The sequence below is a fragment of the Aethalodelphis obliquidens genome, unplaced genomic scaffold (assembly GCF_003676395.1).
Source record: "Aethalodelphis obliquidens isolate GAN/ISIS:26980383/991018 unplaced genomic scaffold, ASM367639v1 scaffold4, whole genome shotgun sequence".
NCBI lineage: Eukaryota > Metazoa > Chordata > Mammalia > Artiodactyla > Delphinidae > Aethalodelphis > Aethalodelphis obliquidens.
In genome coordinates, this window is record NW_020837948.1 from 15458500 (window position 1) to 15602678 (window position 144179).

At 37.4% G+C, this 144179-nt stretch overlaps 2 long non-coding RNA genes across 2 annotated transcripts; both read right to left on the reverse strand.

Moving 5' to 3' along the window:
• Window positions 1–23889: 23889 nt before the first annotated feature.
• Window positions 23890–44492, reverse strand: LOC113613609 (uncharacterized). The gene is made up of 3 exons (XR_003430307.1): window positions 44478–44492; window positions 44366–44371; window positions 23890–24046 (listed from the first exon to the last, which is right to left on the reverse strand). It is a non-coding gene; the product is annotated as an uncharacterized LOC113613609 (long non-coding RNA).
• A 3818-nt stretch (window positions 44493–48310) lies between these two features.
• LOC113615983 (uncharacterized) lies at window positions 48311–94144 on the reverse strand. The gene is made up of 4 exons (XR_003431175.1): window positions 93885–94144; window positions 92965–93072; window positions 55438–55519; window positions 48311–48525 (listed from the first exon to the last, which is right to left on the reverse strand). It is a non-coding gene; the product is annotated as an uncharacterized LOC113615983 (long non-coding RNA).
• Between the last annotated feature and the right edge of the window lie 50035 nt (window positions 94145–144179).

A 144179-nucleotide genomic window follows, 5' to 3' on the forward strand; every position in this document is an offset into this window, starting at 1 on the left:
TGTGACATGGTTCGAAGAGAAAGCAGGTGAGAATAAGTATGGATCATAACGTAGGCTCATTATACATTTTAAGCAAACTCCTAACTAAACATTTTAAACTGTTTTCTATAGCCATTGTGTGTAACATTTCTCTGGATAGGTTGGTAATTTGTGGCTCATCTCTTCGTCGCTGCAGTCCACAGAGACGTCGCAGACGTGGGTGCTGGCTTGTTCCAACCACCATGCAGCATTATAACTTTGAGCTTTGCCCCTTCACGCTTAGAACAAGAAGAGGAAAAAATGACTGCTAAGTTTCTCTTAGCTCTACTATGCTATAATTTCACCTTTTTAGCCATAGTTAAAGGAGCCCTAACCAGCATGGTGTCCAAGACCATTCAATTGCGAATACTAATTTTGACTACATTTCAGGTTTACTCTAAAAAGATGAAAACAGTTCTTAAAAATCAGCAATTTTCTTCAATGAACAAATGAAGTGATATGGCGTCTCATTTCAAATAATGCCCAGTTTACACCATGGCAACCCTGACCCACTGTTTCTTAAAAGAAACCAAGTTTAATTCATCTTCGTGATGCCCAGTCTGACTCTCACTAACCACAAGTTATTGGGCAAATTTGCATGTAGTTTTTTTTCTTTAATGGAGCCTGAAGAATCTAGAAACCCAGTTGTTCATTTTATTGTCTTAATATGAATGTAACACAAAAGATTTTGGGTTATTCAAAAGAATATTTTTCATAATTCCTATGTTGAAACTGCAGAAAAATGGAAACAAATTAGTTGATTACTGTCTCCAGCCCGTATGGGTGCTAACAAATTCCTTTTCCTCACCTATAATGAACTCCCAATGCCAGCCAAGATGGGGGAGGTGTGAGTAGTGGTGCTGGTTTTTTCTACACAAGCAAATTGCTTTTCCTGATTTACATGGGAAAAAAAGACTGAGTGCCTATTTATACACTGGATAATCCAATTTGCTTATTTTGCAAAACAGTCCCTTTCCCCTTACTGGCAGCACTAAGCACTGTGCAGCCTCTCAACTAGAGTTTAAAAGGATATGCATTAGATACAAGGCCACACAATGACTGTGCTCAATTCACTACATACACTAGAGTCCATTTAAAAAGAAGGCAGAGAGGCATTTGGAGAAACATTTGGTTTATGCTTTCAAAAGTATATATACTAAATGCCCACAAGGAAGACTAATGGGGAGGAGAAATCTTACTGAGAAGTAAAAAAAAAAAAGTGAAGTTTTACTGTAAGTTTTCAATTGAGTTCTCTTAAGAGACCTGCCAGATAGGATTCTGCACTTTGCCTAGTTCCCAAAAATGTATTCTTTTGAGGCCAGATTAGAGCCAAGAGCTGTTAAATATTCTTTCTTGAGATGACACAGATAAAATATATAGAGATCTGTAGATACAGATGAAGACACAGAAAAAGATATGTCCATAACCCAGTAACCAACAGGATTTCAAAAGAGCTGAGGAATACCAGTTGGAGAAGAAGGGTGTGAAGGAGACAAAAAACCTGGCTTGTCAGGGCTGGGGGCAGGGGCACTTCTAACTGGACGTTGTTTTCCATAGCTAATCAGAGAGGTCACATGCAAAATCCTTTCTAAGTGTCAAGCCCACAGTTTCACCCTGCAGTAGGCTGGGAAAAGAAAAACTCCACCTCTTAAAAATGTCATTTTCATGAGAAAGGAAAAGCTGAAATGGTGAAGTCGGGTACACAGAGCTTTTTGCATAGGCAGTGACCCTGCTGTCAGGGAATCAGCTTCAGACCAGCCAAATCAGCCACAAAGACAAGAAGAGAAAATGGAATGCGGGGAGACAAAAGTGACCAGCATCTCGGTTCCCAGAGGGACCCTCCAAATAGCACAGCCATGGCAGCAGTGTAACCTTCCTGGCCTTCACGGGGTCCTGTGAATAAAGGAAGTGACAAGCACAACTAATCTGAGGCGGCAGTTGTTGAACATTCGCCCATGCAAAAGCCACCACCAAGTGTTTCCTTTCCCAAGGATCTTAGAAACAAGCTAGGGTCCAATACAGGCTCCTTGTTTATTAGGGAGCCTCTAATCACACAATTTGTGTGTATATTCTCTCTCTCTCTCTCTCTCTCTCTCACACACACACACACACACACACACACACACAATTATAAAAGAGCACTGTCTAAGCTCGGACGTTTTACGTTCCTCCTGTAGATGTTATTATATAAGACACACATGAGTAAAGTTAAAATGGCAGATTTGAGAGCGTGCTCAATCTTGTTTTATGATGAGACAATACTTCCTGGGAATAAAGCTTTCAGAACATGACAGTCAGACATGGTAATTAGAAATTAATGCTAAGGCAAGTGGAGAAATATTTAGCCATGTGTGTAGTGGAAGGTTGGAGAAGAGGTCACAAGTTCTGAAAAAAAGTCCTGCTCTCTTGGAACCCTGCACCCCCATTCTGTGCTTTGCTTTGCAAATAATTCTTTGACTAGTCAGCAGCATCTCAGGGTTTTTGCTGACTTTCCAGGCAAAAGGCAAATGTCTGCAGACACAACCCTCTCCCCCTGCCACGTCCTCAGCTCCTGCTTCGCACATGGGCAAACGTCCACCGGTTATGTGACTCTCAATGACTGGCCTCCACGCCCTGGTCCAAGCAGAACCGCGCTGGGGTCAGGAGGGGCTGTTTGTACCAGGGACGATGACCCTTTGACCGGTCAACCTTTCTCTCGACTGTTCTCCGACGATGGTTTGGAGCAGCAGCAATACCAGCAGCAAAAGAGAAAGAGACTTCAGATGAGAAAAGAAATAACTGGAGTTGTCAGGGAGGGAGAGAGAGGAAAGGCTGCTTTTATTTGAAGTGTTCAGACATGCTGAAGTAATGATCCTGGCAACATGTCAGTGAAAACGCTTTAGTAAGCAAATCATTTAATTACAGCCTTCTCTGAGGTAGTTGATATTGCTTGACCCCTGACCTCTTGTCTTGCTGTACCTAAAACTCAGCCTGGGATTCACACTTCCTTTTCTGGTCCCAGAATCTCTCCAACTTGTACCATTTAATATAGTGTGCTCCAGGTGTGCTATGGTGAATGAATAGTTATATTACTACCTGTCAGACACAATCACACTTTATTCATCATTCTCGGCTGGCTGCGTGAAGCCCAGCTTCCAGCAGGCTCCCTCTCTATTTCCTTGTTCAAACGTCTGCGGTGCTTTTGGCCCATCTGTCAAGGCTGTCATTTAGAGGGAAAACAGTATCAGCGCTTTAAATATACGGAGTTCTCTATTGAAACAGTGCTGTGATTGAACTGTCAGCATTCTCAGTATCACAGACAGTAATTCATGACTGGTCAGGGCTCCACTGAGGTTGCTATTACTACGGTGACCCCGAAGGGTCATGCAGAGGGTTTTTGCTTTACAGTTTGGTCTATAAATAGTGCAATTAACCTTTCAAGAATTACAAAATGCTCTTGAATTCTCTTTACATGTGCTTCATGCTTGCACAGTTTAGAGCAAAGGGAAGGAAAAGAAGGGGAAAAAACCTACAAAATTGCTGAAATGGGAGCCATGTGAGTAGAAATGTGTGTGTGTGTGTGTACATATATATATATTGTTTTGAGAGCAAGCATTTGAAATGCATGAATGTATTTTAAGCCACCGTTTGCTGTTTTGGAGCAGGATAACATATGCTGAGATTTCTGCTGAACTGAAAAGGTTTCTGAATCTGAAATAAAATATGATGGATGTGAATGAAAGGACTTCTGTTCGTCCTTATGGAAAGGAAGTGAAGGTTTTCAGTTCTTCAAATTGTTACCTTTCCAAAACAGAGTGTTTCTCAGTGTTTCCAGCCGCAGCTTCTAGGGCACCACACCTGCATTCTCCGCTAAACCCAGAGAAAACAGTCTCAGGAGCCAAATGCCATCTCTAATCTTATAACACAATCCCTAAAGAGAGAGAATTTGGAATGCTGATTAGGCAGGCTGCTGATGACTCCCTCTCATTTGAAAGCCTCAAATCACTGAATGAGGTTTTTCTCCTTTATCCTTCAGGAAATCAAGGCACTTTCTAAAGGAAACGCAGAAGGTCAGCAGCAGAGCCTAAAATACAAACCCAAACTCCAAATCTCAGCTTTTTACAAATCCTAGACTGTCGGGCCACCCCCACCCGCTTCCTCCCTGGAAACCGTAATACTAAGTGATCCCTTTTCAGTATCCTTCTATAGACAATTACATTCTAAGTGATTCAGAGTAGTCACTTGGACTCATTCCTGAATACAGGGCCAGTTTTTGTTCCTTTAGATTTCTGCATCCCAGGGATGTCTCCTAACACAAGAGTACAGAATCCTGGTGCCGCATGGCTGCCTCTCAGATGAATGTTTGATATGTTTTCTCTTTGGCGGGATCATTTAATGACTGCATTATGCCAGTTATTCCCACAGCTCATACAGCACAAAGAGAGTTTTTTTTTTTTACCAAGTTGTTCAATGGACAAAGCCAACGAGCCTTTTTAATTTGTGATACCAAGCTTATACAGCTAAAAATAACCATTTTTGGTGGTTTCAGTCACCATATTTTTTCTTCCTTCGAAGGTAATTTTACCCAGTTTCTTTCTTTAGGGGAAGGAAAGATGCTATTTGTGTGTGTGTGCAGGTCAGCAGAGGAAAGCCACAGACCTAGCAAATGGTCCTTTATGACACATACTTTTGTTGACCATCCTCTAAAAGGAAAATAACACATCATTTTCTTAAACATCCGTATCACCAAAGAAGTAGGATTAAGGCAATAACTTCAACTAGCTTAAAGGCTTGCAGGAGGCAGGAAGAAGAGTAAAGAGGTATAAACCTTCCCATTAGAGTTATTTTCTGGGAATGCTCCTCACACCAATCCACAGTTATACAGAAGTAAAAGCCTTTGCTTATTGCAGCCACCGAGCAAGGATAATTAAGAGGTAATCCCTTCCAGTTCGGGTGCACTTTCCTTTTTGGCGACAATCATAAAAGGTACAGAGCGGAGCCAAACAGCCCCACGTTGTCACTGTTATTATCTTTTGTGACTGCTTCCTTCTCTTCCCATCCTCAGTTGGACAGCAAAAAGCCTTTGCTTATTATAGAGGCAGAATAAGTGCTAGTCTCATCCCATTAACTGTCATATTACCAGGCTCCGTGCCATCCCATTTGAGTTTCACTGAGCATTCAGAACTGCTTAATTATGTACAGTAAAGACAGTCTGCTGAGACTGTCCTTCTTGATTAATATGGGAGGGGGAGGGGAGGTGAAGGGTCACCTCCAAGGCTTGCTTGTGCCTTGCGCAAAACTAACTTGGTGTGACAAAGGCTTTTGTGAGTTAAAAAAAAAATAAATTAAAGCCCATTTGGAAAGAAAGATGCTGGCATCAAGGGATGAGGCTACTTTTGATTCTGCAGGCTAACAAGATATTACCCCCTCTGTGCTGGCGTTAAACTGTATAGTGCATTCCTTATAAATTATACCACCCCGTGTTAATTACAGTGTGCTGACAGAGCTTGTCATTACCAAGCCTGCTACAGGCTTTGTGCACTTGGATTTTAATAGCTGTTTGTTCTGAGGAATGTGGCAGAGCTGCCTAAGTGGCTGAGCTGGGTCATTGCTAACACCCCTTTCTTCAGCCCCTCACACTGGTTCTATTCTTACAACCTTAATCCCTCCTCTCCTCTCCTTTTCTCCCTCTCTCTCTCTCTCTCTCTCTCTCTCTGTCTGTCTGTCTCGGGCTCCCTCACTGATCCCCTCCCCCCATAAAACAGATGTATAGGTTACAGTCTAGAAATGCCAATGCATTCATTCAGACACAATAAACTGAGCTTTATATTGTGCTGCACTCATTGTCAGCCCTTCAAAGCCTCTAACTGAAATACTCTTTTCTCCTTTACCCAACCTCTGTATAAAAACACGACTGCTCTGATCTAATGGGATATTTTGAGGTTCCTCCCCAATTTCTAATCTGGCATTCTCCTCTCAGGCAGGAATCTCTATCTGCTACTTTATTCGTGCCCAGGGCAAGAGCCTGTAAAGGAAGATGCTACAAAGGTGGAAACAAAGTCAGAACCCATCCTTCTCCTCTTCCTCTTCCTCCCAATAATTTTATATCTCAGATACTTATTTTCATAATCAACAAATACAAACAAAGAAATCACTCCTTCATCTTAAAACAAAATAGTACCACCACTTGGTGAGCCCCTACTATGTACCAGGGGCGAAGGCTAGACTCTAGAAAAACAAAGATGAATAAAATATAGGCCTGGCCTGCAGGGCCTTAGTAGGGGAATGGTTATGTAAATAATTACCAGTGGGATGTTTAATAATAGAGGTAAAAACAGACCTTCTCTCAGCATCACTTGTCTGTGGGTACAGATGTGGTCACATTAACAGTAATAATTCAAATTTCTCTGCTTTGTACACTCACCAATTTCTGGAAGTCCCCAGACAGAGCCTCACATGTGCTCATTAACAATTCTGATCCTGCTTTTACTTCGCCTGTTGTGTCAGGCGTCATGGCACAAATGGTCACAGCTTCTGCCCCATTCTGTCTTTTGAGTTGCCCCTCTTAAAGGGTTACCAAGGCAGTGCTGTTTGAGCCACATCTCTTACAGAGTTTCTAGTAAAACAGTCCACCCTGCTCCCTAGGAGTCAGAAAAAAGTCCATGAAGGGTTGGGCTGAGACAGACCTGAGTGCAAAATGCCATGCTGTCCTCAGATTTGTCCCCACTACTACCACAACCAAGCCTTTCTTACTGGGCCAAGTGCCCCGTGCCACACTCCTTCCTCCTGCAGGTTGAATTTTCACACAAAGTTCCTTTGTCTTCCTATTATGAGGCTTCTGCTGGACCCACTCCCACAGGGTGTAAGAAATTCCAGACATGTCTGTATCTCCCTCACACTCAAGCATTGACAGAGGTTTGAACAAGATGTCTTGATACACTCAGACACTCACCACACACACACGTACACAAACATCCCAACACATTCCATGTAAGCAAACTGAATTGTAAAAGAGACTGATATCACTTTCTATAAAAATCAGTTTTATGGTAAATATAATTTACCAGATACAGTAAACCAATTAGCTGGTATTGACTTAAGGAGATGAAACCCATCTTCCTTCCACTTACCAAGACAAAAAGAATAAGTGCAGGTAGACACAATGTAATGAAAATGACTTATAACGTGAAATCAACTCAACTTGAAGTTTATTTTCTCAAAATAAAGTGGAATTGCATCATATACTCTACCTTCTGCACAGACTTTGGAACTCAACCCCCATGAGTTGAGATCCCTGTATCTTTTCTAATTCTCATCATTACAGGAAAAAGAAGTATTTATTAGGAGTACAGAAGACTACTATTAAGATAAAATTCCAGAAAGCAGAAATCCCTTAAAATCATGTACCCCTTCATCCTAGGAGGGACTTGAAAGCTGTTTTTGATGCCTGCTGTGAATGCCAAGTGGAATAGTTTGAATACCCAAATATCAGCATGAAAATTTCATATTTGTCCTTACTTCAGTCAGCTCATTCTATGCACACTCACACTTCGGCATGTACAAGTGTTACTGTAAAAACATAATTGTACCTACTGTTTTTATGAGCAACTTCAAAGCTTTCCAGGGCTAAGTTTATAATTCATGATTTCTGTTTTACTTGGTGACCTTAGAACATGATCCCAACAGAAGCCACGACTCCACCATAAACATTGCCTTTTGTGTGAGTGTGTGTGTGCATATATACACTCGTCTATATATTTTAGGACACAAATTTGTGCTGTACATTGTAAAACTTCACTGAGAGACAGAAGACCATATAATACATATTAAAGAATGCTATGCTAAACCATAAATTACATAGTTTGACCTCTTGGCTTCTTATGGCAAACTGACACACTTGGCTCTCATCACGTCATTTCCTTACAAGACTTATTTTACATCAGCAACACGAATTCCTTCTCAATCCCTTAGTTTCCAATGTTGTTTATATGGATAACGGTAAATATATACATTTACCGTATGTGTGGGTATGTATAGACACATACATGTATCAATATATATACATGAGAAATAAAGAGAGAACTCTCTCCCAGGAGATAAAGAATCTTGTAGTCCCAATTTATATTCATACTCCCCCAAAATCACTAGATTTCAGATTTTGGAACCACTTCCTAATTAATAGGTATGTAAGTGACACTTCCTTCCATTAACTTTCCCTGTATTATTACTGACCTTACCAACCTCAAACAACAAAAGCAAATTAGACTCAAATGCCTTCCCACATTAGAAATTTTTTTTAAGATTAAGATTGGTTTTAAAGATTCATTTTTTAAATTTATCTTTCCTTGAGGTATAGTTGATTTACAATGTTGTGTTAGTTTCAGGTGTTCAGCAAAGTGATTCAGTTATATATTTAATATATAATAAATATCTATTCTTTTTCAGATTCTGTTCCATTACTGGTATTGCAAGATATTGACTATAATTCCCTGTGCTATACAGTAGGTCCTTGTTGTTTGTCTATTTTATATATAGTAGTGTGTATCTGTTAATCCCAAACACCTAATTTAACCCTCATTTTTGAAACACAGATACACACACACGTGCAACTCTCTAGCTTAGCCTTTGTTTGTGGTCCCAGCAGCCCCGTGTGTCCTTTGCCGTCCTCACAACCCCTAGCACCAATGACAAACACTCTTGGGCCATTTAGGAGTGCTTGTTTGTATCCTGTTGGGCACAAGGACCCCTCAGCTAGCGCAGCACTTTCTTTCCTTCCTACAGCGCTGCAAAGCTGCTCTGGGAGCCGCAGAGCCCAGATTTCACGTAACTTTTTTCTCCCAGTCTCTTCCAGCAAGCTTACCACTCAACTTCCTTACAGGCTGAGAAATGCCCGGAGGCCCCTAAGCCAGACCCACCTGCAAGGACCCCTCCCTCTTGTACTGAGCTGCTGTTTCTTTCTGTCAGGGATTCTGCAACACACCTCGAGGGGAAGTTCTGCCCTCAAGGTGTCAGCATTTATCACCACCGGGGCGGCTGCAAGCAGCCTCAGACAGACAGACAATTACCTTGGCGCTCAGGCCTTGGTAGTCACGGGCTCTGTTGGAAGCAAAGCTGAAGCCGGGGTTTTCCTCCTCACGAAGACTCACTGAGGGTGTTTTACTTTTCAGTGAAAACTGAAGACTGGAATGAAGTGACTCGAGGGCATGACCTCAATCACACCACAGTAATGAGGTGTTTTTGGTGTGGTGTCAACTCCACCACAAGACAGAAGCCCACTCTCCAAAGAGGGAAAGTCCCAGGTGCTAGGGGCACTTGCTGAACCACTCCTCTCACCTTTCCCATTTCCAAGGATGAGTCAGCTGGGCCTTTGCTAACTGCTGCTCAGGAATCCCCGATAAGTTTATCTGCCTCCAAATGACCAACTCCATGACTGAAACATGACAGTGATTTCAATCATTGCTTTTGCTCCTCCCCGGAGAAAACTCTATATTCAAACTAAGTGTTTTTACATAGTCAACTTGTCTGACAAGCACAGCCAAATGTCATTCCCTCGATCTTCAAACTGCTTTAGCTCAACTGAGAGTAATGAGTTTTCACAGGTCATGAAGACAGGAACAGTCACATACAACACACACAAGTAAATAAAGTATTCAAGAAAATACATGATTTTAAAGGTTAACTTTTCTTAAACAACGTTTTACCGTTTCAGTATTTACAAAAAATTCCCACTGTTAAAAGGGTAAATAAAGAAATCCTAATATTAAAAATAAGCAATTCGCAATATATTTTTTCATTGTAAATATGTGTCCAAATCTAAACCCATAATAATGGGGGTTTGTTCTAGAGTGCGGGTGTGAAGTTGGAGAGTCTCCAACTTTTATCTTGTGACCATGATTTTGAACTGGTTAGCAGGCACTAAAGATACTTTAATGCTGCTTCCTATCACTTCTTGGTCTGCAGTGATCATGTGCATGGGCACCGGCAGCCCCATGCTATGGAAGGCACTCAGCCACCCCATGATGACTGGAAGCATCACGTGATTTGTGGCAAGTGCGCTGAATGCAGGCAAGTGTGGCCACTGAGGTAACAGAAGAAAAAATTAACTCCCCCTTTTTAAATTGGGATATCATTGACATATAAGAGTATATTCATTTCAGGTCTACACTACCTTTTGATTCCTTTTAATAGAATAGAGCTAAAGAGGAACAACTAAAGAACTACATATTTGCTGGGAGGGCTGTTTGTGCCTTCTTGGAAACACCTTCCAAAAAGGCAAACTAGACATAGACCATCAGGTTTTTCACCCTATAAAGACTTGAGAGGAATAGCCTGTTTTTTCTCCCACCCATTGGCACTAGACCAGGCTTTTCTATCAAGGAGGCGGAAGTGGAGAGCAGGGATGTCTGTCTAGCTAGAAAATGTTCCCCAGGTCATTCTGATATTATAACTCCTTCCCTCCTGCAGTGAGGGTCTATGAGTAGATGGACCACAAGAAAGTACAATTTGAGATTGTTGGTAAGAATGAGGTATCAAAGAAGAATCATGGAATCCAGGCTGAGAAAGAAAGGAGACAATGAAATCATAAAGGGTGATAAACTCAGAGACAAGGGGAAGGTCAAGTTTGGGGAGATCCTGATAAACATGAAGGACAAACAATGGAAAAATAGGAAGAGATTTTTACTTACCTCTGTTCATTGGGTGTATCTTTCCTACACTTTGCTTTCCTAGCTTCACAATAATAAAACAGAGGACTGTACTTTGCTGTTATGATAATTTACAAGGGGAAGAAGAGGTAAGTGAGGGTCAGATCTAATTTTTCTAAGACAGTAGTCTCACGACAGCCCTTTTTTGTTATGCAATCCTGCCAAAACCCCTTTGGAAGACAGAGTAAGATTTACACTTGCTAGGTAAAATACAAGATGCCCAGGTAAATGTGAATTTCAAATAAAAAATAAGTAATTTTTAGAATATGTATGCCCCATGCAATATTTAAGATTTAATTATATTAAAATTACACATTGTTTATATGAAGCTCATATTTAACTGGACATCCTTTACTTGTATTTATTAAATCTGGGGACCTGAGGAAAATAAATCCTGAATTCAGCAACTAGCACAAACCATTAATTGGTGAGGTTTCTCTTGTCATCCCTCCGATTCTAAATGAGAAGCTGTTTCACCAAGTAATTTATATGCTTCTATGTGGTCAGTCAAGTTTATGAGTGGCTAATCAAACTCGCCTTTCTTAAAAAGAACCCAAGTGTCAATAGTCATTTCCACTTTGATCTAGGTTGGACTGTGCCCTTAATCAAAAACTCCCTTCGATTTAACTACCAGGATGACAACCAACAAGGCGTTAACATGATCTGTGGCTCTTTGGCAGTGACACTGCTGCCAGCAAGTTTCTGAAAACTTCCATCACTTTTGTCATATTGCTGGAACATACTCTGCCTGGTTTCTCCATCGCCATGACTTACAGTTTTAAAAATTTATTCCTAATCTGCATGTATAATGAAACTCATTAGAAAGAAAAAATATAATTTCCTACCAACTGGCAATGAATGGAACATAGCGTTAGTTCAAAGTGTTATTTACCAAAGTTGGGGAATTGGGGTTCATTAAGGCATACGTAAAATAAAAAACCCTCACACAGATATTAGTTGATGTGGGTTTTAGCAGGGAAGTAATTAGTAAAATCTCAACCCATGAAATATAGGTTACCCCCAGCTCAATGACTACACCAGTGGTCCTCAACCCCTGACACAAATTAGAATTACCTGCTGAGTTTTAAACAGAATGTCAACGCCTGGACCACGGATTCATTAAACCCAGATTCTCTCAGGTATTTCTAGTGTTCAGACAGAGCTGAGAACCACAGCCCTATCCAATACAGAAATGCATACTGTTTTGTTTAACGTGAACTTAGTGAGGTTAGACATCCAAAAATGATGATAGCTACTGCTCACATTATTAGAGTTTCTGTTTCTAAATTTCTGTTTATTAAGAACAGACTGATCCAACGAGGAAAACTAAACAGGAAAACGTTAAATGTTAAAGACTATTTGGTTTTTTTTCCTTCATAAGGTAATCTGTATTATCCTTCCCTCCTATTTTAAGGTTCGTAATTTTCAAGCTTCTCAATTTGGAGCCATTCCATATCTCATCTGTCAAGACTGCTCAAGCCTTACCATTCTCTAACACCTTACTTTTCCAAAGTAAACTATAATGATATCACATAATTTTGAAGAATTACCAAATCTGTGACTATTAGCCTAGGTGAAATATCAAAGTACTGTTGTGTTATTGTTTAATTCAGGCCTTCCGCCCCCACCCCAGACAAGGAAAATTTACCTTCTCTAAGGCAGCAGTTCTCAGAGTGTGCTTACTGGACCAGCATCTGGGAACACAACCTTGGTCTCACTCCACACCTACCATACAGGAAACTCTGAGGCCTAGAAATCTGTGTTTTAATAGGCCTTTCAGGTGTTTTGATGTACACTGAAGTTGTAGGATGTCCATTCACATGTTTGTACTAGCGACTCTGTTTTCCTTTGGCAGTTTTTCACTGTGTCTTCCTAACTTGTACTAGGAATGCCTGATTCAGCGCTGGAAGCCTTGGGGTTGTGGGAGGAAAAGGTCTGCCCTCCAGACTTCCTCATCCCTGAATTGAGCTTTATGAGGAAGCGGCTTCTGGGAATAACGAGATCTTTGCACAGATCCTGGGAGCAGGTGATGGGAGGAGGAGCTGGAAAGAACAGAGCACAGCTCGTCCATAGATGGAAACCTGAGCTCCATCCTTATAAAACAAGTGCTGGCCAAGCTAAGGGGGGGTATTTTTCTGGAGACTCTGTGAGGCCATTAAATTATCATTTCCTGGATGCAAGAGTGACTGTGTCTAGTACTCTTTACAAACACTAAAACAAACTAACAAAACCCCACCAAGTACAAAGAACCCCACTCTGTTCTTTGCACATGCTCCTTCCCCTTTTCTGCTTGCTGGACTCCTATTAACCTAGACACCTTCAACACTCCCTCCACTGTGAAGACTTCTCTGAAAATTCCTTCCCCGCATCCACACTCAGCCTCAATAAGATGAAGCATCCCTGCTCAAACTCACACTTACCACCTTTGTGGTACTTTTTAAAATTAAAAATGTCTGCGTCTACCACTAGGTTTCAAATTTCTCAAAAGCAAAGACAGTCTAATAACAGATATTCAGCAGATGTTGGCTGGATGAATGAATTACAAATAATTAGTCAAAGATACTTTTGGATGATGACTATAGATATCAACGTTATCAACAATCAGATGCTACAGTGTTACCACTGCTATTATTTTTTTTTTCTAGGCTTTACACAGAAATCTATCAGGCACCAGAAGAAAATATATACGATTTTGAATAAATTTAGAATTTGTAATTACTACTTCATTGCAAGATTTCTAAATTACCTACGATGTCACCTTAGTAATATTTATATTGAAAGTTAGGCTTTAAAAAATAAAATATATAATCCCACAATTGAAAAATGGCTTTTGAGAAGCAAAGACTTCCAAGTGTTAGCATGTGCTTCTGGAAAGTTAAAAATGATTCTTCAAGAAAATCTCTCTCTGGCTTCCCTGGTGGCGCAGTGGTTGAGAGTCCGCCTGCCGATGCAGGGGACACGGGTTCGTGCCCCGGTCCGGGAAGATCCCACATGCCGCGGAGCGGCTGGGCTCGTGAGCCATGGCCGCTGAGCCTGCGCGTCCGGAGCCTGTGCTCCACAACGGGAGAGGCCACAGCAGTGAGAGGCTCGCGTACCGCAAAAAAAAAAAAAAAAAAAAAAAAAAAAATCTCTCTACCATATGTTCAGTCATATAATGTAAGATTTTTAATTTTCTTCCATAACAGAATGAAGTTTCACAAGTCTAATATGCTCGGTACTGAACTGTGACTGTCTTGAAACATACTGAAGGATATTTATACTCTTTTTCATAGAGAATGACAGGAATGACCACTCTGAAAAAATAAATAGAACATAGGTTAAGAGGGAACAAAGCGGATTTCCATTAAAGACAGGGAAGAATTGATTCAGATCTCAAACTCTAATGGAGATTATAGATTATTCCTTTGAGACATTTCTAGTGTTCAAGTTTTTCCATTTGAGTTTTTAAATAGATTCTCTTCTCTGGCGAAATTCTCCACCTCGTCATATATTTTTCTGAACGTATTAATCACAGTTATGAAATGTCTGTGCTTGATAATGTGCTGGGACTTCTCTGAGTCTATTTTATCATTTGTTTTCTAGGTTTTGTTTTTTGGTGCATGTGGCAGTTTTTTTTTAAGAGAGTAACATTATATATGAAAGATACATGAAATAAAAAAGAAAAGCAATAGAAGCTCTGGAAAATACTATCTTCCTCCAGACTGAGCTCACCCTAACCTCTAGTGAGTGGGTAAGATGGAGAATTTTATTTTAATATAATCATGGACTGAGCTACCCCAGGCTGCATCACAGTCTTCACAAGGTTTTGGCCTCTGGTCTGCCTTCATTTCTAGCATTTGGTTCTTCGGGGATCTCAACGGATGATCTGGAGCGTTTACTAGGGTCCCTCCTCCTTGTCAGGTCATAACCTCCAGTTTCTTTTCTCCCTTGGCACACTGAGAATGCCAAAAATTCCATTCGTCTTAGACTTGCACCTTTGCACCTTAAAAACTTAGCAAATACCTCAGTAGAAAAACTGCTGAGTGTAGGTCTTCCTTTCCTGCCCCTCATTCTCTCCAGGCTCTTGGCCCTGCACGTCTTGGCTGCCTAGGAGCTCTCTGATTCCTGAGTAGCTCTCTGATGCCTTCAACTAGATTTTCTGTGGTATCCATTCAGCCAAGAGATCAATCAAAACAAAGAAATTGGAAATTATAAAGGACTGATAACGAGCATCAATATAGAGCCCTATATAGATAAGCATCGATATAGAATTCAATGAGCATTCAATATAGAGCTATGACTAAACAATTGTGGAAATTATGATTGTAGTCAAGAGGGTAAGCTTAGCAGTATAACTATAAAATAAAGCAAAATTTGGGAACAGGGGGAGAAAAGGCATAACAAAGTTGAGAAGGTGCTTATTTTCTCAACCTTCGTAATTAAAAAATCTATTACTAAATTTGAAACATAAAGTTTGAAAAAAATGACTTGAATTTCTGAATGTACATAATCTTGTACCTTAACCCTAGCAAGATCTTGGAGAATTCTTTGTCATTTGCTGTGGAAAAAAAAAATGTTTGGAGCTTCATCAATTTGTTTGCTATCATTTTAGTTTTGCATTTTTCATTTAGATTCAAATAAAATTAATTGAATAATTTCATTTTTAAATAGATAAGATCGTAGTTTCACATAATTAGTGGGATCTATTACCTTTTTGCCTGTATCTATGTATCCAACTTTCAATTTTGTGTACTCACAGAGATTCATGGAATGATGATTACCTCATGATAAAAACTAATTTCAGTGGTAGATTTTTAGGTTTTTTTCCCCCTTTCTCCTTTATACTTTTCTATACTTCCTTTTCTTCTAAAGAACATATATTGTTTTGATATTTGCTGAAATGGAAGACTGTCTTTCCCTGTCCTGAAGTATTAGTAACTTATGAACCATAAGCTCCCCCAAGGGACGCTTACACTTCCCCTTAAGCACAGGGATTTCTGTCTCATTTATTGTTCTAGCACCAACTGCTAGCAGAGGTGTGGCTCAAATACAGAAGGTACTCATTCAATAAATAATAGTTACAGTATATAAATTTAGTTCATATTCTTTATCTAAGTTGAAACTCAAGTTCTCTGGCAAATGACTGACTATTATCTTCAATTACTGAGGAAGAATCAGGGCTCAGAAATTAAGGGATTGTAAGAGCACACAGCTCGTTCATATCAGAATAGAAACACCAACCTAAGTTTTCTACTTGTGAATTTCTCTTTACTCCAAAAGCCTGTGCTTCATTCATTTCAGTACAGCTAACTCTCTGCTTACTTCTCCTTTTTCACATACTCTGAAAAACACTTTTTCCAATCCTATTTTCTCTTAGCTTTGGCTAGTATAGTTACTTATTGGTAAGGAACACGCATTTGCTTGTCTGCCCTCAGTATTCCATCTCACTATCTCTCAGTATGTTAAAGAAAGAAAATATATCAACTCAGGAAGTGGAAATCCAACTGAAGTCATTAAACCAGCAAATGGCATTATATGAAGGCACTTGACGCTACACTTAGAGATATAAAGACACTATAAATCACAGAGCTAAAAACAGACAACTGACTCAATGTCCCAAATGTGCCTCAATCTCCAAGTTCACTTAAATGTATTTACTTGGAATACCTGACTAAGAACAGCTTCTCTCATTGCTTGGAAGAGCATCTAAATGTATGAAACCCTAAAAACCATTAGAGAAAGAATCTGACTTTTCCATGTGAAATCATTCAAAAGTGCCTCTCCCTCTGTGTAACACAGTGGTTCTGCCGCTCAGATTCATTTGCCATATTTTTTCCTACGCTGTACTACAGAGCCTTTATTCTGCACAAGAACTTATTGCTAAGCTCACTGCATCAGACGTCAAACTTCCCACTGTCCATCCATTTCTCTAGTCTTTGTACAGAGCACGGTCTCCCTTTTCCTGTGTTCGTCCCAGTGTGGGCTAGATCAGCACACTCTCACATCCACCTCCAGCTCTCAAAACCCCACAAGGGAGGAAATCTAACGTTCTCTGTCCAACCAAGTCATCACCCCTTTCCTAGAGGTGGCACAAACTATGGAGGTAAATAGTACAGGTTTTAAAGAACAAATGTTGGAAGGAAATATGCCTAAAATAGTAACAGAGGTTACTCCTGGGTCATGAAATTAAGAAGTTGTATCTACATGACTCTGTATTTGCTGCTTCTTTTCCTACAATGAGCATCATTTCTTTCTTTTTTAAAAGAAGCTATTAAACATAGCACAAGATAATATATTGCACAATCATATGCTAATGTATTCAAAACTTGGATGAAATGGATGATTTTTAGGAAACTATATTTTATGAAACTGATTTACAAAGGGTTAGAAAGCCGAAAGTATTAACAAGGAAGAAACTGTGAGCTGGCTAAGAGTTATTTACCCCACTCCCTACTATCACCACGATCAACAATAAATATCAGGTGCAAATGACTTTGGAGTTGATTTCTGTCAATATATCAAAAACAGAAAAACTGCCCATTCCATTTTAAATTTTTCAGACAATAAATCAGCATAACACAGATCTGAAAATGTTAGCAAACAAAAATAAAACAAATTAAACTTACTTGTATGTAGTTGGCCAAAAATTTACTTAGGAAAAAATACTTAGCAAATAGGGCCAGCAAAATACTTTTTATAAGCCAGCATAATCTAGTGAGGTTCACTGAAAATGCAAGGAGATTAAATATTTGAACTGTCTAATCATATTAATCACCAAATTAATAATCCAATGAAGCAAAACTATAGGGCAATATTTATGGAGGCTGAAGAGGTATTAGATATTAAATATTTGTCAAATTTTAATTTTAAAAATTAATAAAAAGGGTATAATTAGGGTCCTAATTTAAGACATCATGATGCTTAAAATTTGTCTCTTAAATTCAAGTTGTTTTATTTACTGGAGTATAGTTGATCTATAATATTTTTTTAGTTTCAGGCGTACAGCACAGTGATTCAATATTTTTACAGATGATACTCCATTTAAAGTTATTACAAAATAACAGCTATATTTCCCTGTGCTTTGTAATATATCCCTGTTACTTATCTATTTTATACATAGTAGTTTGTATCTCTTAATCCTATACATCTATCTTGTCCCTCCCCCTTCCCTCTCACCACTGGTAACCACTAGTTTGTTTTCTTTATCTGTGAGTTTTGTTTTGTTTTTTTAGATTCCACATGTAAGTGATAACTGACATAAAAGTGATAAGTTGGTCTTTCTGTGTCTGACTTATTTCACAAAGCATAATAATACTCCCTAGGTCCGTCCGCACTGTTGCAAATGGCAGGATTTTGTTCTTTTTAATGGCTGAATAATATTCCATTGTGTGTGTGTGTGTGTGTGTGTGTGTATGTGTGTGTGTATATATATATATATATATATATATATACCATATACCATATCTTCTATATCCCTTCATCTGTTGACGGACACTTGGGTTGTCCGTCTTGCCTATTGTAAATATCTTGCCTATTGTAAATAATGCTACTAGGAACGTTGTGGTGCATGTATCTTTTTGAATTAGTGTTTTTGTTTTCTTCAGATACATACCCAGGAGTGGAACTGCTGGATCATATGGTAATCCTATTTTTAGCTTTTTGAGAACTCTCCATACTGTTTTCCACAGTATGCACCAATTTACATTCCCACAAACAATGTACAAGGGTTCCCATTCCTCCACACCCTCACCAACACTTGTTATTAGTGAACTTTATGATGATAGCCATTCTGAGAGGTGTGAGGTGATATCTCATTGTGGTTTTGATTTGCATTTCTCTGATGCTTAGTGATGTTGAGCGTCTTTTCATGTACCTGTTGGCCATCTGAATGTCTTCTTTGGAAAATGTCTATTCATGTCTTGTGCCCATTTTTTGAAAAGACTGTTTGTAGGTTTTTTGATATTGAGTTATATGACTCTTTATATATTTTGGATATTAACCCATTACCTTATATCATTTGCAAATATTTTCTCCCATTCAGTTCATTTTGTCAATGGTTTCTTTTGCTGTGCAAAACCTTTTAAGTTTAATTAGGTACCATTTGTTTATTTTTGCTTTTATTTCTTTTGCCTTAGGAGAAAGACCCAAAAAACTATTGCTACAATTTATGTCAAAAAGTGGTCTCTTTATGTACTCTTTTAGAAGTTTTGTGGTTTTAGGTCTTACATTTAGGTCTTTAATCCATTTTGACTTTTTGTTTATGGTATGAGGAAATATTCTAATCTCATTCTTTTACATGTAGCTGTCCAGTTTTTCCAGCACCACTTGTTGAAGAGACCGTCTTTTCTCCATTGTATATTCTTGCCTCCTTTGTCATAGGTTAATTGACCATAGGTGAGTGGGTTTATTTCTGGGACATGATGCTAAATTTTGAAATACCATTAAATTTTTGGTGATAATAAGAATGCTTTTAGATTACAATATTCTGGAAGTACTATCTTCTATAATTAGACAATATAAATAAGATATATATAAGGTAGAGTAAAAAATATTGTTTGTACCTAGATGGCATATGTAGAAAACACAAAACGATCTGTTAGAAGACTAGAAAAGAATGAGAGTTCAAAGATTGGTTAAAGTTAAAATTTTTTAAAAACTCCTTATTTCATATAAATGATGGCAATTTAGAATATAAAACAGAATAAAGAATATCCACAATAGCAACAAAAACAATATATTTTTCTTACAATAAACTTAAATGTGTAGAAGCTATATTTGCACAATTATTAAAAGTGATTGAGGAATATTAAAGGAAACTTGATTTAATGTAAGGCTATAAACTCTTGCTATTTAATAAAAAGTATATTGAAAAAAATGTGAATTCTCCCTAAATTAAGCCAAAATTTAATGCAATTCCAATCAAAATTCCAATAGAATGTTTCCAAACTTGGCAAAGTTACCTAGAGTAATACTTATGAGAGAATATCTACAAACAATTAAAGCAATGATAATGTTTTGGGAGAAGAGATAGAGGTGTCTCCATTACACATATTAAAACATAGTAAAGCTAACATAAATAAAAGAAGGTGTTGGACTTCATCCAGTTAAGACAGAGTGAAAGGTATCAGCCATGCTCGCACACTGTGAACAACTCTAGAACCAGACAAAATTCATGAGGTCACTGTTTTTAGGTATCCAACAACAGGCAACACAAAATTGTGACTATGGACCAAAGAAAAATAAGTGAGGTGAGCCCCTTGTTACCTTGCTTTTCTGTTTTGGATCCTTCTCTGGACCATGGAACAAGAAGTGGAACCCAAGCAAAGTAGTCTGAGATTCTGCAAAGTTAGAACATGTTTAAATTCTGGCCATGCCAGAAGAGGATGTTCTTCTTGACCACTTCAGGCATTCATAAGAGACCACAAAAGATCATACATTAGTAATAATGACCACAGTCATATTAGGCATACCCATACAAGCAAATCAAAAAACAAACCCTGACAAGATCAAGAGGATATGCTAGGATTTCATTTCCTTCATGAACAAAATTCAACATTCCCCTTACATTGTATGATTATAATTTCCACCATATAATAAAAAAACAACTAGACATGAAGAAAAAGGAAAATAGGACCAAAAATCGAGAAATAACATAGTCAATAGAGGACTTCCAGTTTCCAGGCTAGCATGGAAGTAACTTACAAGTCTCTACTGCATCCTAACAAGTTAAAAACCGAACAAACTGAAAACACAACAACTCTTCTTAGATCCATCTTGGAAGTTAAGTCACGGGGCTGTCCCCAAAATTGGAGAGACAAACAGGTGGTTACAGAGAATCATAACTTACTAGAGAAACCTCCATGAGAACCAGTGCTGGGATAGGAAAAACTGAACTGTAATTGATGAATTGCCAGAGGCTCAGTGTAAACACGTCTGAGGATTAAAAACTCTAGGGTGGGGACTCCCACACTTTTTTGAGTTTTACTTCCTGTAGACCTACCAGGTTTTTACAGTAAATATCGAAGAAAAATCCTCATGGGGTTCTGGCATGGGGAGGGAGCAAGTAGCCATTTTGAAATAATATGCCAGAGCATTCTGTAATTTTTAACCACCCCTGCCCTCCTCAAGATAAACTATCTTACCAGAGCCTAACCCACTGGGGTTTTATCAGAGCCTAACTAACCTGGGGGAAGGAAATACTCAACTCCAGCCAGCTCTTGCTTTTCACAGGAGGGAAGGGAAATACCAGATTTCAGTACCCTCGGTCATTTGCTCCCACTTAAGGCTGGGAAAAAACTGATAGGCACTTATGACGTTCACAGCCCAAGGCTACTGGCTCAGTAAAAACTTGAGATATAATCTTAGGACATGTTTCTCTACCTCCACACCTTACCACCACATTACTAAAAGCCTTCAGTTTGCACATCGTGGAACAGTATTCATAATCACTTAAAATATCAATGATACAAAAACCAATTAATTGTATTGGTATCACAGTTGTATTGGGATTATCAGAGTGGATCAAAAAATAAGACCCAATTACATGCTGTCTACAAGAAAGCCACGTAAAAGCACATATATAGATTAAAAGTAAAGGGATGGAATGAATATATATATATATATATATGTGGGAGAAAGTGGGATTAGCTATATTAATTTCAGACATAGCAGATTTCAGAGTAAAGAAAGTTATCAGGGATAAAGAGGGCACTACATAATGATAAAATGGTCAATTCTCCAAGAAGATATAATGCTTAACGTGTATGTGTCTAGCAATTGAGTGTCAAAATACAAGAGGCAAAAACTGACAGACCTGCAAGGAGAAATAAATTAGTTCACTATGACAGTTGGGGACTTCAACACCACTCTATCAGAAATGGATATAGTAGGCAGAAAATCACTAAGGACATAGTTGAACTTAAGAGGATGATCAATCAACTGGATATAACTGACATCTGTACACGCACTCCTTCCCAAATCAGCATAATACACCTTCTTCTCAAGCTCACATGGAATGTTCACCAAGAGAGACCACATTGTGGGCCATAAAACACATCGTAACAACTTTAAAAAACAGAAATTATACTATCTCTGTTCTCAGAGCACAATGGAATTAAACTATAAATCAATAATAGAAAGATAGCAGGAAAATCCCCAAATACTTGGAGATTAAACAACACACCTCTAAATAACACAATGGGTTGAAGATGAAATCTCAAATTTAAAAACACTAAACATGAAAATAAAAATAAAATTTATCAAAATTTGTGGAATTCAGTGAAAGTAGTGCTTAGCGGAAATTTTATAGCATTGAGTGCATATATTTGAAAAGAAGAAAGATCTTAAATCAATAGTCTAAGCTCTCATCTTAGGCAACTAGCCAAAGAACAGCAAATTAAATTCAAAGTAAGCAGAAGAAATAAAATCTGTTTCTTTGAAAAGATCAATGAAATTGATAAGCCTTCACCTAGGTTAACTAAGAAGAAAGATGACACAAATTCTAATATCAGAAATGAAAGATGGGACATCACTACAGATCTCAATGACATAAAAAAGACAATAAAGGAATACTGTGAACAACTCTATGCCCACAAATTTGATAACCTAGATGAAATGGACTTATTCCTTGAAAGATATGACCTTCCCAAATGGACACAAGAATAAATAGATAATATGAATAGGCCTATATCTGTTAAAGATATTGAATAGATAATTAATAACCTCCCAAAAGGTTATTATTTCCAAAAGAGAAAGTATGAGGCCTAGATGAATTCTACCAAATATTTAAGGAATAAATTATATCAATTCTCTACAATCTCTTTCAGAAGACTGGCAGAAAGAATACTTCCTAACTTATTCTATGAGGCCAAAATTATCCTAATACCAGACCAGACAAAGACATTTAAAAAAAAGAAAACTACAGACCAGTACTGCTCATGAACATACATGTAAAAATCCTCAAAAAAAAATCACCAAATTGAATCCAACAATGTGCAAAAAGAATTACATACCACAACCAAGTGAGTTTTATCCCATATATGCAAGCCTGGTTCAAAATCAACAGAGGCAGAAAAAGCACTTCAAAACTCCAATACCTATTCATTATAAAAACCCTCAGCAAGCTAGGAATAGGAGAGGACTTCCTCAACTTGATCAAGAGCATCTACGAAAAACCTACAGCTAATATCATACTTTATGTTAAGAAACTAGAAGTTCCTACTTATATCAGGATCAAGGCAAGGATATCCATCCTATTACTTGACTTCAACATTGTACTAGAAGTCCTATCTAATGAAATAAGACAAGAGAAGGAAATAATAGGCATATATATATATATATATATATAAAGAAGGAAGAAATAAAACTGTTTCTATTTACAGATGACATAATCATAAATGCAGAAAATCTCAAATAATTGACCAAAAAACAAAACAACAACAAAAAACCCTTTTGGAGCTAATAAGTGATTATAGTAAAGTTTTGGGATAAAAAGTTAATATACAAAAGTCATTTATTTTCCTATACAAGCAATGACCAAGTAAAATTAAAAATGCAATACTGTTTATATTAGCACCGCCAAAAATGAAATCTTTAGGTATAAATCTAACAATATATTTACAAAATCTATATGAAGAAAACTATAAAACCCTCATGAGAGAAATCAAAGAACTGAATAAATGGAGAGATATTCCATTTTATGAAATTGAATATCATGGATTCCAAGGATAGGAAGATTCAAAATTGTCAAGAGGTCAGTTCTTCATAACATGATCTATAGATTCAGCGCAATCTAAATCAAAATTCTATCAAGTCATTTTGTGGATATCAACAAATTATTTCCAATGTTTACATAGAGAGGCAAAAGAGCCGCAATATCCAACACTTACTATAAAGTTACAGTATTCAAGACAATGTAGTACTGGCAAAAGAAAAGACAAATAGACCAATGGAACAGAATAGAGAGCCCAGAAATAGACCCAAGGAGCAAAGGCACTATAATGGAGCAAAGATAGTCTTCTCAACAAATGATGCTGGACCAACTGGACACACATGTGCCAAAAAAAAAAAAAAATCAATGTAGACACAGACCTCACACATACCACAAAAATGAACTGAAAATGGATCAGAGACCTAAATGTAAAAAGCAAAAGTACAAAATTTCTAGAAGAAAACATGGGAGAAAATCTAGATGACCTTGGGTATGGCTATGACATTTTATATACAACACCAAAAACATGATCCATGAAAGAGACAGTTAATAAGCTTTGCAAAAGACAATGTCAAGGAAATTCCATGGTGGGCCAGTGGAGAGGACTCTGCACTCTCTGCAAGGGCCCGGGTTCAATTCCTGATCAGGGAACTAAAATCTGTGCAGCACAGCAAAAAAAAAAAAGAAAAAAGACAACGTCAAGAGAATGAGAAAAGAAACCACATACTAGAAGAAAGTATTTGTAAAGGACACAACTGATACAGGGCTGTCATCCAAAATATACAAAAAAAATCCTCAAAACTCAACACTAAGAAAAAAAAGTTTTAAATTGACCAAAACCTTAACAGACATCTGAAGATATACAGATGGCCAATAAGCATATGAAACGATGTTCCACATCATATGCCATGAGGACAATGGATATTAAAATGAGATATCACTTCCTGCCTATTAGAATGGCCAAAATCCAGAACACTGATACCACCAAATGCTGGCAAGTATGTGGAAAAACAGAACTTTCATTCATTGCCGGTATAAATGCAAAATGGTACAGATAATTTGGAAGGCAGTTTGGTGGTTTCTTACAAAGTTAAACATACTCTTACCACATGATCCAGCAACTGTGCTCCTTGATACTTATGCAAATGAGATAAAAACTTATGTCCATACCAAAGCCTGCCCATGAATGTTTATAGCAGCTTTATTTATAATTTCCTAAACTTGGAAGCAATCAAGATGCTCTTCAGTAGGTGAGTGGATAAATAAACTGTGGTACACCCAGACAATGGAATATTATTCATCTCTAAAAAGAAATGAACTATCAAGCCATGAAAACACATGGAAGAATCTTAAATGAATATTACTAAGTAAAAAAGCCAATTTGAAAGGCTACATACAGCAGAACTCCAACTATGTGACATTCTGAAAAAGGCAAAACTGTGGGGACAGTAAAATGTTCAGTGGTTGCTGGGGGAAAGAGCACAGAGGGTTTTTAAGGCAGTGAAACTATTCTGCATAATACTATAATGGTAGATGCATGTCATTATACATTTATCCAAACCCAAAGAATGTATGACACCAGAAACTAACCCTGATGTAAACTATGAACTTTGGGTGATAGTGATGTGCCAATGTAGGTTTATCAGCTGCAACAAATGTCCTACTTTTATGTGAAATATTCATAGTTGGAGAGGCTGTTAATGTGTGGGGCATGGGCTTCATGGAAAATCTCTGTACTTTCCGCTCACTTTTTCTGTTTCTAAAACCTCTGTAAAAAATGAATTCTATATTAAAGGAGGGAAAAGTCAATAGAAACAGACGCCAAGAAGGCCTAGAGGTTGGAACTAGTAGAAAGGGGCTTAACAGCTATTATTGTCAAAGAGTTAAAAGTAAAAGATAGACATATTAAGTGAACAGATGGGAAATATCAGCAGAAAATGAAAACTATAAAAAAAGAAATAAATGGATGTGAAATTAACTAAATGGGTTTAACCGAAGATTAGAGACCACATATTGAAGAGTCAATAAACTTTGACTCTGAGAAAATTATGATTGGGAATATGCAAAGTGTGATGGAAAACATCAACCTTCAAATTTAAGAATCTCATCAAGCTACAAAAAGAATAAAAAACAAAATGAGACATAGGCACATCATATTTTTTTATCTTTTAAGATAAAGTGTTAAAATCCAAAAAGATAAGACACATTACTTGCAATATAATACACAAATGAATGCTATTTGTCACCAAAACAGAGGTCAGAAGACAGTGTAGTAACACTGAAGTGCTGAAAAAAAGAAAATTTGTCAACTCAGAAATGTACATATAGCAAAAATAACCTTCAAAAATAAAGGTAAAACAAAGACAACTGTAAAATGAAAGCTGAGGGAGTTTCTCACCAGTAGAGCTAAACTATAAGAAAAGTTAAAGGAACCTCTTCAGGCTGAAGAGAAATGATGCCAGGTTGATATTCAGATCCACAGGAAGGAATGAAGAGCACTGGAAATGGTAACTATATAGGAAAATATAAAAGATACTCTCTTTTTTCCTCTTTGAATTGTATTAAAGGCACCTGTTTGAAACAAATAATAATATTGTACTGTGAGAGGTCATAATAGATTTAGAATTAAAATATATGTCATCGTTTGCACAATGGATGGGTGTAAACACCATTATGCAACTGTAAGAGTCTTACTTTTTTAAGTAAAAGAGTATAATTGTAAGTAGATTATAATAATTATGCATATGTTAATCCTGAAAGCAACCAATAAAAACTTAGAAGTATGGCTAAAAAGTTAATAGAGGAAATGAAATAATACAACAGAAAAGGAGAGACAGAGAATTTAAAAAAAGAAAATACAGATGTAACAACCAAATAGCAAGATGACAGATTTAAAATCAAATATATCAAGATGTGGTACATATATACAATGGAATATTACTCAACCATAAAAAAGAAGGAAATAATGCCATCTGCAACAACATGGATGGACCTACAGATTATCATACCAAGTGAAGTAAGTCAAAGACAAATATCATATGGTATCACTTATGTGTGGAATCTAAAAAAAATGATACAAGTGAACTTATTTACAAAACAGAAACAGACTCACACACTTCAAAAACAAATTTATGGTTACCAAAGAGAAAAGGTGAGGTAGGGATAAATTAGGAATTTGAGATTAATATATACACACTACTATGTATAAAATAATCAACAAGGACCTACTATATAGCACAGGGAACTCTACTCATTATTCTGTAATAACCTATATGGGAAAAGAATCTGAAAAAGAATGGATATATGTATATGTATAACTGAATCACTTTTCTGTATACCTGAAACACAACACTGTAAATCAACTATAATATAAAATTAAAACTAAACTGAAAAAAATCAAACAATAATTACATTAAATGTAACTGAACTAAACATTCTATTTAAATACAGAGGTTATCAAAATGGATAAAAAGTCAACAAGACCCCCTATATTCTATTCATAAGAAATATTCTTTAAATATAAAGACAGTTATTAAATAAAATTATGAAAAACATATTCCATGCAAATAGGAAACATAAGAAAGCTAGTGTGACTAGATTTTAGCATTGATTAAGTAGACTTCAAAACAAAGAGTATTATTAGAGATAAAGAAGAGTATTTCACATATTAATATGTGAGTAATAATCAATATTTCACCGATATAGGAATATCAATATATCAAGAAAACATAATAAATCCAAACACATATGCACCTAATAACAGAGATTCAAACTACATGAAGCAAAGAATGAAAGAACTAAAAAGAAACACAAAAATTTCACAACTATAGCTGGAGATTTAAAACCACTCTATCAAGTAATGATGAGAAAAATAATCAGAAAGTGTGTAGAAGATATAAAAGATATGAACAACACTATCAGCTAATTTAACTTAATTGACATTGATATAACACGACACCCAACAACATCTTTTCAAGTGCACATGATAGATTCACTAGGTTAAACCACATGCTGGGCATAAAAAGTCCAATAAACATCATTTGAAATCTTGTAGCATATGATCAACAATGTGGAAGTATATTAGAAAATAACAGTAGCAATATGATTTCTAGAAAAGTCCCAAATATTTGGAAATTAAGATACATATTTCTAAATAACCAATGGGTCAATGAAGAAATCACAAGAAAAATTAGAATATATTTTGAAGTGAATAATGAAAATATTATATATCAATTTGTGGGATGCAGCTGAAATAGAGCTTTGAATAAAATTTATAGTTTTAAAAAGAGGAAAAATTTAAAATAATGACCTACCTTAAGAAAGAAAAAGAATAGCAAATTAAAGCTAATGTAAGCAGAAGAACAAAAATAAGGTGAAGAGCAGAAATCAATGAAATAAACAGAAAATTAACAAAGCCAAAATTGGTTCTTTGAAATGACTAATAAAATGATAGTCCTCTAGAAAAACTGATTAAAAAAAACAAAAACACATAATACCAATGTTTAGATGATAAAGATACCTCATAAGATCCAGCATATATTAAAAGGAAAAAATTACAGTAAGTGCTAATTTATGCATTGGACTAGTTCCTTGTAAAAGCAACTTACCAAAACTAACCCAGAAGGAATTGAAAATATGAGTATTTCTATATCTATTAAATTTGTATCTTCCCACAAAGAAAATTCACTAAGATGGTTTCACTGGTGAGTTCTATCAAACATTTTAAATAAGAAATAATACCAATAATACACACAATCTTTCAAAAAATCACGGCAAGAATATGCCAGTACTAGTTTGATACCAAAATCAGAGGCATTTGATTTTGTAAGGAAAGGAAACTACAGACCAAACTACCTCACGAACAAAAGACAAAAATCCTTAATATTAGCAAATTCAATTCAGCACCATATAAAAAGGATAATAAACCATGAGCTAGTAAAGTTTATCCCAGGAATGCAATTTGCCGGGGTTTGTTTTTGTTTTTGTCTGTTTTTTGGGGGGAGGAATAAAGAGGTGATATTACCATAGTAAAAATCTGAAAGGTTAAATAAGCCCAGTGACAGACACAGTATGTGAAAATGGGCAGTCTTAGACTGTTGGTGGGAATATAAATTGGTAAATCTTTTCTAGGAAATAGTTTTGCAAAATATATCCAACAACAAAATAGTGATCAGTAATGAACCACTTACTATATGATGCATCAGACACTGGGCACTACATTACCTGCTCTGCATCCATGTCATTTCATTCTCACAACAAACTTAAAATACTGGTTTATTATCCTCCCTATTTTAAAAATGACAAAACTGAGATGGAGAATTAAGGATTTTACTAAATAAATACAGATTAAGTGAAAGAATTGATATTCAAACCCAGGCAGAGTGATTCCAGAGCCTATGATCTTCATTAATTATATATTTATAACCTACCTCAACATTTGAATGCATGCAGTCTTCAACCCAGTGACAGAAATGCTAAAAAAAAAAAAAAAAAAGAGAGATGTTAAAACATAACTGAAAAAGGGATGAGGTATGCACAAAGATATTGATTTAAACATTATATATAATAGTGAAATTTTGAAAACAACTTATATGTCCATCAGCCTAGAATTGGTTACATAAATTTGGTTGATATATACATTGTAATATTACACAGCTTTTTTTTCTTTTTCTTTTTAATTTATTTATTTTTGGCTACGTTGGGTCTTCGTTGCTGAGTGTGGGCTTTCTCTAGTTGTGGCGAGCAGGGGCTACTCTTTGTTGCGGTGTGCAGTCTTCTCATTGCAGTGGCTTCTCTTGTTGCGGAGCATGGGCTTTAAGCCCCCGGGCTTCGGTAGTTGTGGCTCGCAGGCTCTAGAGCGCAGGCTCAGTAGTTGAGGTGCATGGGCTTAGTTGCTCCGCGGCCCGTGGGATCTTCTGGGACCACGGCTCGAACCCATGTCCCCTGCATTGGCAGGCGGATTCTTAACCACTGCACCACCAGGGAAGCCCCTACACAGCTTTTTAAATGATGGTATAGATATTTACTGAAAAATATATCCATAACATATTATTTCTTAAAAAAACAAGTTAGAAAGTTTATTATGATCTCATTTATATGAAATTTCAGACCAATAGTATAAGGTGTATATATGCATGGTGAGATAATTGCAAACATAGTCACCAAAATTTCATTAGCATAAATATAGGAGATTAACTCTCTTTGACATTTTTGAATTGTTTTAAATTTTTACAACATATTTTTAATGAAAGCCTGTAAGCATGAAACTTGGAAAAGTTCATAGCACAGCTTGTGTTGCCAATTTTTAAAAATCTCTCTAACCTTCAGATTCTTCATTTATAAAATAGAGATAGTAACACGTAACACATACTCCTCTTTTGAGGAATAAATTACATATCTATATAAAGTGCTAATACAGTGTTTCGTAAATAGTAAACCAATTTGCCTGGAAAAGCTTTTCACACATCCTAGTCAAATTTCCAAATAAAACTTGAACAGCTAGCTACGTTTATAAAAACTTCCAGCATCCTAGAATCAGACACAAAGGTCAAGTAAAGGAGATACTGGCTCAGCTATTTCTTGCCCAGTAGGAGTAAGATCTCCACATGCAGATCAAAATATACAAAAGGAAGGGTACATTACACCTGCTCTGAAACAGTAGGGTGGGCTGCTGCCACTGAGGAACAACTCTGACAAGTATTTGGTTCACCTGTTCCCATAGGTCTATTATAGCTGAGCAATCAGCGTTCCTGTATACTGTAAGTCACCTAAAATACCCACATCACAAGTATGCAAAATAATGAAACTTCCAGAGTATGCAAATTTAGCAATTTTAACAGCACCAGCAGATCCTATTCTTCAGTAACCTGATGCAGTGTGAGAAGACAACACAACCATAAAAGAGAGACATTCAGGCAGTGCCTAAATGGATTAGGAGCAGTGGCAGAGCTACACTGGTCTCTCTCTTTAGTCAAAAACTCTCATTAAAATAAATGAGCCTGCTCATTTGCGAAGGAAAAAGAAAAGGTTTGGGGCATCGAGCTGGAAGAGCAGTTCAAATCCTGCTCATCAAAAGGAACAGAAATCCTTATCCTCCAACATCCACAGTTGCAGATCAGATTCAACCCATCTCTCCTTAACGTTCTTATTAAATGTATTCTGTCCCTCTGTGTTCAGGCTCATCTTTTCCATTCTGAAACATGATTTTCCTTTTCATGTATGAAATAATTAAATTTGTCTACCTTTGACTAACGCCAAACTGAGCTGAAAGCAGAGAATAAAGATTTTGGTGATTGTGGTCAACGAGTAAATTTAAAATTCTCATACGCTGAACGTTCCGGCTGTCTGTTGCTCTTCCTTTATTTCCAATTCCAAAGCTCCCGGTACTGCTTTTATGATCTGGTGCACTGCCGAGCACCACCTAAGATCTGCTTGCAATGTAAGAACATGTGGAGAAATTATGTGTTTTTGTCACACCCTATTAAATGGTATTCAAAACACAATGCCCCAGAAACTAAATTGATTGTAGGTTTTATAACCCTTTTCAGGGTAATGGAAACAATTCAGGACCATGAAAGAAAGCATAGCTAGTGCAGCTGTGGGAATCTCAGACTGCTCAGCTCAGCAGTCCTGTCTTGGCTTTGGTAGTTAAAGTTCAGTTGGATTCCATTCTTCTGGATCTTTGACAGATCATTCCGCATTAAAAGCTACAAAGTTTTCCACATTTCTGATAAAATAAGTATTTCTTTTGACTGATTCTGAATTGTGTTTGACTCTGGAAAATGTCCACAGGTATAAAGACAGTTGCAAACCACTATGATATTATTACATGTGTAACGTTTTTCTGCTCTTTTTATGTTCCCAGCTCCAGAGTTATGGTCAAAGCTCAAAAAACAAGAATTATCGAGTTAAAGGAAACACTACTTTTACATTCCTCTAGGTCTCACACCGGTGTGACTCTTTCAGCTGTGGATATAAGGAACTACTTAAGCTGCAAGCCCATGATTCAGAGGCAATGGAATCACAGGGCTGGTTTAATGTTTTAAAAACAAAAAGAAGCTTGTTCTCTCTCTGGGTGACCAGTAACCCCCAACTCCTGAGCAGCCTGGCAAGGCAATGCCTTGATCCCGTCACCTATCATAAATGATCACTCACTCAGTCATTACCTGCACTGTATGCTGCTCCATCAGAAAAACATCTGTGAACATTATTTGACAAATTGATTGCTAAATGAGCCATTAGCTGAAGGGGCTTTCAGATTGCCTCTAGGAAGCCAAGTGAGGCTGCAGAAGAAAAATGCTTACAGATGCAAAGCAGTAATTACAAAGGGAGAAAGAACCCTTGTTATCAGTGCTCCCGGGAGGGTGAGGGGACCAGTGTGGGAAAGGGGGTGGAGAGGTGGCCATAAACCACATCCTGCAAGAAAATCCACCTTGTCTAAAGGAAGCTGTTTATTAGAAGCAGTAGTAAAACTGCTTAATTCCTCCCAGTGCCTCAAGGGAGAAATCTAAGCCTTTGTGAACTGAAGGAGAGAGAAATGTAGCCAGTGGTGTGCTTGTCAAGAAGAGAGAGCTAGGAAAACAACGTTAGTCATTTTACCAGCCCTGCTTGCCAAGAGCTGACAGGTGTGCAGTTTCCTATTGTTCTGACAGGCAGCCAGATACCACAGTTTAGTATTCATCCTCTCCTCCCGTGTTCAGGAGAAAACAGCTGTCTCCCTGGCTCAGGATACAAGGAGTGGAGAGAGAGTCTGGAGAGACAGAGGGAGATGGCTTCTTCTCCATTAGCATAAGGGGCAAGGCTTTGTTTGATTCAACACTGAAAACACATGGTCTTCCTGAGAAATGCATTCCATATGAGTAGTTTCCTCACAGTGGCTCCAAAAATAGTCTATGCACAATATATTGAAACTTAAAAGTAAATAAACGCAGAAAGATGCCTCGGTTAAATTATGTCAGACCAATAAGAAGTCATCACACACAACAGCCCTTAAGGAAATGCCTTTTATAAATTCTGCGGGTTTCATATTGCTGACAGATGTTTGTGATTTAAAAAATATATAATAATCCTTGACAAAAGAAAGCAAGTTATTCTGATCCAAAATGATGTGTTTTCCTGTCTGGCATGGAATGGAGGCTATTTCAGTGCCAAATTCCCTCGAGAAGAGAAGGAAAAGCCCACAGGACTTAAGGAGTGCCAGATGCAGTAGCTGGGAGACTTTCAGACTGCAGTACTAAGTTTCCTTTCGGGGTGAGGTATTAAAGGCTCATGGTAACTGGATGATGCCGTGTCACTTGGTACACTCCCGTGACAGTCATAAGAACCAGACATCTGTGCTGAATCCAGGGCTCTCTGGATTGAAAAGTTGGTGAATACCAATAAAATCTATGCCGCTGATATTTACAAGGGAGAAAATGCGTCCATAACAACAATACATGAAACTTGAGAAATGCTGGCTCTCTCCCAAAGCCCAGGTATTTTTCTAATAAAATAAGCCATGAACTTCAAACAACTCTAAACTCATGACATTAGGATACAATCACAGACATAACCCCTTAGGCTTACACTGTAACACACTAACCCAATCCTGTAATAATAGCATAAGCCAGAGGGGTTGAATTACCCACCAAACCAAGCCAATTTCAAGTTAAGAGCAGAGGGTCTTCCATCCGAGAGCCTACCTTAGGAGCAACAAAGTTTAATCCACTTACTTCCTTTACCAAACCGAGACATTACAATTCACATGCCTGATAAATGTATTCTTATGATTTCACCTACTTTTTTCCGTGTTCCGTGAGAGAGCGGAGGCTGGTCCTTCCACCGTTCACACAGAAAGGGCTCAACTGGCTCTTTCTAGCATTGTTTTCCAAGTCAATAAAGCACCAGGTGAGATGAGGAGAAAGGAGAAGGGATGAAGGATGAGGGGCAGCACAAGCAAATCTTTTCCTGTTGTTGAAATAACTTTCTAGGCCCAAGATGGAGCGGCTTCTGCCCGGGGTGCCGCGTCAGCAAACACTTCTCTGTACTTGTAAACGCTTCCCGCGACCGGAAACGCAGTGTATGCCTTCAGCCAATCCCCAAACGCCAAGCCAACTCTGGGCGTTCTCACCTCAAACAAGGTTGACTACGTGGTCCCAGCCAATCAGATATTTTCTGTCTCTTCCTTATTTTATATTCCTTATCCTGTAAAAGTTTTCTCCTTTCCTCTCCATTTTGCAGGTCTCTGAAAAAAGATTGTCCACTTCATGAAGTGTTAAATAAAAATTTTTGTATCACCTAAATTGTCTTCCTTAATCTTTTTTTTTTTTTTAACCACGGTAGAATGTTAAGTTATTCTATGTCTGCCTTGAATCTTCGGGGGCATTCTTTGTTTTCCTGATGTAAAGGGAAAGAAAATCTTTCTACATAATGTTTTCTCAGATGGAATTATTAGATTAGTTAAGAGAATGTAAATTATGAAAAGAAATAAATTGGGATAATTGCTAAATAAGCCATTGAATTTTATGTAATACTCTTTCAAATGGAAGCATTTACATGCTTTAAAACATTATCAGACATTTCTGCTCTGGGCCAACGTGGAATAACAGGGACCAGATACCCTCTGTTACAATTAAATACAAAATGGAGATTGGACTTGAAAATTCCCGGAGCAGACAAAACCATTTAATCCATGTAAGCAAAACTAAACCTATCTTATTGCATGAACATAAGTGAAACTTAGGTTATTTTTATAAATGTCTCTGACAATCATAAAATAAATTTAAGTCATCTTCCTAAAAATGATTCGAGGTAATCACTTTTAACTTATCCCCTGCTGTTTGGAAACCCTCGTCGTAATAACCAATCATTGGAAAGGGTAAACAGCTTCCTCATTTTCACTTTATAAACCATCCTGTTACTTCAAGCCCCTGAGCTTCATATCAGTCTTTGATTTGAAGGCTCCCAATTTACGAACTTTTCTTATATGGACAATACATTCTTACTAAATACTATTTATTGATTTGGTGGGTTTAATTTTGCTATTCCTGTATTTTTACAGTTTTTGGCCTCAGAAGGAGGACCTGAAGGAAACTCCCAACGATTCTGAGGCCAGTCAGCAACCAGGTGTCAGTACCCAAAGAGCCCATTGACTCACTGCTTTCTCACAGACCCTGGAGTTGGAGGCTGTCTTAGATCTGAGCTCCACTGTCTTTGTGGGGTTTTTTTTGGGGGGGGCGTGAAGGGGGGTTGTATTGCATTTTTATTTATTTATTTATTTTAACATCTTTGTTGGAGTATAATTGCTTTACAATGGTGGGTTAAGTTTCTGCTGTATAACAAAATGAGTCAGCTATAGGTTATACATATATCCCCATTTCCCCTCCCTTTTGAGTCTCCCTCCCATCCTCCCTACCCCACCTCTCTAGGCAGTCACAAAACACCAAGCTGATCTCCCTCACAAAACACCGAGCTGATCTCCCTGTGCTATGCAGCTGCTTCCCACTAGGTATCTATTTTACATTTCATAATGTATATATGTCAGTGCCACTCTCTCACTTCATCCCAGCTTACCCTTCCCCCTCCCCGTATTCTCAAGTCCATTCTCTATGTCAGCGTCTTTATTGTATCTTGCCCTACATTCTTCAAAACCATTTTTTTATACACTCCATATATATGTGTTAGCATATGGTATTTGTTTTTCTCTTTCTGACTTATTTCACTCTGTATGACAGACTCTAGGTCCATCCACCTTCACTACAAATAACTCAATTTCATTTCTTTTTATGGCTAAGTAATAGTCCATTTTATACATGTGCCACATCTTCTTTATCCATTCATCTGTCATTGGACACTTAGGTTGCTTCCCTGTCCTGGCTATTGTAAATAGAGCTACAATGATCATTGTGGTACATGTCTCTTTTTGAATTATGGTTTTCTCAAGGGTATATGCCAAGTAGTGGGAGAGCTGGGTTGTATGGTAGTTCTATTTTTAGTTTTTTAAGGAACCTCCATACTGTTCTCAATAGTGGCTGTATCAATTTACATTCCCACCAAGAGTGCAAGAGGGTTCCCTTTTCTCCACACCCTCTCCAGCATTTATTGTTTGTAGATTTTTTGATGATAGCCATTCTGACTGGTGTGAGGTGATATCTCATTGTAGTTTTTCTTTTTTCTTTTTTTTGCGGTACGTGGGCCTCTCACTGTTGTGGCCTCTCCTATTGTGGAGCACAGGCTACGGACGCGCAGGCTCAGTAGCCATGGCGCACAGGCCCAGCCGCTCCGTGGCATGTGGGATCTTCCTGGACCGGGGCACGAACCCGTGTCCCCTGCATCGGCAGGTGGACTCTCAACCACTGCGCCACCAGGGAAGCCCTCTCATGGTAGTTTTGATTTGCATTTATCTAATGATTAGTGATATTAACCATCCTTAAATGTATTTGTTGGCAATTGGTTTATCTTCTTTGGAGAAATGTCTATTTAGATCTTCTGCCCATTTTTGGATTGGGTTGTTTGTCTTCTTGATATTGAGCTGCATGAGCTGTTTGTATATCTTGAAGATTAATCCTTTGTCAGTTGCTTAGTTTGCAAATATTTTCTCCCATTCTGAGGATTGTCTTTTCGTCTTGTTTATGGTTTGCTTTGCTGTGCAAAAGCTTTTAAGTTTCATTAGGTCCCGTTTATTTATTTTTGTTTTTATTTCCATTTCTCTAGGAGGTGGCTCAAAAAGGATCTTGCTGTGATTTATATCATAGAGTGTTCTGCCTATGTTTTCCTCTAAGAGATTCATAGTGTCTGGCCTTGCATTTAGGTCTTTAATCCATTTTGAGTTTATGTTTGTGTATGGTGTTAGGGAGTGTTCTAATTTCATTCTTTTACATGTAGCTGTCCAGTTTTCCCAGCACCACTTACTGAAGAGGCTGTCTTTTCTCCATTGAATATTCTTGCCTCTTTTATGAAAGATAAGGTTACCATACGGGCGTGGATTTATCTCTAGGCTTTCTATCCTGTTCCATTGATCTATATTTCTGTTTTTGTGCCAGTACCATACTGTCGTGATTATTGTAGCTTTGTAGTATAGTCTAAAGCCTGGGGCCTGATTCCTCCAGCTCTGTTTTTTTCCTCAAGCTTGCTTTGGCTATTGGGGGTCTTTTGTGTTTCCATACAAATTGTGAAATTTTATGTTCTAGTTCTGTGAAAAATGACATTGGTAGTTTGATAGGGATTGCATTGAATGTGTAGATTGCTTTGGGTAGTAGAGTCATTTTCACAATGTTGATTCTGCCAATCCAAGAATATGGTGTATCTCTCCATCTGTTTGTATCATCTTTAATTTCTTTCATCAGGGTCTTATAGTTTTCTGCATACAGGTCTTTTGTCTCCTTAGGTAGGTTTATTCCTAGGTATTTTATTCTTTTTGTTGCAATGGTAAATGGGAGTGTTTCCTTAATTTCTCTTTCAGAGTTTTCATCCTTAGCATATAGGAATGCAAGAGATTTCTGTGCATTAATTTTGTATCCTGCTACTTTACCAAATTCATTGATTACCTCTAGTAGTTTTCTGGTAGCATCTTTAGGATTCTCTGTGTATTATACCATGTTATCTGCAAACAGTGACAACTTTACTTCTTCTTTTCCAATCTGGATTCCTTTTATTTCTTTCTCTTCTCTGATTGCTGTGGCTAAAACTTCCAAAACTATGTTGAATAATAGTGGTAATAGTGGACAACCTTGTCTTGTTCCTGATCTTAGTGGAAATGGTTTCAGTTTTTCACCTTTGACAATGATGTTGGCTGTGGGTTTGTCATACATGGCCTTTATTATGTTGAGGTGAGTTCCCTCTATGCCTACTTTCTGGAGAGTTTTTTTTAAATGGGTGTTGAATTTTGTCAAGAGCTTTTTCTGCATCTATTGAGATGATCATATGGTTTTCTTCCTTCAATTTGTTAATATGGTGTATCACATTGATTGATTTCTGTATATTGAAGAATCCTTGCATTCCTGGGATAAACCCCATTTGATCATGGTGTATCATCCTCTTAATGTGTTGCTGGATTATGTGTGCTAGTATTTTGTTGAGGATTTTTGCATCTATGTTCATCAGTGATATTGGCCTGTAATTTTCTTTTTTTATGACATCTTTGTCTGGTTTTGGCATCAGGGTGATGGTGGCTTCATAGAATGAGTTTGGGAGTGTTCCTCCCTCTGCTATATTTTGGAAGAGTTTGAGAATGACAGGTGTTAGCTCTTCTCTAAATGTTTGATAGAATTCGCCTGTGAAGCCATCTGGTGCTGGGTTTTTGTTTGTTGGAAGATTTTTAATCACAGTCTCAATTTCAGTGCTTGTGATTGGTCTGTTTACACTTTCAATTTCTTTCTGGTTCAGTCTTGGAAGGTTGTGCTTTTCTAAGAATTTGTCCATTTCTTCCAGGGTTTCCTTTTTTTTTTTTTTTTTTTTTGCGGTACACGGGCCTCTCCCTGTTGCGGCCTCTCCCGTTGCAGAGCACAGTCTCCAGATGTGCAGGCTCAGCGGCCATGGCTCATGGGCCCAGCCGCTCCACAGCATGTGGGATCTTCCCGGACCAGGGCACGAACTCGTGTCCCCTGCATCGGCAGGCAGACTCTCAACCACTGCGCCACCAGGGAAGCCCAGAGTTTCCATTTTATTGGCATACAGTTGCCTGTAGTAATCTCTCATGAACCTTTGTATTTCTGCAGTGTCAGTTGTTACTTCTCCTTTTTCATTTCTAATTCTGTTGATTTGAGTCTTCTCACTTTTTTATTGATAAGTCTGGCTAATGGTTTATCAATCTTGTTTATCTTCTCAAAGAACCAGCTTTTAGTTTTATTGATCTTTGCTATTATTTCCTTCATTTCTTTTTCATTTATTTCTGATCTGATCTTTATGATTTCTTTCCTTCTGCTAACTCTGGCAGTTTTTTGTTCTTCTTTCTCTAATTGCTTTAGGTGTATGGTTAGGTTGTTTATTTGAGATTTTTCTTGTTTCTTCAGGTATGATTGTACTGCTATAAACTGCGCTCTTAGAACTGCTGTTGCTGCATCCCCATAGGTTTTGGGTCATCATGTTTTCATTGTCATTTGTTTCTATGTATTTTTTGATTTCCTCTTGGATGTCTTCAGTGATCTCTTGGTTATTTAGTAGTGTATTGTTTAGCCTCCATATGTTTGTATTTTTTACAGTTTTTTTTCCTGTAATTGATATCTAGTCTTATAGAATTGTGTTTGGAAAAGATACTTGATAAGGTTTCAACTTTCTTAAATTTACCAAGGCTTGATTTGTGACCCAAGATATGACCTATTCTGGAGAATGTTCCATGAGCACTTGAGAAGAAAGTGTATTCTGTTGTTTTTGGATGGAATGTCCTATAATATCAATTAAGTCCGTCTTGTTTAATGTGTCATTTAAAGCTTGTGTTTCCTTATTTATTTTCATTTTGGATGATCTGTCCATTGGTGAAAGTGGGGTGTTAAAGTCCCCTACTATGATTGTGCTACTGTTGACTTCCCCTTTTATGGCTGTTAGCATTTTCCTTATGTATTGAGGTGCTCCTATGTTGGGTGCATAAATACTTACAATTGTTATGTCTTCTTCTTGGATTGATCCCTTGATCATTATGTAGTGTCCTTCTTTGTCTCTTGTAATTGTCTTTCTTTTAAAGTCTATTTTATCTGATAGGAGAATTGCTACTCCGGCGTTCTTTTGATTTCCATTTGCATGGAATATCTTTTTCCATCCTCTCACTTTCCATCTGAAGGTGTCCCTAAGTCTGAAGTAGGTCTCTTGTAGACAGCATATATATGGGTCTTGTTTCTGTATCCATTCAACCAGTCTATGTCTTTTGGTTGGAGGATTTAATCCATTTACATTTAAGGTAATTATCGATATGTATGTTCCTATTACCATTGTCTTAATTGTTTTGGGTTTGTTTTTGTAGGTCTTTTCCTTCTCTTGTGTTTCCTGCCTAGAGAAGTTCCTTTAGCATTTGTTGTAACAGTGGTTTGGTGGTGCTGAATTCTGTTAGCTTTTGCTTGTCTGTAAAGTTTGTAATTTCTCCATCAAATATGAATGAGATCCTTGCTGGGTAGAGTAATCTTGGTTGTACGTTTTTCTCTTTCATCACTTTAAATATGTCCTGCCACTCCCTTCTGGCTTGCAGAGTTTCTGCCAAAAAATCAGCTGTTAACCTTATGGGGATTCCCTTGTATATTATTTGTTGCTTTTCCCTTGCTGCTTTTAATATTTTTCCTTTGTATTTAATTTTTGATAGTTTGATTAATATGTGTCTTGGTGTGTTTCTCTTTGGATTGGACTCCCTGTGCCTCCTGGACTTGATTGACTATTTCGTTTCCATATTAGACAAGCTTTCAACTATAACCTCTTCAAATATTTTCTCAGTCCCTTTCTTTTTCTCTTCTTCTTCTGGGACCCCTATAATTCGAATGTTGGTGCACTTAATGTTGTCCCAGAGGTCTCTGAGACTGTCTTCAATTCTTTTCATTCTTTTTTCTTTTTCTGCTCTGCGGCAGTTATTTATAGTATTTTACCTTCCGGGTCACTTATCCGATCTTCTGCTTCAGTTATTCTGCTATTGATTCCTTCTAGAGAATTTTTAATTTCATTTATTGTGTTGTTCATCATTGTTTGTTTGCTCTTTAGTTCTTCTAGGTCCTTGTTAAACGTTTCTTTTACTTTCTCCATTCTATTTCCAAGATTTTGGATCATCTTTTCTATCATTACTCTGAATTCTTTTTCAGGTAGACAGCCTATTTCCTCTTCATTTGTTTGGTCTGGTGGGTTTTTACCTTGCTCCTTCATCTGCTGCATATTTCCCTGTCTTATTTTGCTTAACTTACTGTGTTTGTGATCTCCTCTTCACCGGCTGCAGGTTTGTAGTTCCCACTGCTTTTGGTGTCTGCCCCCAGTGGGTAAGGTTGGTTCAGTGGCTTGTGTAGTCTTCCTGGTGGAGGGTTCTGTTGCCTGTGTTCTGGTGGATTAGGTTGGATCTTGTCTTTTTGGTGGGTAGGACCATGTCCAGTGTTGTGTTTTCGTGTGTCTGTGACCTTATTATGATTTTAGGCAGCCTCTCTGCTAATGCGTGGGGTTTTGTTCCTGTCTTGCTAGTTGTTTGGCATGGGGTATCCAGCACTGTAGCTTCCTGGTTGTTGAGTGGAGCTGTGTCTTAGTGTTGAGACAGAGATCTCTGGAAGATCTCTCACTGACTGATATTACGAGGGGCTGGGGGCTCTCTGGTGGACCAGTGTCCTGAACTTGGCTCTCCCACCTCAGAGACTCAGTCCTGACACCTGGCTGGAGCACCAAGACACTGTCAGCCACATGGCTCAGAAGAAAAGGGTGAAAAGAAAAAAAATGAAAGCAAGAAAAAAATAATAAAATAACGTTATTAAAATAAAAAAATATTATTAAAATAAAATAATTAAACAGTAACTTAAAAAAAAAGAGAGGGAGCAACCAACCAATAAAGAAATCAACCAATATAACAAGAACTAAAAACTATACTAAAAAAAGAAAGACAGAACCTTAGGACAAATGATAAAAACAAACCTATACAGACAAAATCACACAAAGAAGCATACACATACACACTCACAAAAAGGAAAAAGAAAAAATATATATATATATATAAAGGAAGAGAGTATCCAAATCAATAAACAAATCTACCAGTGATAATAAGCTCTAAATACTAAACTAAGATAAACATAAAACTAGAAACAAATTAGACAGAGAAAGCAAACCCCTAGTCTACAGTTGCTCCCAAAGTCCACCACCTCAATTTTGGGATGATTCGTTGTCTATTCATATATTCCACAGATGCAGGGTACATCAAGGTGATTGTGGAGATTTAATCCGCTGCTCCTGAGGCTCACGGAGAAATTTCCCTTTCTCTTCTTTGTTCACACAGCTCTTGGGGTTCAGCTTTGGACTTGGCCCCATCTTTGCATGTAGGTCACCCTCTGGCATCTGTTCTTCACCCAGACAGGAGGGGGTTAAAGGAGAGGCTGATTCGGGGGCTCTGGTTCACTCATGCCAGTGGGGAGGAAGGGGTACAGAATGTGGGGCGAGCCTGAGGTGGCAGAGGCCAGCGTGATGTTGCAATAGCCTGAGGCGTGCCATGTGTTCTCCCAGGGAAGTTGTCCCTGGGTCCTGGGACCCTGGCAGTGGCGGGCTGCACAGACCCCCCAGGTGGGGAGGTGTGGACTGTGACCTGTGCTTGCACACAAGATTCTTGGTGGCTGCAGCAGGAGCGTTAGCGTTTCATGCCCGTCTCTGGTGTCTACGCTGATAGCCATGGCTCGCGACCGTCTCTGTAGCTCGTTTATGCAGTGCTCTGAATCCCCTCTCCTCGCACACCCCAGAACAATGGTCTATTGACTCTTAGGCAGTTCCAGGCTTTTTCCCAGACTCCCTCCCAGCTAGCTGTGGCACACTAGCCCCCTTCAGGCTGTGTTCACACAGCCAACCCCAGTCCTCCCCCTGGGATCCTACCTCTGAAGCTGAAGCCTCAACTCCCAGCCTCCACCCGCCATGGCAGGTGATCAGACAAGTCTCTCGGGCTGGTGAGTGCTGGTTGGCACAGATCCTCTGTGTGGGAATCTCTCCGCTTTGCCCTCTGCACACCTGTGGCTGCGCTCTCCTCTGTGGCTCTGAAGCTTCCCCCCCTCCTGCCCATCCCCCATCTCCACCAGTGAAGGGGCTTCCTAGTGTGTGAAAACCTTTTCTCCTTCACAGCTCCCTCCCAGAGGTGCAGGTCCCATCCCTATTCTTTTGTCTCTGTTTTTCCTTTTTTCTTTTGCCCTACCCAGGTACATGGGGAGTTTCTTGCCTTTTGGGAAGTCTGAGGTCTTCTGCCAGCATTCAGTAGGTGTTCTGTAGGAGTTGTTCCACATGTAGATGTATTTTTGATGTATTTGTGGGTAGGGAGTGATCTCCATATCTTACTCCTCCACCATCTTGAAGGTCCTCTCTGTCTCTGTGTTTTGAGCTCTCTGACTTTATTGTAAATTCCCACATTTTGTTTGGTGATACTTCTTGGTAAGTCATCCTATTCTGTTGAAAAGAGGAGAAAACATGTGATGTTGGGAACAGCTGTTGGAAAACTGGGCCCCTCATAGTTAAGACGTGTTAGGGAATTCTAAAGGCAAAATGGGTTCCACCTGGTCAAAAACTCTTTCTCCACCTCCCTCCAAAACTCCTGCTTCCTATAGGTATAGCCACTAAGGACCAAGATATTGTGTTTTCTTGGAAAATGGGTAAACTTTTGGATCATTTGGAATTGCAGCGGCCACTTTGGGGAAACTTTGACTTAGATAAACCTACCTTAAGGAGCACCCATGAAAAGAGAAGATCTTAAACTCCTCGGTCACAATGGAATGCCTTATTTGATTGGTATACAGATGCTTCCAAAAGAAAAATGACACCAAACATAGCTTATCTAAAAGAAGTGTGCCTGAGGTCTTGGACCCCACTGTATCAGTTAACCAGATAGTTTACATTAAAATGTGAAGACCTCTTTCTCTGGGCTTGAGGCCCTAGGCCATTCTATATCAGTTTGACCTGGGGGTGTGGGAGGGAGGAATGGGGGCAGGAGGACAAAGTAGCTAAGGTAAGTCACACAGGTGCTACATGCCTATGTGATTGACCCCCAGTAAAATACCTGGACACCAAGGCCTAGGTGAACTTCCCCATTTAGCAACACTTCACACATGTTGTCACACATCATTGCTGGGAGAATCAAGCATGTCCCTATGCAACGCCACTAGCAGCGGACACCTGGAAGCTTGTATCTTGTTTCTCCTGGACATCATCCATGTGCTTTTCCCCTTTGCTGATTTTGATCTGTATCTTTTCTCTGTAATACATCACAACTATGAGTATAACAGCCTTTCTGAGTCCTGTGAGTCCTAGTGAGTCATCAAGCATGAGGTTGGTCCTGAGACTCCAAACTTTTGGAGGTCCATAGCCCTCCAAAAGTTTGTTCTTTAATTGGTTACTCATTCTTTAGAAAATAATTTACTCAAAGAAACAACAATACAGAGTGGTTGAGTTTTCAGGAGAAAAAAAAAACATTTAAATCATCATGAAGTAGAAATTAATTTAGCATGCACTTATTTTTTGAACTGATCCACTTGCCTTTTACCACTTATGTTCTTACACTTCTTACACTTTGTTCCCTAAAAAAAAAATATGTTTTGGCTACACCAGGGATTAACAGTGCAATGTTGGCAAGCTGGTCTGGGGCCCTAAGCTCCTTTTTTTAATCTTCTTTACAACATGATTTCTTTGGGAAAATAAATCCTGTAACAGAGAGGGAGAAAGGAATACAACAGGTCAAAGAACACTTACCTCCACGCACCTCCTCCCATTACAAATCTAGTAACTATTAGCCACCCAGAATCCATCAAAAAATAACTCTCTCACTTTTGGAGGAGGACTCTGATGCCACCCATTAAGGCTGCTGACCACCACATATTAGCCTGCCCGACATCAAAGATGATCAGCCAGCAAGAAATAGAACTGTTTCTCCACATCCTTCTTCTTCATGCCTCCAAAACATACTCCTTGCTTCCCAGTTCCAGGTGGGCCTAGGTCAGTCATTTCTATGTGTAGGTCAGATATGTGAAACTCAGATTTACTTTGAAATGCATGTCAAGCTAAACTTAATTTCAAAATATATATACAATGCACAGCAAAGGAAACCATAAACAAGACAAAAAGACAATCCTCAGAATGGGAGAAAATATTTGCAAATGAGGCAACGGACAAAGGATTAATCTTCAAAATATACAAGCAGCTCATACAGCTCAATATCAAAAAAACAAACAACCTAATCAAATAATGGGCAGAAGACCTAAACAGACATTTCTCCAAAGAAGACATACAGATGGCCAACAAACACATGAAAGGATGCTCAACACCACTGATTATTAGAGAAATGCAAATCAAAACTACAATGAGGTATCACCTCACACTGGTCAGAATGGCCATCATCAAAAAATCTACAAGCAATAAATGCTGGAGAGGGTGTGGAGAAAAGGGAACCCTCTTGCACTGTTGGTGGGAATGTAAATTGATACAGCCACTATGGAAAACAGTATGGAGGTTCCTTAAAAAACTAAAAATAAAATTACCATATGACCCAACAATCTCACTACTGGGCATATACCCAGAGAAAACCATATTCAAAAAAACACATGCACCCCAGTGTTCATAGCAGCACTATTTACAATAGCCAGGACATGGAAGCAACCTAAATGTCCATCAACAGAGGAATGGATAAAGAAGATGTAGTACATATATACAATGGACTATTAATCAGCCATAAAAAAGGAACGAAATTGGGTCATTTGTAGAGACATGGATGGACCTAGAGAATGTAATAGACAGTGAAGGAAGTCAGAAAGAGAAAAGCAAATATCGTACAATAACACATATATGTGGAATCTAGAAAAATGGTATAGATGATCTTATTTGCAAAGCAGAAATAGAGACACAGACATAGAGAACAAATGTATGGATACGAAGAGGGAAAGGGGAGGGGGAGGGAGGAATTGGGAGACTGGGATTGACACATATACATTATTGATACTATGTATAAAACAGACAACTGATGGGAACATACTGTATAGCACAGGGAACTCTACCTAATGCACTGTGGTAACCTAAATGGGAGGGAAGTCCAAAAGGGAGGGGATATCTGTATGTGTATGGCTGATTTATTTCGTTGTGCAGTGGAGGCTAACACAACATTACAAAGCAACCATACTCCAATAAAAATTAATAAAAAAATTTTAAAAAAATATATATAATGGAATATTATTCATCCATAAAAAAGAATGAAATGCCATTTGCAGCAACATAGATAGACCTAGAGATTATCATACGAAGTGAAGTAAGTCAAACAGAGAAAGATAAATATCATATGATATCACTCATATGTGGAATCTGATTTTTAAAAATGATACAAATGTACTTATTTATAAAACAGATTCACAGACTTCAAAATAAAACTTATGGTTACCAAAGGGGAAACACGGCGGGGAGAGATAAATTAGGAGCTTGGGATTAACATACACACACTACTATATATAAAATACTAAATATAAAGTAACCAACAAGGACCTACTGCATAGCACAGGGAATTCTCCTCAATATTCTGTAATAACCTATATGGGAAAAGAATCTGAAAAACAGTGAATATATGTATATGTATAATTGAATCACTTTGCTGTACACCTGAAACTAACATAACATTGTAAATCAACTATACTCCAATAAAATTTAAATATTTATATAGTACATATACATTCCCTCTGAGGGTTTTTCTTGCAATTAATTCACAATGCTGAAGAAAAGTGAAGTCCACGTCGAGCTTTTGAGGCATGCCAAGTTCTGAAGTTTCCCTTTCATTCTCCTCCAGCATTATCACTCAGGATCCGTAAGAGTTCATACCCTAGTCAATTAAAGATATTTTTCATACTATCTCCCCATGAAATGCTTATTACTCCATTATCCTCTAATGGAAGCAGAGATTGGATTGATGTGCTTTGGAGATGGAGGAAGGGACCTTAAGCCAAGGAACAGAGGCAGCTACTAGGAGCTGAAAAAGGCAAGGAAACCTATTCTCCTCTCAGAGCCTCCAGAAGGAACCAGCCCTGCTGACACTTTTGACATTAGCCCAGTGAAACTGATTTCAGACTTCCGACTTCCAGAACCTCAAGAGAACAAATTTATCGTGTTGTAAGCAACTAAGTTTGTGGTAATTTGTTTTAGCAACTGTAGAAAATGTACCATATTTATGGACCAAAATGTTCTTCTCTGTGGGAAGAAGCACAAAATTCTGTTGGGGGTAGGGGGCAGGGCTCCTCTGCAAGCACGTAGATTAACTTCATTCAAAAGCTATTTTACACACAGCCTTCCTTTCTGAGTGCTTAAATTAGAGCTAAACTATCACAGGAAGGAAAAAAATAGCATTTGGTGAATTTTTAAAATTATAACTTATCTTAAAGATATTTGCCATGGCTAGAGACAGTCTTTGTGGGGCAATTGGCCTTTAAACAGAGAAAATAATGATCCAAGTTTCAGATTCCTGCATTAAGGTTTATTACATGCGATGTCTGGGTTATATTAAACTCCTGGAAATCAGGGTTTATAATGGAATGGCTGACATACCCTTAACTTTAATAGCCTTTCCAAGTACTGCAATAGTGAGCATTACTTTTTAATGTCATAAAATGATGGTTAAAACACTACAGAATTTTCTCAAGACAGATAAGCAGGTGTTCAAGAGAGCAGAACTATTTAAACTTCATTGATTTATGGTCTTTCTTATATTGAAGGCCAAAAGTTTTATTGAATTCCCACAGTAGATACTCTGAACTTAATTTTCTAAAATAGTAGGAGTATTTCAGCGTTCCCCATATATATTAACTTCTTCATTTTAACACTTGTGCTTCTGTATTTTTAAAGTTACTAGGCATAATGAAATAGAAGCTATAGCCAAAAGTGTCAGTTATTCTACGTTTTCTTTTTATTGGTTGACTTTTCAAAGTACATTGTGTGTAGTAAAACCCAATGCATGGCTACTAAATCATATAATCTAGGAACACAAGCCCCCAACTAATCATTTAAGCTGCACAATATTTCTGTCACCCTTTAGCACTGTGAATATGACATAACTTCTTATTTAGTGTGAAAGAATGTCAAGGCATTTATCATCACTCCTTCCCTCCCAGTTGCTCTTTCAACCCACCCCTAACCCGATATCTCCAATCTTTATGCTGCCTGCCAAAAGTAAAGTGGCTATCAGAAACGCCCCAATAAACTATCAAACATTTAATATGATCTGTTAGCATTTTCTGCTGGTTTACATAAAAATCAATACTTTTATAACTCTAGGACACAACCCTAACGATTTAGTGAAACTGATGTTTACTGTTGAATAAAATAGAAAGACCATTAGCTCTCAAAACCAAATAACATTAGAGAAAGCTAGAAGCAAAATAACTACTATTATTTAGATATGTGGATACCAAAGCATCTGAAACCCCAACTTGTTTTAGTACTGACTATAATAGCAATAAATCCCTCTTGGGAGAGGAATAGTTGGAGGGTGAGTCAGGCAGTGTATGAATAAACTCACAGCTTATAATGCATTAACTCCTTTGCTTTCCTCTCTATGTTCCCAGGCTCTGACAACAAAATGAGTCAAAGCTAGGAAATAAAACAGTGTTAGAACCATGTCAAGAAGAAAATGGCAACACATTATCAAAAAATGTAAAACATAGCCAGTAACAGTTCAGGGAAGCTTAGAATCCACCTGGTTTAATCAACATATCTATGTAACTTCTACTCATGTGAACAATTTTGTTATAATCCAAGAACATACCAAAAACATGTCCCTCTAAAAATAGATATGGGGGAGAGATAAATGAGGAGTTTGGCATTAGCATATACACACTACTGTATATAAAATAGATAACCAAAAAGAACCTACTGTATAGCACAGGGAACTATACTCAATATTTTGAATTAACCTATAAGGGAAAAGAATCTGAAAAAGAATAGATACATATATGTGTATAACTGAATCACTTTGCTATACACCTGAAACTAACACATTGTAAATCAACTATACTTCAATTAATTTCTTTAATTAAAAAAATAAAAATAGATATCAATATGCGGTTGTTCTAAAATGATGGGTCCAATGCCAGAGCATATGCTGATATTCTTTCAACAAAATCATTTTTATTATTTAGTCAAAATCAGTCTGCTTGGGCTTCCCTGGTGGCGCAGTGGTTGAGAGTCCGCCTGCCGATGCAGGGGACACGGGTTCGTGCCCCGGTCCAGGAAGATCCCACGTGCCGCGGAGCGGCTGGGCCCGTGAGCCATGGCCGCTGAGCCTGCGCATCCGGAGCCTGTGCTCCGCAACGAGAGAGGCCACAACAGTGAGAGGCCCGCGTACTGCAAAACAAACAAACAAACAAAAAACCAGTCTGCTTCACTGAAATTTCTCATGGCTCCTTCAATTCCAAATACCAAGCAATTGGATTGAAAGGGAAGCCTTCATTTTTGAATAAATAAGAGATGCACAGAACAGTTTAAGTTTCTTCTTGGTCGAATCTGTAAAACATAAAGATACGCAGTTATTTTCGTTGTTTATAAGATTGTGTCTTTGTTTTGTTTAAAAACATCATTCAAACAGGAGTATAATCAAATGGAACTTTCCTCCCATAAAAATGGTCAGGTATTTGAACAAATTCCCCTGCGCTATTTCTCATCTGCTTTGTCAAGCAGAAGGTATGGAGCAGTGAGAAGACTAAAGGTCAGAGAAGCTGGAATTCTAACCCTCTTCCGTTATTGGAAAACTCTGCCAGAGGGCCAGTATCACTTTGCCACATAACAACATTCACTGTGCCCTAACTTGAGTTATAACAACTTCTCCCACTTCAATACCCCTTTCTTCTACAGGTAATTCCTATATTCAAATTTCCTAAAATAATCCTCCAGGTTCCAAATTGTTTTTGGACACTTTGTGACAATAGGAAGTTTTCTAGTTTAGAGAACTTTCAACATGCCTTTCCTCTGAAATGAAATTTCAGACTTTGATCGTATAAGGTCTCTTATTTCTTTAAGTTTAATGTGGCGTTATTAGGGATGGGAGAAGGGTTAACTTACCATTTTATTTTGAAAATATATATGAGAAAATAATGAATAGCTACATCTGGAATTTTTTTTAATTTGAGGAAGTCAGGTAATTATGTAATAATTCTAAAATTAAATAGTGAAATTATATGCATGTGCTTTTAAAGATTCTAATTATAATGTTGTCCCAGCTGATCTGTATTAATTAAAGTAAATTTTAATAGTAAGTACACAACAAGGATGACTTTCTTCTTTGGTGTCCTTACCTAATATTTCCAAGATCGATAGATGGATGGATAGAAAGAAATATATGTATAGATACAAAAATATTATTAACTATGGCTGTCATTTGAATCAATTGTCTGAGAAAGACTATGGTATTCCTCTAAGAGAGACAACTACTTTTTTTTAGGAAACTACCTTAACAGACTATTAGCATCTGAAATATGGGTCCGCTAGGCAGATGGAAGAAGTTTAGAAAAGAAAGACTTAAGTTACTCTGTGTGATGTAGTAGAGCATTTGGAGGTATCCACCAGTGCTTTAGGAAAGGAATTGGGGCCCTGAAAGGGTAACTGGAAGAAGTGTCAAGAAAGAGGGAACCCAACAACATGGCAGAGCCAGATTACACAGTGGGGCATGGTCTTGCAGGAACTGTAGATACATTTCCAAGAATAATGTTACAATTAATAGATGTTTCCTATCTACGTGGTATGGACTCTCTACTCTCCCCAAACTTTAGCTAAAATCTATTTTAAGTAGGGACACTGGCAAAGTGAGCTGAGACCCAAGTGATGAATTGAGGAGAGTGGGAAAGGCAACGGAGTAAAGCAACTGACGACCAGATGGACGACAATCCCCCACTTCCCACGTGGACAACAGGAAGTTGACTCCTGCAGGGAGTGCATGAAGAGGAGGAAGAGGCTACATCCTGCCATCCAGAGCTGAGGTCCATTAAGTCAGCAGAAATGTAAGTGATGTTAGGGGAGAAGAAGGTCCCAACAAGAACCTACACTATGCCTCTCCCTGGAGTTGAGAAGTCTCTGGGTGTGTCTGGAAAACTGGGAATACAGGCATAAAGGAGTCAATCTGAGGATCTAGCATGCCTTTGACTTCTTGTCCGCATATAAACACATCTATACCAGCTTAACACACACACACACACACACACACACACACACACACACACACACACAGATACACATACACAATAAACACTCTATCGGGACTTTAATCACCATCTTGTTTCATTTCTTCTCACCAGAAGAAGTTCTAATATACATTAGAAGAATTGTCTACAAAAGCTATCTCCACCTCCTCACCTTACATCCTCTTTTTAATCCATACCAATCTACTTCCATTATCATTGCTTTCACAAAATTGATTTCAATAAGTTCACAAAATGACCATCTTTTAAATTCTACAGTTAGTGAATACCATTTAGTAATTGTCTTTATTTGAAAATAGACAATTACTAAATGGTATTCACTACAGTTAGTGAATACCATTTAGTAATTTTCTATTTCAAACAGAGACTCTAACAATTAATTTGAAAATGAAAGAGTTAATGATCAGTGGTTCCAATTTAACAAGTAAAGACAATTTCTTATGTCACAGTGGGTTTCTTCTTGTAAAAACTAACTGGCACTTTTTCATCCTTATCTTACTTGCACTCTCTGCTTCATTTGGCGCTCATGATCCCTCTACCCTATTTTGAAACTCTGTCTTCAACTTCCTCTTGTAACTTTGGGCTTTTCTTTTCAATTTCATAAGCTCCACTTCCACTGTACAGCTCTTGAATAATGGTATCACAGTAAGAGAGAGCAAAATGCATTCTGAGTCCTGCAAGAGGCTCGGTACGACTAGATTACAGAAGGTGGGGTAGGGTATAGTGAAAGATCAACTGGATAGGTGATGAGGGGTCAGATCATAAAGGGTTTTACAAGCCAGAGTAAGATGCTCAAGTTTTACCCTCAGATCAATAGACAGTCATTGAAATGGGTGATGATAAGTTTGGAATGATAAATGAGATTTTTCATCTTAGAAGGTCACTCTGGAGAAAGAATTGAGTATGTAAAGACTGGAAGGAGGAAGACCAGGTAAAGAGATGCTGTGATCATTCAAATGGGTAATTATAGTGGTCGGGACGTACACGTCTTATGGAAAATGGAGATAAAAGAAGTGGACAGATTCAAGAGATATTCAGGAAGCTGAATTGACAGAACTGGATGGCTGATTGAATGAAGAGAAAAGAGTTGAGAATGACACCCAGGTTTTTGGCTTGGAACACCAAGTGGATGGTCAGGCCACGCACTGATATAACGTATATGGGAGGAAGAAGAGAAGGTGACTGGAAGAGGTGGGCTGATGATTAATTAAGTCTGGGCAGGTTAAATTTAAGGTCTCTCCACCCAAGTGGAAATGTCCAGTACACAACTGATATATGCATCAGAATCTCAGCAGAGAGATTTGGACTGAAATATAATTTTGGAGATCATGAGAGTATAGAAAACAACTGGAGACGTGAGTTTGATCATTGAGCCCCTACTCTCCTGTATTCACCTCTTTCACATCAAACTGTAAGAACATAACCACGGACTGATCAAACAGTTGGGTTGAGAGCTCTAACGCTTGATGAGAAATTAATTAAAGGGGCCCAACTGGAGGTTCAAAAGCTAAATCTAGGTTTTTTGATGTCTTCTACCTGGATCTGTAAACATTAGAAGAGAGAAGGGCCAGGATGAACAAACAGAACAAGTGACCTCAGAAGAACCAAAGACAATTCACAGTACAAAAGAGAATTGTTTAAAAACTCTCATTGGGAACAGCAGGGATTTGAGAGAACATTATATCCATTACAAATGAAATAAAATAAAAGCAGAAGCTGCTATGATAGGAAATATCAGAGAACAAGAAAATATTCCTCAAAATCAAAAATATTAGCTTCAAAATAAAAAATTGACAGAAATTATAGAAGAAAAATTTAAGTAAATGTCCCAGGGTGTAGAATAAAAAGGCAAAAATGGGGTATGAGAAAAAGCATTTAGAAGACACAGAATCAATTCAGGAGGTCCAACATCCAGTTAATTTACTCAAAGTGCATTTAGATGCTCAAAGCAGCTTCTTTATTTCTTATAGATAGGTAATCCCATGATCCTCATGCACCCCCACCTGGTCAGTTGCAGAACCTATATATTAGTCCAAAACAGTAAATTCAACCCATTGCAATAATTTTAAAGCTCCTTTAGTAAAACTTCACCCTTTTGATTTCCTCTCCTTTCCTCTGCTTCTCCAAGATGGCAGGCAGTTAGGGAAAAGAAAAGTGTGTCATCTGTACTTCAAGGCAATGTGATGGAGGGCAAAATAGAGTCCTTGGATCCACGAGCATTCTCCTCTTGTACATCTCAACTACTGAGTACCAGGGTTGGTAGATCACCTCTTTCTGTCTCCAGGTGTTCTAGAATCTGCTCCCATTGTCTGTGCCTGGTATCTTTTGGCTGGATAAGGGCCAGCCCTGCTGGTGCTCCTGACTAGTGTGGCCTTACCCCAGTTGTTAAATGGCATGAGGAGCTCTCTGATCCTCTTCTTTGTGCCCCACTTGGATCCTGGCCATCATAGCTTCTGAACACCATGGCTTCTGCTGCTGGGGCACCTCACCACTTGCCACAATAGGCCAGAGCCTACTGCCTTTCAGCTCAACCAGCTTCTGTATCTCTTCTGGGAACTCAGGAGTGCTTGGAAAATAAACTGTGACTTCTTCCTCCTAACCAGGCTGGGCCACTGAATTTATCTTGGTGTCACCATTACCCAAATTGGTTCATGAGGCTTACAAACACCTTCTTCTACTGCCCCAGTCAAGGAACAAGCATTCCCCTTAACCTATTCAGCATGAGCTCCGCACTGTAGTGAAAAGCCCAGAGAGTACAGATCAAGTCACATCTGCCACTTTGGTCTCCTGTATCCAGCAACCACCCCACAGGAAGAAGAGAAGCAGGTTTGGAACATTTGATCTCTCTGCTGTGGTCCTCCTTTGCACTACTTTAGGTATATAATTTTCTATGGTCTTATCCACTAAGCCTGCCTTTTGATGTGTTAGAGAGGTAAGTAAAGGAATTTGGGAAATTTTTGTCTCTCTCAGAGATCGCTAGATTCCAAGTCTATCACTTTGCTTTGAACTCAAGCATCCCTTGTAAGTATCAGAAGCTGAATATAGACTCTTTGCATTGCTACTGTAAAAATTCTAACCCTACTCCTTAAAGCAAAGTGATGCTTCAAGTTAACCGGAGAAAAGTCCATGTACACAGAACAGCAAAAGAAGAGGGAATATTAATATTTTTTAATATACTCTCCTGCATTAACCTACTCTCTTGAGACTCTAACTCTCCTGCATTAACCTACTCTCTTAAGAATCTAACATACTTTATTGAGCTTTAATGGCTACCTCCGGGAGCATGGCTGTGGGAGTAGGAAGGAATGGGGAACTAGACAGTTGGAATTTTTCCTGTGTCTCATAATATGCATTATTTTAGTATTTTAATTAAGACTTTTGTACCATAGGGAATTAGGAAAATACTTTTGCCCGTACTTTGGGAAGGAATACCTCTTTGCCCAACAGTGTCACCTCGCTCATACCAGAAAGATGGTGATAGAAGTAGAGACTGGCAAACAACCTCTGTGTTTAGTGGAATGTCAATCGCAGGGGGCAATGCAATAGCATGACTAGCAGGCCAAAGCTAAGCCCCATGGAGCCTCTGCTTGAGCACATATAATGTAATATCCTAGCCTCACAAATAGCTATGGGACAAATCTCAGATAAGTGTTTCTAACATTCAAGCTGATCCAAGTTGGGGCTTCTGTAGTTTGACTTACACTTACACTCTTCCTCCTAGACAGCTCTTGAAGCCCCCTACTTCTCCTTTCCTCTGCCCTTATCATTATCCAAGCCTTTATCACTTCTCACCTTAATCAATGGGCTTTTGCCATTTCATACCTTGTCCTCAGCTCTATACCTGCTACCCTTGATAAATGTTTATTAAAGTGAATGAATAAATGGATGAATGCCTGATTTTGAGTCACTGAAATCTAGCTGGCATCCTCCATGCTCGCTACCCTCCTAGTTATTTAATAAAGAAAAATAATTTTTGTTATAAAGCATTTCTTCAGTACTTGAAATGTTTCCCTTTTACAAAGGGAAATTTCTACTTAATTGATAAGATGTATATTTTAAATCATGATAGTATATTTTGAGCCATACATGTGACATTAAAATATTTACTTAAGTACATGATGTTTCTGCACACTTTTCCTAATCATTAATTTCCCCAAATAATTCATTTGACCAATTAATATACAATTTTAATAAAGCAAAAAATATATTGATCTGATTCTTTAAATGTTGTGATAAATAAAACAGCTGCTCCTGAAGAACTGTAGGTAGTATATATAGGCTGCTATCTTGTTTTGAAGTAAAATTATCCTTAAGTCCTTGTTAAATAGTAATGCATTACAAGAACAGAAAGGAAATACTTTATAATAGAACTAGAAATAACTCAGTAGACTTTTGAATAAAAATTTACTTTGAAGGTGGCTTCGAAATTATTAAACTATATCCTGCTCCTCTCCACAGGCACATACGTCACATAGAAAATCTCTCTCTCTCTCTCTCACTCTCACTCTTGCTCTCTCTGTAACTTTTTGAGGTTCATAATTTGAAAACTGAAATTTCTCTGTGACCTTGAAAAAGAATTCTTGCCTAACCAAGGAGAAGGGTGGATTTGGGGAGTTGAGATTATTAATAATATTACAGGATGAAACATATAGAGATGCTTTCAGAGGTTAATCAGGCTGCAAAGTTAGTCACTAGACTTGCTGGCGAATTATCAGATCACTGAAGTCCTGATTCCAGTACAGAAATATGACCTTATTCAATCATTATTCACAGAAAAGGGAGGGGCAGATGCTCTAAACTGCACTGGTGGGAAGTTTTCCTCTACTCTATTTATTCTCAAAACAATACTTGGCCAACTGATCTTTTTAAATCTGCTAGTGTGATAGTTCTTATTTTTACAGGCCACTCTAATCATCTTTTTTGCCAGCCTGGGGATTAATCCCAAACAATTATCCCAAACAATCAGGATAGTTGGCAATAACTTCAGGGTAATTTAGATGCCTTGAAATCTCTGACTTGTAAAACCATCAGTTCATCCAACTCTGACATCATTAAGTAAGACTATTCTTTTTATCAGTGAAATCACTTGGTTCTTTCCAAGCTCTGCCCTCCCAAGTTCTGCATAAAGTATTATTTAAAATGTATAAATTATTACCATGGGATATTACGAACAAATAATTAGAAGAACAAGCAGACTCTTATGCTCTGCCATGCCATGACTTACCCATTTTTGAATTAAGTATCGAGTCTTGTCACCTTCTTGGATTAGCTTTATATGAAGTAGCCTCTTCTTCAGAGAGGTAAATCTATTTTAGACAATGACATTTGCTCATCAATATGTGGCTTAAAAAAAAAAAAATGAAAGAAAGCACCTGAGCCTTCAAATATAATAAGCTGAAACCTAAAATGGAATCACCTAAAAGTAGGAATACTAATTCGTATTAAAATCCACTATGTTTAAAATTTGAGCTGAATCAGGTACATTGTTGTAATTTCCTGAGCGTTTGTCTTGAAAACTAATTAGAAAATCTGGAGACAGTACTTGGTATTCCTAACATGTCCCAGAAGCCTTTGTGTTCATTCTTTCGATTCCAACGTCCCATTTGGAAGCAATCCAGAATCTAACAATAAAACAAGCTTGACTCACCAAGATTCACTTTCTCAATGTATATCAGTCAGGGAGACTATGGGAACAATGACTTGGTGTATGAGTGAGAGACAAAAAGTAAGAAAAGGTCTTCTATTACAATGACATATAAAACAGCTCTCCATCAAGAGTACATTTAGCTCTTTATAAAACAAACATGTTGTTTCTTTGCTTTTGTACACAGTTATGTCTTTAAACACGCAAGAGAAACCACACAGAATGAAGAACTGGATATCAATCATGTCAACATTATGCTCTGCTTATTCCTAAACCATAGGCTGGAATTGAGCTAACCTAAACTTCACTGAATGTTAATATAACAGCTGGCAACATACTTTCTTAAAAAAGGACTCCAAGAGTAATGAAAATGAAAATATAGCCCATGACATTGATCTAAGTTTTGACAGACGTTTTTGGTCAGCATAACATATGAGCTCAGAAATGAAGTTCCAGCCATGTATGTTTCAGAAAAGACTTCCTCTATAAATAAAGTTGTTATAGGAAATGACTAGCAGCATCATACCCTAAGCATCTTGGCCAATAATAAATTGAACATTAATGGAAACTGACTATTCCTTACATGTCCCCATAAGCTAACAGACTAAACATCCAAGGCATCTGGAATTACTTGCCCTGTTATGGGTTGTCATACAGTTTATCATCTCAGGGCCTATTTGGGGCTCTTAAAAGCCCCAGTAATTCTGCTGCAGAACTAAAATTCCATTTTGAGTAGCCGCAGGATTTGTTGATCAACAGGACAGGTGGAAAGAGAAGGGGCTTGATGAGAAGGACTTATCACCCTCTAATAATATGCACACAAGAGAAGGACGGGATGGATGCATTATTTTTAAATTGTGTCTGGCCAGCATGTCAGGACTGATTGAAGAATCCAGCAACAGTGAAAAGAGTCATGTCTGCCTTCAGACATGAAAAGCCAGTTATGCACTCTTATTTCTTGTCAACGGCTTAGATCGGTCTCTCATTTTTAGGACAAATAATAAGAAAAATCGTAAAGAAAATGTCAATTCCACCCCGCCATAAATTTAGCCAAAAAAGTTTTGTAACTAATAGCCTTCCTCCCCTTTCTGTAGAAAGGCAATATGGTGTGAAAATGTTTTCTCCTAAGTGATGGAATGTACAGTCATGCACCAGCAACTCAACTGGGTGCTGAATATCAACGTGCCTGTTCTGGAAGAAACTGCTCTGGGGTTAGAGGGAGCACACTGTTGGAAAGAGAGTCACTTCAGTGCAGGAGGGAAGCCGTGCATCTATTTCAGAAGATGGAGGTTTATCTTCCAGTGGAGGGCTTTGATACTATTCATATGCTAACAATATCACCATTTCCTCACAGCACTCAATACACAGGGAATAAAAGACGTCATTTGCTGACATGGGGCGCAACACTTTCTGTCCAGCATACTGATCAAAAATCTGCATTCAGCTTCCAAGGCGAAGCCACCACATAACCTTTAAATTGTTCTTTGAACACTTTAAATTTCTGGTCAAAATAATTTCCCATTTTAGAGAATAAAATGATGAAACAAAGAACTCTAACTGTATTTTCCCTCCGCTCCTAACACGTAGTTTTAGTGCCCCGAGGGCTCCTTTCATCTGGTCTAAGTGCTGGCATATGATGTGATTGTTAACAGAGCCGGCCACCAGATGAAGTGAATTATCTCAACTGCCAAAGCTCCCACTTTCTTTCCAATTTAAACATCAATTTAACACAGAAACTGAAGGGTATTATGAAAGCTTTAATATGAACCATTTCAGACATGAGGAAAAAAATACTGGAAGGTTTTTTCAAACTATCAAACAAATATGTAATTTTTTGAACCTGAAGATGAGTCAGGAAAACGAGTGGAACAGCAGAACACACAGGATACTCACTTTAACCGACAGCAAGAGAGAAGGACCTCTTTGTCTTAAATAAACATGCTTTTCAGAACAGGGAGGATTTTACTAAAGAAAATGAAATTGTGAGGTCATGAACTAAACACAGCGATCAACAGCAAAGAGAAGACTTCTGCTTTAAAACATTTCAAAATGCATATCATCAACCTGGACGATCTGGGATGTTTTTAGTGGTCTCCTCTGGATTATTAGGGTCCTTTTCATTATACAACTTGCCTTTCTCATGGAAATTTTTTCTCCATTTGGATCACTAGCTGGTAACAGAATGTGCTAGCATATGTCCCAAATACCTCTTTGAAAATGAGACCACTTCGTAGCTAACTCATAACAATAAAACTTGATGCTTTCTCACACAACATAGAGCTCTTCCTAGTATATGCCACAAAAATTAAAACATATACATTTATGTCAAAAGAATATGAATTATTATTTATCTTTAATCTTTTTAAGCCTTCATAATGAAAATGGTATTAATATGCAAAATGTGTAAATAACTGTGTTCACAATTAGAAAAATTTGCCCTTGTGAAAATATGAGATTTGAAGAACTGAAATAAGATTTGAAGAGTCATATTTAAATAAGATTTAATAATATACAAGTTAAATACATATGATTTTGCTAGCCAAAAACATTCTTAAAAGCTAAGAACATTATTACAGATTTTCCGCTGAAAAATACTACTCCTTAGAGTCAATTAACTACATAAGTAAATAAATAAATAAAGTTAGCCTTTTTACTATACAGAACTCTTCTAATCATCATTTCCATCTTAAAAGTATAATTTGGGAAGGTGCAAGACTAGGAAATATGTGTGCATTGATTGTACCATATAAGGATCGCATGGCTGTTCGCATATGGAATGCACACAGAACATTATTGACAAATTCAGAACAACCATATGCAATGCTCAATGGCACTTCCAAATATAAAATACAAATACAGTATGTAATACACTGAGAGCATGTTGCATACCAAATGATCAAGCAATTTACTGAAGATTAGCCTTTAAGAAACAAGTAACACTACAAATACCATATGTACCTGTTAATGATTTATTTTTTACATTGGTGATATTCATCAGATTGATCTTAAGTTAAAAACAAGTTTTCAGGGCTTCCCTGGTGGCGTAGTGGTTGAGAATCCACCTGCCAATGCAGGGGACACGGGTTCGAGCTCTGGTCTGGGAAGATCCCACATGCCGTGGAGCAACTAGGCCCGTGAGCCACAACTACTGAGCCTGCACGTCTGGAGCCTGTGCTCCGCAAAAAGAGAGGCTGCGATAGTAAGAGGCCAGCGCACCGTGACGAAGAGTGGCCCCCGCTTGCCGCAACTAGAGAAAGCCCTCGCACAGAAATGAAGACCCAACACAGCCAAAAATAAATAAAGAAATAAATAAAGTTTAAAAAAATAAACAAGTTTTCACAGAATATTCCGGCCGAGCACTCCTTGTGGTAAATTAAAGGAGAATTATAGAACCAGTTTGCCAAAAGGGACCTTAGAGATCACGTAATCTTATTTTTAAATGGAAAACTTGAAACCTCAAAACGTTAAGTTGCTCACCCAAGATTACAAAGTCCATTAATGGCAGAGTTCCAGGTCTCCTGGCTCTCAGGCCTGGCCCCAAATGAAAGCTACCCTAATTTGTTCATATTTACTCAAAACACATATATATTTGTAAATCTTCATAGGCTCATCTGGTTGCCCAGCACATCATCTGCAGGAACACCCAACTCTGGGGTCTGACAGGGCAACACTGTTCTATTCCCAGAGTGATTTCATTGACGATGACTCATACTTCCCTTCGGTTCACTGGGGAACAGAAGGAGATGCTGACCTCAGTAGAAAAACAGACATAGCTCCATGAAAGTCATAACAGAGCCTCAAACTGTTTAATTCTGAAATAAGCTCTGCAGAGAACGCCTTCAAGGGGATGTTTTACTCTTCCTCCAGACTGCTTTAGGAAGCACACCAAACGTGTGTCAAACTTCCTCCCCTACTGCCATCAGCCAGAACTGGAAGGCAGAGAAAAAGCCTGAAAATTAAAGCAGAATATGTGGCTCCCAACTGCACACTTCAGCATTACATAGCTTTCCACCCCACCTCCCTCTACAGCCTATCTCCTTCAGGCACCGCAGAGAATAGCCTCCCCCAGACCTCACCACCCATGAAAAGTGTTCAACCAAATCACTCAAGGGAACTTCCAGAAGTATACCTACATATAAAATACCAGCTGTAAGGAGATGTGGCCAATCATTCAGCATCCACTATTTTCCCCAACAGAACCTTGGGAAATGTCTGAACACCAAAATATCAAACATCCAGACAGATTTTTAGTAAATTAAAACAGTGCAAACAAACAAACAAAAAACAGTGCAGGGCTTCCCTGGTGGCGCAGTGGTTGGGAGTCCGCCTGCCGATGCAGGGGACGCGGGTTCGTGCCCCAGTCCGGGAGGATCCCGCGTGCCGCGGAGCGGCTGGGCCCGTGGGCCATGGCCGCTGGGCCTGCGCGTCCGGAGCCCGGGCTCCGCAACGGGAGAGGCCACAGCAGTGAGAGGCCCGCGTACCGCAAAAAAACAAAACAAAACAAAACAAAAAAAAAAAACAGTGCAATAACTGTTTCTTCCTGAACATCATCTTTTTCACTTCTAGGCAAACGCAGCTCCAGCCTAGACCATTCCCTCAAAACCAGGATTATAACAGGAATTCAGTGAGTTCCAGTGCAACACACTTGAACAATCATGCCAGAAATCCTCCAGTTTATATATGGGGGGAGGGGGGAGTTAACTTTTAAGACATTACCAAAACAGACCATTTTTATGTCAATCACGGAAGTACTTGGTCTTTTATGGGTTGCAGAAATTGGGGATCCCTTATAAGACTTAAGAGGACTTGTTAAGTTTTAAAATCTTTCCCCAACCATCACATTTAATAATTCAATATCCAACATTGTTCATAAGGTTCTGAGCACTGTCGTTACCCAGACATATGATAGAACTCTCCTCCCAAATTAATCATGCTACTTCCTTCCCAGGCTCAATAAACCATCACTCTTGCATCGATTCAATTATAGTAGAAATTACTGTGTGTTATTTTAACTTTCCATAAAACTTATTTTTAAATAGAGTAAATGCAGTACATGGAAATACCTTTATGAACCAAACTATTTACTATCCATGTTGTCTTTTATTGTCAGTTTCCTTAAAAAAAAACAACAATAAACCTGGAGGTGTAGAGATTATATGACTAAAATATGTATCCACCTTACTCACTAATACAGTGCAACAGCTACACAAAACAAATTTAACATTACTCATCAGTAATGAGAGATCAGCTTACACGACAGTGGCACTGCCAAAAGGCACTGCAGTCTAGGTCCAAAGGTTTCACTGACTACTGATAGCTGTTACATCTATTTTTGACATTGTATATGGTTAGTCACAGTCTGGATTCTTTAGAATCAAAGTCCATAGGTAACAGTGCAATTAAAGGTCTGCATTTAGCCACTCTGAGTAGAGCAGGTCAAGCAGTGTAGATGACATCACCCCTGATGGAGTTACTTCTTGGAGTCAGACACCTGGGAAATGGGAAAGAACCATGCTTTCATTAAAATGCAGTTACAAATATCTTCACAGTGCATTCTCCAGATTAGTTTTGATGCCCCTTCCGATTAATGATACTAAGGATTTCCTTGAAGAAGTATTGACCAATGATTACTGCCTCGGCATGGGGAATTGGAAGTTTAGAAAACTCCTCTGAAATAAGATCCAAGAAGAGAGCTGTTGTAGATGAACATTGATTCCCACCCATCATGTTTATCATCAATCTCTACTATGGTTTGATTGATATCATATTGCCTCGAGATAATTCATTCTGCATATCATTATAATAATCAAACCTTTATTTCTGTAGACTATCATGGGATATAGAGAAGAGAATTGTTTTTAATTCAACAAATTTCTTAGCAAAAGAGAAAAATACTAGTTAACCCGGGTGGGCTGTATATAATTTTCTAGCTCCTTGCTACTTGAAGTGTGTGTCCAGGAATCAGCACTGTGGCCATCACTGAGAATATGCTAGAAATGCAGAACCTCAGATGTCACTGGACCTCTTAGAGCAGAATCCACATTTTAACAAGATCCTCAGGGGATTTACATGGACATTAAATTCTGAGAAGCACTAATATAGTTATGTTTATGATATTAGAACCATAGAGAAGAATCAAACCCAATGTATTCCCTATAGGTCTTTCCTGTAGCCCACGGAAAATGTCAACTTGCATTTGATATATACTGTATAAAGTCTCAGGGCTAAACAAGTAAAGCCAATGAATCTCCTTGACCCCACTTGGGAAACATGATTTCTCAAATCTTTCAATCATCAAATATTTTGGAACAAAAAAATAGAAGGATGGGAGTCAACAGATCCAAACACTAGGTCTTTCTTGCCTGTGTTTGTGTGTCCTTGGGTAAATGAGTTTACATCTCTGTATTCATTCTATGCTCAACACTGTGGTGGGTTCTTGGGAGTCAACACTGGACAAAACAGACACGGTCTCTTTACTTCAGTTTCCTATGGATAAGTGGAAGAGCATTTTAGTCAAAAAGTAACACAGACATATAAAATTTCAAGCTAATTTTAAAGAACAGTGAGAGTGAGCAGTTTGTTCAGCGTAGGGCCGGACATGTGGATATGCTGGGAATAGAAGGTGACATGAGAAGAGCTATATGCTTTGTTTTAGAGTTTGGACTGAAGCAAAGGGGAGCCATCGCTAGGGCTGGGAATGGGAATGACATGAGCAATGAATTTCAGAACTACTTCCCTGCCATCTATTGGAAGGATGGATTTAAGAGAGAAGGGGCTGAACACAGGGGCTCCTGTTAGGAGAATACTGAGGTCATCCAGTGAAGAGATGATAAGAACCTGAAATGGTAGAAGAGAGCACAGACAGAACTGGTATGACTTCAAAACTAAGGGAAGCGTGAGTGTGCCTGGGGGTGGGGTGGGGGGGAGAGAAATAGACAGAACTGTGACCAACTCCAAAGTGTCTAGTAGGACAGTTATAAAAAGTGATGAGGCTGTTAACTGAGAGAGACAACATAGTGGGAGGAGTGAGTTTGGAATGGAAAGGAAAGAGATCATGAGTTTTACTTTGAGTTTGTTGGGCTTGAGAGGTCTGAGGATATCTAAGTGGTGACACCAACTGACAGGAAGGAATGAGAATCTGTTCTTTGGACAAGATGACAGATTAAGGGCAAACTAGTAAACCCCTAGTATCAAAATGGAATGTGCTGACATTTTGAAGGACAAAGACATCCAAGGAGAGACTTCTGATGATAACGTATGTGCGCAGACACTTCAGAAAGAACATTTAGAGGTGCAATCAGCATGGACTATTTTAATTCTAAAAAAAAAACTATGGAACATTAAAACAGGGGAGACAGAGGAGACAAAATCGGAAGTATAGGGACAATTGCAGCGGCAACAAGTAACTACTCAACAAACCGTAATAGAACAAAAAAATGTTTCATGGATATAAAGAGGGGTTTATAGAGAGGTTTTCATATATCTATAATCAGTTTGATAGAGATCTGTGTTTTTGTAATTTCTAGACTTAAGTGGTAATAATTGCAATGTGTCTCACCCTTACATGTTTTTATAAATGATAAAACATGTTCAGAATGCCTCAAACTCTTATTCCCCAATAAAGTGCCCTGTTCGTTAGCTCTCACTATATTGATGGACATATGTCCCAATGAACATTAAACACACATGGACCTCAGTGCGTATCAGTTACCGAAGGAGAAATGGGAGAGAACTGCAAAGTGAAGTGAGATAGGAATCCCGTCCATCTCTGGTCCAGACATGAACTTCTCCCTCACTGTGTAGCTATGATAGGAGAGCAGAATATTAGAATCATTAACCTATTGGAGTTGGAGATTCAAAGGTAAACCCACTTTAGATAAATCTGATGTTCTTTTTAGCTGCTAATTGCCTGTTTAGTCACAATCTTATGGTGAATAATTAAAAGCATGGCAGAGGACTAGAGCTGATAAAGCATTAAATGTACATTTTTATTTAAAACTAGCACTATAATCAGTAATCAAGAGTGTGTTTGCCTTCATAAATCAACTATGTAAATATGCTCGCCTCTGGTTGAAGCAGCACTGGACTCCCCGCTCCTCAGAGAGTGTAATGCACTCTCCTTAGACATCAAATCCTGACTTCAAAGACTTGTTAGAAATAAATGGCTGAAGTGGACTTTGAGAACTATGCCATGATTTTATCTCTTGCTTACCATCATTCAGGGCCTGCTTGGATTCCCAAGTAAGAAATGGATATGTTGTCACTCACCACAGAAGCACTGAGTATATTTCTGGTGGGTAATCAAAAGAAAGGACAGTACAGTGCCTCTCTCCTCTCTCTATCTCTCTCTCTCCCCTTACCCCCAGTCTCTCTCTCTCTTACACACACACACACACACACACACACACACACACACACACACACACAATAAAGAGGGGAACCACATGAAATTCTGAGGGTACAACGGGAAATTCTGAGGGTACAACGTAAGGCAGAGTTAGCTGCTTTCACCTTTTCTTCCTGAGAAGGAGCAGAGACAGGAGAGATAAGAGAAGAAAAGCAGGTTGAAAAGGTAACAAACGGTGCCGTGAAAGCGTGTGAGAAAAGGAGGAATGCAGCAATACTGGCAACCTGAACTGTAATTAATTCAGAAGCAAGGTCAACATGGATTAATGTAGAAGAAGAAAGGAACTGGAACCCATTTAGATAAACACTGACTAAATGTGAAACAAATGCCAAAGTCAGCAATGAAACTGGTGGAAATCAATTCAACAGAGTATTTTTCAGAGTCTGACATCAAGCTAAGCAAAGGAGCCTCCCTCCTCACTCCGTCTGCCTTTGTCTTCCAGCAAACCTTGCAGGCTGGTCTGCTTCCAGCAGAGCCCTGAGAGAGAGGGTGGGGTGAGAATCAACAGTGGAAGGACGGCGGGCATGCAGAGCTGGCCTGGGGTCCTGTCCAGCTCCTAACAAACTGCCACACCATAGGGAACTAGCTCAGCCTTCAGCCTCACTTCCTCACTTGTAAAATGGACATGATTACGGTACGTTCGTTGTAGGTTTATTGTGATATTTTCACAAGATAATGTAAATAATATTCGGCCTATTTTAACTACTCAAACATCAATAGATATTATTGTTAAATACTGTTAATTATTATTAAAGCCACAGAAGGCAGAATCAGAATAATAATAGTTTACATTTACAGAATTCATCCTGGCAGAGTACTCTATACTGTACAGACCAACGCTTTTGATCCCTAGAATGACCTTATCACAGGTGAGAACTCTGAGGCACGGAGTGGGTAAGTAACGGTTCCAAGAATTTGAACACCAAGCATAATCTTTGCTCTAAAAACTATGCTATATTACCAAAGTGTCCTTGGAACTAATCTGTTCAACTTTTGCATTTTACAGATGACAAAACTGAGGTTTACAAAGGTGATGTCACCCATTTTATACTATACAGCCAGTCAGGCAATCAGCCCATTATAGGAATCTGAGAGCCTGTTTCAATGGGCAACACTCTCCAACCCCAAATGAATAATCTAGAGCCTTCCCTGAAGGTTGAAATGCTTATCATATTTCATCCAGTCACTTTTCTCTACAGAAAATGCAATGAATCACGTTATTTACTCATATCAGATTCCTGGTGGGGAAGGCATCTTTGTAACAAAACTTGATAAATTTGCAACTGGTGGTATTTGTTTGTACGATGAATGTAAAAGAATAGGGAAGAGAAGAACAGAACCAACTTTTATTAAGTAATCACTATGCTTGGCACTCCACACACTATGAAAGTTGACAAGCAACATCTGATCCACATAGGATGGGCCCTATGGCCAGAATAATAATAGTTAGTAAGAATAAGATTCTTATTTTAGAAGCTATAAATAAAACATAAGCAATTGTACTGTTTAGCAACATTCAATTGGCAAGAGGGAGCTAAGACGAACCTTGATGTTGAAGTAGAACTCTGACTACCACAGCCTTTGGAATTCACTCAGAATTTGTTGGTATTAATTGATCCGGTAGTGATGAAGAGCAAGCTTCCTTGGTACATGGCAAGTTTCTTCAGACTGAGCATCCTACCTCAAGCTATAGGAACCCTACCTCAGACTGGCATGCCTCACCCAGGAGGTTCTCAACTTCAGCAGGAGAATTTGCCTCAGGTCACAATGTAGGCAAAAGGACAGAAAGAGGAAACAGCTCCATATAAAGAGTTATCTGTCCTAAAACTACCCTTGGACAAACAATTCCAAATAAAGGACTGTCCTCTTCTTTAAGCCTCTCCTTCCCCCACATCAGTATAAATCAAGACCCCAGAAGAGTAGTGGTGAACCCTTTAAAATGAAAATAAGGATTCCACAAGACAGAGGCACCAAAATCCAACTTCAGAACTTCAAGTGATAACATCCTAAAATGAAGACTCCATGCTCTCTGAACAAATCTTTTGTGGTGTCTTCACACTCAATAACCCAATCTCACCATTCATCTTCATCTGGGTCTTAAAAGTGTCACAATGTTGCAATACCATTTCTCTCTTTTTTTTTTCACTTAACAATAAAAATGAAGTATACTTGATTTACAATGTTGCATTAGTTTCTGGTGTATAGCAAAGTGATTCATATAAATATATATATTATTTTTCATATTCTTTTCCATTATAAGATACTGAATATAGTTCCCTGTGCTATAGGTCCTTGTTGTTTATCTATTTTATGTATAGCAGTTTGTGTCTGCTAATCCCAAAATGCTAATTTATCCTTGCCCCTCCCCTTTCCCCTTTGGTAATCATAAATTTGTTTTGTGTCTGTAAGTCTGTTTCTGTTTTGTAAATAAGTTAATTTGTATCATATTTTAGATTCCACATGTAAGTAATGTTGCTCTGTCTTGTCCATTCACCTCAAGTGGACACTTCCCCTCCACTAAGCTATCCATTAAAGCTTCTAGATTCCAGCTTCTGCGTAACAGCAGGGGTATGGTGGAAGCAAGATTATAGGAATAGGATTCACCAATGCTCTAGGTCTCTACCAATACAGAGGTAACCAGTAGGGACCTCAGCAAGGAGGCCCAGCCAGGGTAAAAACAACAGGACAGCCTGATGGTGTGCTGTCTTCTGCACTATTGGACCCTGTGTCTCCTACCATGACTGTTTGTAGTGTTTCCAAGTGCTGACTCTGCTGAAACTGAAGACCTCAGCGGGACAAGTGTTATGGAGAGTGATTGATTGAAATTCAGAGCACTTTGCAGAATGATTTGTTTGACATTCCCAGTAGGAAACTCTTGTTTGTTGAACTTATTATTCATTCATGTATTCATGAAAAAAATACAATAAATGCATAATCTCTGCATAGTGCCTCAATGATCACATTGAAATGAGCCCAGAGCTTTGCAGTGCTAAGCAAGGTCTTTAGTTTGCAACAGAACAGTTTTACATGGCAATATCATTAACTGTGTCTAGAGTTTACATTATGCTTATAAATCAGCCAGGGAAATTTAACCTGCATTGTAATTTAAGGTTATACAGAGAATCAGACATTAAAAATGCATATGCATAAAAATAACTCCTTGTGTGACTTTTTCTTTTTTGGTTTTCCTCCTACTGAGTGATTTAACAATTACCATGTTGAGATGTAACTGAGTCTGTTCAGTTAGTGTTTGTGTTTTGACTTTTTGACAACTAGAATATAAGCCAGGGGAAATGCAGAAATTATTTCCAACATCCCTGGGTGACTTGGGAAAATAGCTCTTTAAATAAGCTATTAGAGTAGGGGAAAACATGTTACATTATTTGGAAAACAACTGCTGTTAAATGCTGTGTTTTAAAACAACAGCTATTACTAGGCTTAAAACAGGGAGGTCAGTGTTATAATGGCACAGCCTCGGACTGGACCTTAATGTTTACATTTACAGCTGCTACACAGTGATAGTCTCTGGCCTTCCTAGAGCAAGGGCAGGGAATACAAGAAAGGACCATCATAGCATGGTGCCCTCCCTTCAAAATTGAATGTTACTGTTGATTATCAAAAAACAAAAGGAATTCAAGAGCTATATCATTATTCTCTTGCCCCAGAGTTTTCCCTCAAAAAGATGTCCTTTTCTCAGATACCCCTAAGTAAAGCATATTATCTCCCAGCATATTAAAAAAAATTTTATTTACCTGACCTTTCTCCCAACAACAGGACTCACTCTAATTTCAGGGTTGAAAGAAGCCGAGAAAGCTATCACCTGAAAGTGCTTCCTGAAGCCTAGGGTAGCCAGACTCCTGAGGTCATTGGTGACCCTGATCATGGTCCAATATTTTATCCATGTCACTAGAACATCTGTAGAACTTCTACACTTAAATATGTCACACTGACTATGCATCCTGAGCTGGTTCTATCCAGCCCCTCACAACATCCATTAGGCACCTCTACCCAATTGCATTATCACTATTAATTATACCACTTTCCAGTTCTCAAAGTCTTACCATTTTGTAGTATTCTCCTTTTTAAAATTTCTCTTCCCCACCACTAAAACCACACACATATATTCACACATATATGCACCATATGCTCCTCAATAATCATTTTGGGTCTGTTATTCCATTTTGAAAACAACACAGCAGACAATGTCTCACTGGACGTTCTGCAGCAACACTCCAAGAAGACATCTCTGTCTTCAATATCTGCACATGTCAATATACACAAAGCTGATAAAAAAATTTTTTCTTCAGAGTCTAGTTATTCTATATGCTCCAAAGCATATAAACATTGCATTGTTTCTCATCATATACTGTTTCAACTCAGAAGTTTCTTGCCTAATCTTTAGGATGTTTCTCAAAATTCTTCACCTCACCCCTTTCTATCTCATTATCCCACACAACTTCCTATTCTTGCCAGCATGTTTTTGCATGTGTTGTCCCTCTCTGCATATAATGCCATCTTCTCCCCTCAGCCCTCTCATTTTCCTAACTTTCACTAAAAATACTCACCTACTTTGAAAATTTCAAAATTATTATATAAAGACAAAATAGGCAAAAATTCAGCAAATGTAACAAAAAAGGTTAAATTTTAAAACATTAGAAATGAGAAAGGATCATAAATGAGAAGTGGGGAAACTTTCCAAATGAGAGGGAATTATAGATATAAATACATAATGAGTATGCTTTAAAATATAGATGAAATGGAAAATATTTAGCAAAATAAAACTTAAAAAGGTAGAAAATCCAAATACCATAATAATAAAATATTTAAAAAGTAGTTCAATATGAAAAAGAATATATATATAACAGAATCACTTTGCTGTATACCAGAAACTAACAAAACATTGTAAATTAACTATACTTCAAATTAAAAAAAAATTTTTTTAAGGCAATCCAAAATATCAAACCCCCTCTCTCTACCTCCTAAACAAAATATCTGGTACAGATATTTTCTTGGGAACTTAAGATACAATTATAAATTCAATGTTTTTAAAACTACTCAAGAGCCTGGGAAAAAAAATTATACACCCTAAATACATTTGCAAATTACCAGAACTGATACTAAAGTCAAAGTAAAAAAGGAGTAAAGGAGGATTCAAGATGGCGGTGTGGGAAGATGCGGAGTTAGCATCTCCCTACAACTAGGGCGCCTCACGGCCACTGCTGGGGGACTCTGACCCCCAAGGAGACAGGAGGAACCCCAGAGCGAACCACTTGCAGGCTCTTGATTCGCAAGCCCAGGGTCGGATGGAAGCTCCTGCGGTGGGAGCTCCAAGTCCAAGCCACTGGACTAACAGAGAACCTCAGACCCCTGGAAATATTCATCGGAGGGAGGACTCACAGAGTTTCTCATCTCAGCACCAAGACCCAGCTCTACCCAATAGCCTACAAACTCCAGTGTTGGAAGCCTCAGGACAAACAACCAGTAAAACAGGAACACAATTCCACTCATAATAACAAAGGAAATGAGATGTCAAAAAAATATGTCACAGATGAAGGAGCAAGGTAAAAACCTACAAAACCAAATAAATGAAGAGGAAATAGGCAATCTTCCTGAAAAAGAATTCAGAGAAATGATAGTAAAGATGATCCAGAATCTCAGAAATAGAATGGAGGCACAGATTGAGAAAATACAAGAAATGTTTAATAAAGATCTAGAAGAATTAAAGAACAAACAGAGATGAACAACACAATAACTGAAATGAAAAATAGAAGGAATCAATAATGGAATAAATGAGGCAGAAGAACGAATGAATAAGCAGGAAGACAAAATGGTGGAAATAACTGCTGAGGAGCAGAACAAAGAAAAAAGAATGAAAAGAATTGAAGACAATCTCAGAGGCCTCTGGGACAACACTAAATGCACCAACATTTGAACTATAGGGGTCCCTAAAGAAGAAGAGAAAAAGAAAGGGTCTGAGAAAATATTTGATGAGATTATAGTGGAAAACTTCACTAACATAGGAAAGGAAATAGTCACCCAAGTCCATGAAGCACACAGAGTCCTATACAGGATAAACCGTAGGAAAAACACACAAAGACACATATTAATCAAAGTAACAAAAACTAAATTCAAAGAAAAAATATTAAAGCAGCAAGGGAAAAACAAAAAATAACATACAAAGGACTCCCCATAAGGGTAAGAGCTGATTTCTCAGTGGAAACTCAGCTGACCAGAAGGGAGTGGCAATATATACTTAAAGTGATGAAAGAGAAAAACCTACAACCAAGATTACTCTACCCAGCAAGGATCTCAGATTTGATGGAGAGGTCAAAAGATTTTCAGGCAAGCAAAACCTAAGAGAATTCAGCACCACCAAATGAGCTTTATAACAAACTACTCTAAGTGGGAAACATAAGAGAAGAAAAAGACCCACAAAGACAAACCCAAAGAAATTAACAAAATGGTAATAGGAACATACATATTGATAAGAACCTTGAATATAAATGGATTAAATGCCCCTACCAAAAGACACAGACTGGCTGAATGGATACAAAAACATGACCAATATATATGCTGTCTACAGGAGACCCACTTCAGACCTAGGGACACATACAGACTGAAAGTGAAGGGATGGAAAAAGATATTCCACGCAAATGGAAATCAAAAGAAAGCTGTAGTAGCAATACGCATATCAGATAAAATAAACTTTAAAATAAAGACTGTTACAAGAAATAAGGAGGGACACTGCATAATGATCAAAGAATCAATCCAAGAAGAAGATAAAACAATTATAAATGTTTATGCACCAAACAGAGGAGGACCTCAATACATAAGGCTAACACCCCACTTACACCAATGGACAAATCACCAAACAGAAAATAAATAAGGAAACACAGCTTTAAATGACACCATAGGCCAGATAGATCTAATTGATATTTATAGAACATTCCATCTGAAAGTGGCAGAATACACTTTCTTCTCAAGTGCACATGGAAAATTCTCCAGGATAGATCACATCTCAGGTCACAAATCAAGCATCAGAAAATTTAAAAAAATTGAAATTGTATCAAGCATCTTTTCTGACCATAGCACTATGAGATTGGAAATTAATTACAGAAAAAAACTGTAAAAAACACAAATACATGGAGGCTAAACAGTGTGCTACTAAATAACCAAGAGATCACTGAAGAAATCAAAGAACAAATAAAAAAATACATAGAAACAAATGACAATGAAAACACAAAAACCCAAAACCTATGGAACTCACAAAAGCAGTTCTAAGAGGGAAGTTTATAGCAACTAAATCTCACCTCAAGAAACAAGAAAAATGTCAAATAAACAATCTAACCCTACACTTAAAAGAACTAGAGAAGAAAGAACAAAGAAAACCCAAAGTCAGTAGAAGGAAAGAAATCATAAAGATCAGAGCAGAAATAAATGATATAGAAACAAAGAAAACAATAGCCAAGATCAATAAAACTAAAAGCTGGTTTTTTGAGAAGATAAACCAAATTGATAAACCCTTAGCCAGATTCATCAAGAAAAATAAGGAGAGGACGCAAATCAATAAAATTAGAAATGAAAAAGGAGAAATCACAACTGACACTACAGAAATACAAAGGATTATAAGAGACTACTACAAACAACTATATGCCAATAAAATGGACAACCACGAAGAAACGGACAAATTCTTGGAAAGGTACAATTTTCCAAGACTGAACCAGGAAGAATTAGAAAATATAAACAGACCTATCACAAGAAGTGAAATTGAAACCATTATTAAAAATCTTCCAAAAAACAAAAGTCCAGGACCAGATGGCTTCACAGGCAAATTCTATCAAACATTTAGAGAAGAGCTAACACCAATCCTTCTCAAACTCTTCCAAAAAATTGCAGAGGGAGAAACATTCCCAAATTCATTCTACAAAGCCACCATCACCCTGATACCAAAACCAGAAAAAGATATAACAAAAAAAGAAAATTACAGACCAATATCACTGATGAACATAGATGCAAATATCCTGAACAAAATACTAGCAAACAGAATCCAACAGCACATTAAAAGGATCATACACCATGATTAAGTGGAATTTATCCCAGGGATGCAAGGATTCTTTAATATATGCAAATCAATCAATGTGATACACCATATTAACAAACTGAAGATAAAAACCATATGATCATCTCAATAGATGCAGAAAAAGCCTTTGACAAAACTCAACACCCACTTATGATAAAAACTCTCCAGAAATTGGGCATAGAGGGAACCTACCTCAACATAATAAAGGCCATATATGACAAATCCACAGCAAGCATCATACTCAATGGTGAAAGACTGAAAGCATTTCCACCAGGATCAGGAACAAGACAAGGATGTCCACTCTCGCCACTCTTACTCAACATAGTTTTGGAAGTCCTAGCCACAGAAATCAGAGAAGAAAAAGAAAGAAAAGGAATACGAATTGGAAAGGAAGAAGTAAAGCTGTCACTATTTGCCGATGACATGATACTATACATAGAAAATCCTAAAGATGCCACCAGAAAACTACTAGAACTAATCAATGAATTTGGTAAGGTTGCAGTATACAAATTAATGCACAGAAATATCTGGCATTCCTATACACCACCAATAAAAACTCCAAAAGAGAAATTAAGGAAACACTCCCATTTACCATTGCAAAAAAAGGAATAAAATACCTAGGAATAAACCTGCCTACAGAGGAAAAAAACTTGTACTCAGAAAAGTATAAAACACTGATGAAAGAAATCAAAGATGACATAAACAGATGGAGAAATATACCATGTTCTTGGATTGGAAGAATCAATATTGTGAAAATGACTATACTACCCAAAGCAATCTAGAGATTCAATGCAATGCCTGTCAAACTACCAATGGCCCAATGGCATTCTTTACAGAATTAGAACAAAAAATCTTACAATTTGTTTGGAAGCACAAAAGGCCACAAATAGCCAAAGCAATCTTGTGAAAGAAAAATGGAGCTGGAGGAATCAGGTTCCCTGACTTCAAAATATACTACAAAGCTACAGTAATCAAGATAGTATGGTACTGGCACAAAAACAGAAATATAGATCAATGGTACAGGATAGAATGCCCAGAGATAAACGCATGCACATATGGGCACCTAATTTATGATGAAGGAGGAAAGAACATACAATGGAGAAAAGACAGCCTCTTCAGTAAGTGGTGCTGGGAAAACTGGACAGCTACATGTAAAAGAAAAATGAAATTAGAACACTACCTAACACCATACATAAAAATAAACTCAAAATGGATTAAAGGGTTAAATGTAAGACCAGACACTATAAAACTCTTAGAGAAAAACATAGGAAAAACACTCTTTGACATAAACCACAGCAATATCTTTTTTGACCCACCTCCTAGAGTAACAGAAATAAAAGCAAAACTAAACAAATGGACTTAATTAAACTTAAAAGCTTTTGCACAGCAAAGGAAACCATAAACAAGATGAAAAGAAAACCCTCATAATGGGAGAAAATATTTGCAAACAAAGCAACTGACAAAGGATTAATCTCCAAAATATACAAACAGCTCATAGAGTTCAATATCAAACAGACAATCCTATTAAAAATGGGCGTCTTCCCTGGTGGCGCAGTGGTTGAGAGTCTGCCTGCCGATGCAGGGGACGCGGGCTCATGCCCTGGTCTGGGAAGATCCCACATGCCGCGGAGCGGCTGGGCCCGTGAGCCATGGCCGCTGAGCCTATGCATCCGGAGCCTGTGCTCCACAACGGGAGAGGCCACAACAGTGAGAGGCCCACGTACCACAAAACAACAACAACAACAACAAAAAATGGGTGGAAGACCTAAATAGACATTTCGCCAAAGAAGACATACAGATGGCCAAGAGGCACATGCAAACATGCTCAACATCACTAATTATTACAGAAATGCAAATCAAAACTACAATGAGGTATCACCTCACGCTGGTCAGAATGGTCATTTTCAAAAAATCTAGACACAATAAATGCTGGAAAGGGTGTGGTGAAAAGGGAACCCTCCTGCACTGTTGGTGGGAATGTAAATTGATACAACCACTATGGAAAACAGTATGGAGGTTCCTTAAAAAACTAAAAATAGAATTACCATATGATCCAGCAATCCCACTACTGGGCATATACCCTGAGAAAACCATAATTCAAAAAGAGACATGCACCACAATGTTCATTGCAGCCCTATTTAGAATACCCAGGACATGGAACCAACCTAAATGTCCATCGACAGATGAATGGATACAGAAGATGTGGCACATATATACAATGGAATATTACTCAGCCATAAAAAGAAGTGAAATTGAGTTATTTCATGAGGTGATGGACCTAGAGTCTGTCATACACGAGTGAAGTAAGTCAGAAAGAGAAAAAAAAATACCGTATGCTAACACATATATATGGAATCTAAAAAAAAAAAAAAAAAGGTACTGATGAATGTAGTTGCAGGGCAGGAATAAAGAGGTAGACACAGAGAATGGACTTGATGACATGGGGTGGGAGGGTGAAGCTGGGGCAAAGTGAGAGTAGCATTGACATATATACACTACCAAATTTAAAATAGTTGGCTGGTGGGAAGCAGTAGCATAGCACAGGGAGATCGGCTTGGTGCTTTGCAATGACCTAGAGGGGTGGGATAAGGAGGATGGGAGAGAGGCTCAAGAGGGAATGGATAGGGGACATATGTATGCATATGGCTGATTCACTTTGTTGTGCAACTGAAACTAACATGGTATTGTGAAGCAATTATACTCCAATAAAGATCTATTAAAAAAAAAAGACAAGATGTTGATAAAGGTAAATAAAGAAAGGATTAAAACATTATAAGCCAACCTCACTTGAGTACAAATACAAAATTCCTAATTAAAATATTAGTAAAAATTATCCAAAAATATATTAAATGAGTAATATAAAACAGGATTTTAAATATCAACGTATGATGAAATGGGAGATTGGGACTGACGTATATACACTAACATGTATAAAATGAATAACTAATAAGAACCTGCTGTATAAAAAAAATAAATAAAATAAAATTCAAAAATTCAAAAAAATAATATCAATGTAACTATGAGTAATGAAATTCAATACATCAACAGAATTAAAAACTACGAAGAGAATTTCCACTTCTGCAATGAAGGAATAAATGGTGCCAGACCTGTTCTCACCACCATAAATAAATAGAAAACTGGGTATATTACAAGAAGCAACTGTTTTCAGACATTGGGTACCAGGCAGCATGTGATCCCTGAAGAGAGGGAAACAATTGAAGCAAGCCCTATGGTCATACTGTCCTTCTGCCTGAAGGCATTTTTTTTGAATCATAGTTCAGAGAGTGGGAATCCAAGCAAATCACACTTAATGAGTAATTGGAACCTCTACAGAGCCAGGTGGCAAAGTACTGTAGGTGAATTCTAATCTAAACAGTCCCCAAGTTCACACAGAGCTGAGAGATATACACGTTCTAAAAAGTCATAGTAAAGAGACCTCACTGAGAGCACAGGATTTTGAAGAAAGATCTCAGAAGGGTTATGCTTGAATAGCAGAGCCAAATCAGCTAAATAAAGTCTACTGCAGGCCCATAATAACAAAGCATAAAATAAGCCTGGAAAAGATCAGGATGAAAACAAAATTCCATACTTTTTAAAGGAAAACAAGAAAACCAACAACCTCAACAAAATGTCTAATAGCCAATAAAAAAATTACTGTACATATGAAGAAGAAATATGTGACAAATAACCAGGGGAAAAGATGGTCAATAAAAATAGGACCAAAATGGCAGACATTACAGACTTATCAGACAAGGACTTTAAAACAGCTAGAGTAAATATGTTCAAAGATTTAAAGGAATATAAGAATACATGAAGAGAAAATAGAAACTATAAAATAAAATGACTGAAGCTAGTACAAGTAAAAAGGATGATACCTGAAATAAAAATTTTAGTAGATAAAATTAGCAGCAATTTAGACACTCCAAAAGAAAAGATCAGGAAACTTGAAAACATGGCATTGCTAATTATCCAAACTGAAGCACAGATGAAAAGTCATAGCCAATTATATACAGTCTATTTTTAAAAATGACATTAAATAAAGTTATAGAATGATTAAAAATGAAACAATGGAAATAAATACAACAAACTTTACTAAAAAACAAAGCTAGAGTAGTAATATTAGACAAAATAAATTTCAGAGCAAAGGGTATTACCAGGGATAAAAAACATCATTTCAAAAGATAAAGTAGACAAAAATCAAGAGGAATAACAATCTTAAATTTTCATGTCACTGATAACAGAGATTCAAAATATATGAAGCAAACATACATAGAAATGAAAAATAGAAAATTCAAAACTATAGACAGAGATCACAACACCTTTTTCTCAATGACTGCTAGAATAAATAGACAGAAAATCAGTAAGGATATAGGAGACCTGAATACTACTGTCAATAAATTCAAACCAACTGATATTTAAGGAACCTTTCACCTAATAGCAGCAGAATATACATAGTAACCAGTTGCACACAGAATATTTATTAACATAGACCATATTCTAGACCACAAAATGAGTCTCAAAAATTTAAAAGGATTCAAGTCATACAAAGTATGTTTTCTGGCAACATGGAATTATATTAGAAATTGATAAGAAGAAATTCCAAAGTATTTGGAAATGTAATGACACATTGCTAAATAATCCATGTGTCAAAAGAAATCGCAAGGGAAATTGAAAAGTATCTTTAACTGAATGAAAATGAAAACACAACATATCAAAATTTGTATACTGCAACTACAGCAGTGCTTAAAAAGTAGTTTATAGGGACTTCTCTGGTGGCACAGACTCCACGCTCCCAATGCAGGGGGCCCGGGTTCAACCCCTGGTCAGGAAACTAGATCTCATATGCATGCTGCAACTAAGAGTTTGCATACCACAGCTAAGGAGCTGGTGAGCTTCAACTAAGGAGCCTGTGAGCCACAACTAAGGAGCCCGCCTGCCTCAACTAAGCAGCCAGTGAGCTGCAACTAAGGAGCCCATGAGCCACAACTAAGGAGCCTGCCAGCAGCAACTAAGGAGCACATGTGCCGCAATTAAGGAGCAGGTGAGCCGCAACTAAGGAGCCCTCTGCCGCAACTAAGACCCAGCACAACCAAATAAATAAATATTTTTTTAAAAAGTAATTTATAGACATAAATGCTTTTATCAGAAATAAACTACTTTAAGAAAATAAAGAAGAATAAACCCAACACAATGTAAGCAGGAAAATAGAAATTACAAAGATAAAAGCAAAAATCAATGAATTAGAAAACAGAAAAGCATAATAGAGAAAAATGAATGAAACGAAGAGCTGTTTCTTTGAGAAAATCAATACAATTAATAAACCTTTAGCCAGGCTGATCAGGAAAAAAAAAGAGAAAGCAAAAACTATCTATAGCAGGAAGAGAGAGGGGACATACCTACCGACATTAAAAAGGTAACAAAGGGGCTTCCCTGGTGGCGCAGTGGTTGAGAGTCTGCCTGCCGATGCAGGGGACACGGGTTCGTGCCCTGGTCCGGGAAGATCCCACATGCCGCGGAGCAGCTGGGCCCATGAGCCATGGCCACTGAGCCTGCGCATCCAGAGCCTGTGCTCTGCAACGGGAGAGGCCACAACAGTGAAAGGTCTGCGTACCGCAAAAATAAAATAAAATAAATAAATAAAAAGGTAATAAAGGAATATTATAAAGAACTTTATGTCACTAAATTTGACAATCTACATAAAATGTACAAATTCACTGAAAACAAAAACTATGAAAGCTCACTTAAAAAAGAATAGCTAAGTCAAAGAGTCCTATACATATTTTTTTAAATCAATTTGTAGTTAAGAATGTCTTACAAAGAAAATCCCAGGCTTAGGTGGCTGCACTGATGCAGTCTACCAAACTTTTAATGAAGAAATAATATCAATTTTTTGCAAACTCTTAGAAAAATAAGAGGAGGTAACGCTTCCCAACTCATTGTGTGAGTCCAGCAATACTTTTACTAAAACCAGACAACAATATTAAAAGAAAGGACAGTTACTGAGCAATAACCCTCAGGAACATAGAAACAAGTATTCTTTTTTTTTTTTTTGTGGTACGCGGGCCTCTCACTGTTGTGGCCTCTCCTGTTGCGGAGCACAGGCTCCGGACGCGCAGACTCAGCGGCCATGGCTCACGGGCCTAGCCGCTCCACGGCATGTGGGATCTTCCCGGACCAGGGCACGAACCCGTGTCCCCTGCATCGGCAGGTGGACTCTCAACCACTGCACCACCAGGGAAACCCGAAACAATTATTCTTAACAAAAACTTTGTAAGTTGAATTCAACAGTATATAAAAATAATAAGAAATCATAACCAAATGAGATTTATCATGGGAATGTAGAGTTGGTTTAACTAAATAAAATTAATCAATGTGGCTCACCATATTAACAAATCAAAACAAAAATTATGTGATAATCTAAATGCATGAAAAGCATTTGACAAAATTCAAAATTCATTCAGGATAAAAACCCTCCAAAAATTAGGAATAGATGGGAACTTTTTCAACCTGATAAAGAATATCTACTGAAAACCTAGAGTGAACATCACACATAATGGTGAAACATTGAACTATTTGCCCCAAAAAGAAAGGTGTCCATATTTTATTAGAAGTCTCAACAAGATAATAAGGCCAGAAAAAAGGAATAATATGCATGGATAGGAAAGGAAACAAGTAAAATTATCTTTCTTTGCAAATAACATGTTATCTATATAGAAAATTCTAAGTAATCTCCCAATAATCACATGAATGAAATACAGAATAATCATGCTAAGTGATAGCACCCTGAAGGAAGTAGAATGGAGTGTAAGAGATAAACAGGATGAGAGTGAGGAAGAAGGGCAGTGCTACTGCCTGAGTAACCAAGAAGACAGTCTCTGAGAAAGTGAAACCTGAAGTGAGATCTAAAGGATGAGGCTGGCAAAAGTGTTCTAGGATGGAACAGCAAGCACAATGCCCTGAAGCAATATGAAAACCAAAGACACAGCAGAATGAAGATTTTCAACGGAAGATTAAAAATTGCTGTGATTAGCATATTATATGGTTTCTACCTAGTTAACCCAAGACAAACAACTTTAAAAAAATGATTAGAAGTTCTAAAAGGATTTAGGAAGATGCCCAGGGACATGACCATTGCACAGCTTAATAGTATAGTGGTTCAAGAGCACAGACCGTGGAGAAAGTCTTGGCCTTGGTTTAAACTGGTTCCACTTCTTCCTGGATCTGTTATAGTTGTGGTATAGTTATTTACCTTCTCTATGCCTCAGTATCTTCATCTATAAAATGGGATTAATAATGACACCCACCTCAGAGTTGGTTTGAGGATTAAATGTTTTAATATGTGTTAAGTACTATGCCTGGCATATGGTGAAGTCTATCTGAGTGTTAGCTATTTTCTTCTGAGTGTTGGCCCAAGGAATCAACAATTCAAAGATATTATGAAGAAAGCTACACTTTACAATGCCAACAAATACTGTATCATGATTTAACCCTAAATGCTAGAAATATGCAAAGAAAATTATAAAATATATAAGGAAAGCTAACAATTTATGGAAGTTCATGAAGTAAAAACTGATTAAATTGGTAACTATATTTTAATTTCAAGTCTCAGCCTTACAAAACTGTTAGTTTTCATCCAAATTTCTACAGCTCAGTGCAAGCCCAATCATAATCCCACAAGGATATTTTATAGCACTTGATACATTGATCCTAAAGTTCATCAAGAGGAGGAATGAAAAGAAACTTGCCCTACCAGATACTGTAATTATGACAATATTGCAGTAATTAAAACAGCATGAAATTGGCTCAGGAATGGAAAAACAAAATAATAAAACTAAATAGAGTGTAGAAACAGAACTAGTATTAATGGTACATAATAAAGGTAACATTTAAAATGTCAGAAAAACTCAATAGAGTTTGAGCTATCCACTTGAAAAAGAATTACATTAAATTTCTATCTCACATTATTCACAAAAATAAATTACAAATAGATCACTTAACAATGAATTATATACATACATATGAAAATAATATAATGAATTCACATATATTATATATTGAATCATATATAAATATTATCTAAATATATATTATTTATAAAATATGTGATATTTTATATATTATAATTATAATGAATATATTATTTATAAGTAATTTAATATATGAAAATACAAAATGTTTTAATATTCTTGTAGTAGTAAAAGTTTTTGTAAGCAACACATAAAACCTAGAAAATTTAAAGGAAAGAGCTTTGACTACTTAATTTTTAAAAATTTATCTAATAAGGGTGTGAGCAAATGGGCATTTCCATGGACCCTGAGTGAAGACATAAATTGGTACTGTTTAAAGATTAGTCTGGGGGACTTCCCTGGTGGTCCAGTGGTAAAGAAGCCGCCTTCCAATGCAGGGGACCCGAGTTCGATCCCTGGTCAGGGAATTAAGATCCCACATGCCGCAGGGCAAATAAGCCCACGCACCACAACTGCTGAGCTCGCACACCACAACTAGAGAGCCCACATGCCACAACTACAGAGCCCATGCTCTCTGGAGCCCACATGCTGCAACAAAAGATCCCAAGTGCCACAATGAAAGATCCCACGGAGAGAGCAGGAAGATGGCGGAAGAGTAAGACGCGGAGATCACCTTCCTCCCCACAGATACACCAGAAATACATCTACACGTGGAACAACTCCTACAGAACACCTACTGAAGGCTGGCAGAAGACCTCAGACCTCCCAAAAGGCAAGAAACTCCCCACGTACCTGGGTAGGGCAAAAGAAAAAAAAGAATAAACAGAGACAAAAGGATAGGGACGGCACCTGCACCAGTGGGAGGGAGCTGTGAAGGAGGAAAAGTTTCCACACACTAGGAAGCCCCTTCGCGGGCGGAGACTGCGGGAGGTGGAGGGGGGAGCTTCGAAGCCGCGGAGGAGTGCACATTAACGGGTGCGGAGGGCAAAGCGGAGAGATTCCCGCACAGAGGATCGGTGCCGACCGGCACTCACCAGCCCGAGAGGCTTGTCTGCTCACCCGCCGGGGCGGGCGGGGCTGCGAGCTGAGGCTCTGAGGCTCGGGTTTCGGTTTCGGACGGAGCGCAGGGAGAGGACTGGGGTTGGCGGCTTGAACATAGCCTGCAGGGGGTTAGTGCGCCGCGGCTAGCCGGGAGGGAGTCCGGGGAAAAGTCTGCACCTGCCGAAGAGGCAAGAGACTTTTTCTTCCCTCTTTGTTTCCTGGTGCGTGAGGAGAGGGGTTTAAGAACGCTGCTTAAAGGAACTCCAGAGACGGGCGCGAGCCGCGGCTAAAAGCGCGAACCCCAGAGACGGGCGCGAGCCGCGGCTGAAAGCGCGGACCCCAGAGACGGGCGCGAGCCGCGACTGAGGGCACGGACCCCAGAGACGGGCGCGAGCCGCGGCTGAGGGTGCGGACTCCAGAGACGGGCGCAAGCCGCGGCTGGAGGCGCGGACCCCAGAGGCGGGCGGGAGACGTTGGGGCTGCTGCTGCCGCCACCAAGGGGCCTGTGTGCGAGCGCAGGTCGCTCTCCACGCCCCTCTTCCGCGGAGCCTGTGCAGCCCGCCACTGCCGGGTTCCCGGGATCTGGGGACGACTTCCCCGGGAGAGCGCACGGCGGGCCTCAGGCTGGTGCAGGGTCACGCCGGACTTTGCCGCCGCAGGCCCGCCCCGCATTCCGTGCCCCTCCCTCCCCGCCGGCCTCAGTACGCCAGAACCCCCGAATCAGCGGCTCCTTTAACCCCGTCCTGTCTGAGCAAAAAACAGACGCCCTCCAGCGACCTACACGCAGAGGCGGGGCCAAACCCAAAGCTGAGCCCCTGTGAGCTGTGAGAACAAAGAAGAGAAAGGGAAATCTCTCCCAGCAGCCTCAGAAGCAGCGGATTAAAGCTCCACAATCAACTTGATGTACCCTGCATCTGTGGAATACATGAATAGACAGCCAATCATCCCAAATTAAGGAGGTGGACTTTGGGAGCAAGATCTATGATTTTTTTCCCTATTCCTCTTTTTGTGAATGTGTATGTGTATGCTTCTGTGTGAGATCTTGTCTGTATAGTCTTGCTTCCACCATTTGTCCTAGGGTTCTATCCGTCCATGGTTTTTTCTTAAAATTTTTTTCTTAATAATCAATTTTAATTTTAAGAACGTTATTATACTTTACCTTCTTTCTTTCTTTCTTTCTTTCTTTCTTTCTTTCTTTCTTTCTTTCTTTCCTTCCCTCCTTTAGACAACGAATCATCCCAAATTGAGGAGGTGGTCTCTGACAGCAAGATTTATGATTTTTCCCCCTTTACCTCTTTTAGAGAGGGTGTATGTGTACGCTTCTGTGTAAGATTTTGTCTGTATAGCTTTGCTTCCAACATTTGTCCTAAGGTTCTATCCGTCCCTTTTTTTTTTTTTTCTAAATAAGAATTTTTTAATTCAATAACTTTATTATACTTTATTTTATTTTTGCTGTATCTTCTTTCTTTCTGTTTTTCCTTCTTTCCCTCCTTCCTTCCTTCCTCCCTCCCTCCCTCCCTCCTTTCGTTCCTTCTTGCCTTCTTTCCTTCTTTGCTTCTTTCTTTCTTTCTTTCTTTCTTCCTTCCTTCCTTCCTTCCCTCCTTTCCTTCTTTCTTTCCTCATACTTCTACTAATTCCCTCTACTTTTTCTCCCTTTTATTCTGAGCCGTGTGGATGAAAGGCTCTTGGTGCTCCAGCCAGGAGTCAGGGCTCTGCCTCTGAGGTAGGAGAGCCAACTTCAGGACACTGGTCCACAAGAGACCTCCCAGCTCCACATAATATCAAACGGCGAAAATCTCCCAGAGACCTCCATCTTAACACCAGCACCCAGCTTCACTCAATGACCAGCAAGCCACAGTGCTGGACAACCTGTGCCAAACAACTAGCAAAACAGGAACACAACCCCACCCATTAGCAGAGAGGCTGCCTAAAATCATAATAAGGCCACAGACACCCCAAAACACACCACCAGACGTGAACCTCCCCACTAGAGAGACAAGATCCAGCCTCATCCACCACAACACAGGCACTAGTCCCCTCCACCAGGAAGCCTACACAACCCACTGAACCAACCTTAGCCACTGGAGACAGACATCAAAAACAGGAGGAACTACGAACCTGCAGCCTGCAAAAAGGAGACCCCAAACACAGTAAGATAAGCAAAATGAGAAAACAGAAAAACACACAGCAGATAAAGGAGCAAGATAAAAATGCACCAGACCTAACAAATGAAGAGGAAATAGGCAGTCTACCTGAAAAAGAATTCAGAATAATGATAGTAAGGTTGATCCGAAATCTTGGAGATAGAATGGACAACAGAATGGACAAAATGCAAGAATCAGTTAACAGGACCTAGAAGAACTAAAGATGAAACAAGCAACGATGAACAACACAATAAATGAAATTAAAAGTACTCTAGATGGGATCAATAGCAGAATAACTGAGGCAGAAGAACGGATAAGTGACCTGGAAGATAAAATAGTGGAAATAACTACTGCAGAGCAGAATAAAGAAAAAAGAATGAAAAGAACTGAGGACAGTCTCAGAGACCTCTGGGACAACATTAAACGCACCAACATTCGAATTATAGGGGTTCTAGAAGAAGAAGAGAAAAAGAAAGGGACTGAGAAAATATTTGAAGAGATTATAGTTGAAAACTTCCCTAATATGGGAAAGGAAATAGTTAAGTCCAGGAAGCACAGAGAGTCCCATACAGGATAAATCCAAGGAGAAATACGCCAAGACACATATTAATCAAACTCTCAAAAATTAAATACAAAGAAAGCATATTAAAAGCAGCAAGGGAAAAACAACAAATAACACATAAGGGAATCCCCATAAGGTTAACAGCTGATCTCTCAGCAGAAACCCTACAAGCCAGAAGGGAGTGGCAGGACATACTGAAAGTGATGAAGGAGAAAAACCTGCAGCCAAGACTACTCTACCCAGCAAGGATCTCATTCAGATTTGATGGAGAAATTAAAACCTTTACAGACAAGCAAAAGCTGAGAGAGTTCAGCACCACCAAACCAGCTTTACAACAAATGCTAAAGGATCTTCTCTAGGCAAGAAACACAAGAGAAGGAAAAGACCTATAATAACGAAACCAAAACAATTTAGAAAATGGGAATAGGAACATACATATCGATAATTACTTTAAATGTAAATGGACTAAATGCTCCCACCAAAAGACACAGATTAGCTGAATGGATACAAAAACAAGACCCTTATATATGCTGTCTACAAGAGACCCACTTCAGACCTAGGGACACATACAGACTGAAAGTAAGGGGATGGAAAAAGATATTCCATGCAAATGGAAACCAAAAGAAAGCTGGAGTAGCAATTCTCATATCAGACAAAATAGACTTTAAAATAAGGACTATTAAAAGAGACAAAGAAGGACACTACATAATGATCAAGGGATCGATCCAAGAAGAAGATATAACAATTGTAAATATTTATGCATCCAACATAGGAGCACCTCAATACATAAGGCAAATACTAACAGCCATAAAAGGGGAAATCGACAGTAACACATTCATAGTAGGGGACTTAAACACCCCACTTTCACCCATGGACAGATCATCCAAAATGAAAATAAATAAGGAAACACAAGCTTTAAATGATACATTAAACAAGATGGACTTAATTGATATTTATAGGACACTCCATCCAAAAACAACAGAATACACATTTTTCTCAAGTGCTCATGGAACATTCTCCAGGATAGATCATATCTTGGGTCACAAATAAAGCCTTGGTAAATTTAAGAAAATTGAAATTGTATCAAGTATCTTTTCTGACCACAACGCCATGAGACTAGATATCAATTACAGGAAAAGATCTGTAAAAAATACAAACACATGGAGGCTAAACAATACACTACTTAATAATGAAGTGATCACTGAAGAAATCAAAGAGGAAATCAAAAAATACCTAGAAACAAATGACAATGGAGACACTACGACCCAAAACCTGTGGGATGCAGCAAAAGCAGTTCTAAGGGGGAAGTTTATAGCAATACAAGCCCACCTTAAGAAGCAGGAAACATCTAGAATAAACAACCTAACCTTGCACCTCAAGCAATTAGAGAAAGAAGAACAAAAAAACCCCAAAGCTAGCAGAAGGAAAGAAATCATAAAAATCAGATCAGAAATAAATGAAAAAGGAATGAAGGAAACAATAGCAAAGATCAATAAAACTAAAAGCTGGTTCTTTGAGAAGATAAACAAAATAGATAAACCACTAGCCAGACTCATCAAGAAAAAAAGGGAGAAGACTCAAATCAATAGAATTAGAAATGAAAAAGGAGAGGTAACAACTGACACTGCAGAAATAAAAGAGATCATGAGAGATTACTACAAGCAACTCTATGCCAATAAAATGGACAATCTGGAAGAAATGGACAAATTCTTAGAAATGCACAACCTGCCAAGACTGAATCAGGAAGAAATAGAAAATATGAACAGACCAATCACAAGCACTGAAATTGAAACTGTGATTAAAAATCTTCCAACAAAGAAAAGCCCAGGACCAGATGGCTTCACAGGCGAATTCTATCAAACATTTAGAGAAGAGCTAACACCTATCCTTCTCAAACTCTTCCAAAATATAGCAGAGGGAGGAACACTCCCAAACTCCTTCTACGAGGCCACCATCACCTTGATACCAAAACCAGGCAAGGATGTCACAAAGAAAGAAAACTACAGACCAATATCACTGATGAACATAGATGCAAAAATCCTCAACAAAATACTAGCAAACAGAATCCAACAGCACATTAAAAGGATCATACACCATGATCAAGTGGGATTTATTCCAGGAATGCAAGGATTCTTCAATATACGCAAATCTATCAATGTGATAAACCATATTAACAAATTGAAGGACAAAAACCATATGATCATCTCAATAGATGCAGAGAAAGCTTTTGACAAAATTCAACACCCATTTATGATAAAAACCCTGCAGAAAGTAGGCATAGAGGGAACTTTCCTCAACATAATAAAGGCCATATACGACAAGCCCACAGCAAACATCATCCTCAATGGTGAAAAACTGAAAGCATTTCCACTAAGATCAGGAACAAGACAAGGGTGCCCACTCTCACCACTCTTATTCAACATAGTTTTGGAAGTTTTAGCCACAGCAATCAGAGAAGAGAAGGAAATAAAAGGAATCCAAATCGGAAAAGAAGAAGTAAAGCTGTCACTGTTTGCAGATGACATGATCCTATACATAGAGAATCCTAAAGATGCTACCAGAAAACTACTAGAGCTAATCAATGAATTTGGTAAAGTGGCAGGATACAAAATTAATGCACAGAAATCTCTGGCATTCCTATATACTAATGATGAAAAATCTGAAAGTGAAATCAAGAAAACACTCCCATTTACCATTGCAACAAAAAGAATAAAATATCTAGGAATAAACCTACCTAAGGAGACAAAAGACCTGTATGCAGAAAATTATAAGACACTGATGAAAGAAATTAAAGATGATACAAATAGATGGAGACATATACCATGTTCTTGGATTGGAAGAATCAACATTGTGAAAATGACTCTACTACCCAAAGCAATCTATAGATTCAATGCAATCCCTATCAAACTACCACTGGCATTTTTCACAGAACTAGAACAAAAAATTTCGCAATTTGTATGGAAACACAAAAGACCCCGAATAGCCAAAGCAATCTTGAGAACAAAAAAAGGAACTGGAGGAATCAGGCTCCCTGACTTCAGACTATACTACAAAGCTACAGTTATCAAGACAGTATGGTACTGGCACAAAAACAGAAAGATAGATCAATGGAACAGGATAGAAAGCCCAGAGATAAACCCATGCACATATGGACACCTTATCTTTGATAAAGGTGGCAGGAATGTACAGTGGAGAAAGGACAGCCTCTTCAATAAGTGGTGCTGGGAAAACTGGACAGGTACATGTAAAAGCATGAGATTAGATCACTCCCTAACACCATACACAAAAATAAGCTCAAAATGGATTAAAGACCTAAATATAAGGCCAGAAACTATCAAACTCTTAGAGGAAAACATAGGCAGAACACTCTATGACATAAATCACAGCAAGATTCTTTCTGACCCACCTCCTAGAGTAATGGAAATAAAAACAAAAATAAACAAATGGGACCTAATGAAACTTCAAAGCTTTTGCACAGCAAAGGAAACCATAAACAAGACCAAAAGACAACCCTCAGAATGGGAGAAAATATTTGCAAATGAAGCAACCGACAAAGGATTAATCTCCAAAATTTACAAGCAGCTCATGCAGCTCAATAACAAAAAAACAAACAACCCAATCCAAAAATGGGCAGAAGACCTAAATAGACATTTCTCCAAAGAAGATATACAGACTGCCAACAAACACATGAAAGAATGCTCAACATCATTAATCATTAGAGAAATGCAAATCAAAACTACAATGAGATATCATCTCACACCGGTCAGAATGGCCATCATCAAAAAATCTAGAAACAATAAATGCTGGAGAGGGTGTGGAGAAAAGGGAACCCTCTTGCACTGCTGGTGGGAATGTGAATTGGTTCAGCCACTATGGAGAACAGTATGGAAGTTCCTTAAAAAACTACAAATAGAACTACCATATGACCCAGCAATCCCACTACTGGGCATATACCCTGAGAAAACCGAAATTCAAAAAGAGTCAGGTACCAAAATGTTCATTGCAGCTCTATTTACAATAGCCCGGAGATGGAAACAACCTAAGTGCCCATCATCGGATGAATGGATAAAGAAGATGTGGCACATATATACAATGGAATATTACTCAGCCATAAAAAGAAACGAAATTGAGCTATTTGTAATGAGGTGGATAGACCTAGAGTCTGTCATACACAGTGAAGTAAGTCAGAAAGAAAAAGACAAATACCGTATGCTAACACATATATATGGAATTTAAGAAAAAAAAATGTCATGAAGAACCTAGGGGTAAGGCAGGAATAAAGACGCAGACCTCCTAGAGAACGGACTTGAGGTTATGGGGAGGGGGAGGGGTGAGCTGTGACGGGGCGAGAGAGAGTCATGGACATATACACACTAATAAACGTAGTAAGGTAGATAGCTAGTGGGAAGCAGCCGCATGGCACTGGGATATTGGCTCGGTGCTTTGTGACAGCCTGGAGGGGTGGGATAGGGAGGGTGGGAGGGAGGGAGACGCAAGAGGGAAGAGATATGGGAACATATGTATATGTATAACTGATTCACTTTGTTATAAAGCAGAAACTAACACACCATTGTAAAGCAATTATACCCCAATAAAGATGTTTTAAAAAAAAAAAAAAAAAGATCCCACGTACCGCAACTAAGACCAAACTCAGCCAAAAAAAAAAAAAAAACCATAAAATAAAATTTTAAAAATACATTTAAAAAAAGATTAGTTTGGTAGTGTCTACAAACGTTTTAAAATGTGTATGCACTTGACCCAACTATTATACTTCCAGGAATCAATAATACAGAAATATTGATAGTTTAACATGCACACAATAAGGAGGAATTATTAAATTGAGGTCAATTATACCCAAGGACCTGCAGTATGAAAATTTTAGGTTCAAATCCTACTTCCAACTCTTGTTAGCTGTAGGACTCTGAGCAAGATGCAAAATCTCTGAACCTCGATTTTCTCATCTACAAAATAGAAATAATAATAGGACCTAGTTTACAAGTTCATTGGAAAGAAAGGATCGAATAATTCATGTGAAGGGCTTAACACATGGCATGGCACCACATAAGCTTTCAATTAAAAAACTTTTCTTCATTCTCTGCTGTATTTCCCAGAACTTCAGACAGTGCCCATCATATCATAGGAGCTTCATAAAATACTTGTTGAATGAAGTTCACATTATGATTTCTCCAGCAGGCCTCATTTCCTCTGGGAAATGTCTGTGATGGACCCTGTCATCTCTGTGATGTGTCTCTCAGGCCCCCCTTCAAGAATGAAGGACTTATTACTCCAGCATTGGGAGTGCCGCCAGCAGCCAGCACTCCACTGTCAACCCCCTTGGAAACTGCCTTAAATGAAGAGAGCCACCTGGTCCAAGAACACACCCCCATCCCAGAGCAGTCCACATCAAGTGACTTGTTGACTTGGGGACTTAAAAGCCCAGACCCCGCAACCGAACTTAGTGGAGCTTTGAGGAGTCATCCCATCTTCAGAATTCCCCAAAGGATAACCTGAGGTTTCCACTGAGACAGCATTGCAACCTCTCACCCTGCCAAACCCAGCTTCTTTTCCTTCCTTCTCGGGTGTTCATCCCAAGAACATGCCTTAATAAATCCCCTAAATGCTAATCTTTGAAATGGCTTCTAAAGCAACCCAATCTGTGACAGTCTCTGAAACCTAAATATAAATTAGCACAAAATCCTCTCTTGTTACTCTATTGTTTTTTATCACAATTTGTAAATAACAGTAATAATAATAATTTTGTGTTTATTACTATCTCCATAACTAGACTGTAAGCTAAGCACAGTCTTAGTTATTTCTGCTTTTGCTTAAAATGTTCATATTTTGGGCTTCCCTGGTGGCGCAGTGGTTGACAGTCCGCCTGCCGATGCAGGGGACACGGGTTCGTGCCCCGGTCCGGGAAGATGCCACATGCCGCGGAGCGGCTGGGCCCGTGAGCCATGGCCACTGAGCCTGCGTATCCGGAGCCTGTGCTCCGCAACGGGAGAGGCCACAACAGCGAGAGGCCCGCGTACCGCAAAAAAAAAAAAAAAAAAAAATTCATATTTTATTCATCATGGAATTTTTAAATTAATTTTTATTTTTAAAAAATTATATTAAAATATTATTTATCCTGATTACTGAGCTTTTTGGTATTGTCTTAAATTTTGTGCCTAAAGTAAGTGGCTCACTCACCTCATCCTGGTTCCAAATCTGGCAGGAGCTATATATTTTTATGATTGTTTATTTTGTGTTCATTTTTGCCACACCTAAGGCAATATCTGACATGTAGTAATCATAATAAATATTGGGTAAATAAATGAATGAATTATCTATAAGGATTTTCATTGCAGTTCTGTTTGTGACAGAAAAAAATGTATCAGTAAATGAAAGTTTAAATTATGATACATCCATGCTATGTAAAAATTTTCTAAAGGATAAGACACACATATGTATATGCTAACATGAGAAGATCTCTAATACATACTGACAAGTTAAAAGCAAGATTCAAAATAATGTATATGGTATATCATACAAACATAGTTGATAGATAAAGAGATATCTGAAGAGATAAATAGGGCATTACATGGTAAATGCTAACAGAAGTTATCTTTAGATAAGTTAGTGGAATTGTGTGTTGGAGGAAGGCTATGAAGGAAAATTTATATCCAATACTGTATGTAATTCTGAATTATCTGAACTTTCAGAGCACTTGCAATCATGTATTAGCTTTTTAAGCTTTTTAAAAAAATTTTCAAAAAGGTTTACCACCTCTAGGAAGCCTTCCTCAATGGAATGCTATTGAATACCACTTTACTGTGAGCCTCCTTAGCCTGGCACACTGGGTCTCCATTTGTTTGCAGGGTGAACCATAAAGTTCCAGTAACTCACATCTACTTATATTCTACCTCATCCACCAGATTGAAAACTCCTTTAAGGATGAGCTGATACTTCTGTTTCTGATGCCTTTCCAATAATACAGCTCAATAGTATTCTATCCAGAGTTGTATCTGACTACCTCAAAAATATGAGGCCATGTGGGTCTTACTCATTGTATTTGTATATGGCATACAAATCTATTACTATGGGATTTCCTTTTATATACATTCAAGAAACTAGAATGAATACACAGGTGAACCAAAGTTACAAAAAACAGTTAACAAGCCATACTTAGACATTCTGAAGGTTACCTTCCCACAGAAGTTTCTATGCACAAATATTATTATACTTATGCTAAAACGAATACACTATCATAGGATACCAACTTAATGCCAAGCTTTAAGAGAAATGCTTCTGACACAACGTTCAATCAAATAGGTTGTCAAACAATCTCTATTACTTATAAAATGTTCCGAAAAATACTGAGTCAGATTAAAGAGACAACAATAACCAATGACAGATTTTTAGTAAGGTGTCTTATACAAAGATTTAATCTTTCTTCTTCTAATTCCTGACTCTGGAGATCATTTGACATGTTCCTTGGGATCCTGGAATTCCCACGGGGAGTGGGTAAGTTGACGCCAATAGGCATGACTGTGAAGATCTGGAGAAGACAAAATTACCAAATGACCTGCCAAGAACCAAGTCCATGGAGGTTTACCATTACCTTTCTCTTTGTAAATTTCCTGCAGCTTCTACCTATATTGGATTACATTACAACATATTCAAAGTTGACTTAAGTTTGTGTACAGCCTGAAATGAATAGAGTAGGTCCTGACATGAGTTTAAATCTCTGAATGCAGAGAGATTCAATATGTTAGAGTCTTACTATAATATTACCTGCTGACACTGCACTGAATTCAGAGATCAGTTGCATTTAAAATTTCACTGTTCTCATGCTTGCATTCAGATTTAGAGCCTAATTTCCTTATCTACAGATTTCAAAACTATTTGGATTCTAAAATTTGGATTGGAGGAGGGGGAGGAAGATGAGCATATTTAGAAAAAGTAAATGGATGTGAAGGAGATTTGGGAATCTGACATCTGAAAGTTATAAATTTTAAAAGCTCTTCTTCACTTCCAGCTAAAACTAATCAGCTTTATTTAGTGTTCCTATTAAAAATAAATGTGATGTAACTGCAAACATGTTAAGATTAACAGATACCTAGGAGACAAAAGACACAGTCACAGTTTTCTGGTTTACAACAAAATAAGGATGCTTCAAAGTCTTCTTTTAAAAAACAAAAGTGATCCCTTGGCATTTACCATTTATTCATTATCCATCTGTCACTACTTCACTTACTATTTCTCAAATAACCATAATTTCTTGGTGCATTTTACATTCTTTTCCTGAAGGTCATTGACAGTACAGATGATAAGTCAATACACGCATTAAAAGCATAAAGAGACCAGATAGCATCTAACGTACTATTTAATCACCCAGGCCCAATTCTACTTGGGACCCTTCAGACCTAATGTCAGCTCAGAGAAATGCTGATTCATTTTAATAAGATGCAGTGCATAATCAGGCTGGAAAGACAGAGGAATCATACCAAAAATGCGTGTCATATTAATTAACAAACTGAAGAAACTCATATCATCAAACACAAAGGCTGAAAGGACATGCTTTGGATGAATTCTGTTTTATAGGAGAATATTAAATTATTTAAGGCTAGAGTCCTAGTTTAAGATTGAGGATCGTTTCAAGTGTCTTTTTCCCTAGAAAATTTAAACTAACAACTGAGATATTGAAGCTCTCCACACATGGGGAAGATAATGAAGCCAATAAACAGATTTATAAATAATACAGCCTAGAAAATATTTGTGAAAACTTCTTCCTCCCTCCTTTCCTACGGAACCCTCAGCTTAAATCCAGAGGAGTAAGGAGTGACATTCATCACATCACCAGAAATGATTTCTAAATGCAAAATAGTGTGTTTCTTGAACAGCAGTTCTCCCCCTCCACTTACAGAATTTGTTCTGGAAGCATGATGGCATCAGAAAAACATAATTCTTTTCTTTTCATCTTCCTATTCTTCAGCCAATGATTTACCTTTGTTGAGCCTCAATTTCCTCATCTGTAAAATGGGGACAATAACACTTTGCTTAGGACATTTGAGGCACATAACACATTGACCCTGTACACGAGGTTGCTCAGAAGGCCTGCTTCTTCCTATTGTTTTCCTTTTGTATGATTGTGTCTTTCCACAATGTGCATACTTTCTTCAAAACGAGGGCACCAGCAGTGTCTGCCATACTGGGAAAGTTTCACAGGTACTAAGCAGCATCTCAGATTACTACATTAATGAATTATAACTCTGAATTACCAAAGAGATGAACAAAATCGTTCACTTAGTGAGGACTCAAGTCTTTGGGACCAAATTAATATTTATGTCTTTTAAGTAACTAATTGGGTAAATTGTCTGGGAATGTTGAAAGAAAAGAAATTGCTATTAAACAAATATAATTTTGATCAAATGAGCTAAGCTTTTATGATTTTTACTTTATGATTTATACAGAAATATACATGTCAGTGAATTAGTGCTAGGCTCCTTAACATTCTATTTTGGAGAGTTTTTTTCAAGTGTTCCTTCTTCACAAAACTCTGATTTAAGCTTGGTGCTTAGAATGAAATATCAGAATGACAGTTCAAATATTGAAACTCTTCATATATTAGGAAGATAATAAATACCACCAACAAATGTATAAATAATACAACCCAGAAAACATTTCTGTATATTTCTTCCTCTTCCCATTCACACGGAACCATTAACTTACTTCCCTGAAGCATTTGAAAGAGTGACCAGAATAGTAAAAATGAAAGTGTAGCACAGTAAGCAAAAAAGAGACAGCTGATTCCTCTGGAAGAAAAAAAGGTGTCAACACTTACCAAAATATGTATCCCAATGTGTGCTCACAAAAGCAAACTTTTACAGGGTTCTTGGCTTTATAAATACTAAAGAAAGGAGGGAAAGCGCATATTAACCACAGTCCCCTCATTAAAAGCAGTTTGGCATAGAAAAGATGAGTTGCTGCTAAAATAGCAGATAAGACCTTTTTGGCTCAACACCCAAAGTCTATCTGACATGAGGGGCGACAGTATGCCACTTAAAATGATGTGCTTCCTGCCTAGGAAATGATATGGATGGCAGTACCTGACTGAGTGTAACAGTAGTATAATGGCAGCCTCTGAAGGCTGCTTTATTTGGTAATTGTTTGGGAATAGGTCTCTATACTAGCTACATAATTTCTCACAGGGATGCTATATCATCTGAGGGTTTCAAGTTGTATTCACCTGGAAAAGGTAATCTACAATGAAGGGAAAAAGTATACAACAGCATGACTATGATGTCTCTACAAGGTGAAAATGCCTGCAGTAAAGAACAGCACACTGATTTAAGAGCTGCTGTCAACACATGCTTCCCGTAGGCCCCAAGGACTAATACACTCTTGCAAGGAAGCAAATTTGGATCTTAGAGACAGACAAAGCTCCTAGAACTGATTATTCAGTTAAGTCCCTAGGAACTCTTAACACATTTCATATTTTTTCAGTTTGAAAGAATGGTACTACTTATCTAGAAACCTCCTTTTCTCCCAGAAATATTATCCATCAACAAAAATATGACATAAGGAAAAAAAGAATTAGATGTCTTCATATTTACTGTTTCCTTTACAGCATCCTATACACAAATATATGTCTAATATCCAGCAGCCTGTCAGAAAAATTATTACTCAGCCAAACTATTCGTGCTCATCCCAGTGAATGACTCAGTAAAATGTTGCTGAGTCAGGGTCTCAAATTCTACCAATTCTGATGACCAGCTTCACAACACAGTTCATCCCTGGACATTTTGCTTTTAGAAAACTGATCAAAGAAAAATGCACTAAGAGAGATGGACATAAAAATTCAAGTTGTTAAGGTGGGTTTTATCTCTGGTCACAAGTTCTGATATATTGGTAAATTTACAGTTTTCACCATGTCATCTGATATTATCACTAGTAATTTAACATTTGTTTTAATGTTATAAATTGTCCTGTTACTCTTAGCCAATGACTCAGACCAGGCCAGAGCTAGAAAGAGCCTTAAATAAATTGTCACTCTTTTTTTCTTTTTTTTGCGGTATGCAGGCCTCTCACTGTTGTGGCCTCTCCCGTTGCGGAGCACAGGCTCTGGACGCGCAGACTCAGCAGCCATGGCTCATGGGCCCAGCCGCTCCGCAGCATGTGGGATCCTCCCGGACTGGGGCACGAACCCACGTCCCCTGAATCGGCAGGCGGACTCTCAACCACTGCGCCACCAGGGAAGCCCAATAAACTGTCACTCTTTAAAACTGACATACATACCTAAATCTACCAATTTCTATAAAAATTCAAAATTCTGAAGCAGATAAACAAAAATGAAAAATTACACACACAAAGTGAGGTAAACCAGACAAAGACAAATATCATATGATATCACTTATATGTGGAGTCTGAAAAAAGGATACAAATGAAATTATTTACAAAACAGAAATAAACCCACAGATACAGAAAACAAACTTATGGTTACCAAAGGGGAAAAGTTGGGGGGGAGTGATAAATTAGGAATTTGGGATTAACAGAAACATACTACTATATATAAAATAGATAAAGAACAAGGACTTACTGTATAGCACAGGGAACTAACTTCATTTTCTTGTAATAACCTACAATGGAAAAGAATCTGAAAAAGACTATATATATATATATATATATATATATATATATATAAAACTGAATCACTTTGCTGTACACCTGAAACTAAAATAACATTGTAAATCAACTATATCCCAATTTTAAAAAAACATTAAAAAAAAACCCTACACATACAAATTGAAGTGAAAGGAAGTTGATGAATCATAGAACACTAGTCTGGATCATGAGAAAGTTGGTGTAGCCCAGCTGATTCAGTAGACCGAGGCAAGCTTCTATTCTATTTCATTTCACCCCACACTCTCTGCTCACTTGAAGCTCCAGACATTGTCCTAGGCCCACAGCTACAAGAGTGAATAACACAAACTCCTTATTCTCAAAGACCTCTCCATTTACTAACAGAGGAGATAAAACACAAACCTTTACATAATTCATAATAAGGGTACTAAGAAAGAAGCATCTGAGTAGATAGGGATGGAGAGAGGCAAGAAACCTGACTCTTCCTCCAGATGACCATGGAATGGTATGAAGATTTAAAGAAGTCTCAAGCACAGAGGAACTTGCACTTCTCATGTCATGTGATAAGTGAAGGTTCTGGCCTCAGAAAATTGATAAGGGGATCAAATGATGTCGTTTGTTACAACAGATAGATAAATCGCTCATTGTTGACTTAAAACTTGTGAACACTTTAACACTATAACATGATCAGATTGCCTGGGAACAGGATAATCCATCCCAATCTGTCCTCTTCCTACTAGGTGGCCCCTCCAACAGGTGCATCACCATGTGTGGTCACCTTGTAATAAGGTGCCTCCTTTTATGCCACAGTGTACATGGAGGATGTACGTCTATGTGAACTCAGGGAAATGGAGGGTTCTATTGGCCAACCCAAAATGCCACTGAGATTATGATGCTGCAGGCATTAGACTCCTCATGAGATGCTGATTTCTCAGACATCACAGCAGTAATCTCACAGGGTAGAGAGGTTCAATGAAAGCAACTCCTTCCAGCCGAAGTTACTGTTTAAATTATTTATGCCAAAACTTTCTTTTTGACTCTCCTCGATGAATGGCATTATCTGAACCCATCATTGCTTTCTGTTCCTCCCTATGATTTTACACCAGTCAAAGAAGCCCTTATCAAATCATAAGCAGTAGAGTGTAGCTCAAGAAAACCTTCAGTTCTAGACCTGAATGAAATCCCAAAGGACAATGTCTGTGACCTATAGGATTGTGACTGCTGCCATGAAGCACACTCATCACCCTACACTTCCCTCCCCACCTGCCAATCACTCCCTTCCAAGACAACCCCTGTAGTATTATGATCAATTACATTCCTTAAAAAATGAAACAGGAGGTGGGAGTAAAAGTCACCTGACATAATCAATCAAATTTCATCCTTTCTTTCTCCCCTCCCATTCACACTTGAATGTTATCACATAATACCTATATTTAATGGTGTATGTAATAGTTCCTCTGGTATCTATTACTAAAGTGGAACAATTTTTTCTTTTGACTACAAAAGATTCATGAGGTTATTGTTTTCAAATGAGGTATTATAAAGTATCTGAGACCCTTCAGAGACATGGGCTGGCCTGCCTCTCAGAAAGAAGAGAGGAAAACACTAAAACACCCTTAAATCCCCTAATTAAAGTCCCTTTGTTGAGAAATCATGCTTGCTGATGTCCTACACCAGAAATGCCATTTGAATATTCATTTATTTACCAATAAATTTAAATAGCTACTATGTGCCAGGCACTGTCCCAGATGTTTAGGATACATTAGTGAACAAAAATGACCAAGATCTTTGCCATCATAGATCTTACATTCTAGCAGAGTGATACTGGGTTTAGGATAAAAGTGGCATTAAAGAGAAGAATGGATAAACCTGTAGGTGACCATTTTGCATCCATTTGGAATAAAATAAAATTAGATCTCTAGCTCACACTGGACATGAAAATCAATAACAGGTAGAAATTTTTAGAATAAAATACAAAAAAAATCAGTAGGAACTTAAAGCAGAAAAGAATTTCATGAACAGGACACAAAGTAAAATCCATGTTGTTATATTTGGTTATATAATAAGTAAAAGCTTCTGGAAACAACAAAAATGAAGCCACAGTTTGGGAGAAGACACACAACCAGGAAAGAATTTGTACCCAGGATTCACAGAGCATTCCAACAAATTGATGGGAAACAAAGATTGAAAGCCTAGTTTTAAAAATGGGTGAAGAATATGAGCAGCAATTCATAGAAGGGAAAATCTGGATAGCCAACAAACTAACGAAAGGTGTTAAACCCCTAAAGTTACAAGGAAAAGGCAAATTAAAATATCAATGAGATACAATTTTATGCCCATTATAGTAGCAAATATTTTAAAGTCAAACAATACCAGGTGTTGATGAAGTAGTATAGCACTAGGACTTCTCATTCACTGCTGAGGAGAGAGGAGTTTGGTACTCATGCATTATAGAGCAACTTGGTAATACCTAGGAAACTTAGCTTGCATGCTTGCACATGAGAATGTTCCTCATACTACTATGTGCAAGAGCAAAAGTTCAGAAACAAATTTAATGGCCCATTACAGGGGACTAGATAGATGGCAGCATATTCAACAATGGAAAACTGCAGCTATTAAACTGAATGCACTGGGGCCACATATAATTAACATAGTCTTCAGAAAGAATGTTGAAAGAAAACAATGAGTTGCAGAAGGAAACACAGTATAATAATACATAGTTTCAAAATCCACAAGTATTTGTTCAACGTTTATGGAGGTTTAGATTTGTACAGAAAGTATTTTAAAAACCATCAACATGAAAGACATTAAATTCATGATGGTAGTTATTTCTGGAGCAGGGGCAGGGGAATAGAGTTAGGGAGGTGGATACTGTACCCTCAACTCTAACTAATTTTTTTTAATATCTCCAGTGAAGATGGCAAAAATCTTATGATTTAATGTGATTGATAGACATGTAAGTGTTCACAACATTAACCTCTACAATTATCTACAAATGTAAAATATTTCATAATAACTGTTGATTTTTAAATAAGAGAAAAAAAATAAAATTAGATGAAATTTGTTCCTTTGTACCTAATTAAGGCAAAAAGGATTTGAGACCATGGGCTCACATTATCTTCTCTGAAAAAAAAAAAATTTAAAGAATGGGGCCACGCTCTTGCCATTTTCCGCTTCCCCCTCCCCCGCCTCCAAAGTGACATATTCACCTGTCTGTCCCTGCAGTGGTTGGCTGCTGGTTGCCAACTGTATGCAAAATCCCTTTGCCATTGCTCCCATAAGTCACACCCTAGGATTGTTTGAAGCTGTGGAGAAGCCAACCTTCAGGAAGAGTCTGGAAGCAGGACAGGAAATACTCAGCCTTGCAATCAATAGGGAATAAACTGACAAAATTCATTGATCAATTTCCACCTTTTAGTATCTTTTTAAATTCCCACCTTTTTGCAATTAAAAAAAAAAAAGAATCAAAGTGTGATTTTGTCCAGAGAGAATAGACATCACTAATTTTGGCAGGCCATAGAATAGAAACACAAAGTAATAATATTAAATTATTATTTCCCCAACTTCTTCCTCTCAGGAATGTTTTTAAACCCTATCTTAAAGGTTTTTTTAAAACAACGGTTTAATTTATTCACTTTAACTTCCATAGTTAATAAATTCATCTGTCATCTTGTTTTAGGCACTTCACACTGCTTCCTTTGTGAAATGACCCCATCCTCACAGAGGCAAAGAATTTAGCACAATCTTATTTCCCACATTATACTGATCTTAGCCAATATAACCTAAGGGTTTAAACATAAATTATTTTATTACACTTTTACATTATAGATCATATATTTCAAAGATGATTTTTAATGCTTAAGGGTTATCTATACAGCTCTATATGTTTAAATTGTATTAATGGATAATATAGCCTTTTTATAGTCAGACTTCCTCACTTTTTTACTTCTTATTTTTGAATTTTGATCAGTAAGAGCTGTGCTTTCCAAACTTTAATGTGCATATCATATCAATCACCTAGGGATCTTGTTAAAATGCAGGTTCTAACTTCTGTAGGTCTGGGGAGGGGCTTGAGACTCTGCATTACTAACAAGCTCCCAGGTGATGCTGATGCACTACCTTTGATTAGCCAAGAGCCCAAGAAAATATTTCCATGTTGTATGAGTAGTACTTTTTCTGTGTCATAGCATATTTGAGAATGTTTTTCTATTGTCTATACATGTGAATAACATCTTCACTAAGAAGAGAATACTTGAAACACAGACATTTCTCACAAATCTCTTTGCTAGATGCTCTACTATCTTCCAGCACTTCACATTTCAGGGAATATTGAGGTTCACCTTATTTGAGCCTCTTGAAATACAGCAACTGTTTTTTTCATGCCAGGAAGATTGCAAGAGATTTTCAATATCACATAAGTTCAAGCTTTTGCCAAGAAAAAAATCTAGATGTATTTATATTTAATTTGGTTTAAAAAAATTGGAAATTAAGAAGTTTTCCAAGCTTGTGAAAAAAAATTTTCTTCATCCCTGATTATGACATTTGCCCTATATTCTTATATTTATTTATCAAGAATTTTTATTTGCCTTAGATTGGATCATCTCCTTTATTCTCAATACCTATTTATTTTATCAGTTATAGTTGGAGATTTTAATATCCCACTTTCAATAACTGGTAGAACTAGATAGAAAAATAGTAAGGATACAATGACTTGAACACTATCAACCAACTTGATGTAACTGACATTTATACAATGGAATACTTTACAACAATGAAAATGAAAGAACTGTGGCTAAACTTGTCCATATCAATGAATCTTAGAAACAAGTTTGAGGGAGAGGAAGGCATTTTATAAAATAATACCTTCACTATAATACTATTTCTGTAAAAACAAGCAAAAGTTAAATAATATGTTGTTTGAGGGATATGTGTATATATATACATATATCTATACATATATATCTATATATATATAGATAGGTATAGATACAGATAGCTCATGAGAAACAAACAAAAGAGGAATACAACAAAATTCAGTTTACTTCTATTTCTTGGGGAAATGAATACACATACATTTAAAGTTCTTGAATGTTCTACTTCTTAAAATAGATAATAGATCTATTGTTTTTATTTCATTATTATCATAATCGTAATCAAATATTTAAAATTCCAATCACAGAACCAGCTTCTACTGAGGCTCAGAAACAGGTGGAGGGAATGATGGAGTGAGGACCTCTATAAATATGCTCCTACATAAATGTAGTAAAAACCTAGCAAAATTTATGTGAATTAATTCAAGAATTAAAAAATAATAATAATAAATTCAGAACTCTAAAATTTAACCAAAGGTTTTCAACAATCTTGGGAATCTTCATTAAAGAAATAATGCAGAATCTCAGTAAGAACTTTCGGCATTTTCACTTGTCCTACTCCCAACCCCCTTCCCCAGCTCCATGGGAGCCTTGAAGACCAGCAGTCTTTCAACCACCAAGAGCCAACAATAGCCTTACAAAAACAAGAGAAGGAACACTAGGTTTGAAGAGCCTCAAAAAGCTACAGCCCCAGAGCATTGACACTATTTGACCTATTGCACAGCAAGTTGAAAAAGTGCCAAGTTGCAGTATTTTTTTATTATTTGACCTAATTAGCAGTTCATTCCAAAGAAAAAGGTCTATCCTAATAGCGTCTGTCAAAAACAATCAGTGACAACTGTTTGCCATCACAGCTTCCTGAGGCTCTGATACCACTTTGGGCAACCAAGAGCCTGGCCAAAATTTTACAAAGAAGGTCTTGGGAATGAGATGTCCAGAGGGCAGGCACAAAAAAGTTCTGATATATTTCTGAGGATTTAGAGGAACCAAGTCATGTGCAGGACTATGCACAAGCCCAGGAAAGACCTCTTCATGCACCTATCTCTTGCCTCTGTCTGACCTTGAGGCCTCTGTAAGCAGAAAATGAAGGCTAGGGTGAGAGTTGTAAGTTGAATAAGGCTGATGGTGTGGTCCAACACACATAAAACACCTCAGCAAAGGGTGGAAGACTTATTGCTCTAAGCCATTTAAGGAAATATCTAACCAATCATTACCTGATTACTAAGTTAACCAAGCAAACACTTCAGCCCTTGCATAAAACAGGGAGTACATACTTTACAGAATTAGTCTAAGAAAGTCACTGAACAAACATATAAGCAACAACAACAAAAAAATACAAACAGCAAGGACCAGAGGGCAGACAGCAGAAGCAAGAAGAACTACAATCCTGCAGCCTGTGGAACAAAAAATAAATTCACAGAAAGATAGACAAGATGCAAAGGCAGAGGGCTATGTACCAGATGAAGGAACAAGATAAAATCCCAGAAAAACAACTAAATGAAGTGGAGATAGGCAACCTTCCAGAAAAAGAATTCAGAATAATGATAGTGAACATGATCCAGGACCTCGGAAAAAGAATGGAGGCAAAAATCGAGAAGATGCAAGAAATGTTTAACAAAGACCTAGAAGAATCAAAGAACAAACAAACAGATGAACAATACAATAACTGAAATGAAAACTACACTAGAAGGAATCAATAGCAGAATAACTGAGGCAGAAGAATGGATAAGTAACCTGGAAGACAGAATGGTGGAATTCACTGCTGAGGAACACAATAAAGAAAAAAGAATGAAAAGAAATGAAGACAGCCTAAGAGACCTCTGAGACAACATTAAACATAACAACATTCACATTATAGGAGTCCCAGAAGGAGAAGAGAGAGAGAAAGGACCCAAGAAAATATTTGAAGAGATTATAGTTGAAAACTTCCCTAACATGGGAAAGGAAATAGCCACCCAAGTGCAGAATCCCATACAGGATAAACACAAGGAGAAACAGGCTGAGACACATTGTAATCAAACTGGCAAAAATTAAAGACAAAGAAAAATTATTGAAAACAGCAAGGGAAAAACAACAAATAACATACAAGGGATGTATCAAGGGATATCCTTATCCATAAGGATAACAGCTGATTTCTCAGCAGAAACTGTACAAGCCAGAAGGGAGTGGAAGGACATATTTAAAGTGATGAAAGGGAAGAACCTACAACCAAGATTACTCTACCCGGCAAGGATCTCATTCAGATTCGATGGTGAAATCAAAAGCTTTACAGACAAGCAGAGCTAAGAGAATTCAGCACCACCAAACCACCTCTACAACAAATGTTAAAGGAACTTCTCTAAGTGGCAAACACAAGAGAAGAAAAGGACCTACAAAAACAAACCCAAAACAAATAATAAAATGGTAATAGGAACATACATATTGATAATTACCTTAAACGTGAATGGATTAAATGCTCCAACCAAAAGACACAGGTTTGCTGAATGGATACAAAAACAAGATCCATATATATGCTGTCTACAAGAGACCCACTTCAGACCTAGGGACACATACAGACTGAAAGTGAGGGGATGGAAAAAGGCATTCCATGCAAATGGAAATCAAAAGAAAGCTGGAGTAGCAATACTCATCAGATAAAATAGACTTTAAATAAAGAATGTTACAAGAGACCAAGAAGGACACTACATAATGATCAAGGAATCAATCTAAGAAGAAGATATAACAATTATAAATATATATGCTCCCAACATACGAGCACCTCAATACATAAGGTAACTGTTAAGAGCCATAAAAGAGGAAATCGACAGTAACACCATAATAGTGGCGGACTTTAACACCTCACTTACACCAATGGACAGATCATCCAAACAGAAAATTACTAAGGAAACACAGCTTTAAATGACACAATAGACCAGATAGATTTAATTGGTATTTATAGGACATTCCATCTAAAAACAGTAGATTACACTTTCTTCTCAAGTGCACATGGAACATTCTCCAGAATAGATCACATTTTGGGTCACAAATCAAGCCTCAGTAAATTTAAGAAAATTGAAATCATATCAAGCATCTTTTCTGACCACAACACTATGAGATTAGAAATCAATTACAGGGAAAAAAACATAAAAAACACAATTACATGGAGGCTAAACAATATGTTCCTAAATAACCAAGAGATCACTGAAGAAACCAAAAAGGAAATCAAAAAATACCTAGAGACAAATTACAATGAAAACATGATGATCCAATACCAATGGGATGCAGTAAAAGAAGTTCTAAGAGGGAAATTTACAGCAATACAAGCCTACCTCAAGAAACAAGAAAAATCTCAAATAAACAATCTAACCTCAAACCTAAAGGAACTAGAGAAAGAAGAACAAACAAAACCCAGAGTTAGTAGAAAGAAAGAAATCATAAAGATCAGAGTGGAAATAAATGAAATAGAAACAAAGAAAACAATAGCAAAGATCAATAAAACTAAAGGCTGGTTCCTTGAGAAGATAAAAAAACTTGATAAACCTTAACCAGACTCATCAAGAAAAAGAGGGAGAAGACTGAAATCAATAAAATTAGAAATGAAAAAGGAAAAGTTACAACAGACACTGCAGAAATACAAAGCATCATAAGAGACTACTATAAGCAATTCTATGCCAATAAAATGGACAACCTGGAAGAAATGGACAAATTCATAGAAAGGTATAACCTTCTAAGACTGAACCAGGAAGAAATAGAAAATATGAACAGACCAATCGCAAGTAATTAAATTGAAACTGTGATTAAAAATCTTCCAACAAACAAAAGTCCAGGACCAGATGGCTTCCAGGTGAATTCTATCAAACATTTAGAGAAGAGCTAACACCCATCCTTCTCAAACTCTTCCAAAAATTGCAGAGGAAGGAACATTCCCAAACTCATTCTACGGGGCCACCATCACCCTGATACCTAAACCAGACAAAGATACTACAAAAAAAGAAAATTACAGACTAATATCACTGATGAATATAGATGCAAAAATCCTCAACAAGATACTAGCAAACAGAATCCAACAACATATTAAAAGGATCATACACCATGATCAAGTGAGATTTATCCCAGGGATGCAAGGATTCTTCAATATACACAAATCAATCAATGTGATACACCATATTAACAAACTGAAGAATAAAAACCATATGACCATCTCAATAGATGCAGAAAAAGCTTTTGGCAAAATTCAACACCCATTTATGATAAAAAACTCTCCAGATAGTGGGCATAGAGGGAACCTACCTCAACATAATACAGGCCATATACAACAAACTCACAGCAAACATCATTCTCAATGGTGAAAAACAGAAAGCATTTCCTCTAAGATCAGGAACAAGACAAGGATGTCCACTCTCACCGCTATTATTCAACATAGTTTTGGAAGTCCTAGCCACATTAATCCGAGAAGAAAAAGAAATAAAAGGAATCCAAATCAGAAAAGAAGAAGTAAAACTGTCACTGTTTGCAGATGACATGATACTATACATAGAGAATCCTAAAGATGCCACCAAAAAACTACTAGAGCTAATCAATGAATTTGGTAAAGTTGCAGGATACAAAATTAATGCACAGAAATCTCTTGCATTCCTGTACACTAACGATGAAAAACTGAAAGAGAATTTAAGGAAACACTCCCATTTACCATTGCAACAAAAAGAATAAAATACGTAGGAATAAACCTACCTAGGGAGACAAAAGACCTGTATGTAGAAAACTATAAGACACGGAAGAACGAAATTAAAGATGATACAAACAGATGGAAAGATATACCAAGTTCTTGGATTGGATGAATCAATATTGTGAAATGACTATACTACCCAAAGCAATCTACAAATTGAATGTAATCCCTATCAAATTACCAATGGCATTTTTTACAGATCTAGAACAAAAAAATCTTAAAATTTGTATGGAGACATAAAAGAACCCGAATAGCCAAGGCAGTTTTAAGGAAAAAAACAGAGCTGGAGAAATCAGACTCCCTGACTTCAGACTATACTACAAAGCTACAGTAATCAAGACAATATGGTACTGGCACAAAAACAGAGATATAGATTAATGGAACAGGATAGAAATCCCAGAGATAAACCCACACACCTATGGTCAACTAATCTATGACAAAGGAAGCAAGGATATACAGTGGATAAAAGGCAGTCTCTTCAATAAGTGGTGCTGGGAAAACTGGACAACTACATGTAAAAGAATGAAATTAGAACACTTCCTAATACCATACACAAAAATAAACTCAAAATGGATTAGAGACCTAAATGTAAGACCGGACACTATAAAACTCTTAGAGGAAAACTTAGGAAGAATACTCTTTGACATAGATCACAGCAAGATCTTTTTTGATCCACCTCCTAGAGTAATGGAAATAAAACCAAAAATAAACAAATGAGACCTTCTGAAACTTAAAAGTTTTGCAAAGCAAAGGAAACTACAAACAAGATGAAAAGACAACCCTCCGAATGGGAGAAAATATTTACAAACAAATCAATGGAGAAAGGATTAATCTCCAAAATATATAAACAGCTCATGCAGCTCAATATTACAAAAACAAACAACCCAATCCAAAAATGGGCAGAAGACCTAAATAGACATTTCTCCAAAGAAGACATACAGATGGCCAACAAACACATGAAAAGCTGCTCATCATCACTAATTATTAGAGAAATGCAAATCAATACTACAATGAGGTATCACCTCACACCAGTTAGAATGTACATCATCAGAAAATCTACAAACAACAAATACTGGAGAGGGTGTGGAGAAAAGGAACCCTCTTGCACTATTGGTGGGAATGTAAATTGATATAGTCACTGTGGAGAACAGTATGGAGGTTACTTAAAAAACTAAAAATAAAGTTACCATATGACCCAGCAATCCCACTACTGGACATATACCCAGAGAAAACCATAATTCAAAAAGACACATGCACCCCAATGTTCATTGCAGCACTATTTACAACAGCCAGGTCATGGAAGCAACCTAAATTGCCATCGACAGATGAATGGATAAAGAAGATGTGGTACATATATACAATGGAATATTACTCAGCCAGAAAAGAACAAAATTGGGTCATTTGTAGAGACGTGGATGAATCTAGAGACTGTCATACAGAGTGAAGTCAGAAAGAGAAAAACAAGTATCGTACCCTAACGCATATATGTGGAACCTAGAAAAATGGTACAGATGAACTGGTTTGCAGGGCAGAAATTGAGACACAGATGTAGAGAACAAACGTATGGACAACGAGGGGGGAAACTAGCATCAGGTGGTGGTGGTGCTATGATGAATTGGGAGATTGGGATTGACATATATACAGTAATATGTATAAAATGGGTAGCTATTAAGAACCTACTGTATAAAAAAATAAAATAAAATTCAAAAAACCCCCAAACAAACAGCAAGAAAAACCCTTGGGGTGGCAGTGGGTGGGAATGGGGATCTGATTTCCAGAGTTACCACATTATGTTATCTAAAATATCCAGTTTCTAACAACAAGGACAACAACAAAAATAGTAAGGCTTGCAGAGAAGCAGAAAAGTATGGCCTGTACACAAGAAAAATAGCGGTCATCAGAAATTTATCTGAAGGGCACCAAATGTTGCACTTATTTTATGAAACCTTTTATTATTAATTATTATTATAAGTAGGTCAAAAAATTTTAATCCCTGTATAAAGAATGATCAAGAAAATAAGAATACAAACCAAAGACTAGGAGAAAATATTTACAAAAGATATATCTGATAAGGGAAATATATATCTGATAAAGGAATATATCCAAAATATACAAAGAACATTTAAAACTCAACAATGAGAAAATGAACATTCCAATTGCGATCAACAGCTGATTTCTACCAGAAATCAGGGAGACCTCAAGACAGTGGATTGACATAAATAACATGCTAATAAAAAGATTTTAACCAAGAATTCTATATCCCGAAAAACTATCCTTCAAAAATGAAGGAGAAATAAGACATTCCCAAATAAACAAAAACTGAAAGAATTCATCACTAACAGACCTGCCCTATAAGGAATACTAAAGGGATTCGTTCAAGTTAAATAAAAAAACACAGGAGAGTACTTGAATCCACAAGAAGAAATTAAAAAACCCTGATAAAGATAATTATATAGATAAATAGAAGAAGTACAACTGTATTTTTTGGTAACACTTTGCCTATCTGATTTATAAGAAAACCTCATAAAGTAATAATTATGAAACCATGTTGAAGTACTTACAATATGCTGAAGATGTAATTTGTTCACCAGTAATCACACAAAGGAGTAGGGAGAGAGTGAAATTATGCTACAGCAAAGTTTTGTGTTCTACTAAAATTAAGTTGGTACTAAGGTAAACTAGATTGTTTTCAGTTAGGTTATTAATTTTAATCCTAGGACAACCACTTAAAAATGCAAAAGATATATTAAAAGAAACAGCAAGGTCAGAAATTGTAGAAGGGATTTAAAAAATAGTCTCTATATGCAACACACTTTAGACTTAAAGACACAAAAAGTTGAAAGTAAAGTGGTGGGAAATAATGCCATGCAAACAGAAACCAAGAGAGAACTAGAGTGGCTATACTAATATCAGACAAAATATAGTTTAAGACAAAATTGTTAACAAAGAACAACATTTATACTGATAAAATGGTCAATCCATCATTAAAATGTAACAATAATAAATACACATGCACCTTACAAAAGAAACTCAAACTATATGAAGCAAAACTGACAGAAATGAAAGGACAGACAGTTCAAGAATAATAGTTGAAGACTTCATACCCCACTTTCAATAATAGAAAGAACAACTGATCAGAATATCAACAAGGCTATTAAATAGTTGAAAAACACTATAAGCCAATTAGACCTAACAGACATCTCTAGAACACTTCACCCAACAACAGCAGAATACACATTCTTCTCAAGTACCTGTGGAACATTCTCTAAGATAGATAATATGCTAGGTCATAAAACAAGTTTAAATAAATTTTAAAGGATTGAAATTATACAAAGTAGATTCCCTGATCAAAATGGAATTAAATATAAATCAACAGCAGAACAAAATTGGGAGAATTCACAAATATATTGAAACAACATACTCCTAAATAACAAATGTATTAAAGAAGAAATCACAATAGAAATTAGAAAATGTTTTGAGATGAGTTAAAACAAAACTATAATGTACAAAAACTTACAGGATATAGGCAAAACAGTTCTTAGAGGTAAATTTATAACTGTAAATTCCTATATTGAAGAAAAATAACTACGTTAATATTTATGAAACATTAATCCTTGGGTTGCTCTTAGTTTTTACTTTCTCCTTGGGTTTCCCAACACCCATTCCTCAAGGTAACCAGGCCATTCTGAATTCATCACCTTATCCCTATGAAATCATTTCATTATCACAACAACCCTAAGCTAGAAGTACTATTATTAGTTCCAATTAATGAGTTACGGAACTAAATCACAGGGAAGTTAGGTAATTTGCCCAAGGTCACAGAACTTATAACTAAGAGATGGGGAATGAAACTTCAAAGTCTGGCATCCAGAGATAGGCTGAGGTCAGAGAAAGGACTCAATTCTTGGCTACTGAGTTTCAAAATGAATATTTAAACTTCATGGTATATACCAGGACTTGGGAAATATCAGCCCATGGTCTGTTTTTGTATGACCTATGAGTTGAGAATGATTCTTAAATTTTTAAATGTTATAAAAATTTGTAGAAGAATATTTCATAACACATGAAAACTATATGAAACTATTTTCAGTTCTTTGCATTTTGTCAGAATAGAAGCTGAATATACTCACTTGTCATACCATACAGCAGTTCCATGGCTTAGCAAGATAAAATTTTATTGCTGTTTTTTGAGCTCAAGGCCAAGATAGAAATTTTTCTGAATGAGACGAATTGCCTTCAACTATGATTATCCAACACTGAATGGCTTTTGAAATTAGTTTTGCTGAAGACTCAATAATGTTTCTAGACTTTAAAGCTTTCCTTCAGATTTCTAGCTCTGGCAGTGACAATGCAGATGGTACTGGACTAAACCTCCTGCTTAACATTGTTATGAAAGCTGGACAACATACTTTACAAATGGTTGAAGGCATATAGAGACGCCAATGCAAGCAGTATATAAGAGGCTTTGTGTTTCTTCAGAAAAGGGAAACAGAGGAAATGAACTTTACAATCACCTTGGCTTTTTTTCCCTAAGAGTATTTCCCAATTTACAGAGCTCAGGAATGAAGCAAACCCAAACAAAAACAGTGGTCCTGCTGGTCTGGCAAGGCAGAGGTCCAAGTCTGGGCAGCCAAAGAGGCTAAAATGTAAGGGGCAAAGTCTCAGAGAGCAAGGAACCACAGTTCTTCTAAAGATTTGCCAACAAATTCCTTTTTGGTAGTCAGCTGACAGTAAGGCTCTATGTGCACAGGATTGTAGTACACACACAAAAACAAACCCACAAACAAAGACAGCAGCTAGGAGGCTAGAAAGCTAAGCATAGAAGTGAGCAGCCTCCTGGTGCTAGGGAGACAGGGGTTGGAGTTGAAGGTCCTAGCCAAGTGAGAAGGGCTCGAATTTCTGCATATTTGGAGAGCTGCACTCAAGGTCTAAGGACTAACCTTAGGATTAAGGGAAACAACTTGAGCCCTAACAAACAGCCATTTCTAAGATCAAAATGATTTGCTATACTCATCTCTCTGCCAAGAATATTAACCCTCTGTGGTCCATTTTTTAGCCCATGGTCTATTAACAATTGTGTGCAGGTAAATGTTTCACAGCTGGCTCTCCAAGTCCTGATTTATAGCATTTGCTTGTTTACATTGTGAACTTACTCCAACCATGGCCAATTTCAAGCTACCAGTGTGATATCACTGAACATAGATCCGTAAAGAGATGTGCTCGATTGACTCTCACCAGCTGGTGTAAGCCAGCCCCAGCACACTCCAGGAATCATGAAGCCCAAACCCTACCCTTTACACCTTCAAACTCAACAGAAAGGAAAGAATGACTTTAAAAACTCCAATACATGTCATAATTTAGCATTTGTTTTAGTATTTGAAAATGTTGAATTTATTTGAATAATTACCTGTTTTAAGAGATTTTCTTTTCTATTAAGGTAAGACTTATAAGGCAATATTATTCCTGAACATAATTTCTCTTTTGGGCTACAGCATGAGTCTCTCTCATTCAAAGACAAACAAAAGAAGTGGCTTGGACACCAATGAATAATTTTCCCATTGATATGCCTTAAACAGATGTTGATTAAACATTGTTCGATTCAACAAATATTTATGGAGTGTGTACTCTATTTAAGGCACTCTGCAATGTAATGAAGGGTTTCTCCTGCCTTCAATTATTCTTAACAAAACAAATATTCAACAGCCTAAAAGAAAACTTATTGTAAGGGAGTATTTCTCAAGATTGAAGTGGGGTGGGGAGGGAAATAGCCAAAGCAAAGAGCAGGAATATAACAGCACACATGATGAGATTGAAAGATTAGAAAATGAAAATACTATGATTCCAAGTCTCCATTACGTGTCCTTTTAGTGGTGTGGGAACTCAGTTGAAGTCATCCCCCCCCAATAACCCATGATGGAAAGGCACAAATTTCCATTCTGAGTTCATCAATTTGGGGTCTTATCACCTTTTTTGTGGCTCTCCTTCTCTGTCAAGAGTGAGCCAAGTTCTTCTGGGCTGTTCCCATATGTCTAAATCACCTGTTTTCTAGCACTTAGGAAAAGCATTCTTTTTCTTCCTAAAACCCTGGTCTGTTAATGAATTTACTCCACAACATAGTATCTCTTTGAGGAGGAAAAAACATATTTGATTCTCTAGAGGTGATGGTTTGACTTTCCTTTGAATCTTGATATATAAAAACATACATTCTAATATTGCATTATCTAGCCTACTGAAATGCAGTATTATGCTTGCCTTGGCTTATTTGATCCCACTTGTGCCCCCTTCTGCTTAGCTTTGTTAAGCTTAGTTTATCTGACCTAGTCATGTGGGAAGGTATATTAGTTTCCTACTGTTGCTGTAACAAACTACCACAAATTTAGTGACTTAAACAATACAAGTTTATTATCTTGCAGTTCTGGACATCAGAAGTCTGATTTGGTCTCACTGGGCTAAGATTGAGGTGTCAGCATAGCTGAATTCTTTCTGAATGCTCTAAGGGAGAATAGTTGCTTATTTTTCCAGCTTCTAGAGGGTGTCTGCATTATTTGGGTTCTCCATGTTCAAAGCCATCAAAGACCAGTCAAGTCTTTCTCACCTCATCTCTCTCTAACAATGATTCCCTTGGCTCCCTCTCTCACATATAAGGACCCCTGTGATTACACTGGCCCCATCAGGATAAACCAAGATAATCTCCCCATCTCAGAGTCATTTTGTCAGCAGTCTTAATTCTATCTGCACCTTAATCCCCCCTTGTTATGTGACATAACATATTCCCAAATATAAGGGATTAAGACATGTACATTTTGGGAGGGCCATTATTCTGCCTACTGCAGAAGAAGAGGGAGTAACAGAGAAAGGTCAAAGAGTATGCATAACATTTTTACAAGTCCACTTGTTCTCAAAAAAAGCACTGGCACATTGTAATTCTAAAACTAAAATACATAAGTTATAATGATCAATCCCTCTGTCCCGAGTATGTGTGGTTGAAGCCCAAAATTGAAGCATGAAAGCCACTCATTTCACAGTTTAAAAACTGAGGCCCAAAGAGGTGATATAATTCACCTACATTTTCACAGTAGGCAAACCAAAGACAGACTTAGAAACCAGGTCACTTGACTCCCAATTCACGACACTTTTCCTACACAAGGCTACATGCCAGTGACTGAAGGTCCTTGATAACTTTCTTATTGTCAGCATTAGGGAGAAGTTAATTGTAGAACTCATCACTCTAGGAAATGAAAATGAACCCAATCTCTCTGGTGATGAAAACCCATCATACTACCATCTGAATGCTAGTGTAAGTGTGGATACAATTTATTGCTGCAAGGAGACCAAGTGGACCATAACTTAGCTCCCAATGTTCCTCTGGCAGACAGTGGTGATTGGCTGACTCCACAGTTATTTCAAATCTTCTCACAAGAGGGAGATTAAAACATATAAATACTCATTTTTTTCCCTAGCATCCAATGAGAAACAAGAACTCTGCCAAAGGGACAAAAGGTTTTCTGAGAAAGATTTTGCCTTCATGATAAGTGGACAGTAAGACCTAGGTTGTATCTTCCTTTTTATTCCTACCTGGGGAACAAGAACTTTTTTGTTTGCTGCTCTATCTCAATAAGAACAGTGCCTGTTTTCACAGAACTAGAACAAATAATCTAAAATTTATATGGAACCATAAAAGACCCAGAATTGCCAAAGCAATCCTGAGGAAAAAGAACAAAGCAGGAGACACAACCCTCCCTGACTTCAGACTATATTACAAAGCTACAGTAATCAAAACAGCATGGTATTGGCAAAAAAAAAAAACCAGACATATAAATCAATGGGACAGAATAGAAAGCCCAGAAATAAACCCACACACCTACAGTCAATTAATCTTCAGCAAAGGAGGCAAGAATATAATATGGGAGAAAGACAGTCTCTTCAGCAAGTGGTGCTGGGAAAAGTGGACAGCCACATGTAAATCAATGAAGTTAGAACACTCCCTTACACCATATATAAAAATAAACTCAAAATGGCTTAAAGACTTAAATATAAGACAAGACACCATAAAACTCCTAGAAGAGAGCAGAGGCAAAACATTCTCTAACGTAAGTTGTACCAATGTCTTCTTAGGTCAATCTCCCAATAAACAAAAATAATAACAAAATAAATAAAAACAAATAAAAACAAAAATAAAAACAAAAATAAACAAATGGGACATCAAACTTACAAGCTTTTGCACAGCAAAGGAAACCTTAAACAAAATGAGAAGACAACTTACAGAAGGGAAAAAATATTTGCAAATGATGCGACTGACAAGGGCTTAATTTCCAAAATATACAAATAGCTCATACAACACAACAAAAGAAAAACAAACAACCCAATTGAAAAATGGGCAGAAGACCTAAATAGACATTTTTTCAAAGAAGACGTATATATGGCCAGTAGGCACATGAAAAGATGCTCAAAATCACTAATTATTAGAGAAATGCAAATCAAAACTACCATGAGTTACCACCTCACACTGGTCAGAATGGCTATAATTAAAAAGTCTACAAATAACAAATGCTGGAGGGGGTGTGGAGAAAAGGGAACCCTCCTATACTGTTGGTGGGAATGTAAGTTGGTTCAGGCACTATGGAAAACAGTATGGAGTTTCCTCAGAAAACTAAAAATAGAGTTACCATAAGATCCAGCAATCCCACTCCTGGGCATATATCTGGACAAAATTATAATTCAAAAAGATACATGCACCCCTATGTTCATAGCAGCACTATTCACAATAACCAAGACATGGAAACAACCTAAATGTCCATCAACAGATGAATGAAAAAAGCAGATGTGGTACCTATATACAATGGAATATTACTCAGCCGTACAAAAGAACGAAATAATGCCATTTGCAGCAATGTGGATGGACTTGGAGATTGTCATACTGAGTGAAGTAAGTCAGATACAAATACCATATGATATCACCTATATGTGGAATCTAAAATATGACACAAATGAACCTATCTACAAAACAGAAACAGACTCACAGACATAGAGAACAAACTGGTGGTTGCCAGAGGGTGGGGGTGGGGGGCTGGTGAGGAATGGACTGTTGAGTTTGGGGTTAGTAGATGCAAACTATTACACATAGAATGGATGGACAACAAGGTCCTATTCTATAGCACAGGGAGCTATATTCAATGTCCTGGGATAAACCATAATGGAAAAGAATATAAAAAGAATATATATATATATAATATATATATATATATATATGTATATGTATGTATACATGTATGTATAACTGAGTCACTCTGCTGTAGAGAAAATATTAACATGATGTTGTAAATCAACTATATTTCAATAAAAAATAAAGTAAAAATAAATAAATAAAAAATTAAAAAACAAAAAAAGGACAGTACCTGCAATATACATAAATATTTATTGAATAAATAAATATTGTTGAATGATGCCAGGAGTTACAACATCCACTTCAAACTTAAAGGTAAAATCAGGAGAATTCCAGAGACATCATCCTTGATATCATTGTGTCACTGAATTAATACCAACAGCTTCCTCCCTCCAGACTCATTATGTGACAAAATTTAACTCTAGTTGGTATTTACTATGTGTCAGGTTTTCTTTTATTTGCAGCCAAAAGCATTACTTACCTATAGAGTTGCTTTGTACACTACGACTTTGTAAATCAGACATACAAAAAGCCCCCTCTCATATGGGAAAAATTTATAGGGTGGTGGTAATATTTAATATCTTGATAGGAGTGGTAATGTTCAGTATCTTGGTAGAGGTTCAAGCAAGCATTCTTCAAAACTCAGTAAATGTACACATTTGTTTGTGCATTTAATTATATCTAAATTTTAACTAAAAGAATAAAAGAACAAATATTTAACTCTAGTTAATGATTGATATGCATGCTTTTCTTAAGGAAGAATACTGATATCTGAAGTTTACTTTGAAATGCAAAATATAAGATATGGATTGCAGAAGGATTGATAGATACATGATAAAGCAAGTATAGTAGAATTTTTGAGGTGGGGAGGGTGACACATGGCAGTCATCCTCAAATATTTTCCAACTTTTCTGTAAATTTTCTGTAAAATAGAAAATGTTTATAGTAGTCCCATCTTATAAATATATATGCCAGACCTGGAGGAAATGATGGCTTTGAAATTTTTATGTATGTTAGAAAGAGTAGCTCTGTAGGAGAAATGGCTGGAAGACATCTCCTTAAAGTGTGTAGCAATCATAGTACTAATCCACACATAATGAAATTCTCAGTAGCACTTTCTTTTGAACTTGGCAAAATTAATAGTAAATTTCCTTGAAAGAATGAACAGACAGTAACAGTTAAGAATTAAGAAAAAATGAGTAATAAGGAGGAATTTATTCAATTGCATAGTAAAACAAAATAGGAGGGTAATAAGAAAGCATTTTCCCTGATTGAAATGTAATAACTCCATTTCTGGAATTATAGTATATATGACACATTTTTTAAAACCTCCTGGAAATACTGGATTAAATATAACTAACGTTCTTTTGCAGGGATAGTTGAGATGTGAAAAAAGTAAGGGAAGTCTCCAGAGGTCAAAACCCCAGACATGAACTAAGAATCATTTGCCAACCACCCCCCGTCTGACATAGCAGAACATACTTGACTACGATAAAGTGTGAGAAAAGAGACGGCAAAAAGAGGACTTATAAAAACAAATAATTTCATTATGTAAGTACTATACCAAACCTTTGAAAAACAAGGACAGCTTTATGGGCAAGTGTACAGATGATTATCTAAATAAGTAATCTCCAAAATATTTGACATTATAGTTTGATCAGGAAAAAAACAACTGTTGATCATGACATCTGTATTTGTCAGGGTTCTCCAAGGAAACAGAACAAACAGGATATATACAGATATATAGAAAGAGATTTATTATGAGGGATTGGCTTATGCAACTATGGAGGCTGAGAAATGATACAACCTGCCATCTACAAGCTGGAGGCCCAGGAAAGCCAGGAGTGTAACTCCAGCCCAAACCCTAAGGCCTGAGAACTGGGGGGCCAATGGTCTCCCAGTCCTGGTCCAAGTCTGAAGTCCCAAGAACGAGGAGCACCAATGTCCAGTGGCAGGATAGCATGGATGTTCCAGCTCCAGCAGAGAGCAAATTGATCCTTTTTCTGCCTCTGTATTCTATTCAGGCCCTCAGAGGCTTGAAGATGCCCACCCACACTGGTGACAGCATCTTCTTTACTCAATCTAACAACACAAATGTTAACCTCTTCTGGAAACATCCTCAAAGACACACCCCCAAATAATATTTTGCCAGTTATCTGGGCATCCCTTAGCCCAGTCTAGTTGACACATACATCCATCAAAAATCCCTATGTTTATTTGTATATTATATACATGTAATAAGTGCTAGCATATTATGTGTATCATAAAACCATACACAGAAATGTGAATTTAAAGTATGAGTTTGAGTGTGTGTGTGTGCATGTGTATGTATGTTCTAATATGGATTATCTTGAGTACCTCCTGGAATGCTCACCCACCTCCCTCACTTTGGAAACAAATGGTCTACATGAGTCTATATCATATAAAGTGAGGACGAGGTGGTTAGAAAGTCCCACATCCTTCCTCTACCTCCTGGCTGATGACTGAATGTTTACTCATTTCTTTAGTTTTAGCCTTTAGCATAAATAGCTTCCAGTTCCCTTCCTGAGAACACATTTAATTACAGAAAGTGGAGAGAGCATGAAGGCAGCAGCTAACTCAGGGGGAAACAGATCAATATAGAAGGCAGAGGGGAGGGCCAGAAGTCACAGAGGCTCAGATAGCAAACATCCCTCTAAGTGACATGAAGCCATTTACTCAGAAAGAATTCACTGCACATACTTAATAAAACTGGAATATTCTTCAGTTCTTACAAATTTTGTATTTAAATGAAATGTTTAACAAACAGCCCACTTTCTTATTCCAGACAGATAAGCAACAAGCCACACTGTCTTCCACCCCATCAGTCTGCATGGCAGGATCTGTGCAGCTGGCTGGAGTGACCAGCCATCTCCCACCCTCACCACTCACATTCTCCTCACACTGCACCCCTAGTCAAAGAGTGCAGGCCCCAGATGAAGGAAGAGGTTCTTTGGTAAAGAACTTCTGAGTATTATGCTTCTTTCATTCTAGTTGAATTGAAGACCTGGAAGTTTTTTAATTCTGCAATTTTCCATGCTTCTAACCCTAATTATTAGAAGCATCCTTTTTAAAAAAAAAAAATCTTTGGATCATTTCAAATCTATACTCTTGCAATTGTTCTAGTTATTTTCCACACATTTTCTCTTGAAGGTATAGCTACTTTAGTGTTGAGTAAATGTCTTAAATAAAACTGAAAGTAAAACCTAATAATTTTTCTTAGCTTTTACAGAAAATGAAATTCTAGCTAACTGAATGAGGAAAGAAACTGGGGTGGTTTGGGTTTTTATCTTGTTTTTATCTTGTTTGTGAATATATAGAAAACTTCCATTCCTCTTTTCATCTGTGATCCTAAAGCTGTCTTCTTGCCCCACTGGCACAGGTCTGGGCTGGAGTTGGAGAGAGTGACAAACTCAAAGCTTCCATTCCAATGAATCCACACATCTGTAGATCAAATAGGCCCATGAGTTAGTTTCCAATCTCTTCCTTTTTCTTCCTTAAGAAGAAAAAGCTGCTCAGGAAGCTAAGTTTTGCAGATACAGGAGAATATAAAGCTTTGTACATCAAAAGCTTTTAAATTTTATTTACTTATTTGGTTGACAAACTTTCCAAAATGGATTTCATGTTCTTAATCAAAAGATAGCAATCAAAATTGGACATCTTCTTGGTAAATTCAGGACAATCATGATGAATATCAATTTACATACTCACCCCAGACACATGTTCTTTTTGAGTTCATATTTACTTTCTATCTTGTTCTTGTCCCTTTCCTCCCCTACAGCTCTCACACTGAAGGCTTCTCTTGTTATGAAACTCCTTGTAGCCAATGTATCTGCCTGAAGGAGCTCTTCTATCAACCAGAAATCTGCACCTTCCTAATTGACCAGAGCTTAGAAAACAGAAGCCATCTTATTCTAAGTGGTAGTGTAGAGGTCTCACAGGAGAAGCTGAAAGATGTTCATATGAAAAGTGCAAGGTACAATGGAATACTACTCAGCCATAAAAAAAGAAAGAAATTTTGCCATTTGCAGGAAAAGGGATGGAAGTGGAGGGCATTATGCTAAGTGAAATAAGTTAGACAGAGAAAGACAAATACCACATGATATCACTTATAAGTGGAATCTAAAAAATACAAGAATTTAGTGAATATAACAAAAAAGAAGCAGATTCACAGACGTAGAGAACAAACTAGTAGTTACCAGTGGCGAGAGGGAAGGGGGAAGAACAATATACAGGTAGGGGATTAAGACCTATAAATTACGGGGTATAAAATAAGTTACTAGGATGTATTATGTGACACAGGGAATACAGCCAATATTCAAAATAAGTGTAGATGAAGTATAACCTTTAAGAAATGCAGGAGAGACCTTCAAGATGGTGGAGGAGTAAGACATGGAGGTCACCTTCCTCCCCACAAATACGTCAGAAATACATCTACATGTAGAACAACTCCTACAGAACACCTACTGAACGCTGGCAGAAGACCTCAGACTTCTCAAAAGGCAAGAACCTCCACACATAACTGGCCGTGTGGATGACAGGGTATTTATTGGTGCTCCAGCTGGGTGTAGGCCTGTGCCTCTGAGGTGGGAGAGCTGAGTTCAAGACATTGGTCCACCAGAGACTTCCTGGCTCCATGTAATATCAAACAGCGAAAGCTCTCCCAGAGATCTCCATCTCAACACTAAGACCCAGCTCCACTCAACGACCAGCAAACTATACTGCTGGACACCCTATGGCAAACAACTAGCAGGACAGGAAAACAACCACACCCATAGCAGAGAGGCTGCCTAAAATCATAATAAGGTCAAAGACACCCCAAACCACACCACTGGAAGTGGTTCTGCCCACCAGAAAGACACGATGCAGCCTAATCCACCAGAACACAGGCACCAATCCCCTCCACCAGGAAGCCTACACAACCCACTGAACCAACCTTAGCCACTGGGGGCAGACACCAAAAACAAGGGGAACTACAAACCTGCAGCCTGCGAAAAGGAGATCCCAAACACAGTAAGTTAAGCAAAATGAGAAGACAGAGAAACATGCAGCAGATGAAGGAGCAAGGTAAAAACCCACCAGACCAAACAAATGAAGAAAAAATAGGCAGTCTACCTGAAAAAGAATTGAGAGTAATGATAGTAAAGATGATCCAAAATCCTGGAAATAGAATGGAGAAAATACAAGAAACGTTTGACAAGGACCCAGAAGAACTAAAGAGCAAATATACAATGATAAAAAATGCAATATGAAATTAAAAATTCTCTAGAAGGAATCAATAGCAGAAATACTGAGGCAGAAGAATGGATAAGTGACCTGGAAGATAAAATACTGAAAATAAGTACCAGAGAGCAGAATAAAGAAAGAAGATGAAAAGATAAGGACAATCTCAGAGACCTCTGGGACAACATTAAATGCACCAACATTCACATTACAGGGGTCCCAGAAGAAGAAGAGAAAAAGAAAGGGACTGAGAAAATATTTGAAGAGATTATAGTTGAAAACTTCCCATACAGGGAAAGAGTCCCATACAGGATAAATCAAAGGAGAAACATGCCAAGATACACATTAATAAAACTATCAAAAATTAAATTCAAAGAAAAAATATTAAAAGCAGCAAGGGAAAAGCAACAAATAACATACAAGGGAATCCCCATAAGGTTAACAGCTGATCTTTCAGAAGAAACTCTGCAAGCCAGAATGGAAAGGCAGGACATATTTAAAGTTATGAAAGGGAAAAACTACAACCAAGATTACTCTACCCAGCCAGGATATCATTCAGATTCAAAGGAGAAATTAAAATCTTTACAGACAAGCAAAAGTTAAGAGAATTCAGCACCACCAAACCAGCTTTACAACAAATATTAAAGGAACTTCTCTAGGCAGGAAACACAAGAGAAGGAAACGACCTACAATAACAAACCCAAAACAATTAAGAAAATGGTAATAGAAACATACATATCCATAAGTACCTTAAATGTAAATGGATTAAATACTCCAACTAAAAGACATAGACTGGCTGAATGGATAGAAAAACAAGACCCGTATATATGCTGCCTATAAGAGACCTACTTCAGACCTACCAACACATACAGAATGAAAGTGAGGGGATGGAAAAAGATATCCAATGCAAATGGAAATCAAAAGAAACCTGGAGTAGCAATTCTCATATCAGATGAAACAGACTTTAAAATAAAGACTATTGCAAGAGACAAAGAAGGACACTACATAATGATCAAGGGATCAATGTAAGAAGAAGATATAACAATTATAAATATTGATGCACCCAACATAGGAGCACTTCAATACATAAGGCAAATGCTAACAGCCATAAAAGGGGAAATTGACAGTAACACAATAATAGTAGGGGACATTAACACCCTACTTTCACCAATGGGCAGATCATCTAATTTGAAAATAAATAAGGAAACACAAGCTTTAAATGACACATTAAACAGGATGGACTTAATTGATATTTATAGGACATTCCTTTCCAAAAACAAAAGAATACACTTTCTTCTCAAATGCTCAAGGAAGATTTTCAGGAATAGATCACATCTTGGGTTACAAATCAAGCCTTGGTAAACTTAAGAAAATTGAAATATCAAGTATCTTTTCCAACCACAACACTATAAGACTAGATATCAATTATAGGGAAAAAACTGTAAAAAATACAAACACATGGAGGTTAAACAATATGCTACTAAATAACCAAGAGATCACTGAAGAAATGAAAGAGGAAATCAGAAAATACCTAGAAACAAATGACAATGATAATACGACAACCCAAGACCTATGGGATGCAGCAAAAGAAGTTCTAAGAGGGAAGTTTATAGCAATACAATCCTACTTCAAGAAACATCTCAAATAAATAACCTAAACTTAAACCTAAAACAATTAGAGAAGGAAGAACAAAAAAAACCCAAAGTTAGCAGAAGGAAAGAAATCATAAAGATCAGATCAGAAATAAATGAAAAAGAAATGAAGGAAACAATAGCAAAGATCAATAAAACTAAAAGCTTGTTCTTTGAGAAGATAAACAAATTTGATAAACCATTAGCCAGACTGATCAAGGAAAAAAAGAAATAGACTCAAATAAATAGAATTAGAAATGAAAAAGGAGAAGTAACAACTGACACTGTAGAAATACAAAGGATCATGAGAGATTACTACAAGCAACTATATGCCAATAAAATGGACAACCTGGAAGAAATGGACAAATTCTTAAAAAAGCACAACCTTCCAGACTGAACTAGGAAGACACAGAAAATATAAACAGACCAATCACAAGCACTGAAATTGAGACAGTGATTAAAAATCTTCCAACAAATAAAAGCCCAGGACCAGATGGCTTCCCAGGCAAATTCTATCAAATATTTAGAGAAGAGTTAACACCTATCCTTCTCAAACTCTTCCAAAATATAGCAGAGGGAGGAGCACTCCCAAACTCATTCTACAAGGCCACCATCACCCTGATACCAAAACCAGACAAGGAAGTGACAAAAAAAGAAAACTACAGGCCAATATCACTGATGAATATAGATGCAAAAATCCTCAACAAAATACTAGGAAACAGAATCCAACAGCACATTAATAAAAGGATCATACATCATGATGAAGTGGGGTTTATCCCAGGAATGCAAGGATTCTTCAAATTACACAAATCAATCAATGTGATGAACCATATTAACAAATTGAAGGAGAAAAACCATATGATCATCTCAATAGATGCTGAAAAAGCTTTTGCCAAAATTCAACACCCACTTATGATAAAATCCCTTCAGAAAGTAGGCATAGAGGGAACTTACCTCAATATAATAAAGGCCATATATGACAAACCCACAGGCAACATTGTTCTCAATGGTGAAAAATGAAACCATTTCCACTAAGATCAGGAGCAAGAAAAGGTTGCCCACTCTTACCACTATTATTCCACATAGTTTTGAAAGTTTTAGCCACAGCAATCAGAGAAGAAAGAGAAATAAAAGTAATCCAAATAGGAAAAGAGGAGGTAAAACTGTCACTGTTTGCAGATGACATGATATTATACACAGAGAATCCTAAAGATGCTACCAGAAAACTACTAGAGCTAATCAATGAATGTGGTAAAGTAGTAGGATACAAAATTAATGCACAGAAATCTCTGGCATTCCTGTACACTAACGACAAAAAATCTGAAAGAGAAAGTAAGGAAACACTCCCATTTACCACTGCAACAAAAAGATTAAAATACCAAGGAATGAACCTACCTAAGGAGACAAAACTCCTGTATGCAGAAAACTATAAGACACTGATGAAAGATATTAAAGATGATATAAGCAGATGGAGAGATATACCATGTTCTTGGGTTGAAAGAATCAACATTGTGAAAATGACTATATTACCCAAAGCAATCTACAGATTCAGTGCAATCCCTGTCAAACTACCAATGGCATTTTTCACAGAAATAGAACATAAAATTTCACAATTTGTATGGAAACACAGAAGATCTTGAATAGCCAAAGCAAGCTTGAAAAAAAAAACAGAGCTGGAGGAATCAGGCTCCTGGACTTCAGACTATACTACAAACCTACAATAATCAAGACAATATGGTACTGGCACTAAAACAGAAATATAGATCAATGGAACAGGATAGAAAGCCCAGAGATAAACCCACACACATATGGTCACCTTATCTTTGATAACAGAGGCAAGAATATTCAATGGAAAAAAGACAGCCTCTTCAATAAGTGGTGCTGGGAAAACTGGACAGCTACATGTAAAAGAATGAAATTAGAACACTCCCTAACACCGTACACAAAAATAAACTCAAAATGGATTAAAGACCTAAATGTAAGGCCAGACACTATTAAACTCTTAGAGGAAGACATAGGCAGAACACTCTATAACATAAATCACAGCAAGATCCTTTTTGACTCACCTCCTGGAGAAATGGAAATAAAAACAAAAATAAACAAATGGGACCTAATGAAACTTCAAAGCTTTTGCACAGCAAAGGAAACCATAAACAAGACCAAAAGACAACCCTCAGAATAGGAGAAAATATTTGCAAATGAAGCAACTGACAAAGGATTAATCTCCAAAAAATACAAGGAACTCATGCAGCTCAATATCAAAAAAAACAAAAACCCAATCCACAAATGGGCAGAAGACATAAATAGACATTTCTCCAAAGATGATATACAGATTGCCAACACACACATGAAAGAATCCTCAACATCACTAATCAATAGAGAAATGCAAATCAAAACTACAATGAGGTATCACGTCACACCAGTCAGAATGGCCATCATCAAAAAATCTACAAACAATCAATGCTGGAGAGGGTGTGGAAAAAAGGGAACCCTCTTGCACTGCTGGTGGGAATGTAAATTGATACAGCCACTATGGAGAACAGTATGGAGGTTCCTTAAAAAACTAAAAATAGGACTACCATCCGACCAAGCAATCCCACTACTGAGCATATACCCTGAGAAAACCATAATTCAGAAAGAGTCATGTACGACAATGTTCATTGCAGCTCTATTTACAATAGCTAGGAAATGGAAGCAACCTTAGTGTCCATAGACAGATGAATGGATAAAGAAGGTGTGGCACATATATACAATGGAATATTACTCAGCCATAAAAATTAATGAAATTGAGTTATTTGCAGTGAGGTGGATGGACCTAGGGTCTGTCATACAGAGTGAAGTAAGTCAGAAAGAGAAAAACAAATACCGTATGCTAACACATATATATGGAATCAAAAAAAAAAAAAAGGTTCTGAAGAACCTAGGGGCAGGACAGGAATAAAGATGCAGACGTAGAGAATGGACTTGAGGACATGGGGAGGGGAAGGGTAAGCTGGGACAAAGTGAGAGAGTGGCATGGACATATATACACTACCAAATGTAAAATAGATAGCTAGTGGGAAGCAGCCTCATAGCACAGGGAGATCAGCTCAGTGCTTTGTGACCACCTAGAGGGGTGGGATAGGGAGGGTGGGAGGGAGATGCAAGAAGGAGGAGATATGGGGATATATGTATAGCTGATTCACTTTGTTACAAAGCAGTAACTAACACACCATTTTAAAGCAATTATACTCCAATAAAGATGTTAAAAAAGAAAAGAATTGTGAATCACTACATTGTACACCTATATATAATAAAGGAAAAAGTGCAAGGTGTTATTACTTAATTTGGTTATTTATCAAATACTTGGTTTATATCTGGCTTTCAGGTGTAATGCCAATACGTGAGTGCTGGGTAGGTAAAATATCACTTAAGGACTAATCCTCAAATATTTGTGTAACAGCCCAGAGTATATCAGTATTTGAGTAGAAAAACCAAGCCTCCAAGCAGAAATGTTTTATCCAGATGACATTAAGTCCATTAAGGTACTGAAAACTAAATTTCATTGTATGCTAAACAAATCTGTTTTGATTTGGAGGTTAATAGATACTCTAAATTCTGATTACATATTACTTAGTCTGCTAGTCTAACCCAGTCTCTCATTTCACTCTATACCTTGGAATTTTATTCCATTAAGAGTTCCTCAGACATGAGTACAATGCCAGAAAACCAGGATGAGTGCAGGTCAACCTTAAAATGGAGATTTAAGCAAAAGGGACAAAAAGCAATGCATACAACTAGTCAGAAATAATCATGTATCCTTGAAGCTGAGTCTTTACTTTCTAAGGTTAAAGCAATTTTTCCTTTGCCTGAGTGGCCAAGATCATAACTCTACTTCTTCACTTGTTTTTACTTTGCCAGATTTGGCCTCAGATTGTATGGTATTGATGTCAAACACAGTAAAGAGACCTAACATGAAATTCAAGCATCAGAAAAGCAGCATCACAAGTAACAAGCAAAAAGGAGCAAACAAAACGAAACAAAACCAAAACACCCTTGTTATCCATTCCCAGGATTTCTAGGACGTGAATTAGTAAGGAATTAAACCAGAGAATCCCCTCTATATGGTAGAACTTTTTTCTCTAGGTGATTTCCACACATCAAAATAACCCACACGACAAATCAAGAGGATAGAACCAGATTGCTAAATCCTGTAACAGGCAAGAAAGCATCAGGCATCATCTAAGTCATTAAGTTGTGCAAGCTCTTAGGCCTGATAAATCTGAAGTTTGACAAATGTATTTTGTTATTTTCATCTCTTTAGTATTGCATTATGTTTCTAAAAAAAAAGTCTTGTATTTATCAATTTTGGAGCCCTAACTTCTGGAGTAGATAAAGCACCTCTTTGTTGTAGGAAAGCAGACTCTGAAGGGTATCCATTTACATAGAGGGGGGGCCTCAACCATAGGATGGAAGAACTGCCCATTGAAAAACATGTATTGTATTTCTAAAAAGGTGTTCCCACATTTTTTTTAGAAGAAATGTACTTGCAACTCTTTTCTGCATAGTCTTTGGTTCTTCTTTCACTGAACAGCACCATTACCCAGCTCCTCTTCCCACATTGCAATGATGAATACACTAAATGTAAGAAAATCATATGGGAACAGACATGAGCGGGATCAAATAGGTCCAAGAAAGCACAATGGTTGCATTTCAGGAGGTTGGATAATTCAATATGAGAATACTTGCCTCTGCACACCAAGATGCAAAGAGCAGCCAAGCCACTTCATTCAGCGAACCAAATAAGGTCTTTCCTCCTCAAAGAGAGTCTATGCTGTGGGGTAAATGCATTACAAGATCAGGCTTTCAGGGGAAAAAAGATGCTTTTCTTAAATGCTAGAAAACAAGCTGGTTTATTCATATGTGAATAGCCTGAAAGAACCTGGCTGACTCTTCCCTGACAGAAGAGAGCTGTATATAACAATATTGTATTAACTTTGTATCGTGACCTGGTAACTAGACACAAACTGGAGTGCAAACCCCTTGTTCCTCAGGGAGAAGGTCTTTTTATTATTATTATTCTGAGATCCATACCAATTGTCAGTCATCATGCTGGGGGTGAGGTTTTTTCTGGTAATAGCCTGTCCCTGCCCCTTCTATCCATTTCAATGCGACCCTTTTATCTTTTATTGTAGAGCAGGTATTCAGCTAGTATTCAGGTTCCTTTCAGAGGGAACTGTTTCATATGTAGCTGTATATCTGTTATGTTTATGGGAAGAGGTGAGTTCAGGGTTTTCCCATGCCATTATCTCACTTTAGTACCTAGGTGTAAATTTTGACCCTACTGTAATAGCTAGAATTTATTGAATGCTTGCCATGTACCCAAAACTGCCCTAATTAACAACACTATAATTCAAAAAGATACATGTACCCCAATGTTCATAGCAGCGCTATTCACAACAGCCAAGACATGGAAACAACCTAAATGTCCATCAACAGATGAATGGATAAAGAAGATGTACATATATACAATGGAATACTACTCAGCCATAAAAAAGAATGAAATAATGCCATTTGCAGCAACATGCATACAACCAGAGCTTATCAAAGTGAAGTAAGGCAGAAAGAGAAAGACAAATATCATATGATATCACTTATATGTGGAATCTAAAATATGACACAAATGAACCTACCTATAAAAGAGAAACAGAATCACAGACATAGAGAACAGACTGGTGGTTGCCAAGGGTGATGGGGTTGGGGGAAGGATGGAGTGGGAGGTTGGGTTTAGCAAATGTAAGCTTTTATATAGAGAATGGATAAACAACAAGGTCCTACCATATAGCACAGAGAACATATTCAATATCTATGATAAACCATAATGGAAAAAATATTAAAAAAAAGAATTATATATATGTATAACTGAATCACTTTGCTGTACAGCAGGAATTAACACAACATTGCAAATCAACTATATCTCAATTTTTAAAAACCTGCCCTAATTAAGCAAAATAAACATTATTTCATTTAATCTTGGTGTAGTCTAATTATCTTCACTTTACAGGTAAGGGAACTGAATCTCACAAATATGACAAAGCCATATCTAGAGCCAAGTAGCATTTCACAAATTATATCACCAATAAATAATCAGTTACTTCAAGTGTTTTCTTCCTTCCTCACCCATTTGGCAGTCAGATACCACACAGAGAGATACTAAGGGTTGCTCTTTGCACTATGGGTGGGAAGGAAAGAGGAAAATTCATCTCACCAAAGCTGAGATTTTCTTCCCATAACTAGAGTTTGCTTTCCTTAGCTTTTTCTTAACAAAATTTCCAACTTTGTGGTAAGAGACACTGAATAGCAAAAAAAAAAAAGGAAGGAAGAAAAAGAAAAAATCTGTGTGCGAACCTGGACTAGATGGTAGGTTCTATGAGACATTTCTCATGTCTCCTTCCCAGACTAACTCACTATGCGCCTGATTCACATAAAAAGGAGTGGCTATCAGATATCAGTTGAAGATTCTTCAACTCTTAGTTCTGAAGCAAGAATTATGAAATCAATATACACATTACTTTAAAAATTCAAATGCAATGCGATTTTGGTATACCATAAAATTTAATATAAAAGAACTTCATTTTCCTGCCATCTCTTGGGACTAGGCCTAGATTCATTGATTTTCAATGTTCTCCATTAGAATCCACTCCATCATTTCTACTCCTTCACAGTTCTGAAAAACTTTTGCTCATAGCACCTGAATCAGACCACACAGGATTATAGAAGATACCCTATGCTGGACAAACCCTGCCCCACCCTGTCATGGAAATTTCATTCTCTGGTTCTTTGACAACAAGCCATCCCTGAAGCTGAGGAGGCAGGTCTGGGTGCCAGCCATCAGCTGTGAGTTGGAGAGCTAGAGTTGGCCCAAGCTCAACTGGGAGCCCAGAAACCAAGGTCCCCCCAGCCAAGCAGTGCCTAATTTCAGGCTGATTGCTTTGCTGAGAGTTTCCAGGGCACAGACAGTACCACTGAACAAATTCTGGATGGTTGTCTCCATAACTTGTGTAGCCATTGTCAGACTGGTGAGCTGGGAACTTTTTCCCAGACAGCCAAAAGCAGGTTTCACTCCAGCTTCTTCTACATTTCTTTCTCCTTCTTCTTTTTTAAAAATGTATTTTTTTTTTTATTTTTGGTTGCATTGGGTCTTTGTTGCTGCGCATGGGCTTTCTCTAGTTGTGACGACCGTGCACCGGCTTCTCATTGCGGTGGCTTCTCTTGCTGTGGAGCAGGGGCTCTAGGTGCACGGGCTTCAGTATTTGTGGCACATGGGCTCAGTAGTTGTGGTTCGCGGGCTCTAGAGCACAGGCTCAGTAGTTGTGGTGCATGGGCTTAGTTGCTCCGCGGCATGTGGGATCTTCCCAGACCAGGGCTCGAACCCGTGTCCCCCACATTGGCAGGCGGATTCTTAACCACTGTGCCACCAGGGAAGCCCCTACATTTATTTCTGCATTCAAAAAAACCCACAGGAATTCCTTAGCATGTCTTCTCTGCTTTTGTGTACTCCCAATATACAGCCTGAAATACAGTAATGTACTCACTAAATGCTTATTGAATGAATGAATGATAGAAATAATCAGAAAAGCAAGGATAACTATGTAAAAATAGGTTAAATTTTAAAACAGCTATTCTTCAACCTGACGTTATTGTCTAGATGCCAAGGGATGATTCCCACTATGTCTCAAACTTTAAGAACTTAAGAATCACCTGGGGATCTTGTTATAATACAAGTTTTGATTCACTAGGTATGTGATTGAGCCTGAGTTTCCACATGTCTGAAAATCTCCCAGGTAATTCTGTTGGCTTAGACCACATTTTGAGTAGCAGTTTCCTAATCAGCATCAACTAATTGGTCTTACCATCATTAGAATCTCAGTGAACTTCATGGGTCAGGCAAACTTATCCATGGTTAATAAAATAACATATATGTCTTGGCACACAATAAGCAATCAATTAAAAATAATCAAATCATAATTTCATCAGAAAGAAAATTTACCTAGTAAATTTTAGGTAATTTACCTAAATTTACCTAGTAATTAAAGAAAAGAGTTACATGAAAAATCTTCTCATTCCCATATCTCAGAATGAATTTCAGAACTTTCTACCAAGTTAATATAGTGTGCTCAGCTTTGAACCATGGCTTAAATTAACCAGTCAAATCTTCAGTTATAAAATGTCTTCAGATCAAGGTATAATTTTTCCAGATTTCTTCATGAACTTCATTCTCATGAGAAATGGAAAAATAGTGAAAACCTGATCAGTATTACAGAGGAGTTTTAAAATTTTAACCATGTTGTTGGTTTAAAAAAAGAGTAAGAAAGTAGAGAGCAAAATGGAACTTAAATTGAGTAAAATTACAGATGAAGTTGTGCGTTTTTAGAAACTAAAGCCTTTGAGACAGAATGAAAAAGACAACATATCCCCATCAATAATTTAAAAGTGTGATTTTGGAAGAAGGTAATCATTTGTTTACAGTGAGGACTTATATTGGTATACAGTGGCTTCTACAAATTAAATAATTACTGGAAAGTCTCTACGTAAAATTTATTTCTTAACAAGCAATATTTAAAATAGTGGGTATGCTTAACTAGGAGCTAGCATGCAAGCTAGAATCTTCATAGGACTTAGAAAGTAAACATATAATTTAGAATGCAGAGAACTGAGTTGATTGCACTCCAAGTTCATGACACAGTCATCGACTGTCCATGCAAGGCTTTATTGCTTTATTTTTCTTCTTATCCTCAATCTCCACTCCCAATCCACTCCTCCACCTGTAGGAAATTACTCTAATATGTTTAGCACCTTTCCTGAACATGCGGGTATATTTGAAAAGAGGTACTGTTTTGTTGTGTGTTTATGTTTTAAATTTGCCAGGTAAATCATGTTACAGATCTCTTGTTATCTTACTTTTTTCTCTCAACACTATGTTTGAAAGACTTCTCCACATAACTCTCTCTTTAATTTGTTACCTCTGTGAATATCCACAACATTTCACCCATCTGCTCCCCTAGAGATAGATACCTATGTTGTCTACAATGTCCTGCTCTACAAATGATGTGTAATCAAGCATTCTTACACATGCCTCCTTAGAAACCACAAGTTCCCCTGGAGTGGACTGGATGGGTCCTGGGACCTATGCATATGAAATTAAACTAAGTATCTCCAGACTGTTTTCCAGATTAGCTGTTGGAGTCTATAGATTCTGCTTTACCCACTGATCTGTTAGTTTCCTCTTTTTTTTAATAAGGGTTTCTTAAATATTCTAGTTATTATCCCTTGTCAGTTTTTGAGTTCTCAGGTAACTTCTCTCAGCCTATTCCCTGTCAGTTGACTTTACTGATGGTTCCCTTCATTGAATAGAAATTCATAATTTTTTATGTAGTCAAATTCATCATTTTTTATCTTATGCCTTGTACTTTTGGGGTCTTATTTAATAATTTTTCTGCAACTCAGAAACACAGAGATATTTTTCTGATGTATTTTTATTCACTTTGTAGTTTTATCTTTCATTCTTAAGCCTGTGATTAATCTAAACTGTGTTTTTGAGAACTAACTTTATTTTTCCCTATATAGTGGCTTGTTTTTCCACTGTCATCTAATGAAGAAACCATCCTTTTCTATTAAGTCCATTTCTACATATATCAGGTTCCCATGTAAACATGTACTTGTTTTTGAGAACTCGATTCTGTTCCATTGATCTATTTATGTTTCTGCACCATATTGTCTCATTTCTATGGCTTTGTAGTAGTCTTCTGTTTCAGGATTTACTTACATTTTTCTGAAATAACTACTTCATGACGTTTTTTTACTTGCTGGATTAAACTTACATTTGGGTAAGAATTTTGGCATCTATAATTCTAAGAGTCACATAAAATTATTCTTTCTTGAACTATTTGTAGCAGGTATGATTCCCCTATTTTTTCCTGGCTAAAAGGACATAGATACTGTAGCACACATAGATCTCTGATTTCAAGGAAGAATAGGTCTCTTTCTGACCTAGAAGATTAATCATGATTGATTTAATCCAGATATAGGAATTTTGCTCTCCTCTACCAGTGATTTCTCTCTGTATCTGTGTGTGACACACTTCTGGCCAAAGAAACATCATAGGTAGGACACATGCTTGGGAGCTCCCCATATATAAATAGCCTCACTTAGGGAAAGGCTTGCCCAATCCTCTTCCTTTCCTTGCAAATCTTGAGATTGTGAGGCTCTAAGTTATAGCATGAGGTAACAACCATGAAGATAAAAAGGCAATACTAAGGATGGAAGAGAAGTTAGAAAAAAGCTAGGTTCCTGCTGGCATCACTAAGCAAGTGAATTAATTCTATCAAATTTAAGCACTATAATTTCTGTTGCATGAGAAAAATAAATCACTATTTGTTTAAGCATGGCCAAGATTTTTTGTGTCTTGATGCTATATTTATCCTGTATTATATATTCTCTGTCTGATACTAGGTTTTCCCAGAAGCAAACTGTAAGATAAGGATTCAAGATGTAAAAATACTATATAAAATATTAGCAAAGTACAAAGATATTTGAAAAGGACAATATATCAAGATCAAATTTGGTTTATTCTAGTAATACAAGGCTGATTTAAGATCTGAAAATCAATGTAATTCACTACATCAAAAGATTAAATTAGAAAAATCATATGATCATCTCAGTAGATACAGGAAAATGATTTTATTAAATTAAGCATCTATTCATGATAAAAATTACTACTATAGTAGAAATACATGGGACCAACTTATTGCAGAAAAAGGTATCTGTGAATCCTACTGAAAAAATCATACTGAATGGTAGAATAATGAAAGCTGTAACTCCAAGAATAAGGACAAGATATGAACGTCTGCTGTTACCAATTCTAATCACCACTGTCCTAGCTATTGCAATAAGGCAAGGCAAGAAAAACATAAGAAAAAGATTGGAAGAAAAAAACAAAACTGTCATTTTTCCAGATAGTATAATAAGTATTTAAAAAATCCAAAAAATTCTACAGATTAACTATTAGAATTAATACATGAATTCAAAACAATCACAATATTTAAAATCTATTTTGTGTCTAAATACTAGTAACTAACAAATAGAATTTAAATTTAAAAAATTTAAATTTGGGCTTTCCTGGTGGCACAGTGGTTGGGAGTCTGCCTGCCAATGCAGGGGACACGGGTTCGTGCCCCGGTCCGGGAGGATCCCACATGCCACAGAGCGACTGGGCCCGTGAGCCATGGCCGTTGAGCCTGCGCGTCCAGAGCCTGTGCTCCGCAACGGGAGAGGCCACAACAGTGAGAGGCCCACATACTGCAAAAAAAAAAAAAAAAAAAATTTAAATTTAAAGAACATTTATAATAAGATTTTAAAAACACCTAATAGCTTAGAATAAATCTAATGAAAACTATGTAAAAACTCTATAAAATATTACTAAGAGAAATTAAATAAGAACTAAATAGTGAGATGTAGTATGTTCACATACTGTGAGTTACAATTGTAAAGATGTTAGTTTTCATGGTTCATCTTATAGATCCAATGAAATTCCAAACAAAATTCCAGCAGGGTTGTGTGTGTGTGTGTGTGTATGCATGAAAACTGGTTAACTTAAAAGCTATATGGAAATTTAAAAGGTCAATAACTCTGACCTCTTAAAAAAAACAAATTGGAAAACTTCCACTACTGGATATAAAGCTACTTTAATTAAGACAGTGATGCATTGGTACAAAAACAGACAAAGCCAAGATAACGATAGAGAATAGAGAGCAAGGTGGCAGAACAGGAAGCCCCATACCCTCTTTCCCCCCATGACATACTGACACAACAATACAGGAACCAATTCCCTTTGTGAGAAACTTAGAAACCAATTAAGAGACTCCTGTACCCCAGACGAGCACAAAATCAGTCACATCAAAGTGGGTAGGAAAACTCACAGCACTCACCATAATTCCTCCCCCTACTCAACGTGGCACAATCAGGAGAAAATTCCCAGATCTTAGCTTCTCCCTAGTGAGAGAAAGAAAAGATTGAAACATATGTCTAACATTTAGACTTTGGGTGGCAGCGGGGAAGGGGTGGCTGCCTGAAGGACTGGTCTCTGTCTTGCCTTAATCTAACTGACACGAAAGAGCACCAGATTGGAAGCCACTGAGAACAAGGCAACATTTTGGAACACTCACTTACCATAGACCCTTCCCCAGCTCAGTGGATCAAGTAGGAGAAAAACCCCAATTCTCTACTTCTCCCTGGGGAGGAAAAGAATTGGAACATATATACAGCATTCCACCTTTTCTGTGGGCTGCCTGAGGACGGGTATCTGTCTTCTGTCTCAGAGCACTGATGGGACGTGATATACTCTAGATGCCCGGGGGTTGCTGAACAACAGAAAAGAGCTTGGCAGGTCGCTGCTGCCCCAGAGGGCCTGTGGAACAGCATACAGAGGGAGGCTGATATAGCTCCACACCTCTCCCTCAGGGGAAGGACAGGAGTGGAACATGTGTCCAAAATTCTGACTGAGTGCTGAAAGAAAACTGTCAACCAAGAATACTACATCCAGCAAAACTGTGCTTCAAAAATGGAGGAGAAACAAAGCTGAGAGAATTCATCATCACCAGACTTGCCTTACAAGAAATGCAATTTCATTTTCATTTAGTCATCCAAGGAAAATTTGTACCTATGTGCACAAAAAAAAAAAAAAAAAAAAAAACACAAAAAAAAAAAAAAAATTTGGAAACAAAATACAAAAAATTGGGGGAAAAAATCAAATGTCTATAAAGAATAGAATGGATAAATTACAGTTTATATGATAGGATATTACATAGCGACAAAACTGAACAAATTATTGCTACATGCACCATCATGGATGAACCTCATTAATGTAATGTTGATTTACAATAGCCAGACACAAAAGAATGATTTCTGTATGATTCCATTTTTATAAAATTTGAAAACAGGCAAAACTAATCTATGGTACTTAAACTCAGTGGTTATCTTTGGAAGAGTGACAGGGAGTAGTGACAGGAAGGGGCACAAAGGGAGTTTCTGGGGTCGGGTCATATCCTAGTTCTTAATCTGAGTGGTAGTTATGTGGGTGGGTACATTTTGTGATAAGTCATTAAGATATAAATTTATGATTTGTGAATTTTCCTATGTCAAGAAAAAGGCACATACTAAAAGGTATCCCTGCCACTACTGACTCTTATCCACTGGGCACCCATATCTACAATCCAACCCAGGGTAACCACATTTTTCTTTTTATTTGACCCACTCTGTGTTTTGTTGTTTATATTTTTTAATTAAGCTTTTTGTTTTGATGTAATTTTGGATTAACATTGCAACTGTAAGAAATAATACAGCAATATCCCATGTACTTTTTACCCAGTTTTCCCCATTGGTAACGCTTTGTAACACTATAGCAATATCACAACCAGGGTATTGACATTGATACAGTCAAGGTACAGAACATTTCCCTCACAAGGATCCCTTATGCTGACTTGTATAAACATATCTACTTCCCTCCTGTCCCAACGCCTGGCAACCACTAATCTGTTCTTCATTTTCATATTTTTTTCATTTTAAGAATGTTATAAGTGGAATCATACAGTATGCAACCTATTGGGATTGGCTTTTTCAGCTCGGCATAATTCTCTGGAGATGCATCCAGGTTGTAGTGTATTAGTAGTTTTTCCTTTTTACTGTAGAGTAGTATTCCTTGGTATTGATATTCCACAGTTTGTTTAGCCATTCACCTGTTATTTCTAGTTTGGGGCTAGTATGAATAAAACTACTATAAACATTTGTGTACAGGTTTTTATGTGAACATAAGTCTTCATTTATGTGGTTTAAGTCTCCAGGAGTGTAATTTTATGTCATATGGTAGTTGCATGTTTAGTTTTTTTAAAGAAACTGACAAACTATTTTCCAGACTGGCTGTACCATCTTTCATTCCTGTCAGCAATGTATGATTGATCCAGTTTCTCTGTATTCTCTCCAGGATTTGGTGTTGTCACTATTTTTTATTTTATCCATTCTGATAGGTGTATAGTGATATTATCATGGTGGTGTTAGTTTGAATTCCCCTGCTGTCTACTGATGTTGAACATCTTTTCAAGTGTTTAATTTGCCATCTGTATATCTTCAGTGAAATGTCTATGCCTTTTGCCCATGTGCTAATTGGATGGTTTGCTTTTTACTGCTGAATTTTCAGAGTTCTTTATATATCCTAGATACTAGTCTTTTGTTTAATGTGTGGCTTGCTACTCCTTTGTCAGAAACATGTGTTTCTTCCCATTCTGGAGCTTGTCTTTTTATCTTCTTAAAGGGTCTTTCACAGAGCAATTTTTAAAATTTTAATAAAGTCCAATTTAGCAATTTTTCCTTTTGTATGTTGTTCTTTGATGTCAAATCTAGGAACATTTGCCAAGTCCTAGATCCTGACATTTTTCTCTTCTGTTTTCTTCTAAAAGTTTATAGTCTTATGTTTTACATTTAAGCCTGTGATTCGTTTTAACTTTTGTATAAAGTGTGAGGCTTAGGTTTAAGGTATATTTTTTTTAACATATGGATGTCCCATTGTTCCAGCACCATTTGTTTAACATTCTATCTTAACTCTATTCAATTGCTTTTTCACATCTGTCAAAAATCAGGCATGTTTGTGTGTATTTCTGGGTTCTCTATTCTGTTCCAATGTCTATATGTCTATCCCACCACCATTACCACATAGTTATGATTATTTTAGCTATAATAGCTCTTGAAGTTGGAAAGACGGATTCCCTCCCACTTTATTCATCTTTTTCAAAATAGTTCTAGCTACTCTAGTTCCTTTTTCTTTCCATGTAAATTTTAGAATAATCTTGTCTGTATCCATAAAAAATATTGCTTGGATATGTATTAAGCCTGTTCATCAATTTGGGAGAATTGACAAGTTGAGTCGTCCAATATATAATCAGATATTTCTATTTACATATTTAATTTCTTTCATCAGTATTGTATACTTTTCAGCATACAAGTCCTGTACAAGTTTTGCTAGATCTACACTGAAGTATTTCATTTTTTGAGAGATTGTAAATGATATTTTAATTTTAGTGTCTATGTGTTCATTACTAGTATATATACATACAATTGATTTTTATATGTTTATCTTGTATCCTGCAACATTGTTGAACTTAGTTATTAGGTATTCTCATGTTATATTTGTTTAATCTCATTCTTTTTCTCACTTTCTTGACATTTAAGTCCTTAAGAATCTAAAATATGCTACTTTTATAGTATAAATTTCACATGAATTATATCTGAACTTCTTGAGGGTCAAATTTTACTGGCCACTGATTCTCACACATGGTTGATTATTTCCATGTGTGTTTTATATTTTGGAGGTTATGCTCTCTTTAGTGACACATTATTAGCAGGAACTCAACATAACCTGGTTTATGCTGTTTGTGTGATTTTACATTTTCTTCTCAAGCACTCAAGGGATAGTATTATCTTAGGACTGAGTTTTACGTCAACTAAAAATAAATAGATGGATTAGGGCATAGCCACAATTAAAAGTTATTTGAGAAGAATTTTTTCTACTCTGAAAAAAGAATTTTTTTCCTTCTATGCTGATGAGATTAAAAAAGACTGGGAAAATGCCAGAATTTTTCTGGTCGATTTTGCACACAGTGTATCGTTCTTTGAGGGTTTAATTTAAGCATCTCTGAGTTCAAATTTCCTACTTTTTATAGCCTGTTTTGTTTGACCACCAAGACCAAGTCCCTTGGTTAGTGAAACCAGTATCCAATCTCTAAGACAACCACAATATCAACTCATCTTTATTTCTTTGGTGTTCAACATTCCTACCCCCCCCCCCATTTTGGATCACTACCAATTTCCTTTACTTTCTTAGAGTTCAGTTATACATTTAAGGTGATTCGTTATACTTTTTCCAACATTTCAGGATATTTTGTAGTATGAAGGTTTTAATTCTATTTAGATAGACATAATGTCAGTTAAATTATTTTCATTAATATTTTACTTAGAATTTATCACCTAGGCTTATATGTGAAATGGGTTTATAATTTTATTTCTTATACTTTTTATTTGGCTTTGTAACCAAGGTTATAGCAGCTTCTAAATGAGTTGGGTGTCTTTAATATTTTTCTAATTTCTAGAACAATCTGTATAATATAGAGAGATTCTATTACTCAAATTTTTGGTAAAATTCTCCTATAAAATATTCTGGGTCAGGCTTCCCTGGTGGCGCAGTGGTTGAGAGTCTGCCTGCCAATGCAGGGGACACGGGTTCGAGCCCTCGTGTGGGAAGATCCCACATGCCGCGGAGCAACTAGGCCCGTGAGCCACAACTACTGAGCCTGGCGTCTGGAGCTTGTGCTCTGCAACAAGAGAGGCCGCGACAGTGAGAGGCCCGCGCACCGCGATGAAGAGTGGCCCCCACTCGCCGCAACTAGAGAAAGCCCATGCACAGAAAAGACCCAGCACAGCCAAAAATAAATAAATAAATGAAATTAAAAAAAAAAAATTCTGGCTCTGACACTTTACTGGCAAGAGGTCTTTGATTGCCATTGCTGGGGTTTTTTTTAGTGATTATTGGTCCACTCATGTTCTCCCTTTTCCTCATATGAATTTTGGCATTTTCAGAATTCACCCATTTCATCTATGCTTTCAACTGTATGCATATACTGCTTCATAATATTTTTATTATTTTAAATCCTTTGCTACCAGTAATGATAGGAAGTTTTTTCCGTATTTTTGTCTTCTCTCTTCTTGTCTAGTCTAGATCAGTCTTGGTAGAGGTTTGTCTGTCATAAAGCTTTCAAACCAGCTCTTGATTTTGTTCTGTACTGAAGAACTTTAGACACAAAATAATAAAATTAATGTCTTCCAGGTATTTTGGCTATAAAGATGTTTTCTACAGCTATAAATTCAAAATATCATAAAGCAAATCAAGAATTTATTTACATCTAGATACTGCTCAAAATCAATGTTTTTTTCCTATTAATTATGACCAGTATTTTCACTTGTCTAGCCCTCTTGCACTTATCACCTGAATCTTATCATCCGTATCACCCATTGTAATGATGAACAAATCACTAGAACACTCAAAGCACCTGAGTTGCTCAGGCAACAGCTTTACTCCAGCAGTTACCACATCATGACAAATTGCATCTTCCATAATATAAATCCTGCTTCCTAAGAAAACAAAAGTCATCTCCACTTACATTTATAAAAATGCATGCTGTGGGAGAAGGCCCTGCAATTACTTTTTTTAAAAAGGTAGAAAGCAAAGTGAACTCTTTCTGAATTTTTCCATAGGGGAACTGAAACTAAGAACCACAGGATTTTAAAATTAAACGTGAAGTCAAACAGTTTATCATCCTCATTTTGCAGGTGAAGAAGTCTTGGCCTGGGGAACTGACATATACTAGATGAAATGTGAAAACCAGAACTCCGTCAGATCAATGACTACAACCTGATAATGAAATGAATTTTTTTCCCTTACTGCAATATGCTAGAAAAGGAGCAAAATTCCCAGGAACTACAAACTTGATCGTGATGAAGGGAGGATGGAGAATGGGAAGTGCAAGAGGGGAAACAGAACTTAGGGAAGAGTCCTACAAAGCAACTTTAATGAGGACAGATGAATTTGAGAACACTAATTAAGTTACCATTTGCTAATAAATGAGAATTGACTTTTTTATTCATGTCACTTCTGTAAATCAAAGCCAAAGGTCCCATTTGTGTTTTGTTACTCAAATTGGTATTAGTGTTCTCACTGTACAAACAATGACTGAATATTTACCTGTAAGTTATCTTTGCAGTTATGAAGGATGGGGCACAAGAAAGAAGGCAAATAGAAAGCAGACATCAGTGTTTCTTTTAGTAGAAAATGCTAAGTTGTGCCAGTATTTCCTGTCACATTTGCAATCTAGGAGGAAGAGGAAAACACATATTGCAATTTAATTTAAACTCAGAGCCTAGTCATCAATGACCTTTAAACTCTGAAACCGGTGTTACTGCCCACATGGTACATGCAATTATGAAATTTGACTTCCTATATGTTGTAAGCAATGAAACTTCTTTCTTTAATGAAACTTTTGACACTGACAAATATATTTGTAATACAAATATATTTGTAATAACTTCTGTATAAATTAAAAATCAATGCCAATTTCAACTCTCTGGGTAATTTTTTACTGAACATACAAAAATTTCACAGGGGCCAAACATTTGCAAACAGCAAGACAACAAATAAAAAACAAATTTGACACAGAACTCAATTGTTCTAAACCCAGAAATGGTATTTGGCTACAGGGCTTACCAAGCCCTTTAAGCAAACTTGCAAGATCTAAGTTTGCTTCATAGTTCAGGGAGATTCCTACAAGGTTATGGCAGGTAGAAGCCCCTCAATCACTTCAGCCATTTCTCCACTCTTACCCTCAGACTAAACCAGCACAGTGTGCTTCCTTCTCTTTTCTGAAACCCTTTTGTTCTGCTTTAACTGAGACACAGCTGAGCATAATGGAGCCGCCCTCACTGTAGTCAAGCTGGGTACCTGAATTCAGAGACCTCACACTGTTTGAGATGGGTTACCCCTCAAACACTGACCCAAGTTCCTATGGCCAGGCTTTGACTGAACTACGCTAACTAGAAAACTCAGCATGCAAGTTTGAACACACATTCATGCATGCAAGTACACACACACACACACACACACACACACACAAAACACGTAATTGGTGAGAGGGCTGCAGTTGAGATTGTTCTGACTTCCGGTTGGTATTTCTGGGCAGGCAGTTCACAGCACCTTCCATCACCAATGAGGGAGACAGCACTGTGCTGGGGCACTCAGCAGTTCAGGGCACTGGCAAAGTGAAAACAAGGCTCTCCTGAAAGACAACCAGCCCCTTTCTAGTGCAGCCACTTAAGCGCTTCCTTCCTTTCTAAACCGCTGGCTAGAACTGAACAGCACTTTACATACAGCAAAGGCTGCAGATTGGGAAAGCTGTCAGGGTAATTATTTTCTTTTTCTTTTCTGCATTGATTTCATCTGAGACTGAACATCACAGCAATTATGCCTGTCAGATCTAGACCATAACTTCCTATACAATTTTGAAAGTGTCCCTGTTGACATCAGGCCATCTGGAGTTGGATCTTCTTTATGAATTTCCATATGTATGCAATCAGGCCTGGTGGGTCTGACTAGAGTGATATTACTTAAATGTTCTTTTTCCAGGGGTCCGAACCAGGTAGCACGTCTCATAATGATAAATATAAAAATGAGGATTATGTGCTTATGTTAAAAAGAAAAGGAATATAAGTGAATTGTGTAGCAATAGAAATTGTGTCCGGCTCGGTTGTGAAAACCTGTACAAGACTAATGTGTGACCCAATTCCTATAATTTTTTGTATTTATTTGCAATATACATATATATATATATATATATATATATACATATATGACTAAAACACTCAAATAATGGCATGGTAAGATATTATATGTTTTTATTTACTTTTCACGTACCTATATTTTATAAGCTTTCTACAGTAATCTTGCATTACTTTTATTATAGAATCTTTTTTAAAATTTAAACTAGCATAAGATTAGTTACAAGAAGAATGTATAAGGTACATAAGTCTCATTTTATAGACTCAGAATACCTAAGCATATATAAACAGAAGGAAATGTACAATTGTATGTAAGTGAACATACATAGAGCTCAGGAAAATAGAGTTGAGCTTGTGAAAATAGCAAAGCTGGAATCGCCTCCCCAGAATATTTATATACACCCACAAAGATATTTATATAAACTTGCCTTCAGTCCAAGACTTCCCATGTTACTTTCTTGCCATTTAGGCAGCCCTGATGGTCCAGCAGAGCCTCTTTACAACCCTATATTGAGTACCTTAACCTTACTCTGACATATAAATTCAAATGTCAGGGAATTATAATATGGGGAATCTTCTCTGGTTAAAGCTCAAAAAACAAAAGCCCACCAAACTTTTCCACATGCCATGATTTTTTTAAAGAGAAATAAGGGACCAGGGAAAACAGGGATGGTTATAAAAAACAAAAACCAAAACTACTATTCCTTTCTTTCAAGCCAAAAGCACTGAATCATTAACTGCCTTGTAAATCTCTACCAATTTGTGTTCCATGTAAATCTCAAACAGGAGTTCTCTTAGTGAACCCTCCCCTAGAAAGTACCTGCCGGGATGTTTATACAATCATTACTGGTAGGTTTTTCTCTGCAGGAAAAAAGTCACGGCTGCAGTTCCAATCTTTAGGGGGTACAAAAACATATTTCAGGAGGCAGTAAGCCTTTTCATTATAAAAAAAAAAAAAGACTTTAGTTCCCACCATAATTATATTCTCACAAAGAAATTGAGAAATGGGATTTTCTTTTTTGGTAGATCAATGGCTTTATCCAAGCAACAGCTCATGAATAAATCTCTTTTTAAAGATCTAAGATGTGACACAAGCTCATTATTAGAAAATATCCAAATAACTAAGTATATAGATATAAGGGGGAAAAATTGTGGTACAGTATTCTGAACCAGAGCTGCATTCCCAATGATGTATCTTTTTTAAAAAAAATTATTGGGAAAGTATACTTTTGGTTAGATTAAAGTGTATCTTCTCTGAGATCACTTTCCCTACATATTTCAACTGTAACAAAATAATGCAACACTAATCTGTAAGACTTTTTTCAGTAATAGATGTTTTTCCTCAGTAAATCAATGCAAAGGCTAATTGGGGTGGAAGGTGACTATCTCTCTTGGTTATAAATACATTTGCATTGCTATCAATCTTTTCCACTACCAATGTTAAACGAGGCTGAACAACCTACAGAGAAAAAAAAAAAAAGTTCAAGGTTAACACATAGTAAATGCTGCCATCAAGTGGCTCAATAGAGAGTTGCTCTAACAAAAAATAAAGCTGTCAACTAAATTACTAACACAAGGTTTAAAACCTGGAATCAATCTTACTTAGAGTTTGACAAGCATTTTTATCATAAAGAGGGGTTTTAAAACTACTACCGTGGGCCAGATGTGCCCATGGTATATTTCTGTACAGCCCTCAAGATAAAACTGCGGCCCACAAAGTCTGAAAAAAAATTACAATGCTCTGCAAGTGAATATTCTTTAGTTCTGGGTAGCTTGTTACTAACTCATATATCCTTACCCCAAAGCCTATCTATGATGATTTATATGTTAGTGTCATTGAACTTGAACTATTTAATGTTAAAAATCATTGAACTCTCTTTTCTCACATTTAAAAAAATATATTTTAGCTAATAATCTTAGGACCTTAATACATGCAAACTTTATTTTAATAATTTCCACTGTTCATTGCTTAGAATTAACTTTGAAGTAGATAGGGTATGTCTGAGAGATGAGAAATGGCTTCCCTAGAACACAGCATGATACTTTCACATATTGGGCAGTGGGAGGTACAGGTTTTTAACTTATCAAAGATTGGCCCCCATATCTGTATGAATAATTACAGTGTTAACTTATTTCCATTTTGCATGGCAAGGAAGAAAAGTATGATGCAAAGATGAGAACTTTTTAAACATACAATTTTTTTAATCAACAGATTTTAATGATGCACATGAGAAACTGATTTTTTCTTTTATTTCCATAATGGCAGATGTGAAAGCACTGAGCTCAAGTTAGGATGTTTATTCTCAAAGACATTCTAAGTGATGCAGGTAATTAAATAGTTTATCATTGCTCAAATAACAAACACATTTTAAATATACATTTCATAATCAATAGAATTTTGCAAATGGGAGCTGGTTCTGAGGTTTTCAAAGTTCTAATACAAAACCTATGGTGTTAAGTATTTCCCAAAGCGTGGTCAAGAGACTACCCGCAACAGAATCATATAAAATACTTATTAAAAAATCAGATTCTTAGATCTTGGACCTATTGAGTCAGAATTTCAAGGGAGAAAGAGAGACAGGATTTGAATGTTTAACATCTCATAGGTAACTTCTATGACCTTAAAGTTTAAGAACCTCTTCATTTTAGTAAATGAGAGACAAAAGTAAACTCATCTCCTCAAGATCACAAAACTAGGATTAGAATCAGAAATAGAAGACTGTCTTCCTGACCTCCAGTCTAAAATTCATTATCCTTTACTACATAAACTGGCAAAAGCTTTCCCATTTCAGGTCTCAAAATCCTTTCACTATGATTGGGAGCTATTAACTACATACAGGAGAGTCACTTCTTAAGTTACAGCCTATGGTCTTTAATAAGTAAAAAATAAAAGGTGCTATATTATTATAAAGAAGGTATATTATTATTAATTACCATTAAAACTAATAATAGCTGACTTCCTATAAAGGCAACAGTGTAAAACTGTCTCTGTTCCTTCCTTTACCATTAAACCAAATGAAAACATGGTCAAGAAACATAAATCAAAAAATGAACCACAACGTTTTAGATTGTTTGCTCAAAGAGCTAAATTCCTTCTATAACTGGATGACAATTACAATGTGACTTTGCCACCTCTTGAAACTGCACTGGTCTTCTGACTTGCTTCGATTAATGGAATGCAGCAGAAGTGTTGCTTTGAGAATTTCTAGTCTCTGCCATGAGAGGTTTTGAAGCTTCCTACCCTCTTGGAACCCTGAAATCACCATGCCATGAAGGTAGCCAGAATGAAAACATGTGGAGAGAGAGGCCCAGACATCCCAGCTGTCTCAGCCATTGCAGATGAGCCACCAGCTGACTGAAGTTAGGTAAATGAACCCAGATAAGATTGGCAGAACTGCCCAGTCACCAACAGAATCGGGAGAAGTAATACATTGCAGTTGACTGAAGTCACTAAGTTTTGAAGTGCTGTGTTACA